Source organism: Oxyura jamaicensis, chromosome 1 (assembly GCF_011077185.1).
Source record: "Oxyura jamaicensis isolate SHBP4307 breed ruddy duck chromosome 1, BPBGC_Ojam_1.0, whole genome shotgun sequence".
Lineage (NCBI taxonomy): Eukaryota > Metazoa > Chordata > Aves > Anseriformes > Anatidae > Oxyura > Oxyura jamaicensis.
The window spans coordinates 48,468,612-48,612,790 of NC_048893.1; the positions used below are offsets into that span (position 1 = coordinate 48,468,612).

General features: G+C 40.2%; 2 protein-coding genes and 1 long non-coding RNA gene across 3 annotated transcripts; 2 read left to right on the forward strand and 1 right to left on the reverse strand.

Annotated features, from left to right (window-relative positions):
* The first annotated feature begins 5,716 nt into the window (after nucleotides 1-5,716).
* Nucleotides 5,717-56,791, forward strand: POC1B (POC1 centriolar protein B). The gene is made up of 12 exons (XM_035337624.1): nucleotides 5,717-5,867; nucleotides 5,978-6,062; nucleotides 14,142-14,313; nucleotides 15,067-15,246; nucleotides 16,565-16,672; nucleotides 17,448-17,563; nucleotides 17,922-18,055; nucleotides 18,797-18,865; nucleotides 19,848-19,997; nucleotides 28,508-28,594; nucleotides 54,277-54,459; nucleotides 55,735-56,791. The coding sequence occupies exons 1-12, from the start codon at nucleotides 5,853-5,855 to the stop codon at nucleotides 55,837-55,839; spliced, it is 1,404 nt and encodes a 467-aa protein (XP_035193515.1). The 5' UTR covers nucleotides 5,717-5,852; the 3' UTR covers nucleotides 55,840-56,791.
* A 28,830-nt stretch (nucleotides 56,792-85,621) lies between these two features.
* Nucleotides 85,622-91,593, reverse strand: LOC118173243. Its single transcript, XR_004754094.1, has 3 exons — nucleotides 89,877-91,593; nucleotides 87,227-87,299; nucleotides 85,622-85,723 (listed from the first exon to the last, which is right to left on the reverse strand). It is a non-coding gene; the product is annotated as an uncharacterized LOC118173243 (long non-coding RNA).
* Nucleotides 91,594-92,028: 435 nt separating this feature from the next.
* Nucleotides 92,029-96,920, forward strand: DUSP6 (dual specificity phosphatase 6). The gene is made up of 3 exons (XM_035337636.1): nucleotides 92,029-93,028; nucleotides 93,553-93,990; nucleotides 95,415-96,920. The coding sequence occupies exons 1-3, from the start codon at nucleotides 92,626-92,628 to the stop codon at nucleotides 95,720-95,722; spliced, it is 1,149 nt and encodes a 382-aa protein (XP_035193527.1). The 5' UTR covers nucleotides 92,029-92,625; the 3' UTR covers nucleotides 95,723-96,920.
* Nucleotides 96,921-144,179: the final 47,259 nt, after the last annotated feature.

Consider the following 144,179-nt stretch of genomic DNA (forward strand, 5'->3'; position numbering starts at 1 on the left):
ATGTTACACTAGATGATGCTATTGTCAAGCTGTACTAAATAGAGATACTCTGCAAACACTGCTCTACACAGCATCTGACAAAGCATCAATAAATTTGTTCTAACTTTTTCTGCATTATACTAACTTCTTCAAAACATCAATACCCTCAAGAACCTAACAAAACACATTAATAGCTGCTGATTTGAAACACCCCATACCAGACAGTTTGCTAAGCTAATTTGGTTCCAACACATTGAATTTTGGAATAAGCCAGTTTGTCAGGCATTGTATGCAATGGCAAACGGCCATCATACCACACATATATTTAAAAAAAGCTGCTTTGCTTATTTTTAGGAAAACTAAATGCAAGCAAAAAATCTATTTACCAACACACCAATGTTACTGGCAGCACAGCAGATGTTTCTGGTATTGATCATCCATTAAAATATTACAAAAAGAAAAGACAGAGAGATTTTATTTAAATTCAGAATTGTGTGCGGGTATACAGGTAATGAATGATGTCATTGCAATAAAGCACCATAATAGGATTATCCCAGAAAATTCCTCTAGTCAGAACAATCTCATTATCAGAAAATAATCAGTTGCTGCAAACATTCTCACAAATCCAAACAATATGCATACACTATAGAGACTATGATTTGTAATCTAACATTGAAGATAATACTAAGGCAGGTTTACATGCAGCTCACTGCATGCTTCAACTGCATATTATTTCATGAGTTATCTTTACTGTGCTTTTTGGGTACTTAGGGTTTCCCTATTAAGGAATTCTCCAAGGTTCTCTCCATTTAAGGAATTTATTCCCTGAAGTCATTACAAAAATACGTATCCTTTATACAAAAGTGTCTAATTAAAAGGGACAAACCAAAGAACCCTCTGAATAACATGCCCATTTTAATGCAAATTCTAATGACTTTAAGACAAATTCTTTGGCCTGGTAACTGTCACTCAGCTTCTGATCTACATAGCTATTTTATTTACAGTACTGTTTTAAAATTATGCTATTTTCCTTTACACATCTCCAGGCACTTGAAGTTCTCTTATGTATCCTTCAGTAGAAATACTATGTTTTCTGCAAAAGAAAAAATCTTAAAAATCTTATCAGCTGCAAGCTACTGCCCAATATTTAAAATTACTTCTATATTACTGTATATCTATACTGTGCCTAATCAAGTCCCTATTACACATCCTTGCTCTCTTGCCATATTTGAAGAGTCAATGACATTCTACAAAGCCATTTGACTAAATATAAACTTGTTGTCAATTTCCATCAATCTACACAGACAGAAAACTAATTATTTAAGGAAGCAAACATTTTAATATTTTAACCCATCCCACTATATAGTTCCAGAAAGATAGATCTCTTTAAATTTCTACTTAGAAATGCACGTGATTTGCATGTAATGCCCATCTTGTCTATTTGCTGAAAAAAAAGAATCCAACCAGTGTTTTGGTGAATACAATAGCTATAATCAGTGCAATTCAGAAAATTGAAAATCCTTTGCATTAAAAAAGACTAATGTTGGAGATTATGTAAAGCATTTGGAAATAGAGCAGTGAAATATATTATAAACGTAACAAATATAAAATACTCCATAACTGTCTATGTGAGGCTGCCACCAATTATAGTGAATATAGACTATTCAATATTCAATGCCTTAATATGATTCCTGAGCTACCTCATTAGCAGAATTTGATATTAAAATATTTCTTCAAAATTTACTTAAGCTAGTAATATTTAAATGCCGGGTAATTTGCCATTTGTGCCCTGCTTTGATAAGAGTCTCATCAGGCTTTTTACTGTGTATTGAACTATGGTTCAATAAGTTATGTGGACTTCACTAATATGAAACTCATTTCACCTTCAATACCTTCTTTTCGCAAATAGGAGAAAGCTGTGACATAAAATTGATGCATCTGACTATGATACCCTTTTGCATTTACTGGCAAAAAAAAATAAAAATCCATTTTCATGAGAAGAAAACTTACAGTTTCTGTAGCTGGAGTGTTTATTCCTCAGCTTTTTAGTCCAGCTGACAAATGTCTGCCAGGAGAACTGTATTTTGAAAGAGCTGCAGCTACCTCCTAGCTGAAAGCATGCTGTCTAGAAACAGATCTTGTGCTACCTAGGCACTTCCTAATGTCCACTGATATGCAGTCCTATGAAGAGTTAACAGACAAAAGAACAATGACTGTATATAGTGTAGCTATTTTTTATGTCACCCTTCCAGTAGTTGCAAAAACATGAAGTCTTCCTGAACTTTCCTTCAATTTCTCATACATGTACACATGCTGATACTTAAAACACATTGTACAACTTACTTTAGGCCCACTTGTGGGTCACTTACAAAACCTTATTTCTTTTATATTCAACCGATTTGATCCATAAGGTTACAGTAATAATACAATATAGCGATTTTTGCACAGGGTCTAAGAATACAAACCGAATATACCTAAACCCAAGCTTTCCCATTAAAAAAAAAAAAAGAAAAAAAAAAGGAAAACAAAACAAAACAAAACAAACATTTTGAGGCATTCCTGTGACTTTCTTCAAATAAATTGTTCTATCATCCTGAACATGTATTTTCCTGTTATACCTCAAGTCTGCATTTCTTAGATTAAATTTAACATCAATTATTTTCTGAATTTAGAGGTTGGTATTAGAGGTTGGAAACATGCAGGGGGCAGAACGAGTCGCAGTTCTGCAACTGCAAGACATAATTAAATCTATGCGTCCTGATCCTTCTCCTTCAAGCAGCTGAACAACGAACCGACCCCCCCTGGCAAAACGGATCTCACACTCCCCTCTAGCGCCCAGGGCGCACCACAGCCTCGTGTACCCCCCCCTCCGCCACAGACCCAAGGCCAAGGTCTTCTCCTAGCATTCCAAAGGTTCTGCCGCTAATGCAGCTGCTGCCAATGCGACTTCACAGAATAAAAGTTGGGGGGTTCCGTTCAATTTGAAAGTAGGATATAACATTCAAGTTCCGTATTAACAGCGAAGTTATAAAGTCCTCCTATTATATACGACTGAATTTTAGGTGGCCTGCTATGTTAAATCTGTCCCCTGTGCACATGCGTTATCTTACCTCAATTATTTCATTAAGAAATAATGTATCGGTGTAATTTATGCACGCATTGCAACATACACAAAAGTTACTCAGTTTGTCTATATGATCTTGAATTCAACGTGCACTTTAATTAGGTCTTTTCCTACTGTGACCATAGAACCTGCACAAACCTTGAGTTGCAATCTTAAAATATTCCTCCATATATACAACTTCTGCTTAGATATATGTTACCTTAACTCAGTATCTGAGAAAACATTGCAGATGCTGAAACAACAGCCTGCTGAGGCAGGAGTGTTTGGAAGTTATTTTCTGATGCACCATTTATCATTGCTATCACAGCACACAACAACCCACTATCGTTGACTGCATTTGTGTATCACGGAACAGTTACTCTCAATCTTAAAAAAACAATGCCAACTCGTATTAAATTATGAGGAGTTACAAGAATCTCTAAATCATTCTAAAAATAAAATCTATGCATACTAATGAGAAAAAAAAAAATCAGCATAAAAACTGTTACCTGCCAGCTTTATGACTACAATTATTATAGCTAATTGTATAACTGCAGCAAGGGACTGCTTTGCTTCCTGCAATCATCTGAGTCCTCAAAATGCCTTCAGGTGAGGGAAAGCAGCAAGGAAGAGATTAACTTTGTAAACCCTACAATTTGAGAAACTTTCTGCCAGTGCTTTGTAGAACTAGTGATACCCACCCATCTTTCAGTAATCATAGCCACAAAGCAAATGGACTTCCACTTGGCACTGTTTCAGGAATTTTATGGGCAGGTACAGATTTCAGTTTATTGACTACACCCCAAAATGAGTAAAGGATATTAAGTTGCTGGAAACGTAGCAGCTGTGAAGGCAGCAAAAGGAGAAAGATTCCGTATGACTGAGAAATCTCATTTATCTCAGGTTGTAAATAAAATAATAAATAAATGCTTCTGTCCATTGGGTTTTAAGGGGCTTTACGAACACAAGATACCAGAAATACTGAGATACTTTAATACATAATTACAGAAGCAGAAGGTCATTTCTCTCAGAGAACAGAACACAGCAACTTGAACTGGTACAAAAATGACTTCCCAAAAGTAGTCTGGCTGTTTGATACCTTCGCAGAGGCATTATTCACAGTCAATAAACCCTAGGAAACAGGTTAGTTGGGAAAACAGCTGAGAAATGGCTGGAAAAGTTCAACAGTAGCAAGGAGGTCAAGTGAACTGAAGTTTACTCACTGTTTCTGCAACATGGTAGGACATGGGATATTCAGGTCTTATCATTACAAACTTTTTTTAATGCTACATTTTTACTTTGCAATAACCAGTCATAGAAGCTAACACAAAGGGATGGATGAGCGAGCTGTGTGGAAAAAACAATGCCAAACCAAGAATAAGCAATGACTTAAAACTGTAGGTCCTAGTTAAAGTCAACGTGTCTTGTCCACCACTTATTCTTCAAAAAAAACTTCTTTTAAGTTCTGAAGCTGTACAGGCAAATCATCAGTCTGCATATCAGTGTAAGGATTGGTTAGAAGATCTTCATGGAAACTTTTTATAGACTTGTGATAATATTGCTTTCTTCAGCATTTTTAAATTACTATTTTAAATCTGCACTTCATGATTAAACCCAGTTGATTTAGAAGTGTTCTGTAACTGACCAATCTTACATGTTGGCCTAATTACTAACCTGATTCTATAGATGTTTGAGTTCAATGTCAGATGAAACGCTGGAAAATGCAGGCTAGATATTAAAAAAAAAAAAAAAAAAAAAAAAAACAGTATAAATTCTCACTTCATAAACACTTGCATATTGAATGACACTTTTATTAGTACAGCCCTCCCTCTTGCTAATTCTTGTCACCCCTGTTTATCCTAGCGTAACTATTGGAGCAGTGTTTTTCCAGGGAGATTGGTTCCTTCATCCAGCTTTCTGTGAGGCTGCATTCACAGCGCTACAGTAACACTAAATTTTGCGTTTAAAAACCAAAGCAAAATCTAGCTGTCCTTTTTTAAAGCATTGAATGACTGCTTAAGGACAAAGTGGGTATGATAGAACCACGAGTACTGACTCGGAAATCTGGAAAGCACTAACAGGTTAGGAATGAAAAGGAAACACACGAGGAGGCCCATAGTACATAAGGTTGCTCAATTCAAAGTCACTGTCATCGTGCATCAATTTAAGTCACGAGATCCAGGCAAGATGGGGCAGAGCTTCCACCAACTTTGAAGATTTTGCCTCCTCCCCAGCTCCCCTGAAAGGCCTTTCAGGGCCTACTCAAGAAGAGGCAAACAAAAGCACTGGCATATTTAGACACAAGTCTACAAAAAGCGGTGCAGTTACTCAAGAAAACCTGAGTCTTGATACCTCCCCCGGGTACTCCTGGCTGGTGCCCCGGGACGGCACTCTTTGAGCGAGGATAAACTGGGATTTTGTCGATAAACAACTGTGCGTGCTCCCTGGCTATAAGCCCCATGGTGTGACACCCTGTCCCTCACACTTCGGGGCTGCAGCACCGGGCTCCCCGAACCAGCCAGAGCCTTGGGCCGGCCGAACCCCCAGCCTTGGGCCCCGTCCCCCGGCGGCCAGCTCCTCCTAGCCCCTCCGACACTGCTGGGGGCTGGCGGAGCCTCCCCGCAGCCGTTGGTGCAGGCGGGCCCGAGGCCAGCCGCGCTGCCGGGGGCGGCCCCGCCCCGGCCGGCAATGGGCGGACCGAGGGACGCGGGGCTCGAACCGGCGGCGCTCGGGAGGCCGAGGGGGGGGGGGCGGAGGGCCCGCTGCGCCCATGGCCTCCGCGCTGGTAAGGAAGGGGCTGGCTGTCGGGGGAGGAGGGCGAGGGTCTGCCGGGGGGGATAACGGCTGCTGGGGGGGGGGATAACGGCGGCTGACGGTGCGCCCCTTGTCCCCCAGGAGGACCCGCTGCTGCTCCGTCCTCTGCGAGGCCACCGGGCGGCGGTGACGGGCGTCAGCTTCAGCGCGGACACCGCGGGGCTGGGTGAGTGCGCGGAGCCGGGCCGGGTCGGGCAGGGCCGTTCCGGGTGCGGGTCCGGGTCCGGGTGCGGAGGCGGGGCGGCCTCTCCCGGGCGGGCCGCGGAGTCTCTGCCCCTTCCTTAAGCGACAACTTTTTGAGCAAACCACGAGGCGGGGAGAGGGAGGGGTTTGTCCCGCGGCGAGCGAGGAGGAGAAGGAGGAGGAGGAGGAGGAGGAAGTAAGCGAGGGGAGCGCCGGGGCTGCAGGGGTCGGGGGCCGCTCCGTGCCGTGTCTCCCCCCCCCCCCCACTGCCCGCAGCCAGCCCCGCCGGCGGCCCGATCCCGCAGCCGGCGTCCCCCGCTGTGCTGGCGGCGCGGGGGGAGCCCGGCAGCAGCCCCCGGAGGCGCCCTGAGCGAGGGGCTCTGCCCGGAGCCTGCCATGAGGATCCGCCTGGCGAGGAGGGGGCCCTGGGTGCGCAGGGGCTGCGCGCTGCTCGGCCTGCTGACGGCCGCCTACCTGGCGGTGGAGCTGTCGGTGTCGTCCTTCGGCGCCTCCCTCGGCGGGGGCAGCACTGCCGGGGCGCGGTGGGAGAGGCGCTTCTCCGGCGGAGCTGAAGAGGCGGTGGACTTGGCGCGGCCGGTGTATGACAAATCCCCGCCTGATTCTTACGCCCCGGGAGAATGGGGCAAAGCCACCCGCCTGCAGCTGAACCCCGAGGAGAAGAAGCAGGAAGAGGAGCTGATTGAGAAGTACGCGATTAACATCTACGTGAGCGATAAGATCTCTCTCCATCGGCACATCGAAGACAACCGGCTGACCAGTTGTAAAGCGAAGTCTTACAACTACCGAAAACTGCCCACGACGTCTGTTGTCATTGCTTTTTACAACGAAGCCTGGTCGACGTTGCTGCGGACAATACACAGCGTTCTTGAAACCTCTCCCTCGGTGCTTCTAAAAGAAATTATCTTGGTGGATGACTTGAGTGACAAAGTGTATTTGAAGACTGACCTTGAAAAATACATCAGCAGGCTGAAAAGAGTTCGTTTGATACGGACCAACAAACGAGAAGGACTGGTTCGCGCACGCCTGATTGGAGCTACCTTTGCGACCGGCGATGTCCTTACATTTCTCGACTGTCACTGTGAATGTGTCTCTGGTTGGCTAGAGCCGCTGCTCGAGAGGATTGCTGAGAACGAGACTGTTGTCATCTGTCCCGTCATTGACACCATTGACTGGAACACATTCGAATACTACATGCAGTCAGCAGAGCCCATGATTGGGGGCTTTGACTGGCGGCTGACGTTTCAGTGGCACTCGGTGCCTAAACATGAACGTCTGAGGCGCAAGTCTGACACTGACCCAATCAGATCCCCGACAATGGCTGGTGGCTTGTTTGCTGTCAGCAAGAAGTATTTCGAGTACCTGGGTACCTATGATACGGGAATGGATGTATGGGGAGGGGAGAACTTAGAATTGTCATTTAGAGTTTGGCAGTGTGGAGGCATGCTGGAAATTCATCCGTGCTCTCACGTAGGCCATGTGTTTCCAAAGCGTGCACCATATGCTAGACCAAATTTCCTTCAGAACACAGCACGTGCTGCTGAGGTGTGGATGGATGAGTATAAAGAACACTTCTACAACAGAAATCCTCCAGCAAGAAAAGAGAACTATGGAGATATTTCTGAAAGAAAGCTGCTAAGAGAGCGTTTGAAATGCAGGAGTTTTAACTGGTATTTAAAAAACATATTTTCGGAATTGCACGTCCCAGAAGATCGTCCTGGCTGGCATGGTGCCATCCGCAGTGCAGGAATATCATCAGAGTGCCTAGACTACGTTTTACCAGAACATAATCCTACCGGGGCTCACCTTTCTCTCTTTGGATGTCATGGTCAGGGAGGCAACCAATTTTTTGAATATACATCAAATAAGGAGATTAGATTTAACTCTGTAACTGAGCTATGTGCTGAAGTCCCCGAGCAAGAGGATTACATAAGTATGAGGAGCTGCCCAAAAGATGGATCTCCTATCCCAGAAATTATTATATGGCATTTCAAAGAAGACGGGACCATTTATCATCCTCATTCTGGAAAGTGCCTTACTGCTTATCGTACTACTGAGGGGCGTGCTGATGTGGAAATGAGAACTTGTAATACTGCAGATAAAAATCAGATCTGGAAATTTGAGAAATAGTCACCACCAGCAGTAAGAATCAAATTGAATAGAGTCTCCAAGGTTTTTACAAGCATGAGCAGATGATAACGTTCGATTGTATACCTTGGAATGTTTTCAGATGCATATTCCCTGTAGTAGCATAGAGAACACGTCTGCTGTGGTGAACTGTATGGAAAGCAAAAGTGAATACTGGGATTTAGTTTCTAAAACAGTGATTACAGATCTAATGCCTTCTATTTTTGTAAAATTTTGATCGATTATTTTCTTATTTCGGTCTGTCTTGATTATGTGGGAAAACAAATCCTTTTTAGTGGACTAAAGAGGGATATTTCTTTTTGCTCTTAGAACTAAACATGTTAAACCTGCAAGATAATGTGCCATGAAAGCAACGATTTTTTTACTTACTTCAGTTAAGGTTCTTGCAGCAGTGTTAACTGACCTATTTTGCGAATGCATCGTAATATACATATCTAACAACTTACGTTACACTACAGTAACGTGATCAAACTGACATTGATGTGGAAAGTTGAATCCTAAGCCTTGGAATATTTCTGGGTTTCTAGGGTATTTAAATGCTATCAAGGGTTTTAAGGTGACCTCTAGCTCTACTCCATTGAAGAAAAGGAAGGAGTTTTTAGTGGATGCATTTTGGCACTGCTTTGCAGTCTTGCTTCTGTTGTGGAAAGCTTAACCTGGCAAGGGTGAGTTGGAAAAGAGTGTAGTAGCACTGGAACCAGGGGCATGCTGGAGGTACTGTGAATGGAAAGAAAGAGGTGTGTTTAGGAGTTCTGCTTAAAGGTAACAGAGAAGGAGAGAAAGCACAGAACAGCATTAGCTACTGCTGTTTCTTTGCTATATATTTAACATTTACATCATCTTTGTGTAAACTTTTCCTTGTTAAGCCTGGCTTCCTGGGTACATGAAGTCTGTGTGACTCTGCCGTGTATCCATTTTTTGGATTTTGATAAATCTTACAGGTTTTGGATTGAAAGCAGGGTAGGGGTAGGAGAGAGGAACACAAAGGAAAAGTTGGGCTGTTTTATTTTGTGTCACGTGTTTTGGCACCAACTGGCACGCTCTGCAACCGCACGAGAGGTCTGAAATAATGCAGCAATACACAGCTTCTTCCTGCTCATCGTAGTGTTGTGGGAGACCTCGGGAAAGGTTGAAAAGCAGGAGTTAATGAGGTGAGGGGAGTTGGAAAGGCAAAGGACAGCTTGGAAGAAAACAATATTTGATAGGTGGTTCACAGGACATCTTATCATTTTCTGTATCCTGTTACACTAAGTTTTCAATAATACTGATTCTTGCATCTAATTTGCTTGGAGTGTGATTATAGGCAGTAGATGTGACTGATGTGTATTGGAAAAAAATATCTTGTCTTAGTATCTGTGTTTTTAGCTAAATATGATTAAGTTAAACACTTACTTTAATGTTTCAGGCATTCCAGCTCTTTCGGTTACGTTCACTGAAGTGGTAAATGATTTTTGGTAGCTGCGGTACAGTAATCCTTGTCACTGGGCTGGTAGGTAGGAACTTTAACTTGTGGGCAGTAAGAATCTGGATAAAGGCACCTGAGGAATGCGGTAGGTGTGGGTTTGCTGCAGGCATTGGTAGGTAGAAGGGTTAAAGCGAGACCTGAAGTAAGCGAAGATATTCCAAAACTAAAGTGAGGGTAAATTAAGATTATATGTTTGAATCTAAGTGACTTTAGAGAGTCTAAGGGTTTGTATGCCAGATAGAAGGGGAACAAAGGAAAAAAATTTGGAGCTGGGAATGAAGTGCTGAATCATGCTTAAAATGCTTGCCACTGTGTGGCATGGGTTGTTTTATGCCTTTAACTTATTTTTAGGAGGTTACTTCAAATTTGACTTTTTTTTTCTTCCCTAAAATGATTTTTGGGAAAAAGGGAACTTCTTTACTATATAAGGGAGGCATTCCTGAAAAATTCCATTCCACTGCAGCAAGGAATTGTTCTGTGGACCTACAAGTTATGAATCACTGATCAAATTTTAAAAAGGCAGCCAGTCATTATGTACTGGGGCAATAAATTATAAGTATGTGCTTTTGTGTAAAGCTTGCTGTAAAGTGTTACATTCAATAGAAACAACAGGAAAAAGATCTGAGTTCTCCTACATGGCAGAAGCATCAGTCGTATATGCAATGCATGTTTCCTCAGATGAAAGTAATTAAATAGTGTGAATATAGACTATGCAACTTTTATACAATTAACTTTTTTTAGGACTTGACAAAAACTATATTTCATATAAAGAATACCTACTTGTTGAATTTGACATTCAAAGTGTTCCTTATCTATTTAAGCAATAAATCTAAGTGCAACTGCCTCTTAAAGTTTGAAAACTTATTCTCACTGTATGTACTTGAACCCTTCTTCTTTCTCCCCACCACCTCCCATTCTGTTTTTGTGGTTATTAAAAAAAACCTACAGGTTTAAAAAACCAAAAAAGGCAAAAGTAAACAACCTAGATTTTAAAACATTTTTTTAAAGTATATATATATATATATATATATTCCCAAAAGGAAGCAAAAAAGATTGAAGTAGAGGAGGTAGTGAAGGAGAGAAAGAGAGAGGGGGGGGAAAAAAAAAAACCCTTGTCATTCTTGAGTTCAAGTAGGCTTGAACTAAGTTGTGGTAACTCTACAGAAATACTTTAATCTGGTTGTTTTCCAGTGCCTACAGATTTCTGGAAAATCGGAAACTATGGAAGATTTTTTATTTAGACTTTGAAAATTTGGGGAACACTTCTGTATATTTTAAACTACTGATTTTTAAGTGACTTAAGAAACTGAATGTAAACTTAACACTGAATAAATGTGGGAGGGCTTTGAGGTTTCTCTTGAAAAATAAAATTCAAAACGATAATTAAATATTGTGTGCTTTTTTTTTCAGTCCTCTTCCACTTGTGTGAATACATACGGTATACAATGAAAATTAGGATCTTTGAACTTCATGGGAGCTATTAAAGTTGTAAAATGTTGTTAAAATGTTGTATCTGCTGTGCTTAGAATCCTGATTGATTGCCTTGACGGAGGTTTAATTAATAATAATAGTTTTTCTTTAAGTAGGAAATCTTCAGAATCAATGTTAACAGCGTTTGTATTGTGATGTTGCACTTTATCACAATGAGATTTGCAAGGTTGCTATAACGTGTGGGGATTTCTTTGTTTGTTTTGTTGTTTAAATATTCATTTACACACAAGTCCCTGCACTCCATTTGACCTGTAATCCTTGCAATGCGTGATGTAATTATACTCAGTATGTTTCAGTATTTGGGGGGGAAAGGGTGACCAAGTGGTGCATTTTTCTGGTAAAGCCTGGCAAGTCTGATCTTTTGCACAACTTCATCTCATAATCACTACTGTGGTATTCCAGGAAATGGGAGTGTAATGGTAATTCCATATTGTGGCATCTCATGTCTCTGTTCATATGTGTATAGACATACATTTGTATGAAAATGGGTATCATCAGTACACAGAACTTCTGTGAGCCAAAATTGAACTTGGTTTCATTGCAAGTGGTCGTAAGCATTGTTCTTGGCATATGTAAAGCCCAGGTATTTGTTTAGAGACCTACAGCAAAGCGATGTGTAAACCTGACCTTTCCATGATGCCAGGTGTTTATTCTTTGCTGTTCCGTTCTGTTCTGACTCATAACCAGAAAATATTTTCTAGAGATACCTCAGTGATGCTTGGGTGTGTACAGAAAGCACTGAGGTTATAAGCTGGACTAAGTTTCATATTGAATCCAACTCAGTGTGAATTTTCAGCTTCTTCTTTCTGCTTATATGTTGCATTTGGTCTGTTACTACCATTACTACAGCAGGGCCAAATTGTTTAATCTTTCACGTCTGAACATGTTTCAGGTTATGTTGTGGTTTCTGTGAGGAGCACGTGCCACAGACCTGTTTATTAGCCCATCTTAAAATACTGTTCTGGTACTTCTGTGTTTCTCTCTGTTTCATTTCTAATACTTAAAATTGGCCGTGGAGATGTGTTATGGACCAGATTTGCATTAGCCTGGGTGCCTTGGGAAAATACTTCTGCAACTGGCCTGCCAGTTTCTGTCCCTTTCCTGTGCAGGTCCTGAGTCTCTCCCCTCTTTCATGCCCTGGGGTAGTGTAAACTGGGCTGAGGCTGCAGCAGCAGGAGTAATAGCCCTCAAGTGTCATGGTAATGAAGAGGTGACTTGAAGAGAGGAACCTATCTCAAGATGAAGAGAGGGTTCTCTTCCAGCATGGCCAGCAGAGAATCCAAAAGGAGAGCAAGGATGATGCTTGTGGGTGTTTGAGGGAAAGGAGAACTTCAAATCACTGCTTCTGTCTCGTTAGCCATGGGGTAATCCTTGCGTGAGAGATCAAGCTGCAGAAAATGAGGCTTTGTATTTATCACTATCATCTCTTTAAAATATTACTTTCAGTTTTAGAACTGGAAGCAAAGAGGGCTGGTATTACAAGGCTGGTCAGCAGTTTGTGAAGTACATCTTCATGTTCATGGGTAATTGGCACTTTGTGCATTATTAATTTTCAAAACCATCAGTCTTGTCCAACATGATGCCTTCAAATTCTATTTTGGCTTATATTTCACTTCTTTTAGTTACGTTTATGCTGCTCTAGATCACATTTTTTCTGAACCAAAAAAAATAATAATAATCATTCAAGTACAATTGGAAAGAGCCTGCTATAAAATAAAGACGTTTGAAAACTGGAAGTGTGTGTGGGGGGGAGAAAGTCCTATACTTGGGTCAAATTTACACCTACTGATATAGGTGCAGGGATAGTCTGGTCCCATGTCTTTTACCAGAAGCCAGTTTTGGAGGAGAATGCTATCTCTGAGCCAGGTCCCAAAAGAGAGTTTAAAATCTAATATTTTATTCAGGGCTTACCTTGACGTGTGTTAATAATGAGACTCCTTTACTTCCACTGCTGTCAGTGCCATGAAACAGGCTGGAAAGAGAAGATCATCCCGGTTTTCTTGTCCCCCCCTTGTCCTCTGTCCCTTTCAGCTTCCAGCTATTCTATTCTCTCCCTTTCTGTATTAAGGGTAGGAATTATTTATCTATTTTTAATGGGGGATGTGCAATTCCCTTCTTTTCAGTTATGTCCTGTGTTCTAGCATTTAGGAGAGATGAGGAAAATAGGGGTGTAGGAATATCAAACTTAGAACTTCAGTTTAGCTTCTTGTTGCTTTCACTGCATGTAGTTTCCTGAAAATGATCAGTCTCCGGTTAAGGCTGTATCTCCCTTCTCAAATATAGACAGTGTGCTCAACTTGTAAGGTGACTGCAAAAAGTAAGGGTTTTAGTGCTTTCTCTCATCAGACCAAAAACTTTGCATTGTATTCTGAGCTGTACAAATGATAACATTAAGAACTTGATACTTAATTAGGATTACAGAATTATATTTAGTTATTCGGTTCCGTTTAGATATATGAAGTGTTAGAAATGATATCTTGAGTTTAAGTTGGCCTCTCTTCTGAGGTAAATAGTAGATGCTGGGGGGAAAAAATCTCAGAGATCAAAGTGAGATTCTGAACTTATCATTGAAAACTTTGTCTCCTGTTTTTAGTGACACTGTTTGGTAATGCTGAGTCTACATTCATACTCAGGACACGTGCATGACATTGGGCTAGTTTGCTCAGTATGTGGGAGAGCTATCTGTTAAGTGTTAGCCTTCACTTCCCCAGTCTTCTGATGTCCTTGCCAAAAGTCTGCTGGCGGTATTTCTGGCTGCCAGGCTTCTGATCACACTAAGCAGACCAAACTATCCATTAAAACCCAGTAACTCCTCCTTCCCTATCATCCTCTCAACCCAGTTAAGTTCATGGTAAATCCAAATTCATAGACGTTAATTAGCTCTGATTTTTCTAATAACAACAAACAGACTCATAATATCTTTTAATTATTTCTTGCCAGCCACCTCTTCTTTGGATAGGTCTCTTATGATATGGAAGCTGAAGAAGCAGTGCAGAGCTTACAAATTTGTGGGTCACGAGGAAGCTGTGACCAGCGTGCAGTTCTCACCAGAGGGGCGTCTACTTGCTTCAAGTTCCCAGGATCGTACTGTCAGACTATGGATCCCTTGCATGTGAGTGTAATTGGGCGATGCTGTCTGTATGTTTCTTTAACGTGTAATGTGAATACTGGGGGTCTTACCTGGTAAATGTTTTTGTTGCTTTCCCACATTCCTGACTGGGCTTCAACAGTAACGGGAGCAGGAGTAGCATGGTTCTTTACTGTGTTACTTTGTTCTTTACTGATTACTTTGTCCTTTCCAAGGCTTAGCAATTTAGATGTTCGAATTTCATGAGTATGCAGAATTAAACTTGGTAGTACTTCTCTGGCTTAAAGGGTATATTTCTTTTATGAGGATTGCATGACTGCACTTCATTTTGGAGAGACAAGTGATGGGTGAAACAAAAATAATGTTATTGGAAAAATAAATTGATTTGTCTTTTTAGACTGTTACTCTCAAGTAGTAGTGATTGCAAGCTATTCCGTATAATTTTAGGATGACTGGTGTTATTTTAACTTGTAAGCATTTTGTAGATTACTGTATCAAAAGATTTAATAAATAGTCTTTTAAATACTGCATGAAGGCTAATATTGCTAGTTAATTGCAATGTTGTCTAAAATTCATCATTTTAAATATGATTACTGCTTGTATTCTAATATTTGATCTACAAATGAGGCAAAAAAATATGGCAACAATGATTTATTCAGTGTACATTCCTTTTTTGTTTGAATGAGATGTAGTCTCCCAAGTAGATTAACTTTTTTTTTTCTTTAAACTCTATTTCTGTTAAATATTATTGTGAGTTTGGTTTTCTTATTTTTTCAGTCATGGAGAATCATCGGTACTGAAAGGTCATACAGCATCTGTTCGTAGTGTGAGCTTCTCACATGATGGCCAATTCCTAGTTTCAGCTTCCAATGATAAATCGATAAAAATATGGAGCGTTCAACGTCAGCGACTTTTGTTTTCCTTATTCCAACACACTCATTGGGTTCGTTGTGCCAAGTAAGCTTTGTTTTTATTCTCTGTGAAGAGGGTGTTATGGTGGATTCCATGTCCAGATCTCCTTGCAAAGGATTTTTATTTCATAGAGCAGAACTAAAAGAGGAAATCTGTGAATAATAAAAGCTGCTCTGTCACTACTAATAAATTTTTAATAAACCAATTTCATATATACATGCACACACACATTTTCTATGCATTTCCTAATTGAAGTCTGGATGTTGTTTTGTGTTAATATGTGCACAGACGAAATCTGTTACTGATTGTTTTATATATTTTTTGATAAATATATATATATATATATATTTTTAAATCTAAAGGACAGGTATATCTTTCCATATTTATTTTCAATCGGTATCCTGTTCACTGCCCTGATCCTGTATATTTTGTGCTGTATTAACAACTTATTTTGCCGTATTCACTTATGTCTATTTTTATTATTCATGGTAGTGGTTTTCTCAGCTATTCTACGACCATTCTTGGTCATGAGTCAAAATGAGGCAAATGTACAGAATCGGAGAAGGTAAAAGAAAGTCTTTGTACTGAAAGTTAAGATTAGCACCCTATTTAAAGGCAGAGTTCTTCAAAGACGAGAAAAGTTTGTTCTTTGCTGTTTTGTTTCCATATTAATGGAAAACCTGCAGCTAAGAGAGGTCTGCTTTAAACACCTTGGTGAAGAAATTTAGTACTTGTGAAGTACTGAGCCCTACAAAGTTCCAAAGTATCTAATCTTAAAAGGAAACATAGAAGATCTAAAAATAGTATATCAGTGTTCTTGAAAGTTGTTGTACACTTGTGCAATACGAGAAATGATAAGTATTGGTGAAATTATAGGCAAATCAGTTTTCTTGTTTAATAAGCCTAGTCTGCTAACTAGGAATAATCATGAATATTTTCCTGACAGTTTGGAAATCTAAAGAGAACTCAAAGGAGAATGTTTATGTAGGCTAAAATAGAATACAAGGCTATACTGTGTCCTCGTTTTTCTTGCCCATAGATTTCTGTAATGTTCTCCTGGGCATCTGAAATGCCAACCCAGGGCTGCTTTTACTGGTGTTTCTTCTCTCTTCCCATCACTTAGGGCCCTAGTTTTAATTGTTATTGATTGTGGGGGGAAAAAAACAACAGCAACGAAAACAAAACAAAATACTGTAGTGAGAAAGTTTTCAGTTTTATTACTTTACAAGAAATTAAAATGTCCTTTGAAAGTTATACATTTTAATTCTGGACTTTCTTGGTTCTGGTTCTTTGATACTTATGTCTATAATACTAAATGGCTGATACAACTCAGAATAACAATGTGTACGTTTGCACATTCCAGATTTTCACCTGATGGAAGACTAATAGCATCTTGCAGTGAGGATAAATCTGTGAAGATCTGGGATACAAGAAATAAAACATGTATTGATAGTTTCATAGATTATGGAGGGTAAGTGTTACTGTAGGAAAAGGAGAAATGTAAATGTATAATTCTAATGAGATTAAATTAATGTTTCATTTTGTTAACATCTGTATGCTGTATTTCAAAATAGATCAAAAATTCTTTTACCATCCATATAAACTAAAATAATTAATTTTGCATTCTTCTAAAGAAGTTAACTGGCTGCATTTACTCATGTGTTTTCCCGTAGTCAAGAAATAACCCAGAGATAAGTCAGATTGGTCGTAGGTCTTTAAGTCTTTTCATGTTTATCTTCTACATGGATAATGCTATTTAATATTTGATGCTTCAACAAGAATAACACTTTAAGAATTCTCTCCTTGTTGATGAAGACAGTATTCTGTTAGCTTCAGTGATCTGCCATATCTAAGTAAAGAAAACACTTGCTTTTACTTATCAGCATTTTTCTTAAACATCCTGGAACCATAATTTTATTTAACAAATGACTGAATATTAATCTTGTATATGTGCTTTGCTAATTTTATGGCTACGATCTCTCTTTTTTCTGAGCTAAGAGACTGTTGTAGATAGATTTTCTGCTTTTAGACAAACTTATTTTACTTGCTACTTGATTATACAGTCTCATTTATAAGGCCCGTCTTGTTTACTGATGCTTATTTCAGTTGTTAGAAGTACCTTACTTGAGTTTTCATATACATCGACTCCACACAAGCTGGCTGCAGCTCAGTGTTAATATTATTATTAAAATACAAATATTTCTACCCAAACAAGTAATGAATCTGTTCTCGTGAATTATGTTTAGGTTTGCGAATTTTGCAGATTTCAACCCAAGTGGTACATGTATAGCTTCTGCAGGTTCTAACCATACGGTGAAACTGTGGGATATTCGAATGAACAAGCTACTACAGCACTACAGAGGTAAAAGCAACATAGTTTGTTTTATTTTCTTTAGAATGGGTTTATTTGCAACAAAATTTAATTTATTTTGATTTTATTGGGGAAAGTAGAGAAACAAGTCATACTGAGTTTTTTTTTGTAGGCCAGCAACCCTAAAAAATACACCATAAAATCAATCCTGATTATTCCTTTGCAATACTTTACTTAATATCTGGAATAACATTAAACAAATAGATTGGAGCATCTCTTATGCCTCCAGTGCTTTGTTTTGTCACTTAAATGGAATAGTTTTTTCTTTTGGCAAGTAGAAAAGAGCAAAGTAATGAAGTGTACATTTCCTATTATATGTAGTCTTTGAATATTGTCTTCTGTAAATTAGTTCACAGAGCAGGGGTTAATTGTGTATCGTTCCATCCTTCTGGTAACTATCTCATCACTGCTTCTTCTGATGGTACCCTTAAGATTTTGGACCTCTTAGAAGGAAGACTTATTTACACGCTTCATGGACACAAGGTATTCACAATAAGCCTGTTAGTGGAGATCTTAATAGGTTCTTCATTATCTTTGTAAAGGGAAAGTAACATTTCTGAGGTCTTGTATCTTGCAACTAGCAGATAAACTTCAGTGGACAGCAAAGTGTTGTGTTAATTTGCCTTGTAACAAGTGTGTAAGGCCATGCATCAATTTTAGCAACCACTGTGCAATCTGCCACTATTGCGTGCATGCTTAATGTTGAGTAATAGTTTTGTTCTGTATTAATAATTTATTTTGAAAATAAAGAGAGTTAATTATTTGGAATATAAGTCTTTTGTCTACTGAAAAACAGTGCTTCTAAGGGGGGAAGCTTATGGAAGAAATATTTTTGTGAAGAATAGCAGATGTTTTATTTCTTTCCTCCTTATGCAGAAGAAATCCTACCTGTGGTAACTTAAGCACATTCTTTTGAGTATTGTAATATACATCTGATGTTTTTGTTACTTAATTTCTGCTTAAAATCTATGGGAAGTGCCCATATTTTTCTAGTATTGATTGTAGTAATCATAATGAACTATCTTACCAAGATACTCAATGTTAATCCTTCAGTCAAGTTGTCTTGCAAAAATTCACTAGCCAATTTGTTCCTTTTGTAATTAAAATTGAAAAAATATTTATATTAGAAGACTTTTATTTTCTTCTTTCTGTGTATTTAAATATGATGATTACAGTCATAACATTTAATTCTACTATATATATATACTTTTTTTCTTATTTCAGGGTCCTGTTCTTTCTGTGGCTTTTTCAAAAGGTGGTGAAAAATTTGCCTCAAGTGGAGCAGATGGCCAGGTTTGTGGTATTGTCTGTTGAAATTAAATGTGTTCTAAATGTTTGTTATGGTGGATAGGAGTTAATTACAGTATACTGATATTCTTTGCATTTTGTCTAATATTGTGTTACCCCAAAGTTAAATTCAAGGCAAAAAATAGTTAAGATCAAGTTTTTAAATAATGTATTTACCACTTTTGATCGGATGTTATGAAGAGAGTTATTAGGAACTTCTCTATTATACTAATTATAGTAAGGGAATGGTTTGTAATAGAAATATTTCTAAGTGTTGCAATTCAGTGTCAAAAATAATTTTGTTGCAACTAGTATTAATGTATACACACTCCACATGGTTTTCCTTTCAAAGTCACTACTTAGCAATCATAAGAACTAAGGTGTGCTGCTTTGAAAACTATGGTTAGAATTGGAGAAGAAAAAGAATCTTATATTACTTTTGCTGATTTGTATTGGCAAAAAAAAAAAAAAAAGTATTGGATTTTGTACAAAGAAGAGTTGTTTGAATCTTTAAAGCAAAAATATTCTCTTTAATTAAACAGAAAATCATACAGTTAATCTTCATCTGCTGTGATCTATCTCATGATTACATTAATGCTATCAAGCCTGGAATCCTCTTCATCAGGTCTTTACATTCTCCAAAAAGAAGGAATTTGTGTTGCCCAGCAACTCGTGTTTCATAGTTTGAAATTTTCTTTAATATTCGTTGTCATTTTTGTTGTTTCCTATGTATAAAAACTTAAGAGCTGAATATAAACCTCCAAAATGCTGGCGTACTCTGGGAATGCCTATCTTACTGCAAGGTTCTCTGAATCCACCAGGTACATACGTATAGTCGGTGCAGTAGTGTCATTGCCTTTCTCCTGTTCTGACTCCATGCTGTAGAGCCAGTAGCATGTGGGGTCACGGAATGAGTAAGATGACTCCTGTTTCTCAGCAGTTTGGTATATTGGCTTGAAGTAGTTAATGATGTGGTGACTTTTTACAGGTATTACTATGGAAAACCAACTTTGATTCATTTGATTATAAAGTTCTCAAACACCACATTAGAAGAATACATACTGATGACCCTCCTCATCTTCTTGATATTTACCCAAGGTCACCTCACCTCCATGATGAAAAGCTTCAGTCAGTTGAGGTGAGCGAAATAAGTACTCTTAATACAGGAAACCAGAACCCTTTGTAAACGCTGTCTATCTAGCATTTCTAGTTAAATGTAGTCTGTGTATACCTGAAAACGTCTTGTTATTGTGTATGGTATATTGGAAGCAACCATAGCTTATGAATTCATGATAAGGTTAATAGAAAAGAAAACAAACAAACAAACAAAAAAACACAAGTAGGTGATAATCTGGTTTCTGCTGAAGTACAGTGTCAAACTGTCACTGAAAATATCTGTATATTCAGTGAGCTTCAGGATATTGCCAAAAAGATCATCATAAATAGGAGAAGGTAACATTGTTACTGAGAGTCGAAAACTACACTATCACAAGTTGTCCCTCTTTCCAAAACCTTTAGGTATTGTGAGAAGATCTTGATATTGATCTAAAAATTTATAAAGCCCTTCTAGGGTAGTAGTGTTCTTTATGTCACTATGAAGCAGTATGTCACAGAATCATAGAATATCCCAAGTTGGAAGAGACCCACAAGGATCATCGAGTCTAACTCCTGGTTCCACCCAAAATTCAAAAACACATGTCCATGTAGTCTGATTTCCTGCTAATTTTGTTCTGCAGCTATTTTGCTATCAAACGTACCAGCAACCCTTAAAAGTATTGGGAATTAGGGAACCAAAGTGAAATGTTGAACACCCTGTTGGTATTTGGAAATATACTGTGTTTGTCAGGTTGTCTGAAAGTTATGCTAAATAAGTAAGCAATACTATGCCATAGACAAGACCATTATTTATGTGGAAAACACCAGGGATATGTTTGTGACTGCCCTTGGTAGATATGGCTAGCTTTTGCTTCATGACTACCTACGCTTTTATCTCTCTTTTGATGTTCTCCAGGTGCCTCTATTGTCCATGAGTTGTATCTAATGTTTAAATCCAGGAACATTTAGTTTTCTGTCATTACTAATTGAGTTCTATAGAAATTCACCATTATCTGTGATGTCTTTTTTTTCTCTCCATATAAAATGCTGCTTTAGAATTTATTTTCTTCTCAGAGTTTTAACACACACAGACTTGAGGATGCTGAGAGGCGCATCTGTGCATGTGCATGCATTTGGCTTTCTCTATGGAATGAGCCTGAGTATGAGGACAGTAGTATTACACACTTGTAGAAAGTGTATATGTGCAATTTGAGTAGTCCAAAGATAGAAAATACTTTGGTGGAGGAGGGGAATTCCACTAGAATCATTCACTAAGTATTCTCATGTATCTGGTTTAGCTATCAAGTTAGATTTAAAACTTTCTGATTATGGTCAAAATAAGAGCAGGACAATTGTATATATGATAGCTTGCTTAATAAACTTCTCTGCCATACAATGCCATATTAATTGTAAGGTCAATGAATGAAGTTAAGTGTAATTCCCTTTGGTAGCAGGCTTCAGTATAGATAGTGCTAGAACAAAGTTTCAGTATTTACCATCAGATTTAAACCACCCTTCCTGCATCAGGGGTTTACTTCAAAACCTGTTCAAATTATACTCACAACATATGCTAAACAAACAATCAGCTTATAGTTCCAGGATTTAGTGGAGTTCTTTTCATGGCAACTTTTCCAGGCTTCTGCTGCTCAGATGCTTAGCACAGGTATGAGTATTTGCTAAAACAGTCTTCGATGTTTTCTCTCTGGACATCTAGTCCAACCTCCCTGCTCAAGCAGGGCTCCCTAGAGCACATTACCCAGGATTGCGTCCAAACAGCTTTTGAATATCTCCAGGAAAGGAGACTCCACAACCTCTCTGGGCAACTTATGCCAGTGCTCAGTCACCTTCCCGGTAAAGAGGTTTTTCCGTGTGTTCAGACAGAATTTCCCATGTTTCTGTTTGTGCCCATTGCCTTTCATCCTATTACTGGACACCACTGAGAAAGAAAAGTCTGGCCTCATCCTTTTGACATCCTTCCCATCAGAAACTTGTACACATAAATCAGATCCCGTCTGAGCCTTTTCTTCTCCAGGCTGAACATGTTCAGCTCTCTCAGCCCTCTGTCATATGAGAGGTGCTTCAGTCCCATCATCATTTTAGCAGCCCTTTGCTGGACTCTCTCCAGGAGCTTCATGTTTCTCTTGTACTTTGGAGCCTGGAACTGGACAAAACACACTCCAGGTGAGGCCTCACTAGGGCTGAGGAGAGGGGGGAGCAATATCCCTCTCATCTGGCTGGCAGTGCTCTTCCTAATACAGCCCTGGATACCATTGGCCTTCTTGGCCACAAGGACACATTGCTGATGATGAATGTCAAGAAATTATTTATAAGCCAGCTTTGACAGATTTCGTTTAATCTAATGTCTGCAATTCTGCTTGGCTGTAACATTTGTAGCAGTTTGCAGGCTTCTGGGTTAGCTGTTCCCTCATAGTGAAAGGGCTCTATGGCTTTGTCATTTGTCGTAGCAAAGGTTTGGACTCTCCTGATATCTTGTCACAATTCTCTTCTGGACCAATTTAATGTTTTTAAGACTAAGGTTGCTGTTTTCAGTGTTCTATTTACATCACATTTTCAGTGATGTAAATCACTGTAAGATACCATTATCTTCCTTTCACATAAATGTGAAGTATATTATGTTCCTTTAGACAGAACAGTTACTGGTTCAACAAAACTAATGTAACTAATGTAACGTACTATACTGTTATTGTAGTAAATTGAGCAATTTAATAAAAGTAATAATGATTAGAATCTCTTTTACAGCTTATTTTCAAAGTTAATATAATAATCTAATAGTTTAGAAAGTGTTAAAGTGAAGTTATCAGGCTTTGTTGCTCCATCTCTCTCACTTTTTTCTGCTCCTCCTGCCTGTACCAACAAAAATAGAATGTTTTGTTGTGGTGAAGAAGAATGGACCTTACCACCTGGGCAGAGACATAATTTATCAGGAAAAAGCTAGTATCAGTTTACTACTGACACTAACATGCCTTAGTTTTTGTAGCTATGTTTGACATTTTTTCAGTGTTCTGTCTTCCTAAATATTGCCTCCTGTAACTGAAAAATGCAGCATTTCTAGAGCTGCTGTACTCTGGGGGAGGCAGGGGCCAGAATTGTCCCATTTTGCAGCTAAAACAAACACGTTTTTTTTTTTTCATTGCACCATCACCCTCATTGTTCTATTTGCTCACCACGTTTCTAAGGTTCAAGGGAAGGAGTAACAGAATCACAGACGTGTCAGCTTGGGGGAGATTCTGCAGGTCATCTGTCTTGTTGCCAGTACATCAAGTCAGCTTCAGCTTTGTCTAGTTAGGGAGCCCTGGAGAGGGAGGGAGACCTCAGTCTCTGGGAGACCAGTTCTAGTACTATGCAGGAACTGTAACAAAGGAGTTTTTCCTTGTATTTGATCTGTGCCTCAAAGTGCAGAAATGCTTGCTTTCTATTTGTATTTTTTTGTTGTTTTTCATGAGGAACAGGGGAAGATGACTGATCTTTACTAAACTGAAGTAACAGTATTTTTAAAGGCTTAGCAACATATTGAAGTGTTACAGGCAGGCAGAGGAGACTTCAAATACGAGATACGTAGAAGAACAGATGACCTTTTAAGGTTTGCTACAAGCCACTGCAATGTCATTTAGACATTACAGCATGTTAAAATGCATTACCCTGAGTTATGCCGACCTGGTTAAGTTTAGTCACCTCTATAGCAAAAATGAAGATGGATAGCCTTACGATAAAATCTGAGGTTGTACAACACTGAAAATTCAATGGATGTAGAGAGAGAGAGAGAACTGAAGAGGCAAGTAATTTTGTAATTCTGTCCATGCTTTTCTATTTTGTATTTTTATTTTTTTTTAAAACTGCTAGTGTTTCATGCCTCTCCAGGTTTCTTTCTGCTTTCTGGTAGTTGTTTCTTCTCTGTCTGTGCTTGCCTCAGTGTGGCAAGGTCCTTGCTATCTCAAAACCTGGTTTTGGGAAAATGGTTTGTATGAAATGGAGCAGGCTTTGCTCAGTTTTTTTTCAGATGGCTTCAGAAACTTTGACTGTTTTCACACATCACCAATTAGGAAACACTGCTCTGAAGAGAACAGCTTGCACAAGAGCATCGAGAATTGTAGCAGCTGACTAGAATCACCTAGTATTTTGCCATTCAGAATAGTGACTAACACATGGAGCTTGAGGGTATGTTCACCTTTTGTCAGAACTCTTCCTTACTCACTCTTCAAAGTGGTACACAGAGGCAATAATATTTAAGGTACCTTTTTTTTCTTTCCTCTCTCCCTTTCTGCCAACTTTTTGAAACACAGTTAACATTTAAAATAAATTATTTACTTGTATCTTCTCTTTAAACAGACAGTAGCCTGAATTTTAAGACACAGTTTTTCATGTTCTTAGCTTACAAATCTTTACAGCTGTTCTCCACCTGCACTGCATCTATGCAATTATTGATTATTCAAGTAAGAAGAAATTGATTCAGCTGGTGTTCTAGAATGTTTTGTTTTTGTAAAGCTTGTAACCATTACAATTACTCGGATAATTTGGAAATGTACCTAAGTGACTTGTTCTCTGAAAGTGCCCACTGTTATCAGTGGAGATGACCAGCTCAGATGACTAGCTCAAATACAGCAGCATGTCTAAACTTAAACTGACATGAATCCCAGTCATTGTCTCTTTTTGAGATAAGGAGCTGTTGAGGGTATTTGATATATAGTATGTTCAATCAGGAGGGCAGTTTTAGTGTAACGTACTAAAAGAAATGCATTCCACTTGCTGATGGTTATATTTATCAATCTCCTGTGTTTGTACATATTTTTTTTGTGTACTAGAGACCTCTTCAAAGTAGGTGAAATTTCATTTAACATATTAAAATCCCAATGTTACATATTTTTAAAGATGCATTGAGTTTGTATCTTCAGCCTGAAAATCTACTGTTTACTTAGTTTCATATTAAAATTTTCAATGTAATTTCAGTTGTAAATGTTTTCCTAGATGTATGAAAGCCAAATTTACACTAGGTGGCAGTAGAAATTAGAATATATGGCAATTGCTTGTTTGGCTTGAGGATTCCAGTCTATGAAAAAAACAAACATACAGCATTTAATCAAATTCAAAGCTAAATTTTTACAGCTGGCTATATCACTTTTCTAGGAGGTATTTTACATGAGTTATTTAAAATTTCATCTTTTAATTTTATTATCTTTTTTTTTTTAATACAGCATCAATGTCTTATGAAATGCATTCTAAAAATTTGAAGGGCTTTTAAATTGGAGATTACATTAAAATCAGTTTAGGAATATCTATAGGGGCATATTCATTTAATGGCTAAGAATTAATGTACTTAGTTGAGCCTGCTTCTTTTGCTCCTCCCTTCAGTCTTTGCTGTCCTAAGCAATGATCCTAATTTCTGTCTCTTATTTCTTTTTAAGAAATGTGTTTTGGTTTTGCTCTGCTTCAGCCTTCAGAAATCTCTATTTTTTTTTACATGAAAGGTTCTGCATCTGAATCTTTCCTTCAAAAATGTTTTCCTCTACTGTGGATCAAAAGGTGGTAACTGCATCATCATATTGGAAGAAGATAATGAAAGTAATTATCTGTTAAATTAATACATAAGTGAAGTTTTGGAATTATGGTTTTGAAGACCTTACAAAATGGTTCCATATGGTTCCAAATGAAGACCATACAAAATGGTTCTCTCTACCTTGCTCTTTAGTGTTCTGGTTTTCTCCTCTTGTTTTTAAAGTTAAATATTTCCAAATATGCTGTGATTATTGGACAGCTAATCACATCACTTTCTCAAGAAATGTGTCCAGTCTTTTGAAACTTTTAATGTTTAGCTGTGTTCCATTACCTCATTAATTTTAAATTTGATATTAAACATGTTTTACAGGAAGAAGGGCTGAGCTGCAGCCTTAATGGGTTTTGTGCCTTTTTTCATACGCTTTGCTATTCCTGACTTGTTGCTTAACAAGCTAATATATATTTAGCTGTCTTAACATAACTTCTGATAGTTCCTGCTCTCCTAGTCAGTGTCTGCAATTCACATCTCTGTCCCCTTATCTCAGATAAAGTGATAAGCAGAACTGTATGCAGAAGAGACTTTTGTTCCAGCTCTAGGATGTGATACTTCCACATAAAGTGCATGTTTCGTTAACTTAATCATACCATGTATTTTTGTAGCAAATACATATCAGGAAAAGCATTTAATTGGTTTTGCAATAGCTTTGATGTATGGAACAAAGAGATAGCTCAAAGTAGATGTTTAAATAGCTGTTAATAATAATCATAGGGTAGCTCCTCTACATTAGAATATTGATATGGGGTAGGCACTGCTGTGCTTGTTCTGCAGAGTCCTGCAGGTGCATTGCCCTCTCTTCAGTGACCAAATAATATGTCAAAAAAATTGTTGGGCTCAGCTACCAATAGTATGATTGACACTCAGATAATGAATATTTACTATAGCACTGACTGAAAATCAGACACAAATGACCCTAATTATGCTGGACACTGAAATGAAGATTTAAGCTCTTAAGCACAGCATTTGTTGTCTGTTTGATCTAAACATTTGGAAAAAAAAAATTAAAAAGGTATGAATTAGCACTTGATGCTATTGTCTAGAAATTAAGGAAGAATTTTAAGTTACCAGCTGTGATGGCCCTGGAGCAGGACTGGCTTTCCTTATTGCCTCTGCTTAGCTCATTCTCAATTGATCCAATTGTAACTGAATTAAAAGACAGAATACCTACAAAAAAAAAAAAAAAAAAAAAAAAGCTCTTGATTGAAGAATGGCTTGTCGAGACTGAATCCAAGAAAGAGCTAAGCAGTACAAGTCAGCTAAGTGAGCTATATTAAAAGCAAAGTTAAGATGTCCCATTAATTAAGTCTTGGCATCTGTCTCTGATTTACTAGTGCTGCAGAGGGTCATTTTCCACATGATTGGCCAGGTAACATCTGTATTTAAACATCTCTGCTTTCTAGGTTGCTAGTAAATTTTGTGATCACCCTTTCCCTAATTCCCCTTTGCTGAGGAAGATCTTACTATTGTGAACTTTGCTTCTATTATTTGCTTCTTGTAACGTGAATTTATATATAAAAGTTGTGACAATCCAAACCAAACATAATGAAAAGGCTTCAGGTAGTAGTAGGAAGATGCCATTGCCTGCCTTCATTGGCTACTAATTCCAGTTTTAACATCTCATTTTAGCTATTTACTTAACAAATGGATCTCTGACCTAGATGTCTATACATTAGTGTACTCAGATGATAGAACCCTAGCATCAAGTACTTTTGCTTCAGGAAATTCCACTGAAGCTGTTACTGAGTGAGCACCTCTGGCTTAACCAGAGTTCTGACTGGCTTCAGGTGATATGGTGGGCAAAAAAAGGCAAAACAAAGTGATCCTTTTATCTAATGAACATCCTGTTTTGGTGTAGGGTTTGTTTGTTTAAAACCATTAAAGTAAAATGGCTAGAATTAATGCCATCTTTGATAAAGCTGCTGAGTCGGAATAGAGTGTGTTTATTTCTCTTTATTATACCAGACTCCTTGGTGATTTAAACATTGTCTAATCTTCCTTTGAAATTAGTCAGTGCCCTTTATTTCAGCCTTTACAAGCTAGACAAGCTTCCTCCTTGAACATAATCAGCTCAAATAGCCAGACACATTGGGCTGTAAATCTCCATAACTGGCTGTGCTTGGCACAAAACACAATTTCTAGCAAATGTAATATTTGGCTTTTGTGCCTCCCTAAAATGTCAGTGTGGCTTCTCATTTTTCTAAGTTTTTGTTTGTTTGTTTGTTTGTTGTTGTTGTTGTTGTTGTTGTTGTTGTTTTTTTAAAAAAAAAAAAAAAAAAAAAAAAAAAAAAAAAAAAAGGTTATCCAGGGCAGGTGGGAGTATCCCGTATGGGTATGATGCAGGTTTTTAGCCACATACTGTTGAACCATGAGGTTCTTTGAATCATGGTATTGTGAAACTAGGTGGTCAGATCATGAATGTTGTACATATACTATCAATGTGCATGCTGGAAGTCTCTGTTTTGGTGAAGTTGCAAAGATCTGAAATAGTTTTTGAGCCTCTGTTTGGTTTAGCTGAAGTGAAATAGGAAGAAACTGGTATGAACCAAAGACAAACTGGAGCGGAGAGTATGGGTGCTGCAAACATGTCACAGCTAGAGCTTGCTATAGTTTCTTTATTTGTAGTTATAGAGTACATAAACTAGCTCCATTTTAAACTAGTATTTTTATTCAATTTTTATTGGTTTATCATAAACTGAATTTTTTAATATTTAGGGTAAGAATCTTTGAGTTAGGTTTGGGTGACAGATATTTGTAAAGTATAAATGACACCTCTTATAAACATATGCCTGTATTCTCTTTCTGTATTATATGATTACATTTTACATTATTGTGAGGGTAGCATCCTTCCTTTATTTTTAAAGCCTGCTTTTAGTTTTTAGAGAACAGTGATATCTCAGTGAAGCAAGTAAGCCTTTTAATTTCAGTCTTATTTCCCTTCTTGTACTGGTGCCGAAATAATGAGGACTGTAATTAATTTTCAACAGGTCAACCCTACCTTTGATGTGACTGATACACAAACTCCTGACCCACCTGTTGTAGAGATTACTTCTTCTCCATCCTTTGGTACTCTGGTAAGTTGCCTTTTGAGAAAGGAGTGGGAAGAACGCTTAGCTAGTTTGGCTTAAACTAAACATGTTAATGGCATTTCTTTTTTTTTGTCTGCATGAATAAAATAAATTTTAAAAAGTTGTCAATTGTTCAGAACTTAGTATTCTAAATTCTCAATTTAAACTTTCTTTCACAGTTCCCAAAGCTAGCCAGAAGATGGTGTAATAGTGAAGCTTTCACATTATACTATTGATTTTACTCATGTACTAAGCAGAAATCCTAATTATAAACCCATATTAACTATATCTAGGTATTACCATTAAAATGCATTGCTTTTTCCTTAAACACTTTCTGTAACTGTCCTTAGCTGCAAATAATGGGAAATCCAAAGCGTAGTTGCCTCACTGATAAAATTCCAGAACTGATATATATATACATATATATATGTAAATATAAATATATATATATTTGCCTTTTAAGGCATCTATTCTCCAGGGGAAGAAGAAGAAGAAAAAAAAAAAAGTAACACATTTACACATTTTAGGAAAGAATCATAAGATTAGTTCTTTCTAGTCTTAGCATAGGATTAGTTCCTTCTAGTTTTAGCTTTTTTATATGACATTGGTATGGCATGTGGGAGGAAAGGAAGGCAATGTTTTAACTAATTTCGTAGGAGGAAAAATATGCTCTCCTAGTATGAAGTCCTAAAAGACGTACTGTTCTAGAATTAGGTTAAACTGGGAATTTCTCTTTTAGCTCGAAATCCCTTCATGTGAAGGCATGATTTGTATCTTGAACAACTATATTACCATAACAAGAATTTGTGTGGCTGAAGGGTTAATACATATTGATGGGCAGCAGGTGTGGTTTCTGCTGTTCTGTTTTGTCATGAATGCTTTACAAAAGGGCATGTCGTGAGGGTAGTTTATAAAAATGCTTTGAGATTTGATGCTTTTGAGATTTTCATGATTTTAAAATCATGAAAATCTTTCACATCTCAAAGAAACATGTTCTTCAAAAACAAATAAGCATAAAGTAATTTTATTTGAGAGATGATAGTTTCATATATTTTAAAGTTCAGGAGTAGTGTTATGTTTTAATAATATGGGTATATCATAATATGGATAATTTCTGTCAAAAGTAATTTGCAGACTTAAAGATGTCTCTTTAGAAGGCTCGATGGTGAAAATTCTAGTGGTTATAATTTATTGACTGTCACTTTAAAATATGCTATGTTCATTACTTCTTGGTCTTAATGCTGATCATAGAATCCAAATGTATGGTTACATTAATTCTTTGTTACATATCTATACATCCTCCAATCATCTAATCTTTTTCCTTAGTTCTTTTAATAGGAAAGTATTTTTTTTAATTTTATGCCAAGAACTAATTCTAGGAACCAGTTGACCTCTTACTGACAGCATTTTCTTGATTTAAGTCTAGATGGCTTTACAGTCATCTTTACTGCAAAAATGTTGCTTCAAAATTGATGCCTTTTGACTGTGTCAGTAATCACTACATTTTTTTTCCATTATCTTGATCTCCTATTCAGCATTGGCTCTCACTTTTCTGCATCTCAACACTCAATCTGCATCTTTTTTCCATCTGTCGCCATTTCTGTGTCCTTGCAACTCAGACTACAGGTGTAAGGACAACTGCTCTGTCCAATACACCATCATTGACACAACTCCAGAAACTATTTCCATATTTTCTCTTCAATTAGCTTCCCTCCCCAACACAGTAAGTAACACTCCCCAGCTTTGGCAGCCTTATCTGTACCTCCCTGCTTTACTCATTCTCTCATTTCTAATGTCATTGTGTCCAGTGTGTGCCTTACCAGCTTCTGTTCTTTGTGGAATGATTGCCTGTTTAATTGGGTCAGCCATTCAGTCTCATCATGTCTTGTTTCCAAAGGATTCTACATCTCTGTGACTTGGACCTTTTCATCTGAAGCTGGCTCAATTGCCCTAATATGCAGAGGTCCTTTCTAAGAAGCTTCATGTTTTATTCCTAAAAATCAAAGGGGGAAGGGCAGATGCTGGGTTTCTTATTGTTCCACCTTCACTGCCAGCTGTCCCCTTGATGCTGTTTGTCCTCACTTGAATGGTACTGTGTTTGTATATTATTTGATATGATATGATATTTGATATATCTGCTATCTGTATTAGCAGATAGCATCAGCCTCTAGTGTAGCTCATCCTCTTCCCTCATGTCTTACACCTGCAACATCATTCTAAACGCCCAGGTTGCTCTTCTCCTACCAGTTATCAAAGATAATACAACTGTATATTTTTCCTGTAAGCTTTTCAAGACTCATCTTGAGTCTACTTGTGGTTTTTCAGTGCTATCTTTACTGGAAGAACTCTCTTCCAGAGTCTTGCCCTTCAGATAGCAAAAAATCTTTGATTAGGTTGTCAGATTCTTTTTTAAAAAAGACCCATGTATACCTACATTATTCTTTTTCAAGTGTTTTTATTTAACTTAAGTAATTCTTCTGCCCTTCTGATATGTTTAGAGAGAAAAATACACTTTGCACTTAGGTATCCTTAAGGATTCTTGTTCAATGTTGTTACCATCAAGCATGTAACATGGCAGGGGCCTAAGGAGAACTTACAAGACACTTTGGCAAGTTGCTGGACTGCTGGCAGTAGCTAATCAACAGATGTACTTAACTTTTTTTTTTTTTACAGAAGACAAGATATACAGCCTCTGTTGGATTGCTGTCTGAAGTATTTATAGACAGGCTTCTCTGGGACAAATGAAAAGCTTGTGTAGGATCTGTGATGAATTTCCTAAAACTCCCTGAAAGATCTTCAGGGAGAGTGGAAGTCTGTACCAAACCTTGTAAGGTTTTGTTGAATGATTAACAGAAGAACTAACAGTAAGTGGGCAAACTTCCATACATATCAAGCTACTTCAGGAAATAGGAGAAAGACCACTTTATCTGATTTTTCTCTTGTGTTTTCCCTTTTGACAATCTCTTCTTCACTCTATTGGAACTTTGTCCCTTCATACCGGTCACAGGAAACGTGCTATTACTGCCCATTAAGATGACTTGCAACAGAGCAAAGGATTATTCCTTTTTCTCCCTTCTGTATAGATTTATAAATAAAATTCATGGAGCAGTACAGATTACTCCAGACATTTCTTCTGATTTCATCTCTCCTCCCTCTTAAAGCAGGGCCAAGCTGGATCCCAAGGGCCTCATCCCATTCATTTCTGAACATGTATAAATATGGAGATTATGCCACCCATCTAGGCAGCTTGCTCTGGTGTTTGAATGGTGTTTCATAATGTGTAGTTAGAATTTCCCATGTCCCAATTTGTCGCCTCTAATTCTATCACAGTAGTTCTCTAATAAGTGTCTGGCTCAGACTTCTCCATTATCTGCCTGTTAGATATTTGTGATGGCAGTAAAATCTCCCATCCTACCTTCCATGAGGCTGAACAAACCTTGTTTTCAGCCTCTCCTTGCATATCATGTGTTTCAGCACCCACACCATCTTGCTCACCCTCATCTAGACTTGTTCCAAGATGTCATTGTCTGTCTTGTACTGAGAAGCCCCAAACTGGACACAACTCCAGATAGTTAAGGTGCAGCTAAGTACTATTGTCATTTATTCTTTACAGCAATCTGCACAGACAAAACTTTAAAAACAAATATTTTAAAATTTAGTACTCTTTATTGTTGTGAATTTAAAATATATTTTCTTTATTTATACTTTGAGGTTTATCTGTATGAGGAAATACTTTTATGTTTTTCTGTCACTCTTCCTCTTCTTTTCAAGGAATATTTAATGTCCTCAGACATTTAATTTGTTTTATCAAAGCCAACAATTTGAAATAATTTCATTACTTGAAAATGCCTACTCGTGTTTTTGTTTTCCAAATGTACTTTCATTTTCTTGCACTGAAAACTAAGCCAAAATATGCAAAAATAATTTTATTGTAGGGGTTTTGCTGGAAAACAAACAAATAATTAAACTCTAAATACTGTATCTTTTCAGCATTTGTTTTAACTTGTAAGCTGTAAAGCCAGTTCTTCTTCAACACTGAAAAACCTGTTTTTGTCTAAGATCCAAACTGATGCAACTTCCTTTGTGGACTTAGTGAAGGGAACATGATCATTGTATCAGTGGAAAAACTTAAGTGTAATCATCAGTACAGAGCTGCTTTCTTTTGAACTAGAATTTCTTAATGTCTTTGTAATTATGTCAGTATATTGATATTTTCAGGAAAATAGTTTTGAATTTGATTATTCAGGTCTCCCATGTGTTACTGAAATTAGTATAAAAACAAGTTATCTGTGCTTAACTAACTGGTATTTTCATAATGCCCTGACTTTTCCAATGGTAGGAGTCTTCATCTGTTGCGGTTGTTAGAAGTGAGGTCTGTGCTAGCCTTTTAAACTGTGAAAATGTTCACTGAATGGGGGTCAAGATTTTGGGGCAGCTGTGTGGGTGAGTTCTTTTTCATTCTTATCTCACTGAAGACCCTGAAAACATTGCTTTGGAACTATTTTCTCCTGTTTCGTCCTCTGATCTTAGTTGTAGTTTTGAGAGAGGGAGAGAGGTTGGCAAAAAAAAAAAAAAGAAAGTCTGTAAGCCAATACATCGATAACCTCCAGTCCCTGATAAGCTGTTGGGAACAAGGGAAAGTTGATGATGTCTCAGTAGTTTTTACTGACAGCAGCAGGAAATCACTGTAGAGGCTCTCTAATGTTCCGTCCCTTGACCTTGCTCATGTAAACAGGATTTGGAGGAAGCAAAGCAATGTACTGTAATCTGGAAGTCAGAAAGTCTGCACTGGCTGTGAGATGTTTGCTGTTCTTTCTCTTCCAGTGCTACTTAACACAAAGTAAGACATACTTATTACTCTTTTTCAGTATGGTTTCTACAAAGTTAAGAGTATGGGTTCATTATTGGAAGAGGAAAGATAACGACTGTTTACGGTAACAGGACATACTGTGTTTTAAAATAGAAAGTGACCTAATGAATTCCTTCTCCCCCAAAACCTGTAAAATATTTTAAAGAAAATAAGATCATGTGAATTTTTTATTCCTTCAGGTAAGACATTGTTAATCAATCTGTATTGCATTTGTGTTAAGTCTCTTAATGCAAATGCTAGAAGCATCTGTATTCTCATTTACGCTATGCACGTAGCTTCCTCAGTATGTATTTCAGGGCGTACGTATTTTTGACACAATTTTACTGCCTTTATTTTTAGTACAACCAGAAAATAAACAACCCCATGTAAGTAGTAAAGTGTGGCAGTGATTAAAAATTCAAAACTTGCATTTAGTTCTTCCATCTCTGTGTACATTAAAACTTACACAATTATTCTTCTCATGGGAACTTATTTTGAAAAGATCGTCTGGGAATATTGTCTCCTCCTTAACCCAACTCTAGAATTCTGTAGAAGAGTGTGACAAAAGAATTTTATCTTAAAAGCTAAAAACTGCATATTTTACTTACCATGCAACTTCAAATATATTATGATCTGCATTCTTTCCTGGCTTCAGCTTTACTTGGAAATAAACACCAACCCTCTTCACTGAGGTTAAGGGAAGGGGAAAAGGAAGAAAGGAAAAAAAAATAAGAACTTTACAGCTATATCACCTCCTCTGGGCCCCGAGTCCAATGTGGAAAGGAACATCCAGTGGAGCAGAATTTTTGTGGCACTTCTCTGTGCCCAGCAGTTGTTAAAGTTTGTCTGAAAGCACAACAGTTTTCCACAGTTCATGGATCTTGTGTTTTCTTGGGACCTTCAACATTCAGCTTTTCACTTAAACTCAGATTATTGCATGACATTTCTATGCTTGTCTCCACCAAAGGAGTTGTGTCACTATCCTTTTAATAAGATGACTGGAATCCTTGTCCTGTAAGAAAAGACAAAAGAAAAGCCCTGCTTGTGTTCCTTGCCCAAAACTCTAGACTAAATCAGAGTGTAGCACTGAGGAGTGATACCATCCGTAGAAGGGCTTTGATCAAAATTGACGCTTACTGATCTCTCCCATCAGTCTTTCTCCCATCCACTTTACCTTTGTCTGTTCCAGACAGAACCTTAGCACCGCTGCAAAGTGCAAAATTAACATTCACACCACATATAGAAAACTAATCTCAAAATAACAAAGGCTTCTCCCTAAGTATAGATTTATCTTTTTTAAAAATATATTTTTATATTTTTTATATTTTTATATTTCTGTTGTTGTGATTGCCAGCAAATGTGGTTTGAACAAACTGGAAACTCCATGATCCAGACTCCAAATCACAAACACAGAGTAATGAAATCATGGGATAATGTGAAAATACACTGCTTCTGCAAAGTTGTGAACTAAAACTGCAGCTTTTTGTAGATGAGCATACTAAAAACTTTCAAAATCTTTGACTCTCTGATGTCTTAGGAAAGCATAAACTAGAAGAACGAATGTTGTAAATAGAGGGACTCAGAGGTGTTCATTGTGACAGAATGAAAAGTAAGAATTTGTAAACTCTGCTCTTGTGTCTCTGAAAATGTTTCTCTCTGTCCAGTGTTGCTCTTGGAGAAGCAATAGTTAGTGTCCTCAGGGCTTAGAGCAGACAGACCTTTCTTTGCTTTGTGTGCTCTACAGGTACAGTGCTTGGGGCTGGGAGCAGAAGGTAAGGTGCCTTCTCCCCCACCCCAGCTCTGCAGCTAAGCATGTTCAGCTGCTCTCAGGAAAGGAGTCTCACAGCTCTCCGAGAGGGAGGTTGTTCCCCTAATCCACAAGGAAGCCATGAGGCAGTAGTAACAGCCTTGTCTGTTGCCCAGCTAGGGGTCTTTCAAAGAAAGCAGGGTATATACAAACAAAACAGCTAATCTTCTGTCCTAAGTGCCAAAAGGATGAAACATTTGACATATTGAACAGTGAAACTCTAAACTTTTAAATATCTTTATACAGGTGCAGGCACGTTTAAAAAGATTGGTGTACTTAATCTTAAAAGAGTTATGCTTTGATAATACAAGCATCAAGTAACAAAGATAAGTAAAGGTGAACTCAATATTTGTAATAAAAGAAGAATATGATCCAAATGACCCTTGCATTTTGCAGTGATGATATTCTACCACAGCATGTAACTGCAGGTTTACAAGGAAAAAAACAGGAAATGTGTTGTGCTGCTATTTAATTAGGTAATAATAAATATCTTGATGTTCACTAATAGGCTTCATTATATACTTTGAGGGAACTGGAGCTTGAGAAAGAGTGTCAAGTTTTCACTGGAGATGGAATTCTGAATTTGGGCACTAGAGAGTGCAAGAATATAATATTTCTTATACTATTTTTAACCTGCTTTCCTGAAGAAATGAAGCTTATGAGTTTATATTGTTTATGTCTGTCTCTTTCCCGTCTCCCTTATATATATTTATATATATATATATATATATATTAATCTAATAGTTTTTTACTGCGTTTGGAAGCTGGCAGAATAAAGAAACTAAGAACTAGTGCTTCCACTAAAGAAAAAATGGGTGGGATGAGACACTGAACTCACTGATACTGGACTAGGCATGGACTAGCTATAGATGACCTGTTCAGTAAGTGTCCAAGTAAATGTGGAGGGAGATAGTTACAGCAGGACAGCAAGTTCAGGAGAGGGACCTAACAGGAGCCCCTCCTCACCACTCCAATATAAAAGACTAAGCTTCAATATTTAGTTTCCTCACAAAGCAGTCTATGTACTTATGTTGCCATTGCCCAATAGCGACATTCTTAATGGATGCTGTTGCTGAACTTTTGGTACTGTTTCATAAGGTAATTGGCTTACTATAAATTACTTGAGAATGATTTAAGGACTTTTACTTTGTATAAGGTCTTAGTCATGGCAACAGTGCAATGCCTCAGGAATGCTTTCAGGTTGACCCATGTCTTTATATTGTTCCTCTAGCAAATCAGCACTTTTCTGGGAACTAGAGGCTCAGAAGTTCCAGGTATTATTACTATTTCAACTTCCTGAGATACTGTACTCTTGTGTTCTGACCTTGTCTGCCAAAGTCATGTTTTCTCCCCCTCCAGCTGGGAATCCAAGCTGCATTCACAGTTCTCACAGCTGATTCAGAGGCATGTAGAAAATGCCCGACAGCTATCAACCCACACATCCAATAACAACTGGTTCCTTCCTCTTCCTGGGGAAGAGTAACATCCTCTGAGAAGAACTATCCCCGGAGGAATGCACAAACAGCAGCAAGCCTTTCACACAGGAAATTACTACTATAGCACTTGCAGAAAAGTGTCTCTGTCACTTGGCTTGTCAGTCCATAATGAGCTTCCTGCTGACCTAGATGATGATTTACTACTGATCTAAATGCCATTTGTGAATCATTTAGCTTAATGGAAGTTAATGAAGTTAGCATTCAGTAGTTCTGTTACTCTAAACACCTGTTTTTTTCTTTTTCTTTTTTTTTTTTCAGTAGTACAAGTTAAGTTCACAGCACTTCAATAATTCTGAGATCCCACACTACGTGGGGCAGAGAAACATGGGAATGTTGGTATCAGTTCATAGTGTGTGACTTTTTGAAAAGGTTACAAGGTTTTACTTTTGTTTATCTTAAGCTGGATAATAAAGCTGTGCTGCAGATCAAGCATGCTAGAAAACAAGATGCTAAGCTGTTGGCTTGCCCTTTGTTTTTAAATATTATTGGAGTCTAAGTCTAGTGCAGCATGCTTGCAGATGTGTGGTGCAACCTTGAGTATAAAGTGAAATATATTCAGCCAATGTATTATTCAAAAAATGATTAATGCAAGTTTGTTACAAAATAAAACACTAATACTATTTAAATATCTTCTTATATTTCTAAATGACAATGCTTGAACAAGTGCTAGCAAATTCTGCTTATCACTGAGATTACAGTGATATCTAAACCCAGAGGGTGCTTCTGCCTAAAGTCGTTTGCGCATTTTCCAAATATATCAGTTGTTCTAATACAACATATCTGTCCTTGAAGACCTTGCTGCATTGATAGCTAGTTTGCAGTAAGAGATGTGTTATTTGCTGCATGTGAGATAATGGAATGACTGATTTGAATTTTAAAATGACATAGGTTACTTAAAATAGGACTTAAAAATTGAGACTTTTCAAACAAAATTCAGCAACAAGAGCAAAAATGTTTCTCCATACTAGCCTCATCATTTAGATATTTGATGCAGAAAAACTCTGAAAGCCTTCTGGGTCCTACCGTCCACTAAAATAGTTTTGAGGTCAGAAAGTAGGCAGAACAATGCCAAAGGATGATTTCACAGTCACTTTAACTTAGCAACTGTTTTTGTCTGGTTAATTGCATCCAAGTCAATTCCCTGATCTGCTCAGCTATCTAAGCACTAATACCAGCACAAAGGAAATAGTGGAAAAATTATTTGGAGATCAAGTAGGAGGTTAGTGCTGGCTGTATCTCAGTTTAGGTTAACCAATGTCCATTGAGGCCACATATCTAATATCTAGAAGGGTCACCTGCAGTGATTGTGTTGTAACAGGGATCTGTTACGTGCATGGCACATCCCAACATGGTCTTTCTTGCAAGACAATCTGTGGAAAAACATGAGTAAAGAAGGTGGTAGTAATGTCTTCCTGTTGTTCAGACTTGGTGACTTGGATCGAGTTCTCTTTTTCAGGGTGAGGGGATTCTGCTTGCTTTCTTCCATCTGCAGGGCTGTAACCTAAACAGCAGGTAATGGAGACAAAAGCTGAATGGAGCCTGCTCCGTTCTTCATGCTTGAATTTGAAGCACTGTAAAGTAAAAGTTGAAAGTGTACAGCATCAGAGGAGAGATGTCTGTTGTCAGTGATTAAGGTTTTCTGAAAACAAACAAACAAACAAAAAAAACCCTCTGGATTCCATTGCTCTTTATGCATTTTGCAATAAATAGTATTTAACAACAACAACAACAAAAGGTATGTAGGAGTTGTGTGACCAATAGCAATGCCATGTATCTCCTCATACTATGTGACTCTGGTTGAATCAGCTCCGTTCGGTGCTTGGGAGAAGAGGGGTGCTGTTGTCTCCCTTTGTGCTGTGTAGAAATTGTACTTCCCAAACTCCAGGACGCCCCTTCCTCACTACAGTTCAGGTACCTGAAGCACAGGCGTTGCCATGAAACTCTGATTTAATATTATAGCACTTTTATTACAACATAGGAAAACCCCTTTCTTGCCTTAAATGTTTAAGTGAATTAATTACTTTATCCTGTTCTTAGATGAACAGTGTTAATACTTATAAACTTATACTTGTAACTTATAAACTGTAAACAGTGTTCCTCACAGAAAATATTACTCTTCCAAGCCATGATTGCCATTGATATATAATTCAGTCAGTTATATATTAAGACACTGTTTTCCAAAACTCTGCTTTGTAGAGCATATTGTTCAATAACACCTCCATCTCTGAGATCTTACCTTTGAACATGATGTTGCATTTGGACAGCTGAGTGAAGTCAGACTACCAAGCAGCTTTGACTATTTTAGTTTTCAGAATGTCTTTCTTGCAACTTATGTAAACTTTATCTTTCAGATCACTGGCACATTTTACATAGGACTGAGGCAAGAACAGATTTCAGTGGAATCGTTAAAAACATCATAGTTCCATAGTAACTTCCTAATTTTACTGGTTTTGAAGAAACACTAGCTAGATAATTTATTTCATACTCCATTTTGACCTAAAATGAGTTAATTAAAATTGTAGCATGCATATTATGGAAAAGTATATATATTTACTTTTATCTGGAACAGTTTGACTAAATACTTCATTTGCAAGAGTTTGGCTTATTGATTCACTTTAGCATGTTGATTCACTTTATGTTGTGCCGTAAATACTTGCCAGTTATGTTGTAAATCATTTTTTCAGTGTTTCCCTGACATTATTCTCAAGCCTACTGTGACCTATGACCACATAGTCACCCTGTTTATCCTTTCTAAGTATTGATGGAATGTTAGCCTTCCTCTGGTATTGTTCCATTATTACAGGATATAAACAAAAAATGTAATAACACCATTATTTACTTGTTAAATTAGTTTAGACCCAGTGAGTATACACTACGTAACCCAAGATTTAAAAATATTTGCATACCATGTAAACTATTTAATAGTCTTTTTTTACTTATGGTTGGGTTAGAAAGTGTTTTGCCAGAAATGCAACTACTTCATTCATTGTCTTCCTAAACAGAAGATACAGGTACTTTACTAACCACTTTTTTTTTTTTTTTTTTTTTTTCCCGTTAACATTTCTGGCTACTAAGAATACTAGGATTTCTAGTTTTGCTAGGATTTCTTTTGTTCCTGATATTTGTGAAGTACAAATAATCCTTGTATGACAGAAATAATGTAGGCCAGCTTCCTACAAATCTATGTTTCAAATATTTTGTTTTAACCCTTTCCCTTGTTTTGAGGTAATTGTAAGTTCTATTTCTCTTGTACGCATTCTGTAGTCTCTAATAACATGTAAACTTGTGCCAGAGCCTCTGTCCCAGTGGGAGTACTTAATGATTTCTGTCCTTTAGCTGGCAATCTATTCTCAGGAAGCTTACCAGAAATCAGCTCTCTAAAATATCTCTGTCAGATTCCTCTGTCAGACCCTCTTAAATCTGCAAGAAGTTCAAAACTTACAAATGGGGTGTGGAGACAGGCAGACAGAAATGATAGTGTAAGCATTGTTTCCTTAGGAAAGTGGACAAAAATGTCCTTTTTATTGCTCCTAATTCTAATGGCTATAGAATTTTTACTGATGCTTTCAATTATCCCAATCTGCTACAGTTTGTCATTTATAGTTTATGTTCATTTATATTATTCTACCACTATAAGATGTAAAAAGCAACAGTACATTTTATCTGTGAAGGCTCTAACTCCGGAAGAGGAATTTGGCATTTAGGATTGGAATGCCAGCTGCCGATCTGGGATTATAGTGCCAACTGCTTTCATTTTTATTTTCATTTTATCATCTTCTCAAGTATAGAGTATGGTACACAGCAGGGTTATGTCTTCTTCCATATCCCACTGAGTGTGGCATCTCCACGTGCTGACTAGACCACTACCTGTCACAAATGATAGTATATAGTTGATTCCACGTTGTTTAGCTATCCCATGCAGCTGAAAGTTGAGAGTATCCTCTTTGTAAATATTATTCACTTAACTTGATTGTTCAGTAGAGATTTGTGTTAATATCGTCCACTATTATTAGAAATTATTTCCTTAAGATGCAGGGAGATAGATGACAGGGAGCACCAATGACACCATGTGTTTTCATTGAAGTACAGGAAACGGTATATCTCCTCTATCTTGCATGAACACAGAGTTTCATAAATTCTTGCATCTTTTAGGCTGCTACTGGTGATAATAAAATATCAAAGTGATCTTCCTTTCATAACCGTTAAACTTTTATAGTATTACTACATTTTTTCCCTAAAAAATAAAGTATAGTGGCTGTAACATAGTCATTGTTCCAAAGCAAGAGGGCTTTAATTTAAATTCATGGTAATTCTTATCAAAATTTCTGTTCTATTGCTCAGACTTCAATTCTAAAGAAATGGCAAGCAGGAACAGAATAAAAGTTTCCAGTTTCAATTGTGCTGGTCTAGCATGAGGACCAGATTTCCGGAAAAGAAATTGAGTAGTTTATTGATGTATAGTGTCGTAAAGTGAGTCCTGCACTTGTACTTCAATTCCGAGTTTTACATGTACTTTAACTTTCAATTCTGCTTGGGGAGCATACTGGTGCTCCTGTTTTAGCTGCCAGTGATGCTTCTTTATGCCATTAAATGTTTCTTTTTGGTGTAGGTTAACTTTTGTGTCAGGACTTTGATAGAGCAGTCATGCAAGAATATACTTAACTGTGCAGGCATATAAAAAGACAAATGAATTGATATTAAGTACTGTTTAGACTGGGACAGCTCATAACTGAATGGCACTAATACAAATATCACTCCAAGAAAGTTTTTTTTTATTTATCTTATTGTTATTTTAACTCTGGATCAGTAGGAAGGTGACCAAGTTAAACCGTGATTTGATATGTATAATTGTGTTGTCACATTTTTTCCCATTTTGAACACAGAATACTAATCTTAATGTTTTAAATGTGGCCATCCAAAACAAACAAAAAATTAAAACATACTGCAAGTGCTGGTAATGTAGCAGCAAACATAATTAAATACGGAAAGTGTGCAGAAGAATCACATGGGTGTTTAACAAATTTAAATCTGGATGGAATTTTAAAAAAAATAATACATTGTGACCAGAGGAATTTAATAGTTATCTTCAACTGGTAAACCCTTTACTTGGTGTTTTCCATTTACTTTCCTAATACACATACACACACAATTTTAAAGTTTTGCTTGTTATAGAAGGCACACCTGTGGTTTATTTCTCTTCTAAGATAATATAAGGGTTTCTAAGGTGTTTATATATATATGTTTGTATATGCACATACACAGACATGTATATACACACATACAAAAATGTTATATATGTATAAAATGCATATATGTTTAAGTGTGTATATATATGTACATAGAGACTATATATATAAAAAGATATGTATATGTATCTCATATTCTAAGGCAATATTTCTTTGTGTATGTATTTTACTGCTCTGTATGATGTTTCTTTTAAAAAAATCACAAATTACGTTAATGTTTTCTACTTGTATGCTTTAAATGAAGAGCAATGTGCCAATTCACAGTGGCCCTGTTCATCTGAACCTATTCTGTGGAAAAGATGCTATGCATGGCTGAACAAAACATGTTCTCTGTGAATTGTCTGTCTGCTTGTAATACGTCAACTCTTCCAATTGCATAAGCATCACTACAACAAATGGAAACTGTAAGTTTTGGTAACTGGAGTTCTCCCATAAACCAGGAAGGAGTAATAAGATGTGAGAGCAATGGGATTTGGAACACAAAGTTGTGAGTTTTCATGGACACTAGACCAGGTTGCTTCTCTTCTGCTGTATTCACCAACTGCCCTTCTGCAGCTCTGTGGCAAAGGGATCCTTTAAGAATCATGAGGCAGAGCTTCCTCAAGCTGTTTACCTCCTAAGATTGTACTGCTGAAAGAGGCAGGAGTGTGTACGTGAGTGTGTACGTTTTTTTTTTCTTTTTTTTTTTTCAGTTGTCAGGAAGGATAAGCTGATTACAAAGAAGCTATCTATTTCACATCACTAATAATATGAATCAGCATATTATTCTTTAAGACATTTCCACTCAAAAAACTGAGAAAAGGGGACAGCATTTTGTAATGTCATTACTTTTCTTCTTCAACCTTCTTATTGGCTCAGAGTTCTGCACTCTGGTTTTCTCCCAGTATCATTTGTGTAAGTGGAGAACAAGTCCCTAAATTTTAGCTGACTACTTTTGTTTTTCTAAGTATAGTTTATCCATATTTTTTTAACAAAAGTCATTAACTATGGATGTGATATTTGTGATATTAAGAACATCCATTGAGGCAGAAATGGGAAGGTTTTATGTTTTTAGTTGATTGGAACATAATCTGTATAAACCACATTTTGTCTACTCTCAATGTATTTGCATTCTGGCTTTTTAAAATTTAAACAAAAATAAAAATCATGTGAGATGCTGGTTCCAAAATAAGAGATTGTTCCATGAGAAAGTTCTAAGTGCAGACTCCATTTTGTAGGTGAGGACTGGAGTCAGTGATCAAGACCTCTTCTAATAGCATATTCCTGTGAAATTTAAGAATAACAAATGTGTTTGGAGTTCAATTTTACTGAGTCTGTTACCATCTCCACCTTTCCACCTGCCGTGACTGCAAATTTGGTCAGAGTGGTGTTACCATTTATCATATGCACACAGTTTAGTCACCTCCCAACATTTGTTAATTTTTGTCACATTAAGTAGGAAGAAATGGGCTAATATACAAATACCAAGTGACAAATAGGAGGAAGATGAATATTTAAAGTCTGGTGGCTAATGAATTCCTTGAGCAATGAAACCCACTTTCTCAGCTTATTACAGAAAGATTTTTTAAAATTGAATTTTGATTTTAATGAACTGACAGAACTACAGATCATACTCTTAAATCATGTAAGATGTTTACTTTGGTTTTCTTAAAGTTCCAACTGTCAGAGCCCCAAAATGGTAGAAAATTATGAAGCATTTCAAGATAGCGCTATTATTGGCAACCTTAATGCTTCAACTGTAATTTTTATCGTCGTTGAATCGCTTTTTAATGCATCCAAACAGAACTTATCTACCTACCAATCTTATGTGCCAACATGTTTAGCATTTTAATTGGTGTTGAACAATGTGTGTATTTTGACAGAAGTTTGTAATAGAATACTGATTAAAATAAATGATATTTCAAGAGTAAAACAGACATGTCAGACCACTCCAAAGTTAACATTTCTTGCATGTTTGTGTGGAATCCTCAAAAGCTTTCTGCAGTTTCTAATTTTATTCCCTATACAGTAAACTGTAAAATTCAATTGATTTAAGTAAGAACAAGATTATGTTTGTGCTATTAAAGCAAATTTTGGAAATCCCACCTCTGAACTAAACTCAGCAGTGCTGAGCATTGTTTCTACCTGGACAAATTGGACAACTTCTCCAAAACTTCAACCTATTAATAATGCTGAGCAATAAAATAGGTCAGTGTAGACTTTTATTTCCGTAGGTATTAATTGAAACCTAACAAAAGCACATGAATTTAACTTTCACAAATTTGTCAAGCTTTGTTTTATCCTTATGGGAGTTTTCTGTTATGTAATTGTTAAAGTATTTGATGTCCAAATCATCTCTTATACGTCTGTAACACTTAATTAGTAAAAGCTAATAATTAATAATTAATAAAAGTGTTCCTTCATTACATAGTAAAATGGCTATATCCAAGAGATTGAAATTTCAAGTTGTTTAATGCTGTGCATCATTTTTTTCTAATAGTAGCCTCTGTCTCTTTGGCAAAGTCTTCAAGCAATTTTGCTGGCAGCCTTGGACTTAACTTTGGACTCTACTGTGCTGGATTGCTAACTGAGTTCCTAATGCTTTTTACTCCTTGGCATTTTCTAGTAAATAATTTGAACTGGAGGAAATTGTTTGCTCCATAAAAGCAGGAGTAAAAACACAGTGGTATCGTCAATAGCCACAGGTCAAGTGATCCACTCTCCTGTTGCTACCCCTAGTCTGAGGGGAAGTCAAAGCTGACTCATCTCAGCTAACAACAGAAGATTTGTTTGTGAAATCTTTCTGTATTGACACTGCATTTCCTATCATCGCTTACTGGGATGCAAGCTGGGTTTCTCTATGCAAGGAAGTTTTGTTGACAAACATTCATGTCAGCATTATGTTGACATGAAGTACCACCCAAAAAAATCACACTATATCACTGATACTGTTACACTGACCAAAACCATAGACAGAGGTGCTGATGTGACAACAGAAAATAATTTTGTTGGCTTTGCATACAGCTTGAAAGAAGGTTGTATGGGTATGTGTATGTGTATTATGCTTATACATATATATGTGTGTGTGTGTGTGTGTGTATACACATATATGGGTTGGCAAAAAGATGTGCATTATCATTATATGCTTCTTCTATACCATGGGCTCTGATGATGTAATATGTATATGTGTGTGTGTGTATAGATGAAGAGAGGCCATGCAACGCAGATTGCTCTATTCTGGTTCTCCTGTGTAACAGCCTCCCACTCTTGTGAAGCACCAGCCCCTTGTCTGTTGAGACTGGAGCACAAGGACTGCAGTTCTTCTCAGTTTTCTGCAGGGTTTAGGAGGAGGTTATACATATCCTTCAATTCTTTTTGTCCTGGCACAATCTGTCTTTTAGGATTTTCTCTTCAATAATCTTTTGTTTGTTCTTACTGAGAGGTGGAGTTGAAGATAGATGTGTGTTCTTTTAGCTCTTCTCATTTAAATACAGTGTAACTTGATAAAGATTAGTTTTGCCCCAACAGGTTAAGTAGAACAGACAATTATCTAAGAGAAATCAATTACATATTGCAAAGTATTTTACATAGCTTGAGAAATTAAAGTTAAGAAAAATTACTGTGGTTTCTTAGGATTAAATGTGTCTTCAAGTGGGGAAATTTCTTCCTTTGGATTTGTTGAATGGTGTCTTTTTATTGTAAATTCTTTTTGAACAATTCCAATTAATATAATAGGCGACTTTGCCAGCCATTTGAATGAGATGGATGAAGTGCTAGCACACATTCTTTAAGACTCTGCTCAATAAATCATACTGTTACCACCTATTGTTTCTTTATAAAGTTCAGTTAATTTCATTTAGCTAGCTGTTAGTCTAAAGCAGAGACTTTCCATTAGTTTCTTAAGTAGAGGGAAGACACGGGAAGAAGGCATGAGCAGGCAATCCAGAAGCACAGCAATCATTTCTCTGAGTAAATGATGAAGGTACTGTGCTCTCACTCACACTAAGGCAGGCAACCCTGCCTCCTTCCCTCCATGGATTTGATGCCTTCTGTGACACCCCCAGTCTGCTTAATCAAATATAGAAAGTTTAACCACATGCTACATAGAAAGGCCTATTTTGTTTTAGATCTGTTTTTATTCATTAGTATTTGTAGTATCAAATATAGCAGAGTATTCTATTTATAGTGTTAGAAAGGAGGTCTTGTCCATATAAGGTTATTCATCTGACTTCATTATTTCATTTCTAATATCTATTTCATGTTTCCAGTTTCTGCTACAAGTATTCCTCCTGCCCTCCAATTTTTCCCTGCCCTAGTATGGATAAGAAGTTCATGCAGAGTATTTAATGTTTTTATTAGCACTCTATATGGGTAAAAACAAGTCATCGCTTGAAACTTTAGCACTGATTGTAGCTATAAGATGTTCCCTTAGATGTGCACATACATAGTCCAAAGTAATTTGCTTAATTAAAAAAGGCTATTTTATTTTGCAATTGTGATTAGAGGGAATGTTTATGTGGTTTCACATTATTTGTCCTCAGTTTTACAAAGCTTCCTGCTGAAGCTGAAGATACACTGAAGATCATTTATTACCCTCCTTTACCTTTATGCCATAGGGTACATATTGTTATTTTCAGTCCCTGTGGTGTAAGTATTTTTATCATCTATAAAAGTGTTTGAATATGGTCTTCCTGAACTGCTATGTTTAGAATTGACTTCCTGGCAGGGAGTTTCTTGCCTTTGGAAATTGAACTTTTAATGATTTCTGTCTCTAGTTTGTGTAGGATGTTCATTACTTCTTTTTGTTTTCCAGCAGTATTCCTTGCTTTGCTGGGGGAAAACCTCAGTTTCCTCTAAACCGAAGAAAGGCAGTCATTTACTCAGACCATGTTTAATGAGTCATGGTTCTCTTCTTTCTTTGCAGACTGCATACCTACTGTACTGAGGTACTCTGAATATTTCATTTTAAAGGTTTAGTTTATCCAAATCCAGGGGAAACAGAGCATAGCTATTCAGTTTTCAGTTTATTGGATCAGACTCTGACTGTGCAGGGAACTGTTGACATTAGAAATTAACATCAATAGCAGAAAATGAGCAAACTCAGAAAATTACTTTTTATGTCCTTAAGTAAAGCTTAGTTAGTACTGGTAATCTAAGAGTTTAGAAAAATCTCAGAGAAATACGACTTTTTTCTAGCTGTATGTACCCAAATATTTATGGACTGCAGTGATTTGTTGGGCGATTTTATTTAATTTTTATATTTCTTAGAGAAAACAATCACTGGTTCTGGTTCTTTTTCCATGTTCTCTTGACAAGAAAGGAATATGGCACAATTTGTTTTTGTGTTCTAAGTTCTCTACATGTGGAGTTGCAAAATATTCAGTACATTGGATGTGCATAGTTTTTCAGTGTTTTCTCAGACAAGCAGCAATGACAAATAAAACTTATGGGAAAAAGCTGGTATAGTGAAACAGTGTAGCCAGTTTTTCTATAAGTATTTGAAAGAATACTTGTAAAGTACAATATCATTTCTTATTATAAAACTCTATAGTCAGATGTGCCTGTGAATAGAGATGTCTAATATTTTATGCTATCACAGCAGTGCTAAATTTAACATAGCTGTAATTCTGGTAGAAAATAAATCTGATTAATCAGATCATAGCTGTAAGGGCACAGGATTTCAGTTAATTTTGCACTTGTATTTTTAAAAACAACTTAGCTAGCTTTTATTGTACTGTATTGACCTCTTGACCTCTATAAATTCAACTAGCTTCAAATTGACTACATTCTTTGCACAACTAAGAAATTGCTGTCAGTGAAAATATGTGTTTTACTAAGGAATGTAGCTGAATAGTGTTGCTTGTTATGTTGGCTGTGTGTTTTTGTATCCTGATACCACTGGCAATCTTGACTGGGTTTTACATTAAAGCATATATTATCAACTGTGATGATACTTGTGGGAGAGAGGAGACTGAATATTTCCTTGTCAGACTGGATGAGATGCGTTTACAATAAGTATTTTCAATTTAAATGTTTGGGTTCTTTTAGCTTGGACATTCTTTTAAGAACTAGAGAAGACTAAGATGTGTAAGAAACTTTGAAAGACTGAATGAAATTCTGCATTTTAAGTTGTTCTGAAAGTGTTCTGCTCAAACTAAAGTATTTGGTTGAACTATTTAAATTCATACAGCATAGTTTGTATATTATCGCTTGAATGCAAAACTTCAATTAAAGTTTGCAAATAAAATATACCAGAAACAACCTTATCAGATAACAAGGGGCAGAAAACTGCACTTTGGCACATGGCAATTTTTGCCATGCGTAATGCTGATTCATGTGCGTGCAAGAGAAGAGAGGAAATGAAGAGTGCTGTCATCAGCTGAAAGTACAGGGAAGTTTTCTGCAATAGAAACTGATAAAACAGATTGTGATTTAGCTTAAGCAGTGTTAGCCTAACAGATCAGAGAACTCTATTCTATGTGAATCATTTATTCATTTAAAAAATAATAATAATTTCAAAGCAGTAGAAACTGTGTAAAATTATGACCTACAGAGAGGGAGAGAGATCCCCCAAATTGTTCAATTTAGCATATCTACAGTGAAACATTTTAGTTTGAGGGTGGGTTCTCAAGATGGAGGAAAAAGCAGTGATAACGATAGTATCTCATACAATAGTGTAGTACTTCTCCTAAGAAACTTTCCATGATTTAAAAAATAAAAACCACAGGAAATCAAGGTCCGGTAAGATGGGAGACTACACTGTTTTGTCTTTGCTTGTTGGTCTGTTTGAGCTTAATGCCCTACTTATGACTAATTGTTTGTAGTTGTTTTAATCACAGTATCAGAAATGTTTTAGTATTAGTAGGCAAACATACCATGTGTTCAAAATATAAAGGATTATTTTTAAGAAGCAGACCATGCCAAATTGTTGTGAGTCATTAGGAAGCTTACCAATGTCACTTTTTCATATAAGCCCAACTTAATTATAAGATCATTAGGATATTCATTTGGAAGCTGTTGTGTATATTTTCTGAATTCAAAGCTCTTAGAAGATTGAAGACTAATGATTTTCAGTTGAGTGACATAGACTTGAATTTTTTCATCTTTTTCCTTTAGGGAACTTGGTTCTCTATAAATAGAACAGCTCAGGCATCTTGATAAATGGATGCATTTTACTCAAATTCTATTCTTATACATCACAAAGTGAAGGAAGATCGGGACACAGTGTTTGTTTCTGTCTGATCTGTGAACATCTCATGGGAAAACATTTGGGATTAGGCAGAGGTGATAGGGTTACATGTAAGGATTTTTCACAAATTGATTAAGTACCACCCACAGAGTTTTGGCAATTTTGCTTGACAGAAAACAAAGATGAGCAGTTATGATTTGTTGTTTATGACATCATTTATAAGCGAAATTTAATTTTCTATTGAACATCCGCTTGGTAATGCCATGGTAATAACTTCCTGTTGATTAATTAAATCCGCTCCTTCTCCTTCTTGTTTGTAACTCACATGAAGTTGCCCAAATATGACTATTTTATTACTAACGGGCTGTGGATGAAAACACTGTACACATTTAAATTTTCTTTTTAGTTTGCTGAGAAGTAACAATTTGAAATTGTTGCCTTATTCAAATTTATTCCCTCAAAATAAGCTACATCTCTGATGTCTTCCAGAATGGCTATTTTTTAAAATTGAGGCATTTTTACAATATTGCTGGCAATATATGGAATTAGTATTTATGAATTGGTAGTATTTAAAGTACTTTAGAAAGGGGCTAATGTGAAGGAAAGGGAACACCTAATTCTTGAAACAATTTTACTAAACTAGAATGTCGCATAGAAAGAGCTTCTTTAAAAACTTTTATATAAAAAGATTATGCCAAATGAACTGATAGGTATCAAAAAGTAAAGGAAGTTATTGAGACTAGCATCAGCCATCTACAACCAGGTTTTGACATGAGCGTTGCATTAGATTTCAGCAGCTCTTCCCCTTCACTGAGCTGGGGATAAATTTGATTAACAGAAAAGGTTTCAGTGTCAACCAGATACCTCCTGAATATAACAGCTTAGTTGATGCCTGCCAGCATTTAAAAATTTCTACAAATTTCCAGAGTATGATAAAAGTATCAACCGTTTTGTCACAACTTAAATAAGATGAACATTTGAAGCCATTTTATTTCCTTTCTCTCCTACTAATTTTGAAAGTTCAATTATTTGTTTATCTGTATTTGATCCTTTTAGGTCTAACAGACACCGAGGCCTTGCTTTATTCATATAAGCACTTCCATATCATTTTGTCAATGTATGTCTCTGAGTTCATATAATAGAAGAATCACAATTTCTTGTCTAATCCACTAAATGACAAGAAGGTTTTTCCAGTACTGTGACTTGGCAATGTTGGTGGCAATTACTGAGCTATAAAGCATTTTTCACAACCTATTTGTCTGATACATTGAATTTTCGATCGGTTTTACTGTAGGAAAGACAGTTTGGTGAGATTTTCAGTAGCTTAGCATTTGCTCTGTTTACCTGAATTGATAACTTTCCTTCTTGGCTTGGAATAATCCATTTAGGTTGGCTTTAATAGCAAAATTTGTCATAAGTTTGTGGGAGCTTAAATGAAATCTCTACTTTATTTTCTGTCTGAAGTACATCTGGCTTTTTTGAAAAGAAACTGAGAAACACATTTCAGAGTAGAGCTGTTTTTAGAAGAACATGTCAATGTCTAATAACCTCAGATTGTTTTGCTCTCCTCCTGCATTAATTTAAACTGATTCTAAGTCTTAATACTTTAAATCACAGCATTTTTTAAATTTGCCGCTGTATATTGAATCTGTTTTTGATTATTTGTTTAAGCACTTGAGAATTAATTGATTATCCCTAAGACTGAATTTCCAAAGCAGTATACCTTAAGCAAAGCGAAAGAGTATTGGCTGAAGTTTAAATACAGTTACATCTGTTTTGGCTGTGTTATGTAACTACTGGTATTGTCCAAACAGCAAGAAAATGAATTTACTTCTCAAAACAGTAGTAAGTAGCTCTAATAACAGTAGACAAACAACATTAGATTTATTTCTAATCGGCTCATTGATACCGGTGTCTGAGAAGACATGAGTTGCAGTCTGGGTCTTTCTTGCACTTCTGGAATTCACAGCCTCATTCCCCTTCTGAACTAAGAGGAGTGAACTTGTACAGCTACATTCATTTCAGGTGGGAAACTCAGGCAAATGGTTTTCTGAAGTTTTCAGGTACTTAATTACTTCTGAGACCCATACCTCTTCATTAGGTTTGATTAAAATCAGCAAAAGGTGCCAAAATTTTCAGAGGATGCATGCAAACAAATAGTTTCTATATCAACTGATTGTTTTTCAGTGACGCTTTCAACTTCTGCTTTTCAACTGATTGCATTTCATAATGCGTGTGATAACCTGGCAGGTGTGCTGCTGCCATTTAGAATACATAATGCTCAAGTTCTACCTCTTTTTCTTTCAACATTTGTTCCAACTACTGTCTCCAGGTTTCCTGAAATTTGTTGCAACTTAATAAGTTGACCTTCTACCTCTCTTGTCAAATTTATCTAATCCTGGCTGAGATTTTGAAGCTGTTGAGCAGCAGTCAAGATTCTCAGAGAGCAGCAAGTTTTCTGTAATCTCACTGTCTTTCTATAGAAGTCTCACTAAATCCTAATCTGATTCTCCCGATGCAGATAAATGCAAGGATACTGTTCGTCTTTATAGTATGATTGGTTGTAAGATAAGGAATTCTTTAATGTATGGGAACTTCTTTTTTATTATTATTTTTTTAACATTTGGGTGCCAAATTGAGCTTAATCTTTTCCATGTTAATCAGCATTTGAGAATATCTCCATCTTGTGAATTAGTAAGCATGCCAAAAAGCTTCCATTAATCCCATTTCCCAGGGACATCAGATATATATCTCGGTAAGTCAGAAATAACACAATGTGTCTGAGCTCTTCAAGGATGTGAATTAATGGTATCTCATGTAATGAAATCTGCAAAAGTAAGAAATGGGTAGTTTTAAGATGCAACAATCCTATATACTTCATGCACATCTAAAATTGCATGGGGATACATTGAGAGCCAGAATATTCTGAGATACTCAGAGTACTATCTTTGGAGAAGTTATAATGCTTTAAAACAAGAAGCTAAAGCACATTAAAATTAAATGGGAAATTCACTTTTCTTTTCTGCCTACCTTGTCCAAAAATCAAACTATTTGCATTCTATTTCATTTTGTGCTAACAAGTGACTCCTTCACAGTGTACAATTCTTTGGTTTAATTTGAAGTTGACATCACAGGATGTTTCATATTGAAAATAAATTGAAATTGATGGTACTGGATAGAAAAAGTTTAACTAACTCTTTAGCCTGTAATTAAAATCTGTAGGTAGGAGTGGCAGAACTCTGAGTTCCAGTCCCTTCTCATAATGAATTTTTATTCATTAAATCAAATGAATACCTTTTTAATATAAAAATAGCTATTTAATATAAAATATACTTTTAGCCCAGAGAGGATGGTGAAACTTTGCTCTTTGCTGTCTTCTTCCTAAGATCTGAAACCCTTTTACCCCTGTGCAATCTCTTCTTTCAGTCATTCTCCTCCCTAGACCCATGGTCTTCTACCAATTCTCTGGTTTATTCTTGTGCTTTGCTAGTAAAAAGAAAAGCCCTGCCAGACAGACAGTGGACATAACTTGTCTCTTGCTCAGTTCTCTCTCATCGATGTAGGTGGCACAACCCCAGCACTTAGGGAAAAAAGATTTTGGAGAATCAGCACGTTGAGTCCAGAGAACAGAGCATGTATCTAGTCAGGACTGCAGGATGGCACTGAAGATACAGGAATAGTATTGTGGACAGCACAGTGGTATAAGTTCCTGATAATATTATTATCATTTGGTATTACTTATATTTAAAACCATGATATTATCATATTTCATCCATCAGTCTCTGATCCTACCTGATTCAAAGGCAGGGTCTACTACATATAAAATTTTCTTGACAGAGAATTGTCTAACTTGTTTCTAAATCCCTCCGGTCCCCTGCCTCGATGACTCATCAACATGCCTTGGAAATCTTATAAAGGTTTGCCACTAATTCTGCCTAGCAGTTTATCTTCTACAAGATTATTATAAAGACTTAGAAGAACGTTTTTTTAATGGCTCACACTGCTATTAAGACTTTCATTTGAAAAATGTATTCAGCTTTACAACGTAAATATTTTGGGTACTTTGTAAATAGTGTGTATTTTAAATACACCAGAAAAGACTAAAACATCCTCTTTGCACTGCTGATGGATACTTTCATCGGCTGTCAAGACATTTCAGAGAAACTGTTAAACTGTAACCACTTATTTTGTAATGGTTGCAGGTACTGCAATTATAATTACAGATAATGAAATTGGACTGCCTCAAGTTTATTTCAGTTTTGGTTTATTTTTATACAGTCTAAAGCTAGAAGTTTTCAGAGAAATCACAAAAATACATTAATAAATTAGGTAAAGTTGTTGTAAAGAACCATATAGTGAATTAGTGATGATTTAACCTATCCTGACTCAAAAGTGCTTTTAAGAACTTCAAGGCACAAATAAAAACTGAAGTGATTGGGAAGATCATGCTCTTTCACTTATCTTGAAGCAATATTTATACATCAAAGTTATTTTTCTCTTAACTTGGCATTGTGTATGTCTTTTCTCTATGTTGTTTTCTCCTCCCATTTCCTGAAGGAATCAGTTTCTCAGAAAGTAATGCAACTGAATGAACAACTAAAAGCTACTTATTATCATTATGAAAGTCCAAGATAACTCATATTAAACAGAAGTTTTATACTATGAAGTTGGTCACATAAGGATTTTTCATCCATATGACTGCTGTGAATTAATTTGTTTGTGAACTAGAGCCATCTTTGTAAAGAAAACTCCAGTCACCAAGAGTATTTATTTGAACTTTAATTCAAGTTCTAGTAGTAAAGCATTTAGTTCCTCAATCACGTACCTGAAACTTGCTCAAGTTAAAATTGTTCATAAAGGCTGCTGAGATTTCTCAGTACACTGTGTATGCTTATTGCCTCATTCATCATGGCTGAAATTCCCTCTTAGGTCAGAAGGAATTGAAGTGTTATGAATTGGACCTGGTACAAGAAGCAAATCTGAAGACCCTTGTGTGTGTATACATGTGTAAAGATTTTTTTAAAAAAATTAAAACCAGATCTTTTTGCCTATTTTCTTGTATGGTTTTAATTAAATGAAAGCAAGGGCAACTGAATCTTCAAATGGTGTTTCTGTATTGAAGGATGATGTCAGCCACGAAGATTTGCAGTATACCCCTGCTTCAGTCTTGGCAACAAGTTCAAAGAGGAAGTCAGAGGATGAGAGCGAATCAGCTATGCATAATGTGGACAAGCAAATAGACATCTCCCCATCTCTGGGTAATGCTTTGGAGAACATTGTGGAACAGCTGGATGTTTTGACTTTAGTAAGTATGCAATACAGATAACGCAGTGGAAAATGATAATTTCAGTGGTAAAAAAAATAAAAAATCCAGGAACTATGTTCATAAGTCAGAATATTAAAGTCTCTAGGGTTATTTTGAATAGTTATATCGTCAAATGACTCTTGTTTTTTTTTTTTTTTGCCCTTCAGCAGATACTGATTGCATGTATTGTGTTCCCTATAGTGAAAGCTTCATGCTGCATAATCATAAACATTCTTGTTGTGTTTTTAACTCTGGAGGAAACAAGTCACTATTTTTCAATAGCGAGATCTAGTGTGGATTTACCAGAAGCCAGTTGTTGAGTTGACATTGTCAGACTGTGGCTTGAACAGTCATGCATTAGCAGGGGATGAACAAAGTAAATTGGCAATGCACCATTAAATCCTTTTTCAAACTCAGTGCTCAAGGTATTGGCTTAGGAATCTACACAGTGGAATAATTCCAAGTGTCAGTGAAACAGCGCAAATACTAGTCTCAGTGAGTGACTAAGTCACTTGCTTGCAAATGCTCAATACTTCTTTTTAAATAATCCAAATTAAGCCAATTTATGTCTTAAAACACTATTTTATAGTCTAGAATATATTAACATTAATCATTGAAGGGGAGCGACTAAGATTTTTCTGCATTCTTCTGCAATATATGTTAACATAAGTAATAAGTTTTGGAAAGTATAGAGTCAAGTCATCATTGAAAATTCTTTGTGAAGTAAGTTGGATTGAAAAGAAACTCTCAGAATATGTCCAGGAACCTACCTTTCTTGAGGAAGATGGTCTCTTGGAGAATGCCTTTTGTAATTTTTATATTTATATGCTTTTATGTTTTTATTTACATTTATGCTTTTTATACATTTTCACACTTTTTTGATGCCTTAGAAGGGTTTTTTTAGGTTTTTGGAAGACATCATTTGGGGTCACCGTTTATGTCTGTTTTTATATTGAAATATGGATGCAACTTCCATGTAGTATTTCTGAGTAATGTATACATACATACATATAGTCCCCAGTCCCAGGGAAAATATTTTGTAAAAACGATTTAAAACTTTTAGATAGTCTTCGTAGATACAAATCCATCATTTTTAAATATGATTGTAAATCGTGGAATAGCTAAGGCACAGCCAAATTAGACTATTTTTCTTGTTGAGTTCAAATTATTTTTCTTATGTTACTATGTGGCACACTTTTATAATACTGCGTGAGTAATATTAAAAATACTACATTAGTAATATTAAAAAAACCTGCTACTGTCCCCTTCATGCAGACAATTTCAATCCTGGAACAACGGCTGACTATGACTGAAGATAAACTGAAAGAATGCTTAGAAAATCAGCAAAAAATTTTACTTCAGGGAAGACAGGAAGAATAAAAGATGAAAATGAACTGTATTAATGATTATGTTTTGTATATTCACAAGGAAAAAATAAATGTTGCTTCATTGGATTTCACTGTAATTGGAAGAAAAAAATCCTTTTCTAACTGTTGATCTAATAAAAACTGAAAAAAATAAGTATGACATTTTAAACATTAGTAGCAAGCAGATAGTCTGGTTATACATTTAATAAAGTGTAGCCCAGATGAAATTAATATGTTGTAAAATCATTCCCAATGAAAGTTACAGGATTCTTATTTCAACACAGTAAAATCTTTAACTAAAACTAAACAATAAGCTATATCTTTTTACATGAACAGCAATCACTGTGGAAGTGCACTATGCAGGTTTTTCAGCTCAGGTAAGGGCTATGAAAATAAAACTCTTTGTACTAAGGCAATATTACTCTAGCACCTAAATTAAATTAGGCCTAATTAGCCCTGACTGCTTAAATGCCAGAGGTTTTCTTTGTCCCTTACGTACTGTCAAATATGTTAACAAAAACTCATACCACATACTGCTCATATTCTAAATATTATAGTGATGATTATGAGAAGATTTAGTGTAATAACTTTTGGTTAAAAATATGAAAATGAAGTCACTTAAGCTTTGAAACAATAAGGGGATGTGTGTGAATTCAGCTGCAAGACATGCAGTCTAGCACTTCCACCAGAATTCATTTTTCATATTTAGAAGGTACATTTCTGAGGAATATATCTGAACCAATATATCTGAACCAAACACATAATGATGCAAAGTTTATATCAGAAATATAAAAGATCCTCATCCTCCGGGGACTTCCACAGATGCTCAAATTTCACATGCTACAAATTCCCCCCATAGTTTAACACATTACAAATTAAGCTACAAATCTGTAAAGACGTCATGTGATTCAAGTATAATGAATTTTGGTTTTATTTGTAATAAAAATGTGTTTTTTAGAAAGACATAATTGTAGCTATTGTCCTTTAAAAGAGAACATCTCTGCTTCTTTATATCTACCTATAATAATAGGTAGATATATGAAGATATATATCTATGTATAGATATGTAGATATATATTAAATGCAATTGCAAAACATCTCTTGTATATCCACAATCAAAAGTAGATAGTCATCTCTTTCTGCAACTTCCCATTTTGTATGTTGAAAAATAGGACACTTGAAATGGGGGGATCATTTTAATCCAATTCTCCAACTGACTGTATGTAGATAAAGCCCATTTCTCAGGCTGAGCCTTATTAACATCAACGGAGTTCAGCTTAAGTACAGGAGTGCTGTGCAAATGCCATTGCAGGTGGAGCTAAAGTAACAAGCAGTCAAATGTTCTTTTATAACTTTTTGTTTTCTCTTATAGTAATCACCTTTGGGTAGCCAGAAATCACCTCAGTTGACAAGTAAGCCCTGAGTTTTGCCACCAAGTGCTGTTTATTCTCAGCTCATTCTTAAGTAGTGCTGTTTATTGAGAAGAAACAGCCTCTTAGAAGTTTTTCAGATACAACTATTTCTATGTAACATCCTAGGCACAGATTTTTTTTTTAAATTTTTTTTTTTAATGAAAAGATGGCCTTACATATTCAATTGTGTACAGCCTGACCTTTGATTATGCAATTTTTTATAATGCTATATAATGCATAGTTATGTAAATACTGCCTTTTAGGTCAGATGTACTTTGTGTTTCACATTTGGAAATACTCTTGTGGTCTTGGTCTTTTCTTAGTTTCATTAGACAACAAAAAAACACATAGCTATTAAAAACTCAGGCTTATTTCTTGTTTTCTTTTAATGTACTACTTATAAATGGACTATACTTTCTTGTTGTTGTTGTTCAGCTTTTCAGGATTATTTATCAGCAATATTTGGAAACATTTTAAAAAAATATATTTTTTAATAAAATCTCTGCTGATATCTTCCTCAATGCCTTAGCTCCAATTACTAATTCTTCTTCCTTTTCAGTACCTACTTACCGAGTGCATTTAATACTTCATGCCTTTTGTTCCTCTGTTGTTTGTGAACCTGGTCAACTAGCATAACACTTCCAAATTAAGGTATATTCTTGTCATTTGATCAGGTAGTCTGTTGATAGTGAAACTCTCAGCATGCATGACACCTGGCATGTCTGTATAATTAGAGGTGGTGGTTTGAGAAAGTGTTTTGGAAAACTAGTTCCTGGAGGCAAATGTAACTGAGTAACTCCCAGTCTTTTGGGGTTTGTTGTTTATTGCTTTTAAGCTTGTAAGATAATAATTCAGTGTTTCATTGTCATGATCATGAGAAACAAACAGAAGGCTTAAATTCTGATTAAACTTACCTTCTGGCTGGAAAAACTGTGGTAGACTAAGTTTGTCTAGCCATTTTGGGATTGCCTGAGTAGATCCCTGTAGCATGAGGGATTCCAGAAATACAAATTGCCATCTTTATTTATAAATAAATATGCTGTACTATTTTTAAGGTAAATGGTTATTTTCTTCCTAGAAGTCTTATTACAGGGTTGCTGAGTTATTTTAATTTCCATATCACAGCACAAAAACACTGAACATCGGTAGCTGGGATCAGAATGTGTTTCCAAGGACATAGCTTTATGTAAACTGTTTACGCTGTAAGACTTGTAAAAATCTGAAATTCTGTACTCTCTGCCCCAAACAATTAATGAATATGTATGTTCACATTGGATCCAGGAACAGTATGTTTTTGTCAGAGTGCCCCCTCAGGGACTTTTGCACGCTTCAGATGCATAATACAATTGAAGCCATTTCTTTGTGAGAAAATAGGTTAATGACTTGCCAAAAGGCAGATGTTAATTGGAAAAAGTGCAGACAAGTCCTTTTCTTTACAATGTATATGGATTGCATTTGTTATGACTTGCATCCAAGAACAGGTGCAATTTCAATTGACTCAGCTAACAGGATATGCTGAGTGCACTCCTCACCAATTTTACCATAAATTTTAAATCCAGCAGAAAAATATAGTTTCTAAACTAGTCAATGAATGATAAGCTGCATCTATTACCTCTGTTATAGAACATATTTACAACTTATTATTGTACTTAAGCATCTTAATAACACAAAAAACAGGCCCTTGTTTATTCAACGGTGCTGAAGGATTTTATTGGTGAGCATTGAGGAATCTTATACAAGACAAAATGTGTCTCCCTTCCAAAATTTTTCTTATCTAAGAGAGTCAGCAGTTCTAGATGAGGTACCACGGGTGTTACTGTAACTGGAAATTAAAGCGGAAAAATTGCTTATTTTCATTAATGCATTTCCTGCCACAAAGTCACACAATCAGATTGAGCTCCTTACCCGGCCTCCTTTCATGTTCCCTGTCTTAAGAAGCAAAAAAATAATAAAAAAACAACGAAGCAAAAACCAAAAACATCTGGGTGTGGCAGGTTGAAAGACCTTCTTTTTGAAGCTGAATCAGCTTCATCCTGGAGATCCAGCAGCCTCAGAATTAAAGCTCTGTTCTGTGGTGAAGCAGCTGGATTTGGGCCTCTGCTCCAAAGCTATCAGAAATATGGCCCTTCACATGAGGTGGGTGAGCTTAGATTCCAACCAGAAGAAAACTGCTGGTAAAAAGGAATATATACATTTTTAAGACGTCTTAATCCTGGTTACATTTTGTTCAAGGCCAAATTCAATAGACATGCTAATTAGATCAAGACCTACAGTCTAGGCCAGTGCAGGAACATCCAGTTCAAGAATCCCTCAGGAGCTCCAGCATTACTGGTGATACCGTCTGCTGGTGGCTGGGGTCACACCTTTTTCACATGCATGTAGCACAGCCTTGGGCATCAGTGAACACCTGCAGAGACAGGAGTGAGCTGGGAAGAAAAGCTGAGGCTATCAATGCCACCTAAATGCAGGATTCTGAGACTGAGAGTAGTAGTTAGGTCTGTAAGTACTTTTATGGCTTGAGCCCTTACAGACCAGGATAAAAGCGAGGAACCCAACTTCTCTTCAAAGCTGCTAAAGAGGAAGCAATTGCCAGGAGATGAAGAAAAGACATCTATTAGCTATCTTTTTCATGCTTCTGTGCTTTGTATTGTAATGAAACAGTACCTCTGTCTCAAGTTTTTTCCTCCTCCTAATCCCTGGAGGAAATCCCTGTTCCTTTTAGAGAGAAAAAACACTAGAACAGAGGGAAAGTAGCAGGAACTGCTAGTCTCCATGGCACAGGATTTCACTTGAAGTTTTTTCTGGCCGCTGTGATGGAAGCCAAAGGCTTGTAGTGCTCATGCCAGTGCCTGTATTGAACGTCAGTTCTGTTGTAAGATTAATCATTCAGAAGCACAGCATGTTTGCAGGGGTCTGCTGTTTATTGGGGCTTCCTGAACAACTGTCACAGCATCAGAAGTCTGGGAGGTTCAAAGCAGTAAAATCCTGTCTCTGATTTCTTTTGAGAAAGATTCAGGTGAGCCATATGCAAAGGGCTCTGCTGCTTCACGCTGCCTTTCTTGTTCACATCTCTCAAAATGGAACATTTAAGATGCAATACACTTGGGTGGTGAAAAGGACAGAATGCTCCTAGCAGCAATTCTTCCTCATGAGAGCACTTGTCTAACATTTTTTAATCATTCTTTTTATAATTATTTTCATCCTGTGATACATGCTGGGAGTACAAGACCTGGTACATTTACTAAAGCCTAAAAAGAGCAACTTGAAAACAAAAGAAGAGACAATGGTTGTTTCTGACTATGACCAGTTTCTGCACTGATTGCTTGAGGGTGTTCTGTTAAAGCTAAACGATGCTACACCTATAATTTGATGCTGGTACAAAAGCAGGACTTAGCTCTTAGTCTGTAAGACTTGAAATTTCCTGTACTTCACAAGACCAGCTTTCACTTCTAAGAAAATTTCATAAGTGTAATAAGATACCATTAACTTTTCAGTTAAGAAGTGAGTGCAATCAGGCATAGCAGATTATAATATTTAATTGTACATAACCTTACTGAGTGGTTTCAGACTGCACCAATGTCTCTGCACAGCTTCATTGCTAAAACACTGTGAGCTTTTGTGCAGCTTCTGCAATCTATTCAGCATAGACCCAGCCTATAAATAGCCACATTATCGAGAGGCTGTAAGAGGTTCATTAGAGAAGTTGTGGCAGCCACACTGTGCTGATCCAGTAGTGCTCCGAGCTACCAAAGAGCTGAAGCACGCGGGTAGCACCCAGCATGAAGCTGCCCCTCCAGCTGTCCTCCCAGTCATCCTGGGTGCAGTGCTCACAAGGTGCCCTGCACATCTCGCCAGGTACAGGCACACGGGTTGCTCTCCAGACGAAAGCAGGGCACGCAGCAGCTCGTGGTCATGCCGGCCTGGCCCCAGCACAGAGCCAGGATGCCGCCAGGGCGGGTGCCTGTGGCCGGGGCCGCAGGACATCCTGCAGGCCGTACCTACCCAGCAGTGCGATTAGTCACCGTCTCGAAATCGCACACAGGCATCAGGACGCTGCTGACTCAATAGGAAGTCGCTGGCTGAAATCGGTGGGACTTCTCACACGCTTGAAGTTACGTGCTGAAAGTGTCTTAATCTTGTATGCTATATTCACATAACGGAGGGACAGAGAAAGAAAATGTCAGTAGGAACTGACAGCTATTTTTTCTGAAGGTACATGGCAAACAAATATAGCCATGAGAACTTGACTTTCTGGTCAGTCTAAAGGGGTACTGTGCAATTTGTTGCACAGCTGTCTGAAGCAGAGCCTCCCAGGTCTGGCCCTGGAAGTCAGGTAAATGAAAAGTGTGAAGGACAAAGTCCCAACTTTACACACAAACCTTATCCTCCAGCCTTCTGGATATTCCTTAGGAAGAGATGCCGAGATGTGAGGCTTCCAGTGTCATTCAAAACTATAAAAGAAGAAATATGTATCACTCATTTTGTCTTTTTTTTTTTTTTTCCTTTTAGAAAACAAAATGCCCTTAGCTACTCAGCTCTTACAACTTGTGTATGTGTTTTCCACATTTCTCCCCTATTTCTCTGAATGATCAAGTTAATCATTTCAAAGTGAGAGAGTTATGTCCTTGTTATAGAACCTGAGTACTGGGGAGGGAATAATCCGCGTTTATTTCTGTGTAATGGATTTGGGAGGAACAGGGAAATATATAAAACTAGCAATGTATAATATTTGAAAAAGTGGTGTTTAGGATGGAAAAATTACAGATGCAATAAGATTGCCCTATTCAAACCCAGCATCTCACAAATCTGTTTGCATTTGTATACATTACAGAGTAACAGCTGAGCTTTTAGCCCTCCTTGGGAAAACAAAACCAGACTGAAATGCCCAAGGTCTCATTTTTAAGATTTGCCCCGTAAAGAGTCACATACAAAAATATATGTAACGTAGCTCGTTAGCAGTAGCTCGTGACACACCCACTTTCCTTGTATTTATTTATTAGAGGAACAAGGATGCCGTAATAAACACTGGCTGGGAGCTTTCCAACAGAACAGGTTTTTGTCAGCGAATGCTGATTTGTCGTAAGCAAAATGTTTCACAGAAACGTATCTGTTTGGATGAACTTCCGCCGAAACACAGGCAGGTTTCCATCACAAACCCGCCTGATTTCCTGCCAGCTTGCCTGGCAGCTCTCCAGGCTCCACGGCTCCAGGACGGCTCTGCGCTAAACCTGGGATTCTTCCTGGTTTTTCTTTTCTCTTTCGTAATTAGAGGGAAAAGGTCTTGGAAGAAATACACATTGGCCCTGCCCTGGCTTTTTCTGATTGTTCAGAAGTAGGTGTGGGGTTTTTGTTGTTTTTTACAGTGATGACATCGCACAGCCCATCTTGGCTCATTACATGGGAGAGCCAGAACAGCTTTCCTCCCTGCTAGAGGTTAAACTGCCCTGGAAGTGAAATAGATTTCATGCCATACTGAGCTTCATTTCTGAGCACTTTCAGGAGACCTCCTGGTGCCAATATTGTCTCCTCCTCTCTATTTTCTAAAATACTTAATTGCACTGCAGTCTTTCTGAAGCAGCAGTACCCTTCAGTGCTGTCTCCTTCACTTGCTTCTCTTCATCCAGTTTCTGGTGCAGAGGCTGCATCGACCTCTCAGTTCTCTTCTGGACATTTGTGGCTGCTGGGCATTGCTGTGGACATCAGGTGGTTTCGTGGTACCTTAGGCACTGAGACTTACTTTAGAAACCTGCTTTGGCAGCCGGCTGTGTGCTTTGTCTCTGCTGCTGCTTCCTGCTTTATCTGCCCCATCTTCACTTGGAGACAGAATATTTCCCTGCACTTAACTCTGAATCACCCGGGGGGTGGTGGTTGTTTCATTTTTCTCTTTAAAGCAGGGTTATCTGAGGGCAGGACGTTGTGCAGGCGTGTGCCCAGCATCCTGGGTGCTCAGGTGAAGCGTGCTGGGGATGTCAGACAGCTTCTCTTTCACCTTGGGGCTCAGGCTGTAGGCAGTCACCTTTATCTGCCTCTGTAATCCAGACTCACAGCTTCTAGCAAGCTCCTAAAGATTTTTTTTTCCTCCTGCCTATAAATTTCATCAGTTGCTAATTTGTCTGTGTACTTGGGTTAAATTGGTCAAAACTGAGAAGATCCCAGCCTCTGATAATTAGGTTAAACGGTCTTTCCAAATGTACCCACAACCTCTGCCTCCTTCTGCACGAATATTTCATCCCTTCCTATATTGCATGTCCTGACGTAGCCCATCGGTTCTTTGCTTATCTCTTCCTCTCTCTGTTCTCACCCTCTCTTCTCTCCCATCCTTTTCCTTTAAAAAAAATATTTTGCAGCCTACAATTAATGCACTTGGCTGAAGTCTCATTGGGCATATCAGGAAATTTTCCGGATCGCTCCTGGGTGGAGTTTCCCAAAAGCATCAATTTTGTATTAGTGTTGTACAAACAACGGGCCTGCCAAACTCCAGACAGTGTGAGGCAGCCTCAAAACGTTGTGCCTCCTTGAAGATTTCCACTTCAGTTGTGGATTACCTCCCACAGCAGAGACACCATGGTCTCTGCAGTCACAGCAAGGAATGACCACAAGCGTAACCAGAGCAGAGGCAGGGATGGATCTGGCTCTTGTTCCCTCTTTTCTTTCAGCACCATCAGCACTGCTTGGTAGCTGCCCGTTCAAGTGTCTGTGAAGAAGTCATGGCTGCTAACGTGCTTAAAAGTGCAGGCACATTTTCAAAGTTGTGTGTAAATTGCCCGGCTCATTTTTGCCACCTGTCATGGGATAATGAGATGTGCAACAACGACATCGTGTGCAGCAGCTATGGGATAGAATTTGAATCGGTACATTGTCTGCAGGAGAACTTTAAATAAATACTACAGCTCATACAGCACTAGTACGGCTTGACATACAGAATTACTTAGCTCATTTGGGAGACCTTGGTCGTAGTTGTGAAAGCAGTGGGCAAGAGCTCCTACAATTATCTAAACCACAGACTAGGAGTGCCACAGATAACCATCATTTCCTACGTTTCTTTTTGTAAGAGGCTGTTCCCACAAATTACTTGAACTTTAACTGCCTTAACTGAAATTTTCCATTCTTGATACCCATTTCAGGATGAAATTTTCAGGAAATTTTCAGCTTTTTCAGAGAACAAGATAATATGTGACCCCCTTTGGATCTTTCCTGGAGATGTTCTAGCATCAGAAATCATATGGAAAACTGATGGGGGTGAACTGCTGTAGGAGACACTTTTCCTGAGGACGCAGGCAGGCAGATCACTGAAAGCCACTGAGGAGAATGGCCCAGGTCAGACAGAAAGCAGGCATGGTGGAACTGAGGCTAGCTCAGCATGGCGGCTGAGGCTGGGGTGAAGGGATCTGAGTGCTGAAGAGGGATGCTATGAGATACTGTGGAGTTAGAAGCAAGAGCAAGGAGATTTGTAGTGCTGGGAGAAATGAAGCTTGTAGCTACAGGAAGAAAGGATCCTGGTCCATTATGGCCAGTTTCAGACCAGTTTGCAGTGTGACCTCTTGCTTGACTCAATGTCTGTCAAACCTGGCTAGTTCCCCCCCAGCTGCTCATTTCCCTTCAGTGTGAGTGAGCGTGGAGGATAGCACCCTGCTACAGCTGTCGAGCACTCCACCTGCTCAACAGGCAACGGTCAGTGTGCTGAACCTAAAAGCACAGGGGAAATACACACAGAGAAAACTATCTGGAGCTGTACATTAAAACAGTGTTACTAAGGCGGCTCTGGAGAATTGGATTTAATCTCCGCATCTGTATCATCAACCTGGCAGCTGTACTCTGTGTAGGAAGCAGTGGGATGGAGATGTGAAAAGGATGGCAAGGAGGCGGACGTAAAACCCAAAACCTGGAGACTGTGAAGTAATAAGCAACTATTTTGAATTATTGGTTGAGATCTCAGAGATGCTACAAGGGACAAAACAACAGAATTTGAAGCAAGAGACAAATAATGAAAAGCAATTCTGTGATTACAGGTCCAGTCAATAGCTTTTATGTCAATAGAAAGATGAAGGGGAGTGGGAAGGGCCTTTGGAGGAAAATAATTAGTTCTGCATTAGAAATGTGAAAAACAGAAATGTTAAAAGCTGTAGGTGAGGCACCAGGACATGTTGCTTGCTATTCTGCCTTAGAAAAAGATTCTGCTCTCTGTCTAACTGTGGTTTTATGAACTGTAGACCATGTTTATCTGTTGCCATTCCTATTCGATTTTATAATGGTGCATGCATCCTTTTGCATTTTTTAAAATCAATTTGATGCCTGCAAATTGATTTGCCATACAAACATCCTCTCCCAATCCGTTCAGCCTCTAATGAGCAGCCCATGCTGCCTTCCTCTCACACGCTCCTGAACCTGCTGACTCCAAGCCTCCTAAGCATCCTGCAGCACTTTTCCCTTGCCACCTTCCTGTCAGCAGTGCTCAGCCTCAGGAGGCACCACCCCGAGTGCCGTGCCTGCTGCTGTGCACCCGTCGAAGGCAGGAGGTCCTGCTGGCCTGGGGGATGCTCCCCGCTGCCTTCCCCTTGGCATCGATGGCAAGGCTGGGGCAGCATCCTCAGGTAGATGCCTGGGCAAAGGGAAGGAAACCTGCTTGGTCAGCTAGAAACTTCCACACTGGGTTGTCGAACATGCTTGTTCACTGGGGTGTGAAAGGGAAGCTGAGGAGAAGAGAAATGAGTTTGAATGCATTTTAATTGGGATTATGGGCATATGGTGTGGTGTCGTTTGTTTTCCTCTTCCTGCTCTGCAGTGGGGCTTTAATACCTTCTTCACACATTTGCCTTTATCTGTCATGTCAAAAGGGGAGACGGCGAGAGACTCCCCCTCCCCCCCCCCCCCCCTTCTCTGGGCCATGCTCAGAGCCCCTCACTTCCCCTGCAACTTTGCTGAAGGAACAATCCTGATTTTCAGAAAAAGCACAGCCAGATTGCAAAAGCAGATTAAACAGCTCCAAGTTATTTTTATTAAACTTTTCAGCTGCTCCTGGGAGGACTTTTCTCATTTCCAGCAGCAGAAGTGGATGGATTCAAAGGGAGAGGGGGGACGTGATGTCCACAGTACCACAGGCACACGATTCCCCAGCAGCTGGATAGTTAGGTTTTATTGTTATGACAGTATATTTAGTGTTTTGTAAAATGCTACTTAGGGAGCCATTTCCCTTGATGTACAGCAGTTTGTTAGCTGTAAGATTCAGACATGAGCCTTTAATTATGCCTAGCATCTCCGCAAAAGCAATTTCAGTTCTCTCCCTTGCTTCAATGCAGCATCTTGGGATGCTCTGCTTTTGAATGTGAACAAGTTATTGTTTAACACAGCTTTAAATCACTACAAAAATGTTCTGTAGCATCCACTGGGAAAGCCTGCTCCCATCTGCCCTGTTTTCTCACAGTCACTCTGGGAATGAAGGCCAAAAATCACAGAAATTTTGTTTAAAGGTTAAGCACGGAGAAGCGTACCTTCATATACTGTGCAAGCTAACAGCAGGTGAAGCTGTGGCTCAGAAACATTTAAAGAGGAAACTATAGCTTAATTTTAAGTATCTTTCCCAGCCTTCAAATAAGCCTCTTTCTAGTTATTTTCCAAAGATATATATGATGCAGTATAGGACTTATTATTATTATTATTTTTTCTGAGGACTTGCAGGGGACTTAGAAGCTTAACTTAATGTCCACTTCAGAAAAAAATACTTCTAGCACTATTGAAGTCAATCTGAATCTGCTCCTGCCTTCCCTGACACAAACCCTCTGTGGTAGACTTCGGGCAGCTCACTGTGCCATGGTATCCCAGCTTAATCCTTATGCTAAACCCATAGCTCCTAAATAAAAGTCAAGATGTTTATTTTTCTTCTGTAAAGATATATATATACATGTCTTAGACATGTAGAAAAGGAATAAACCATTGGCTAAATGCAATTCAGTACTTCCTATATTTGATGCTCCTTATGTCTCCCAGTTTCTGTTTCAAATAATGATGAAAAAGTTGTATTAAACTTACATCAAAGGAAAGTTGTGGAAGCAGAAACATGAATAACAAACACATGCATAATGTGATTCTGAACAAAGAAACCTGTGAGGGGATAGGCTGCGCAGGAACACATGTATGTCATTGCAGCATATTGCTAACACATGTAGAGGTCATCCAGATACGGTCTGGAGCAGTTGAGAGCCTTGTTTGAAGGCAAATTTTACAGAATCTTTGTTGGTACTGTGGCAAGAACTGCACTTTGCATCTTTATAAAGTGCTTACCACAATTGTTTATGTGTTGTCCTGTGCAGGTTTCCATATACAAGGATGCTCCAAAGGGAGAAGGTAAAGAAAATGTAAAGAAGAGTAAGTGTAAAGACTCACCAAAAAAAAAAAAAAAAAAAAAAAAAAAAGATACACTTCTGAAATTAGTTCATCCACATTTTAAAAATGGATTAAAAAATAATAATAATAATAATTAAATTGCAATTAATTTCACACAGTCAGATTCCAGTGCTCCAAAGTGGTTCAGCAGTTTTTCCTGTTCAGGAGCTTGCAATATTTCCAGCTTTCCCAGTGAAACACAGAGCATGGCCAAAGGGCCAAGGCTTCCCCTTGTCCAGAGCAAGGGGAAGGCTCTGGATTCAGGGCCTTAGTTTGGAGTGCTGCTGCAGGAGCTGAGGACAGGCTAGTCTTTTGTAACAGTAACTCAGACATTTTGTTCTGGAAGTAATTTAACATTTTATACTTGCTATGCAGAAACAGGTATTCCTGATGTTTGTTAGCAGCACACATGTTTTGGTTTGGTATGCCAGCTATCTGGAGTCCTGTGCAGACACTATGTGTGATTTCGAATGCACTCCGGCTTTCCTTTACTGCAGCTCTGGCCCCTATTCCGCTCTCCTTTACACTACCCTCATATAGAGAGCACCCAACTGACTGCTGGTCTTCACTACCACATTTACCAAATGCTCAGCACCCATAATATTGCAGCAGATTTTCAGCAGTGGGCAGCCATCAGCTATGATATTTACAGCTAGGCCCAAGCTCTCAAAAGAACTTGGCATGCTGCCCCAAATCTGGTCCCAGTCGTGGATGCGCAGTGCTTTCCGGTGGGAGTGACAGCCCTGACGTCGGGACTGGCCTAATTCTGTGCCACATGGAGGAACCGTGTGGGCAGCATGAAGGGGGCAGACGAGTGCCTTTCAGACGTGGTGGTTCGTGATTGTGGTGCTTGCCTTGCCATGGAAGGACAGCAAAACTGAGGATGCAGCTGTTACAAAATGCTGGTTATGAACAGGAGAAATCCATAAACACAATACAGGTTTTATATCAGGGAAATCGGGTGGCTAGCTCACTGCATGCAGTGACTGATGTAAAATTAACCACTCGAGTTTGGCATTTTATAGCTAAACATACTAAAGCTGGTCTTTAAACCATGAGTTCCTAAATTACCTTTAGTGGATCTACAAAATGTACCCAAGAAAACAAGACATTCACTATGTTGGGATCATATATTTCCAACCATACAGTCACTGAGCAATGCTTCAAACTGCACAAATTCAAAGCAGTTTAAAAATAAAAAAAAAATCAAAAAAAAAAAAAAATCAATGGAATAGAATTATAATCAGCATTCAAACAGGGGGTTTGAAGATCATAACTAAAGTTATGGCCCAGGTCAGTGCCTGGGGACAGTCCCAGATCTCACAGGCAGCCCAAGGTGTAGCAGCTCAGATGTGGTGCAGAGAGAGGACAACAGGGTGACATACCGCTGCTGGCACTCGGGGCCTGTGGGGACAAGCTCTCACTCCCCATCTGTATTTCAGTGCATTGGTAGCGTGCGTGGGATGCCAACGCACAGTCCTACAGCAAGTAAATGAACCCACATCTTGCCTGAACACTACTTGCACAGCGTCCCACCACATGCACAGACTGGCTGAAACCCTGCCTTGCCAAGGTCAGTGGGAATATTGTCACTGACTTTGGTGCAGGCAGGATTTCCCCTCATGGACACACAGCTCCTCCCGGATGTGTGTGCATGTGAGCGTTTATGTACATACACAAGCTTTACAGCACACAGTACTTACAGAAAGGCATCTTCTCTCTTTATATGTTTTTCTTTGAAGTCATATTGCATTAAATCGGACCCTCACTATCACAGACACAGTTTCTCGTGGCTTAGTGGCGTTAAAGAGCCCTTCTTGCTCCTGAGCTCTGCAATAACAATCAGGCTGGGAGGAAGAGGAAACGAGCAGTGTAGCACACTCTGTACCTTCCAGCCACCAGCTATTGTTAAGAGCACATTGCTCCAGACAGAGTGGCAGCAAGGCATGGGGTGGGAAGCAGGTGTAACCTGCCAGGAACACCAGCCGAGCAGAAGCTGTTCTTTAATTCAGACAAGTACCCCTCCTTCTCAGCTGCCTGTTGCCACTAAATTGAAAGAGATTTTGTATTCCTACCCTTGAAAGCTCAACCCTTGAAAGCTTAACTAATGCCTTTATGGCAAACCAAGAGCTTATTTTCTCATGTCAGTGCTTTGGTCATTTCATCTCTGAAGTCAATGCCCCAATGGAGAACTTCATTCCAGGTGCCTAGACATGGCCGGCTGGATTTGGGCTGCTGGTGGGTGACCCAAACCCCTAAATTCAACTGCAGTGTGTCATTGGAGAACTAGTCTGCCCTTGCCAGTCACCCACACATTATAAACATCAGTGTGGTGGGCCTTGCCAGAGTGCGTGAGGCCAGCAGCCCAATCATTCAGACCTCTTCTTGGTTTAATGGCAGAGTTACTGTTCTGCAGTGCAATATTAAGGCCTATTTGTGACCATGTTTAGTTCACCATGCTCTTGATTTGCAGCCTGCATTAACACCTTGTTTTTTTGATACCTGCCTCTTTGTTTGCTGAGCACTCACACACCGTGCAAGGCAATATAAATGAGCACGTTCAGCTCCACTGCCACACTGTAAACAAGCGTGGTGAAAGAGCATCCCATCTATGCCTGTTCCTTCCCGTCACGATCTTATCTCTGTTCCCTGTCCTCCACCAAGCCTGGAGATGAAGTACTGCCTCATATACGCCCCACTCATGAAATGCATTCCCTGGCTGCCTCTTCCCTGTCCAGGGCTATCCATCAGCTCTGGGACGCAGCTTGGCCGGGGGTCAGTGGACCATGAGGAGGCTCGGCATTTTCTCTTCATTACTAAGCCACTCCACTAGGCCCTTATATTATGTCTTTTCTCCTTATGCCTATTGGTTCCTCCTTTACCACGGCATCCTTGTGGGGAATAGAATCCACTCTCAACTCCTCCTATCCCTCATACCACAGCTTTGGGTCTGGTCAGATTCTTCCTCATTTTCTTCAGAAGCTGGTTCAATACACTACCAGTATCCCCAGATATCTCCCCCAGCAACTCATTCCTGGCTTTCTTTTCCTCTTCCCTAGCTGTTCTTGCATCATTCATGGGTAATACTGCCTAATTCCTGGTAGCCTGACTGGAATGATACTGAAAACAATGGAAAAAAATATATATATATCAACCCTCAGAAATCATCTTTACACCAAGGAAAACCCTCCTCTTTAAATAGTCCCTTTGCATTTGGAATGAAAAATACATTTTTTACCTCATTAACGTAATATTCCCCAGTCATCTGTACTATTGAGCTCTGCAGCTATTTTATGTTCGCTGCTAATATATATATATGATTTAACCAGGAGCTGTAATGTATAGACTCACACTATGGGAAAAGGTCTGCAGACTGTACTAGTAATCACCTCAGCTTTATTTCACTCAGTGGTGACACTGGACAACAACAATTTGCAAGCAATTTTGGACTGAACAAGATACATCTGTCCCTGCACTGTGGTGGAAACCCATCCGTCTGCGCCCCTGAGCGCTGTCATTGTCTCCTCATCTATCACTTCCCACTTGTGGCATCACTTCATCTAGTCAACAGCAATTTGCCATCTACAGTGCCAAGAAACTTTGAAAACATTATGAATTTCATACCAGGAAAGGCCGTAGGGTGCATTCTGTATGTCGAATGCCTCAGAAGCTGTTCCATGCAACGGTAGCACTTACCCAAAATGGATGTGAATACAGTTCTGTGCTAGCTGCCTGTTGTTTTGGGGTTTCCTGCATTGTTTCTGTGCACTGCTATAATGTACCCCAGTAAATCTTCCTACATTTTGCTTTGCACCTTTCCATATTGCATCTCTTATGTCAGATTAAGAAATGAAGAAGGGAGGGGGGAAAAAGCCATCCCCATGAGGGTCTGGGCTGGCAACAGTATATAAATGCCATGATGTAAAGTCCAACCTCCACTAATAATAAATGCCCTTCTGAAAGCAACTAACTTGTCTGCCTCTTACAGAGGTGTAATGCTGCCAGCTGCCCTCCCTGAGTCTATTTCTCCTCCCAGTACCTGGGCTGCTGAGCTATTCAGGGGACACATAGTGCCCTTGAGATGATGATATCCCCCTTTGGCTCAGCCCAGCCCAAAAGGGACAGCCTGTAGGGGGAAACACGAGGCAAACATAACTGCACTGTCCCCAGAGTCATATGAGTTGGGAAGCAGCATAGCTGCATCCCCATGAGGCTGAGCTTGACACCCTAGAGTTGGTTGGAAGGTGAGTGCACCTCCTCCTGACACCAAAAAGTGGCTGGGACATGGCTCAGAGAGACCCAGTATGTCTCCAGCATGGAGTGCCAGTGCCACCACAGTGTGCATGTCCCTTCTGAAGCCAGTGTTGGGAGGGTAATGCAGCCGTACCTAAGCTTGCTCTGAGACTTCAAAGCCATTGTACCTGTGCTGTCTCTATTATTTCCATCACCAGGGTTAGCCAGCCTCCTGTAAAGGAAATCCATATGCCATCTTGTAATGCTAGGAAAACTGACACTTAACCACAGTAACGCCTGGGCTGACTGCTCCATTGGCATGTCTTGCTGCTCAGGTACAGCAGATCATAGGTGACACGTATCACTGGAGAAATGCTCACCCATTCCCTGCAGCTACCACCTTCACAGTATTTCTTTTTTAACTCAATGCACTAAGTAGTGTACTTTAATGTTGGGTTTGATGAAAGCACTTGTGTCATTTTCTGTTCCCAAATGTCAATGATCAAGAGGGAGCAGCAAGACCGGTGCTGATGGTCTCTGAGAATCCTCCCTCCCTGAACAGTTTGAGAATCTAGGTGGTTAACTATGAACCATGAGTCCCAGAATAGTCACTGAGTAATTTAAAAATCAAGTTATATAAAATAATAACAGAAAGTTACAAATGAGCATATTTCTTTGAAGCACTGTTTACAGAGATTAATAAAACATGTATGTATTTTACAAATCTGATTGGGGAGGGAATTTTTAATTTGTAAGAAAACTTGACACTACTGTAGCTTGTCCAGATTGAAAGGAAAACGAATTTCAACATGTTGAAAATCCCACTAAAGTGGAAATTCCCAGTTCTAATCTGCTCTGAAGATCACACAAACAACATTTCATATTTTTTATGGCAGCAGATCAGAACAGCTTCATTCCTTTCTTCCATATGGCAAGGATGATGCAAAATAATATCTGAAGCGAGGAAAAAAATAAATCTGTGACTACATGAAATACAAAGAAAAAAAGCTTCATTGAAACAATCTCTTTGGAGCATCATCCTTCCTAACTCAGAGTTCCTCATCACAAGTCTGCCACAAGCTGTGCTAGGGTTTGCTTCTGTACTGCTGACAGCTAGAGATGCAGAATCTCAGACATTTTTTCTCCACCAAAAGTGAGTGGCATGGAATTTAAACAGTCCTGTGCTGTTTGGTTTGAGGTTCCTCTGAAGAATATAAAATCTGTCCTTCTAATATTTCAGCATTTTCTTTCAACTGAGTGGCTGGGCAATTAGAGGAAAAAGAGCAAATTTGTGAAGAACAAGGCAAGGATTATCCCCCCACTCAGGAGCACACTGATGAGTAAGGAAGTGTGATGGTATTCCATGAAAACAGGAGCCACCTCCCTGCGTGGCAGTGGTGGTGGCCATGGCCCTGCCCTGCTGGGGACACCAGCACAGGGCTGTGCCTCCATGTGCCCCATGCCACCCGCACTGCCTGGCCAACCCTCACAGATGGCAGCATCTTTCTGGCCACGCTTCCACTGCCCCGAACAGCGAGCTTTTTGCAGCAAAACAGCTGAAGTGAATGGCCGTCTTTCATCCGTGAAGGCAGGCTGCGTTTCCAGGCATTTGCAGGGCACAGAGATGGCAGCCACTGAGGGAGCAGTACTTGACCAAGCTGGAGATCCTGCCGGGCAGAACCAAAATAGCAAATGACTTCATAGCCCATTAAAGAGCAAACAGGCTAAAAGTTGTCCTGCACTAATGGCATCAGTCCTCCATGAATTCTCAACAAGAGTCTGGGGTGAACAATTAATTTGAAAGAATTAAATGTCCACAAACACACACACAAAAAGGCTTATGAGGTACACCAAATGTGACAAACAGAAGCTACTCATTACAGAGATATGTGAGGAGAAAAAGAAATTTGCAGAAATCTAAGCAAATGCCCTTGACTTGCCATTTTTGAACATAAATGAAACTTTTTTTTTTCTTTTTTTTTTTTTTTTTCATGCCAGATCTCCAGTCATGCTGTTTTTGTTCTGCTCCTTTGACAATTTGTGAGATGAATTTGAGACCTGAGATATCTCACCCAATTTGCATGCATTTTGAGGACGAGTTTAAAGCATCTCTTTCTTATGGAGAAGGAATTCACTTTTCTCTCTCTCTTTTTTTTTTTTTTTTTCCAGCAATGTATTTAAGTACATGGTGCACTTATGTTACCATCTTTTTTGAATCAAACCATCACTTCCTTGACATGTCTACTTAGAATTCACTTAGACCAATATAAATGAAATTATGTCTATCCTTGTCCAAGGAAGACAAGAACATCTTGTAAGAATAACGTTCTCAAGATCCTTCTATAGACATTCTTACAAACACAATAGCAAAGAGGTTTTGTGCTCTGTGTGCATGGTTAGTTTGGAAGATAGAGGCAAACCGCAGCGTGCCACTATAGATGCTTGAGTCATGTGCTGTGAGCATGTGTGAGAATGTGATAATTATGAAACCAGTGGACACAGCAGCTGGCACTTCTATCCATCTTGAGGAGATTAAAAAAATCATTGTTTTAATTTCACTTCTTGGAAATGGGAAATTTCCCTGATTAAAGCATCTCCTATGCAATTCTTCATCTGAAACAGTACAGAGCTGAAGGGTGCTGCAGGCCACGGAAAATGGGCAATCACATGTTCTGTGCACAGTCACAGACATTAACAACGACAAATCATCTTTAATTGATACTGAAGGAAAGAAGAAAACACAAATCCATTTTGTAATAAAATAGTGAGCGAACTAACCCGCGCCCAGTGCATGTGGCTGCTGGAGAAAGCTTGAGCTAAGCTCTTCCCCCAGCGAGGCCAGGCCAGGCCAGGCAGGTGTCCCCAGGGATGCTGAATGCACAGGACCCGGATGGCATGACTGAGCAAGGCGTGCATGTCAGGCCGCAAGAGGTCCCACAAGCAGAAAGCATTGGTCCTACAAGGGACAGAGGTGCAACTCCATAGGGCAGAGTCCTGCCAGCCATTTCAGGAAGGGAAGGTGCAGTTTGCAGTCTGTTTCTTGTCTGTATTTTCTATGTTCCTTGATCCACACAGACATGTCCTGCCTACCAAGAGGCATCTCAGCAGGCTGAGAGTGCTGAGGGGCAGCTGGCCACTTTGCTGCTGCCTGCTGGGAGCCTGGCCACCGCCTGGCCACGCACCTCTGTGAGCACAGGTCCGTACGTGGAGATCAGTGAATCGACCCAACAGAGGCGAGCTTTGTAGACAATGCAGTTTGCAGGTGCAAAATCAAAAACAGCACAAGTAAGCTGCTCATGAACCAAAACTATTAAGCTCCTTGGTGAGAGGTGTTTTACATCAGGTGTGGGGGCCAAGAAGGTGTGGGGCAGCATCTAGGGCCGTCTGCAGAGCCTGGACCCACCGCAGGACGTGGTCTTCTGCTGGAGGTCCTGAGTGCACAGGAGGTTCTCTGCACAGGCAAGGACAAGCAGCTCCTCATCAGCCTAAAAGCAATACCCAGAAAAGGGTGGAGACTAATGTCTTTTCCATTATCTGCAGAGCTCGCACACAAGCCGTCCTCCCCTGCTCCTCCCTCCCAAAAGGACCGGCGCCTCTCTGGGCGGCTGCCTGGCACCAGTGGCGGCCACGCTCCTGAGGGACGCAAACACCCCGCAGGAGACAACTGGGGCAGCTGACGTGCATCACTGGGAATTTAGGGCCCAGCTCAGGGAAAGCGATCCAGAAACCTCTCTGAAACTTGCATCAGTGCCTGTGAGGCCATGGAGGTCTTAGTGTTTTCCTCAGACCCCCTGAAAGAAGAAGGGCTGCACCCTACAGCTGAGCACAGAGGTGTCCGGGAGGGAGCAACCTCTGGGCTGAAAGCCCCCAAGCAGCCCAAGCAGTGACATGGAGCCAAGCCACTTGTCTGTCCCTCTTCAAGGGGCTGGGCCCCGCACATGAGAGGATGAATCTTCTCCTGTTGGTGGGTTGTATGGCCTGCGGAGTCCGTTTCTGGCCACCTGTGCAAGGTGCAAGGTGCAACAAGATGTTATGTCAGGCCCAAGGAGTACTTGGCTTTGGAGCACAATGAAGGGGAGACCTGCTGCATTGGAGCTTGCAGTCCCCAGGCCTGGCGCTACATATGTGTCCCAAAATGGCCACTGTCACAGGTCTCCTCTGGCTGACGGCAAGCAGGCTGAGGTGGGAAACCTGCTTAGGAGCTGAGTCCGCAGATTCTGCCAACAAGCAGGGGTTATCAACATGATGAAGTCTAAATATCAATATCCTAATTCCTCAAGGTAGTATTTGATTTTAAAATTCACCATCAAAAACAGCAATAAAAGGGGTTTTGGTCTACACATTATGATTTCAAGATTTTCTTTCTTAGGCAGGAAGGCTAGAAAGACTAATTTCGTATATATAAAGAATGAGATTGTCATGAAATTACAAGACTTTGGGAGCTGAGGCTTAGTGGAAAACAACATATGCCATGAGATTCACACTAAAATTAGGAGAGTGCTGTATAAATGCAGCACAGGTATGCAGAACTGTATTAACTTTATCTTCAGGAAATAAAGTTTTGGTGTAGAAATGACTCAGCCTGCATCATGGAATCATAGAATATCCCGAGTTGGAAGGGCCTCCCAAGGCTCATTGAGTCCAAGTCCTGGGCCCCCAAAAGGACCACCCAAAAATCACAAAATATGTCTGAGAGCATTATATTCATGCAAGAAACTGTATGTCCAGGAAGTCTGAAATGACAGTTCTTCAAGCCACCAAAGCAAGCCACCACCTGCAGAGTCCCCAGTGCTGTCCCAAAGCCTACATGCTACTGGAAGGAAGGCACACTGAAACCAGCCAACAAGTGCCTCTCACAGCTGCCCTGCCATTGTGTTTGCACAGGCAGTTTGTACCCGGGGATATGAAGAACTCGTTCCCTTCTGTTTCCATATCAGGTTTTCAGATCAGCGCTCTTCCCAGCCTCTCCTCCTCCAGGCTGCTCGCAGTGTGGAGTGCTCTTTTCCTGTTTACCCTTACATGCCTTTTTATTACTAGGCGGGATTTTTTTTTTTTTTAAAGCACACTCAGGCGCCTGCTTGTTTTTTCTAAAGCTCTACGGGGATTTGTTGGCGTCTTTTGTAGCAGGTCATCCTGTTTTCAGACAAAGTTCCTGTCTTGTTAAAAACAATCATTTCTGGATGTCTCTGCATGGCTCCTGCTTTTAATCATCCTGAGTCCTTGAGCCATGCAATCCACGCTCCAAATATTTAGGTTGTGTTTGTTTGTTTATAGCTAAAAAAAAAAAGGAAAAAAGAAAGGAAAAGCTGCAGTGCACAAGCTATGGCACACTCAGGATGAAGGCTATGAGTAGCAGACAAAGTGGCGGCAGTACCAAGCCCCTTTCCCACCGTGCACAGTGCCCTTGCTGCAGTCTGGCTGCAGATGCCCCCATCTCAGCTGTGGGAGGGGACCAGCCCAGCAGGGCCAGCTTGATTCTGGGCTGGGTCTGTGCTCTGAGCACCTAGCCAAACGGAGAGTGACAATAATTGTCAATGTTCTACATGGCTTTAAAACCGTGGATGGAAAATAATGGGGGTGGTCTAATCCTATATAGCTTGTTGGATTTTCATTTAATGATAAAAAAAAAAATCTCAGATAACTGTCTGCCATATTCCATCTGATTTAATTCTTTCTGTACATGCTGGGAGATGTAGCGAAGACAGCTATCCAAAGAGTACACATCCATGTAGCTAACACCTCCTGTGATGAGGGGAGTGCTGTTGTTTTCATTCCACTGAGGCTGGGACAGGTATTCTGCATGGCTTAGTCTAAGACAGAGATAGGAGATTGTTATCTCCATGGCTCCTTTTATAGCTGACAGTAGAAGATATTCTCCAACACAGGAAGGCAGTTAGTGCCCCTAAGGCTACTGTGCCCTTCCAAGCTGGGGACCAGTGTCCCACATTTTAAAAGTTAGAGGATATGAAAAAAATTGGTGATATAAGATGCCAAAGTGTTTAACAAGCATATTTAATACCTTTCACACATTAATAGATGAGGGAAGTCCTTCCGCAGAAGGTGGCATGTCTTGCCAACTGGGGCTAGAAGACAAATGTCTTTTACCTTTCCTGGGAGGATGGGCTTGCTCTGTCTCCGGGCTGTTTTGCTACCTGCAGTGCTGCATTGGAGCAGAGAACTGAATATGTGAGCTCCAGGGCTAGCACTTACCAGCCTCCTATCTATTGGGAAGCGCTGTTATTACAATGGCTAGTAATGGTAATAATAATAATAATGCATCCTCCTTACTGGCTTCCAGTTGGTACCACAGCAGGTCACATCTTAAGGGGTCTTGGGCCACCTCCTTGGAGCCATTTACTCACACAGGGAAAGCTCCTGTTCCAGAGTACCTTCCAGAATTTTATGTAGTGTTATGTTCCAGCAGGTGATGAAACATGTTTCAAAATATGTATGTTTAAGAGTGCCATGGCCTGCAGGTCCATTAAGAGAAAGGTTCTATTGTGTGCTTCCTTATGCTGAACACTCATGCAAAATGATCATCAATCAAAGCTTCAGGCTTTGGTAAATTTACCCCTGACAGTTCTTATATGAAGATGTTACACAATCCCTAACCCAAATGCTTTGATCTCCTAAGTCAAAGTCAATATGTCCAGCTGGATAAATAGCATTAAGCCCAGCACTCTTCCTGTGTAAGTGATAAAAAATTGATAAAGTCCTGACTTGCAGAAGCACAGGTGCTTTAAATCAATGGACTACAGTTCACCAAAGCTATTAATACCAACCCTGGAAGTCCTGACTAGAAGCAAAGAGCTTTGCAATTTTCATGCTCCTTAGTTCAGAATCAGAGTTCAAATGAGGTCATTTTCAGATGTCCACAAGCCCTGGGCCAGTGTAGGTCAGAACAGTGCCATTTGCTTAACTGGACCAGACACACAGAGCTGAGATTCAGCCTCCTCCACTGCCCGCCTCCCTGCAACTCATCAGGGTGAGTTTTCCCAGATGGGTCTGCAGAACCAGATTTATGGCTCTATCCCTGGTCTCTGTCCTCTCTTCACATGCAATAGAGTTGCCCCCCCCACTCCTTCTTAAGACCCTACAATTTTTCAAAGGCACTTATTCTCCTTTACCTCCTAACTGACCATGGTAAGACTGCCTCCTTCTCCTTTATTTCCTCCTCTTCGTATTACGGCAGGCCTACAACCCCTCTTCCTGGGCAATAGAAGGGCTGGTGGGGCTCAAGCAGGTTTCCTGCCCTATGGCTTACTTGCTTCCCAGCATCAGTAATCTATTACAGATCCTGTCTTGCTGCCCATTCCCCTCCTCCCCAATAATAATGACATTCTTGAAAGCTTAAATATCCTGTTACAAAACAGATGATCAGGATGAATATTTCTTTCATCCTCTAAGTCACTACTTGTGGGGGAGTGGACATAGTCTGTTTAGCCATATGGATGATTTTCCATCATTCACAAATGTCACTGACAGACGGGCAAAAACATCCTTTGACACGATCTTTAGGTTGCTTCTGTTAAAACGCCCAGTTCTTGAAAAGTAAATTCACCCTGGTCCAAGGGCCACTAGATAGAAAATATAGCCCACATGTTCTTAAGAGAAAATATTCCTGAGAACATATGGGAAATTTCAGAAGAACATGGATCTTGTGTTGAGAAAACCCTCAGAGGAAATCTCTGACATACAGATCTCAGGAATTCATTTTGATTCCTCTGAAATGATAGGCTCGTCTTCTCTCTTCCAAGTATATACTGACTATAGGTTCCTAGAAGTGCTATGTCTTCTAACAAAAACAATGCAAATTGCTTCCTAGAAGCTCTTCTTTGAACCTGAGGGAAGTAAAGGATTCAGAAAACAAAACCCTCCTAGCCACTTCTCGAGAAGCATTTAGCACTTCCTCCAAAAGTGTATTAGATCAACCCACAGGCAAGTGTGAGATGCCCTCTCACCCAGCAGTAGAAATGAAAACAGACACCTTGAGTTTCAACAAATGTCTTTGCTGGGCTGATTACAAAGAGCTAAAGAAAACAGTCTCTAAGAATACTTCATCTAAGGCCTTTCTCCCAGAAAGAGAGGCTCATGAGAGCCCATACAGAGAAAGGGCCAGGCGGGCAGCCTATTCTCAGATAGAGACCACGTGTATTCCGGGGCTCTATCTCAGGTCCAGCAGCTCTGTTTTGCCCAGCCCTTGCTCTTTTCTCCCTGACCTCAGGCAACATCAGCACCCCCTGTGCAAGCAGAAAGTCCCCTGGCTGCCGCAAGCGAGCTCCTGCTCTGAGGGGTGACCTTAGGTAAAAACAGCCTCAGCAAATGCTTGTACTTGTAACCCTTTTGTCACATTGTGCCAAACGACCTTGTCTGTAGGACATACCTCTGGTGCTCAGGAATTGCTCCTAGGCAAACTGTAAGCCATAGTGAATGGAGGCAGCTCTCATGGTTTTTGGACGCTTAAGTATGAAGGTCAGTTGGGGGAAAGCGGACAAGGGGTACTGGGCGAGAGCTGCACAGATCTACAGGGCAGCTGCCAGTGTAGGGGAGGTGTTGGTGTCACCTTGGTCTTACCTGTAACCCCTGCTTGGACCTCACCTTGCCACAGCTGGACCTGGTCCTTCTGGCATGTCTTCCCCATCTCACCTCTGCTGTCTCTGCGGTCAGAAGTTCATTTTCTCCTTCTTTCTAAAGGTGATGTGCTGAATTCAGCTTAATGGATTATCAGAGCCCCCAATCAATTCCAAGCCTAGAGAATAAAAAGCCCTTGGTTAATTTCTCTGTAATTTTGGCCTCATTTGCCTTCTAAAGTAATATGCAATATATTTTTGCAGTGACTCAGTTGCAAAATCAATGTGGACTATACTTACAAGAGAAAATAGACAATCAACATCATGGGTCCTATTCCAGGCAATGTTGTTGCCTTACTATGTCAGCTGATCTTGAAAAACTGCTATAACACCACTCACAGGGAAGTGAGGCACTACAATTTAAAATGTGTGTGTTTTTTTTTTTTTAATTATTATTATTATTATTATTATTATTATTTTTTCTGCACAAACTGCTGTTACTCTAATGGTTGTGAACTTTGCTATTGCTTCTTGCTACTATTTTAATGTTGCAGTTGTTAATTGTTATGGAACATATCAGTGAAGAGAATTGGGTCAATTTACCTACAGTTGCCTTGACACTAAAACCAGAATATCTACTGCTCTATTTGTTTCCAGTCCAGTTGTTAGCTTGAGAATACTGATTATCTTACTCAGATGAGACAAAATCAGCCAAGTGATTGAATAAAGCGATACTTCCTCAGCGGAGAGCAGCAGATTTGCATCTGACAATTAGTAGATTGTAATCAGTATTTTCCCATAGCAATATATCTCCTAGCTTTAGTAGTTAATAACACAGCGTTCATACATTTATTTTTGTAGATTTTCACACACACACACACCAAAAAAAAAAAAAAAGACCAGCTAACAAAACCCTTTAAAGAATATATAAGAATATATCCTGTTGTACATTCAGGAGGTTGCCCTGGCTGTCATTGCTCACATGCTGAGCACTGGGGTAGGTGACCTCTCCCTATGAGGATGTAACACTTCATGCCTACCTGACATAGCAGAGGCATCACATGCGCTGTCAGTGAGTCTCAAAGGAGTGGGGGCAATTATTTTTAAATAATTAGTCTGTGTCTGAACCTAGGAGAGACAAATTTTATCAGTGAGCATAGAGAGCTCTTGGTATGCAAGAACTCCTGCTTATTTGCCTCCAATTTTCCCTGCATAACTACATGAATTGACACGGGTGGTAGTTGAAAGCACTGAGCTGGAGTGAAGAGTGCTCTCAAACTGAGCACTCACTGCAGAAGGCTTAGTTCCTTTATTTACTTTGCACAAATCCTGGGGAGGAAGTATGAGGCACTGAGAGTCCCTTTGTTTTTGCTCATTGGATTTAAGCAATTCCTCCTGCACACACGAGAACAATGAATCCCTTCAGTCCACCAGGATATGAGTGATATAAATCCACACTGCGGATCTCCAGAATTTTCTATTTCTTTTTTGGAGAATCAATTAGATGATTACAGTGACTGCAGATTCAAACTTTGAATCTGCAAATTTCAGAGGCAAGTGATAAAATGTACCCCCTTATGCTGAGAGTCTGAGCTGGCATAATGTACATATCAGTAAGCCGGAAAACCCAGGCTGAAGTTGTCCTCACTAATTGGGAAAATTATTGGCCAAAAATAAATTGGTTGGAATGCAAAGAATACAGGTTATCTCAATGATTCCTCACCACGAACTGTCACTGGTAGAGCTCTCATCTCATGTACTTCCAGTCTCAGTGAGGACTTCCTAACATAGCTAATGTGGACAAGCACCCCCATGCAGGTCCAGTTCTCCCTCTGTCCCCAGAGGACAGGTAACAGAGCTCTTCTCTGTGTCTAACGATAGAAAAAAAATATATACATATATATATATATTTAGGTGGAAAACATCATACATCCCTTTGTTGACTCTCCAGCAGCCATGGAGAGTCATGGAGAGTCATGGCTAATAATGCTGTTTTGCCCAATGATCACTCAGGCACGTCAGCTGGACGCCCAGCACCATTCAGAGTTGTGACCTGCCTCATTGTGGCACCATGTAGAAGAATAGACAGGGTTTCAAGGTCATGATCACTTGAAAGATTTAATATTTATGCAGAGGAAAAAACAAAACAAAACAAAACAACAACAAAAACATTTAGTTTGATTGGAGCTTTTTGGTATCAAAGGTGCAACTTGGATCAAACAAGAAAGAAAATGGTTATCATGTTTTGTTTCTTTCCTAACTGATCTTTAGAGAGAAATCTTCCCTGAAAATGTCATTTGGACACTGATTTAGTTTGACTAATTTAGGTATCTTGCTCTTGGAAGACAAACCAGTTTTCCTTGTTTCCCCGTGTAATATATGTAGAAGAGCAGTTGCCTTGGAATTTAATCCACCCCACTTCAGTGGGTTACCTAACCTATTCACCTTGAATATAGGATGTAAGGCGTTCAGAGAGTTAGCTTGGAGGTTGCATTATCATTCCGCAGACCAAAAACTATATAGGCAAAAAAGTCAGGCAAACTTAAAGTCAAAAAAAAAAAAAAAGGAAGAAAAAAAGGTGTTGAGGGTGGGTGTGATGATGAAAAAGCTGACGGGCCCTTACATTCAGAGGCAGCAATTAGCTCTACCATAGTAAATTCCAGGCATATGGCATGGCAACTTTCGCACCATCTTACATGATTTAAAACGGTTCTCACAAATGTTCGTCTCACTGTAACTGTGAAAAATCTCCTGTTTTCTCAGGAATAAAACTGCTCCAGTATCTTGCCCTGACAAGTGATGCTTCAAAAAATGCCCCCCCCCCCCAATCCAGTTAAGGCAATAATGTGTGTTTAATGCAAGAGAACAACAATTAGAGTATTTTTGACTGAAAAGAACTCAGTTAAGCTGCCAGAAATGTCAAAAGTTCCTCGCTACCCTGACACTTACGTAATTGTTCTGTGAACACCCACACACCGGAATAGACCTACTCCACCAAAAATTGCAGGGCTGACTCACTAAGCGTTCCTCTACGTATCCGAGGGCCTAACCATCTAGGATACATCATCCATAGCGTAATTCTAATGTGATTTCCCTGATTCAATAAGTTGCAGTTCACTCAGGAAAAAAAAAAAAAAGGATAAAAAGGATCATCCATTTCTTGCCCAACCATAATGGGAAGAAACATCCAAGAACAGCAGTGTTGTGGGGCAGAGTGGAGAGGGAGCACTCCACTGCTGTGCTGCATCCTGGTCCTTTTTCTCTGCATGCTTGGGTCTTATTTGATATCTCTCTCATTCAAATTCCGATGTGATCCAGAAAACTTTGACTCCTCTGATCTGATGGGACTGCCATATGAAATGAAGCAGACTGATGCAAAATGGGACTGAAAGAAAAACAAAACAAAACAAAAAGCATTTATAACAGACACTGAAGAAAACCATTAAGAGAGAACAGGGAGGCTCCAACGTGTCACTGGAAAGCACAGGAAAGACATCTGTACAGCAACCTCTTGTCAGTACTCGAAGAGGCATTTAGCTGCACAGTTTAGCCAGAATGGGAAGCTTTGTAAAAATAGTTTATATTTCACAGCTACACTACAAACCTGTTCAGGGAAAGTAGTAATTTAATACAATTTACCTTTGTGGTATGCTGGTGGCACCGTGCACCAACTGAGGAAGATGAGCTGTGACCACAAGCAGCACTGTGATCATCACGCCGTACTGCTCTGACACACTAAGCGACGACCTGGTATTTAGACGGGCCAGTTCTACCACAACGTCTTCATTGATATCTAAGCACAGTAAAGCCAAGGTGAAAACCAGCAGGAATTCTCTTGTCAACATTTGCAGAAATTACACTTGTACACACCCAATCTTCAAGGTATGTTGTATATTGCAAAGCTCTTAAATGCTGGATCAGGGATGCAGAAATAACTACCATACCCATTGTGGTGGTTTTACCGTGCTAGGCAGCTGAACACCACAACCGCTTTCTCACTCCCCCTCCTCAGATGAGGAGGGGAAGAAGTCAAGGAAAGAACAACTCATGGGTTGAGATAAGGATAATTTAATTAAAAAGAATATATATATTTATATATATATATTATTAAGGAAATATTATTATTAACTAAACAATTCAACTAAAGGGAAAAAAGGGAAAGGGGAAGAGGGAGGGGGAAAGGGAATAACAAAACAAAACAAGTAAAGGCTATGTGGAAGTGCAGAGGAAAGAAATTACTCTCTACTTCCCACAAATGAGCGATGCTTGACCATATCCTTGAAGCAGGGCCTCAACGCACGTAGCCGGTGTTCGGGAGGAGGACAGACGTTTTCGCAATGAGAGCCCACCCCTCCGCTCTTCTTCCTTTTTCCACCTTTTATTGCTGAGTGTGACATCATATGGTATGGAATATCCCTTTGCGTGGTTTAGGTCAGCTGCCCTGGTGATGTTTCTCTCTCACTTTTTTGCCCACCCCCTAGGAGGGTTAGAGAGAGTCCTGATGCTGTGCCAGCACTGCTCAGAAGCAGACAAAACACTGGTGTGATACCACTGCTGTTCTAGCTACAAGTGCAGAGTGCAGCACTGTATGGGCTGCTGCAGGGAAAGTTAACATCCCAGCCAGACCCAGTACACCCATTTCTGTCCATACTTTGAGATGTATGCCTTTTAGAAGGGCTATAAACATATACTTTCATAGCAACATGCACAGCCCAGTACTGCCCTAGACATTTTAAGTGCTGCTCCATGTTTAGGGCATTATCCTATCCCCATTTGTTCTATCTACAAATTCTTTCTACTGTTTTCCCTCTTCCACCAACCAAGATCTCTCAAGCTTCCAGATAAAAAGAAATTAGCAGGTGGATCTGTGGGAATTAGGAGGTGCAGTGACCCCTTGAGACCACTATTTAGCAGTTTTTCTTTTATCTCCCACTACTTACTTGGGAGTGGGGGAGAAATATATCAGACTACACCAGAAAGCTGGACTCTTCCACCTCAGGACACAAACATGCATGGACCAGTCACATGCTGTCCCCTTCATGCCAACAACAACACTGGTGCTGCAAATTCTGCATGTGATTAGAGCCTTTTTTTTAATCAAGTAAGATGTTTTAGCACCCAGGTCAGACCACTAGTTTGGTGCTTCCCCTCAATAAATTTTACCAAACTGCATTTGGCAGCAGCAGGTCATCCAGGGAACACCCAGCCCCAGCGATAGGGAAATTCTTGTCTTGGTCGGTGCATTCACCCCATTTGGTGCAGGTCCTGCCTGGCCTGGGAGAAGTCCCCATGGGGGTTACATCTGCGAAAAGTAAAGCAGACATGCTAAATGGGGGCTGCAGGTGCCAGGACATATATCTATCCACTTGCTACCCCTGTGACATCCTGGAGCCAAACTGTGTGCTCGGCTCCATCAGGTCCCCAGGACACATTCCAATGGCCATATAAAAAACAGGCAGCGGAAATTGAATTGTTCATGCCTGGGTTAGGCTCCTAATTGCCTCTCTTTGGAACCAGAACATGAGATAGCTGAGCTGCGTTTCTTTTCCTGAATGTGCCTGTCCCAGGATGAAGATCTTTTTCTTATGTAATTTGCTGTCCCTGCTCTGCTCTCTGCACAGTTGATTTAACCTGCACTGTGCAAAGTGCCTGTTTACTCCTTTCACAGTCTAGAACAAGCCTTCAGTCATCCCAGGGGCAGGCTTTATTCCCACGGTCAGAGCAAGTGGCTGGAGAGAGACGTGGGATCGGGGACCTTGCAAGCGGGGAGGAAAATAAATCTTTAGAGTTGGGAACAGAGAGTTGCTTTCTACGCTTGCTTGATGCTGTTGGGTTTGCTTCCTTGTGGGATGAGTGAACTGGATGAAAATGGGACTGTGCTAGTGCAGCAATACGCTGTAGCCATAGCACTAATGCTTCCCCAGGTAAGCCCATGTGCTAGTGCCTAATAAAGACTTCCAAGCACATCAAAATGGGCTGCACTAAAGAGATTATAGCATTTTCTCAGCAGCCTCATCTGTTGTGATGTGTGTGCCTGGTATAGCATGACATGGGCTGCCCCTGAATAGCAGGCAACGTCAGAGATAAACACACTGACACACAGAACAGGGGAACACTTTGGACACTACTGAACTCTTTGGTATTGGCAGAGGAATAATACAAGCATGTTGTTGGCTCTGTACAAACCACGGGATATTCCTGCACAGCAGATCAGGATTTTTGAATAGGAGTTGCTGTTTCCCTCTGCACAGGTAACAGAATCATACAAATCTGGATTCCAACTTATAAGCTAATTTATTTATTTCTTACTGCTACCAAATTTAAGGGCATATCAAAATTTTCTCTCAGTCACTGCCCTAGTATCCCTTTTAGATCTTAGTCTGCTTCTCTTTCTCTTTTGCCTCCTTTATACAGTTCACATTTTTTATTTGAAAGCTTTCAAATTAGCATGTAATTATTTATAAGAAAAGTATGGACACATAGCCTTCTGTTCTCTTCATGTCTATTGTTTCCAAGGCAGAGCTACCCACCTGTGCCATGTTTCTGTGGCCAGCAGAATGTAAACCATTATGAAGTGGTACACAGCTGAATGCCACCAAACCTGCCACTAAAGGCAGTACCCAGTGGGAAGTACAAAGGGAAAAAAAAAAGAGATTGGAGTGCTGGCTTGTGTGCCTGGCCAATTCCCTGTGTGAGCCTGGTGAAATGCGTGCCTTGTACTGCCCTCCTGCAAGCTTAGTTTTATCCTCTAAGAAAGGAGAGCCCTACAGCCATTAGAGATCTGCTGTCAAATAAAACTGCTCACCTTTACACGCCCTGTGGAACAATTTGAGGAACTCAGGTATGAGCTACATTCAGATGGAAACTTTTACTTTGTCCTAGAATTCAAAAGAAAACAAAATCTCTTGAATAAATGCATTTCTGTAGTAGCTGTTAAGTATTTTAAAGCACCATTCCTAAGTAATTGCTAATTACATTACTTTATTACAAGGCACAATTAAATATGTGCTTGAGGTCATCCAGCTATTTGCTGTTTAAAGGAAAGCACTTGAGTCAAAAGGATTTCCTAAATGGAGTCATTCAGTGTTTTATTTCTCCAACTTCAGGAATTATTTTAGATGTGAATAATTGGACATTGAATAATCAGATAAATAGCATTTCCATAAATTGTTTGTGCTTTGCATAAAACAAGTAAAATGCTTTATAGGGCACTTTTGTTCTCCCTTTGCGGCACCCTGCACTAACCGCTTTTGCACCAAAGGCACTCTATTTTATGGCCGGTTTAGTCTACCGGTGATTTGTGTATTTCTATGTTCAAATAGATCATTCACACAAGCCAACACAGACAGGCTGCTAATTCTCACTTCCACTGATATTAAAAGAAACTGGGAGAGGGATTTGCAGGCAAACCTAGAGGCAAGACTCGTGGCTTCAAAGTTAGGCACTTAAGCGCCTAACTTCAGTAAGGGCTGGTTATGCTAGGTTCCATTTAGAGGCAGGGGAAGGAACCAAGGAGCTCCATAGCACAATTTGTCCTGTTTGAAGAACCTCTGACAGTGATTATTAAGAGAGAGATCTTGTTAAAAGGGGAACAGCTAACTTTTGACATCTGAAGCTGAATGGCTGGCATCACGGGCTGGTTGAGACAAGGCTGACAGTCAAGAGCCTCAAAATTAATGGCTAACTGACCCGTTAGCTGTGAAATATTTCCATTCACTTCCCAAGCACCTGCATACCCAGCATCGAGTTGAGTTACAACTCAACCAAAATCCTGATGCCAGCATGTTTTATGCTCCCTGGCCGCCTCCAGCAGGCAATCTCAGAGCGTACTTCACGTGCCTGACATAAAGCAGTGCCAAGGCTCTGCCATTTTGATTCAGGTCATCAGCGGGATGTGGAAAACCAAGGCTGGACCCCCTGCTATCTTAAATATATATTTATGCAACGTGGGAAAGGTCTGACCAAAGAGACAGAAAAGCCTTTCCTATTTCTTTTTCCTGCATTTTCCTATAGAAAGACAGGCTCTTGTCAAATTCTGCTCAAAACATATGGAAGAGAGGTATGAACCTGCATCTTTAGAGGAAGAAAGCACTTAACAAAAGAAAAAACACTTTCTCATTCTTGGTGTCTAGTTCAAGAAGAAACTTCACCAGCACTTAGCCTCCTGCGGATGCCCCTGCACCACTGCCTCAGCATCCCAGGCTGTGAAGTGTCTCACAGGGGCCCAGCCGGCCCAGTTTCAAAATGTCATAGATACCTGCCTTCTTTGGTACATCTCTCTCCCATTACACTATGTAGAAATCCTGTCTGCCTAATTCAGGGCAGATTTTCTGTTACAAGGAAAAACATGAAGGAATTGGGCTAGGCAACACTGAACTCTAATCTCCACCCTCCACTCTTGTCTCCATCTCTGGTCAAGAAAAGCTCAGGCTATGGAGATTTGGGCGTCTACACATGCTAAGAATGAGTAGGTCTCTGGTCCAAAAGTCAGCAAAATGGGCTTTTTGCAATAAATATGCTTTGAGCTGGGCTGAAGAGGTTTCATTCACAGCCAGGGAGATAGGGAAAAAAAAAAAAAATAACAAAACAAAACAAGCAAACAAAAACAAAGACAAAAATTGCAAGCTTCAAAAGCTCTCTCTTCCTATGGCTGTATAAATGAGGGGGTCATAGTGAATGGGTATAGGCTCTTCTCACTGCCTGGGTACTATAAAAACTTCTGGAAGTTGAAGGAAAAGTGACCTGGTGATGCTTGGGCTGTAGATCTGGTCTTTGATAAAGCACCAAATGGTAGCATGGTCCACTCCTGCACACTCTCAGGGACCGATGGGACAACATGGTTCAGCCAGAGAGAGGGACAGTGAGGGCACACATGCATGCAAACACAAAGACAGCAAAGTACAATGGAGCTTTCACTCTCCTCCAGTGATCTTCAGCCGGGGGTGCAGAGGGAGGTCCTGGCACAGAGAGTGTCCTTTCTGTTTCACTTGTTTCACTCTGCTGCAGAGCAGGATCTCCTGCCTGTCTCTCAGCTCAGCAAACACCACCCCCAAACTGTTGCCATGCAGAGAGCTAGCAATAGCCATCCTCACAGCAAGTCTCTGCCCCCAGATCCTCCTGGGAAATATAACTCTCCGAGCGTGCTTCATCTAAATTTTTATTGCCTTCATATACTTAACCTTAACATTCATAACATTTCAATCAGATCTGACAGTATTAATGATGAAAATCTCTTTAAATACTATCATTATTTATTGCTGGATTACTATGAGGCAGGTATCTCAATGGGTTTGATAAACTGCTTGCATAATATGTTGCTTTCAGTTAAAATGTTGAATGACTAAGATTTTTATTTTAAACCACTGCCATAAAACGTCACTGAAAATGCCCTGAAGATGATAATCAGAACGTATTTTCTTCCTAAAATATTTTAGTCATCAGAGAGGCAAGTTTACCTTTTATGAATATGGAAGTATTTGATGGAAATAATTTGGGGTTTGTTGTCTTCTTCAAATCCAGCCTCTGAAAATGTGCTGAAGTTTTTCTTTGCATCTGCATTAAAAAAAAAAAATAATCAATGTACAATGTAAGCCTGAAAAAACATGTAAATTAATAACAATGAGGACAACAAGGAACAAATTGTATTTATCATCGTGTCAAGCTTGCAGGGACTTGTCACAATGTTCTGCTGAATTTGTCCCAGTCTCTAACTCTCAGGTCACACTCACCATTGTTTTACGTGACTTCTGCTTTTCTGCTAAGTTTACCTTTTTTTTTTTTTTTTTTTTTTTTGTCATTTGAGGATTCTTCTGACCTTGGCTACTGTTGGGATGCAGATTATCAGAGAAAATACACATTAATGGCATAAATGAGTAAGGAGAAATGTTTAACATAGCTGTAAGACAAGCGCTGCAATACACTGCACCTGAAGAGAGAAACACCTCTCTTTTAGGCCCTATTAAGAGGGTTTGAGAATTTCCATTGCAGTTGCTCATGCTTTGAAGAATTTCCATTTCCAGACCTTCCATTTCTTGAGCCTGAAAGCCTCGGTGAAACTGAGGTTTGGGTTTTATTATTTTGTAAAAATTGAAGTTGATCTGTTATACTGGAGAAGAAAGATAAAGCATAACCATGGTATCAATTTCAAGGGAAAAGGTAGGACTTAAAATTATGATCTGATTATTTATTTAGCATGAGACTGTGCTATTTGCCATACTGATAAAAAGAAACCGATGGTGCCAGCTCCAAAGAGTTTGCTGTCCTGCCTGAGCCCTTGCCCGGGTGAGAACAAAAGGCTTAGTTATAGCAGAGAGAGGAAAAAAAAATCAAAATCATAATAAAATACACGAAGGCTCCTGCTTTGATCTGTCACGATTCTGAAGGTTTAGACAGTGTGCCTTGAAATACAGAGCTGAGCAGGGGACGCACCTGGCAGCACCGGCCTGGAAACCCATTAAGGAGAGAGGGCAGGGCCGTGGTGGGCACGGTGCCCCTGACAATTTGTGGGACAAAGTGGGCGGGGTGCACGTGTCCTGTGTCCCGCATCCCCCTGGCCAAATCCCCCCGTGCAGGGGCAGCACCGAATTTATGTAACACTGAAGCCCCGCTCCCAAGCCTTCGAAACAAGCAGCAAGCGAGGATCCTGTCCAAGTCCCTGCTGGGGCGGCTGCCGCTGGTGCCACCTGGGTGTCAGCCTGTCCTGACCCTGCAGCGGGTGCCGTGCCAGCTCCCTCAGCATCACGGGGGCCTTCTGCGGGGGGCGCGGGGCTGCCCAGCAGCCGCTCGCTACCTGAGGAGCCTCCTCCAGCCGCGGCTAAAAATAACTGCCCGGCAGCGCAGCAGCGACGGGACCGGCCTCACCGGAACGATATTCCTCCGGGGCAGACGCCGCCGGCAGCGGGATTAGCCTTGAGGCTTCTCCCGGTTTATTTTCGCTCCTGGCTTTTCGCTCAGCCGCGCGCTAAAGCCGCACCTCGCAGCCGCCCCGCCCGGCCTCCGGCCGCCCCCGCTCCCCGCTCCGCCGCCCCCGGCGCCGCTCCTCCCGCCCCCCCCCCCCGACTCCGGCTCCCCCGGCGCCGCTCCGCCGGGCCCCGTTCCCGCAGCCCCCCCGCCGCGGGGCCGCAGCCTCCTTCCGCCCGCCGCGGGGACAGCGGGGGGGCGACGGGCGGCGGCGGGGGGCTCCACCCGGGGACGTGTGTGTGCGGGGGGGCTGCAGGGTTAACGGCGGCGGGGATCCCGTGGGGATCAGCTGAGGACAGGGCGCCCCCCCGGGGGGGAGCTGGGCTGGGGGGGCGGTTGGGGGCGATGGGGGGACACACGGCCGGCTCCCCGCAGACTGGGGGCTCCGAGGGAAGGCGCGGAGGGGGGCAGGAGGGGCAGGAGGGTGCCCCCCCGGGTCCGTCTTGCTGGGAGCAGGGGCAGGGCCTCGCCCCCTCACCTGCCCCCGCGGCCTCCGCCCGCCGCGCCGCGGCCGCCGCTTGTTTGCACTCGGCTTATCCGGAGCGGAAATTCCTTTCCGTTTTTGTGAATGACAAACTCATTACCGATTCATCACCGCGACCTGTTCCAGCCGGCCCGTCGCCGCGGCAACAGGCCCCTTCCGCGCGCCCCCATTGGCTGCGCCGCCCGACGTCCCCATTGAGCGCGCCGCCGCCGGGCCCATTGAGGCGCGCTGCGCGGGGAGCGCTGCGGGAGGCGCCCGCCGGCACGGCACGGGGCTGGGCACGGCACGGGCACGGGGCTGCGGGACCCAGGGACAGAGGGAAGGGAGAGCTGCTCCCGCGCCCAGCGGGGCAGCTCGGCTCGGCGGCACTTTAATTGGATTTCATTCACGAGGGGAGGAGGAAAAGCCCGAGGGCTCTCGGGCTGCAGCGGCGATTAGGCAGGTTCATTCAGGGATTCATTGAGAAAAAAAAAAAAAAAAAAAAAAAAAAAGAAGAGGAGAGCAGAGCGGGCAGACTGGCAGCGCGCACCCAGCCGCACACGCTCGCACCCGCCGGGGCTGCTGCGCCCTCCCCGGGGCTCCGCCGGCGCCCGGCGCGGGGGAGGTGGCGCGGGGGGGCTGCGTGATTCATTTCCCTGGGGCGGGGGGAGATAAGTTGTGGCGAGGCAGAGGGCTGCCGCCGCCCGCCGCCAGCCAGCCGCATGCCCCTGTGAGAGAGAGGGGCGCTTCCAGAGCCTGCTCCGCGCCCCCCGTCCTTCCTCATGCTAGATACGCTCAGACCCGTCCCTTTCGCGTCGGAAATGGCGATTAGTAAATCCGTGGCGTGGCTGAACGAGCAGCTGGAGATGGGCAATGAGCGGCTGCTGCTGATGGACTGCCGGCCGCAGGAGTTGTACGAGTCGTCCCACATCGAGTCGGCCATCAACGTGGCCATCCCCGGCATCATGCTGCGGCGCCTGCAGAAGGGCAACCTGCCCCTGCGTTCCCTCGTCGCCAGCAGCGAGGAGGACCGGGAGCGTTTCGCCCGCCGGTGCGGCACCGACACGGTGGTGCTGTACGACGAGCACAGCCGCGACTGGAACGAGAACACGGGCGGCGAGTCCGTGCTGGGGCTGCTCCTCAAGCGCCTCAAAGACGAAGGCTGCAAGGCGTTCTATCTGGAAGGTGAGCGAGGGGGGCCGGGGAAGAGAGCCCCCCGAAGCTGGAGCAGCGGGGCAGGGGTGGGGGGCAGCGCCCGCAGCGACCCCCGGGCCCCGCAGGCTGGCGGGGGCTGTCCCTTTGCGTCCCCCCCAGCGCCCCTCTCCTCGCTTTGCTTAAGGACACCTGGGAGGCTGGGGTCGCTGCAGCAGCCACGGGAGGACGGGGCGAGAGGGGACCCTGGCAGGAGCCGGGCAGGACGGCAGGAGGTGCCGCCTGGCCGTCCCCGAGAGGTCTCCGCGGGGCGAAGCGGCTCTGGGCTTTAATCGCGGCCGCCTGGAGCCCCCCCGCCGCCGCAGCGGGCGATTTTGCTAAAACCTTCCTTTAGGTTAGTCCGTCTGCATGGCCGTGTGGCGTTTTCCTCTTTTTTTTACCCGGGGCTCGAGGAGGTGGGAAACAGATGTCCCTTTGCAGGCAGAGCTGTACTTGCTTGCAGTCTCATATCAGGTTGCATTTTTTTTTTTTTTTTTTCGCTTTGCTTTTCTCCTTAGGTGGTTTCAGCAAGTTCCAGGCCGAGTTTGCCCTGCACTGCGAAACTAACCTAGACAGCTCGTGTAGCAGCAGCTCTCCTCCTCTGCCAGTCCTGGGCTTAGGAGGGCTCCGAATCAGCTCCGATTCCTCATCAGACATTGAATCTGACATTGACAGAGACCCCAATAGTGCCACCGACTCGGATGGCAGCCCTCTCTCCAACAACCAGCCTTCCTTCCCGGTGGAGATTTTACCCTACCTCTACTTAGGCTGTGCCAAGGACTCCACGAATCTGGACGTTTTAGAAGAGTTTGGCATAAAATACATTTTGAATGTTACCCCCAACCTGCCTAATCTCTTTGAAAACGCCGGCGAGTTCAAGTACAAGCAGATCCCGATCTCTGACCACTGGAGCCAAAATCTGTCTCAGTTCTTCCCTGAGGCCATCTCCTTCATAGGTGAGACACGGTTATTTGCTAACAGATGCATAGCAAGCAGCAGAAGTCAATTTCTTTTGCAGAATTCAAAAGAGATTTGGGGTGAGGAGAGGTAGTAGCATTTCTCACAGTATCTGGGGTATTCCCCGCTTTCTGTTTTTTTAAAATTAATCATTATTTATTTAAAGCTGGCTTAAGTTGAGAGGTGTGTGCTGTTTGCAGGTTTATTGAGAGGTGTGAGCGACATTTGCAGGTAGCAAATGCCTACGTAGTTTGGCTGGCTGTGGAAAACCTCCCTGAGGCATTTGTGTGGAAGCTGGGGGCTGAACAATGCGCAGGATGGGGCATATCTTGAAATTTCTTCGTAGGGGAGAGGGAGCAGGCAAATGAGCCTGGGGTTGGTGGCTTTATGTGTCCGTCCCCCCCTTTTTTTCCTTTTTTTTTTTTTTTTCCTTTCTCCTCTTGAGGCTACTGGAGAGCGGTGTAATGAAAAGAAATGTTCTGGGAAGCTAACTTTAGCTTTTAAATGCAAGTTACTCATAACCGGTATCCCTGGCAAATGTATAGTCAGGGCTTTAATTAATCTCGTGGTAATAATGATATACCTCTCGGTCTCGATGCCTCAGCTAGGCAGCCCTTCGCCGTTATCCGGCAGCTTTGGAAACGCTTCCCCCAGGGCTCGAGGGGTCCTCGTTCACGTTTGCACTTTGAGGGGGGGAACACACCGACTAAAATCGCCCCGCTCGGGGTGCGGTGGGGTGGGCATTGCATTATCTGTTGGGAAACTGTGCTGTAATCCGGTTGAATGATACCGGTAATAGTGGAGAATGTAGGTAATCTGAGCCCAGCAGGAAGAAATGTGGGCTGGAAGCCACAAAGAAACTAATCTCCAGGCATTGTAATGCATTTCCTATTACAAAGGAACCCATTTTCAACCAATGTTGACATCCTGTTCCTCCTAATGGGCTGTCCCCTGTGACTTCCCTCATTCTTTTAAAATGCCTGAATACCTCCATTGTTAGCTGCACAACAGTTGGAGAATAATTTAATAGACCTTTGCAGTCTGCTGGTCTGTATAAAAGGCATTCAGTGACATATTGCAGGATTTCCATGCTGGGGCGAGGGGACTAAGAATTTAAAGCAAATCTCCAAGGAAAAGAGTGCCTTTTAAAACTGACTTCTAAAACAGTGTCATGCGGTGTATCCTGCTCCCTTTGTCTCCTTAGTTTTCACAGCTCTTGGACTCCTGTACATATGCTTAGGGGGGTGGATTCGCCTCCTGTCCTGGTTTTAAGCTGGTGAAGTTAACTCTTGCCTTGCCCCACCAGTCATTGAGATCAGAATTGCCCTTTCTTCCTGCCCGATACTAATCTTGTTTGTGCTGTGAGATCAGTTACCAACCCTCTGTCTTATGTGTCCTTCTCTGCCTCTTTGTCTCCGTGCAGATGAAGCACGGGGGAAGAACTGCGGCGTCCTGGTGCATTGCTTAGCAGGGATCAGTCGCTCGGTCACAGTGACAGTGGCCTACCTCATGCAGAAGCTCAACTTGTCCATGAACGATGCCTATGACATCGTCAAGATGAAGAAGTCCAACATTTCTCCCAACTTCAACTTCATGGGTCAGCTGCTGGACTTTGAGCGGACCCTGGGGCTGAGCAGCCCCTGTGACAATCGCGTGCCCAACCAGCAGCTGTACTTCACCACCCCTTCCAACCAGAACGTCTTCCAGGTGGATTCCCTGCAGTCCACGTGAGTGCCCGTGGCCTCCCTTCTTCTGTCCGTCTCATGGGATCATTCCTTACTGGTTTCTCTTCGGCAGCGATCAAGAAGACGCAGCTTTCTCTTTTTCTGGCCTGCGGTACCAGGCAGCGGTTGCTGGCGCAGGCCAGGAAAGGTTATGCGGTATGGAGCGGGCGGCTGCGACGGGAGGGACAGTGCTGAGCTCTCCGGGATGCCCGCGGCGGGCTCGTGGGCGCTCGCCGCCTCCCAGCGGGGCAGGGTGAGGCTGGACGGGGCCAAGCACATGCTCCCCGGGGACCGGAGCTGCCCCGCTCCCCTCTGCGCTTTTGGATCTGCGGCGTACACTTCTGTCTTCAGTGAAGACTGGTTATCTTGTTTGTTTGTTGGTTGGTTTTGATTTAGAGGAGCCAAAGAAAGAGATTTCAGCTTAGTGTATTTGGAGTACTTGTTTGCCAGGAGCTCAGTAGTATTCTACTTGATCAATGTAAATATTTAATCTTGAGTCGATTTGCAATTTTTTTTTTGAATTCACATGTATTCAAGAGATCAATCCAAGGGACATCTATGTCTTTGTTCTCTTCATAAACTCTGCTTTATTTGTTTGTTCTTTTTTTTTTTTTAATGATTATTATTGCAAAGAATATATTTGCAGCATGCTTAATTTTATGGTTCAACTGAAGCAAGCTTTCCATGGGGGAGAAACGGCAATGGTGAGAAGTTTGTGAGCAAGTACAGTCTCTTCAGTCTCTTCTTTCATATATTTTTCTTTCCCTTGTGGTGATTTTTTTTTTCTCACACTCTTGATGTAGTTTCCACATGATATATATATTTTTAAAACTAAATTAATTTTTTTGCCTTACCTTTTGTAAATAGATCATCTGGGAGGAGATCTGTCTTTGAATGGGAAAGATTTTTGATCACTTTTTAAAACTTTCAGATGTGCTAAAACAGTGCATTACCTCTGTACAAATTCTTCAGGGAGCTTCACCTCAAATGCAATATTTTGCGTCTTTTTCATTCTTTTCTTTTTTTTTTTTGTATAAAACTGGAAGTATGTGCGAACATTTGTACCTGTGTGTACGCACAGTGAACCTGCACACGATTGCCAATAAGGGAGAGTAATTCACATTGTAAAAGTTTTAAGATGGAATTTATTATAAGAATGTAAAACCTTAAATTATTAATAAATAACTATTTTTGGCTATTGAGAACCTGCCTCATTTATTCCCCCTTTCCCCTCTGTGGGTGTGGTTAATGGCACATACACATATGGTTCTGTTTAAAGGTAATGATTGTTTTCAACAGCTTTTGTACAGCCCCTCATACAATAAAGCCTTGCTTTTCCCCTTGGTCCACTGCTGCTTAAATTAATAAACAGCGCACATACGGGGCTCCTGCCTTTGGTGAAGGGAGGACTTTGAAAGGCTTTAGGTTAATCACAAAATATTCCAGCATCCCTTTGCAACCCCAGGGATGCACCTGACCCTGGGGCATAAGGATTTTTTTATTTTTATTTTCTGTTTATTAGATCAAGGAGCTGCTGCTTTCTGGGTTTATTTACAAATGTTGGCCACTCTATTACAGATGACAGGAGATGGGATTGTGCTCTCCTTATCTGTCCGGCAGGAACTCATTTCTGAGAAACCCATAAACACTTTGCAGCCAGTGTAAGATTTTCTGTCACTGCTTAGCCACACTGCTATTTAGCACGTGCAGCCAAGGAGGAAAAGTCTCTACGTACCTGTAGTCACCTCACGTCCTCTTAGGAGGGAAAAGGGGGATTCTTGCGATTGCAAAACTTCCTGCTGCAATGTACTAACATCCTTCCTAAGGAGAAGTGGCCCACGGTAGGGTGGTGCCAAAACCCATGTGCAGTGCAAGGGAGGTGGACGGCTCCTCCAGCTTGGGCTGTCAGCTGGGGTTCTGCACAGCTCCTGGCAGCCAGAGCACATTTCATGTAATTTTAGCAACTGCAAGTGTGTGAAATGAAAAGCAAACAAAACATGGGAAAAAAGTGAGTCAGTGTCTCATGCAGTAGTGGCCTAGATTGAGTGCATAAACTGTGAAAGTAGAAGTGGGTTGCAGTTAAACTTGGCTTGTGCTAATCCAGTTTTGAACGGTTTCCGCTCTTGGCATTCCCTGTGCTGCTCTGTTCAAAGTGGAGATTTGCAAGCAGCTCTAGCAATTTCCTGTCCAGCTGCAGCTCAAGTGACTTTTTTTTTTTTTTTTTTTTTAATATGGTCTGCGGATAATTTTAGCCAGTTTCCTCTTTGTGGATTATTAATCTGCTTTCCTTGTAGAAACCTACATAGCTGCGTTCCTACTGTTCTGCTGAAGTCAACAGATGGCCTCCCCGCCACTTCCTCTCGTTTCGCTGCGGGTTTGTTGTCAGGCCACTTCTGAAATTAATAGTGTTTTCTGGCCGGCTGCCACAGGCCATTACCACAAAGGGGAAGTAACACATCTGAATAGCAGGAAGCCAGGCAGGGTCACAGTGTGAACTGAACCTGTTGAGCGCAGTCGGGCCTCTCCCATTCAGCAAGTGTAGGGCTCCCCTTCCCTCCCCCTTTTGATCTGTGTTGCGTATAGAAACAGTTCACTGGCAGTGCCTCAGCTGTTTGCGCCGGGCAAATATTTCCGGCTAAATGAATTGCAAATGTTAATCGTGCCTAGGTAGCTGTTAAGGTGAGGAGGTAAGCAGCGGTGTGCGATGAGGTAGCCTAGGGGAGGGCCTTTGCTTTCTTTGCACACTGCTTTGAAAAGTTAGTGCTCACAAAGGCTTCCTGCTTCCTTCCTGCTTCACCGAATGACTAACACCAAGGGGTAGTTCTGCAATTCATCATTTTTCAGGACAAGCAAGCAAAGAGGGCCAGATTTGCTCTCACACACCCTACAGCAGAGTCAAGCAGAAAACTGGTTCCAACCATGGTTTGTCCTCAAACAAGCCCTGAAGCAGGGCTGTTGGTCAGAAACCATGGCTGAACGTGTACTGGGACTGCACAAGAATAACTGGGTGCAGTCAAACCCAAACCAATACTGGAACCAATCCCCAAACTGGTTCACTCTCTGATTTATTATTATTATTATTATTTTATTATTCACTTGCTTATGTGCCAGCTCTTAATTACAAATGGTTTGGAAGGAAAAACGGCAAGCAACATTCACCTCTCCTCCATGCTCTCATGTCCCAGTAGCTGTGCCCCAGCAGTGTGATGGTACATGCTACGCGAGCCCTTGCTGGCTTTTCTGAGGCTGGGATCTGCTTGCCCCTGCAGCCCTCCCCGCACTTGTTTCCAAATTACTCGCATCCTCTCTCCCCTCCCTTGTTCCAGTCCTCGTTAGGATGGGGCAGAGGTCTTGGGCTTCTGGGGCATTTGGCAGTTATTGCAGTTCCTCAGCTGGTAAAGTAATTTGTAAATGGAAGAATAAATCCTTTGTGCTTGTGGGACAGGCCCAATCTGTGTAAGAAAGAGGGGGGGAATATCCCTGCTTTGTCGTAAAGAATCACAACCTGCTTCATATTTTAATGTAGGCGTGTGAGATACTGAATTACTTCACAAGCTATGGGGATATCAGGAAGGAAACCTATACCACCAGGAGTGAATCCTGCAAGACCAGAACTTTCTCACATAATCCATCCGTGTCTTTAACACAAAGGGTGAAATTGTGTCCTGTGGCATCAACATCCCCTTTGCTCCTGTAGGGTCAAGGTTCCCGTCAGTGCTTGGGTGCACATTAGCACTTCACTTTCCACTTTCTGTGCAATAACATAGTGCGGCTCATAGTGCAGGTTCCTCTTCTCACATTTCCTCTTTCCCACTCACAGCCTTTCAGACCACTTGACAGCCACCTTCAAAATGTCTTCCACCTCCTTCTGGTTTTGTTGTTATTGTATTCATCATCTTCTCTTTCCTTGTTCTCTTAACTGTCCTTTCTCAGTCCTGCTCTTCCCCTATACCTTCTGTTCTTCCACAGGCCTTATGCTAAACTCTGTGGTTCTTTTTTACTTCTCTTTCATTTTCTTACCCTTCCCCTGTTGCACTTTTCCTGTTTTCCTCATATTTCCTAAATCAACTCAACTTTGTCCCAGCTTTAAGCCTCCCTTATCCTCTTTGTTTCATCAGTGAAAATGAGAATGACAGGATGAGTCTCATAGACCAGGTCAATTTTAATGAGCTATAGGAAAGGTGTATATAGGCAGAAGAGGTAAGAAAAGGCCACCGTTGTCCTCTTATTAGCTCCTAGAAGGTGAGCTTATTCCCAATCACCACTCCCTGTCTCTGTGTAGATTTGGCTCCGTGTGGCTTCCCAAAGTCTCAGGAAGGATGGAAAGCAAGGAGAGACCAAGCATGTGGCCACCAAAGGTGGCTGTGCTGGCAAAATTGAAGCTGGATGTAATGGTTGTGTATATGGAGAGTGTTGCTTAGCTTCTTTTGCATTCTGAAAAGCTTACCCCCAAAATGTTCCCTGTTGGGGAGCGTGATGACACTTTATTCAGAAGTCTGGGAAAAACAGCTGCACTTGAACACTTAAGTGAGGTTGCAGCCTAGACCCTCTCGCCATACCACTGTAAACCAGTAAAAGCTTTGCCTGGGTGAAGGTGGCAGGACAAATTCCTAATCCCAGTTTGATATCCCATTAGGCCTTGGGTGTACAGCATGGATGGGTAGGACGTGGTTGTGTGTGTGCTCAGCCTTGTTCAGTTACCACAGGAGCACAAGGATGGGACCAGACCCTGACACACAGCAGTAACTCCCAGACTGCAGTGAGCTGCTGAGTACAGAGAAGGTGGCTGAGTCTGCTCCAAGCACCTCACAGCCCCAGGGAAATGCCCACTGGTGTTTTCTCATGGCGTGTGGGGTCACTGGGGTACAGGGACCCTGCCCTTTCCTACCCCAAGAGCCAGAAAGGTGTGGTGCTGCGTCATGTTTCTCCTTCCTTCCGTGCTAAATCTGAGAGATAAGCATTGGTTGTACTTAGCAGATAGCACAGACAGAAAGCTGGTGTCTTTTAAGTGCTTGTCTCTGTAGGGAAAGGTAAAACAAAACAAACAAACAAACAAACAAAACAACTTAGCTGCTTTCTATTGTTTGTTATCATAGGAATCTACAAGGGCTGAAGGGATTTTGGTGCACTCACAGCCATAGCTTTCCCTCATAAGGCAAAGATGAAGGATGTTGACTTAGCGCAAACACAAGGAGATGATTATCAGATGGAAAGTGGGGGTATGGAGTCTGTTTAGGAAATATCTCTTAATGACAGAAGTTGCATTCAGGACTATATTTGAGAGATGCAGCAGAAAGTGCACCCTGCTCTACTTCACAGCTGTGATCCCCAGGACGCAGGAAGCATGCAGCAATGCTGGCGCTCTCCCATCCCCGGGCTGTTCCAGCACTGCAGATACCAGTGACAGAAAATGGTACTACGTGGGAGGTCTGTTTACCATAATGTGGAGGCCATGGTGAAGCACTCTGCTCATTTTGCCAGAGGCACAAGTGTTCTGGAAAGTCCTACTGCTGAGGTCTTCTGTCTTTCCAAATGGGCATTGTCCTCGCATAACTCTGAGACTTCCATTTTAATTAATTTCTCTGTTTTTCTGTTAAAGCCATGTTTTGGGGCATCATGGAAGTCTCTTTTTTCATTCTGTTTCCTGCCAACCTCAGCTCTGCAGGAAATAAATTCCCATCTGCAAGTGAAGCCATCTGAAAAACAGATTGATGGCTGACACTTGCCTTACTCAGGGCAAAAGTTCGCTGTAGTTTAAAGGTGGAGTTTTTTTCCCTTCTCTGGGAAACGATGTCCTTACAAAAACAGACTGAAACCAGACTGGAATATTTAGTATTTGTGAAAACACATTAGCTGTTCAGTTGATGGGTTGAACAGTCCAGTGGTGTAAATCAGCATAGGAACAGAGGCTCTGACACCAACAGGTGGTCGTAACAAACTCAACCCCCTTGATGATGATATCTGCACCTATATAGAGGCCATTATGGACACTGGTGATCTCTGTAGATCCTTTTTCCCCCCTGCATACAGTAATATTCCAGGTTTTTCAACAAGACAGAACTAGAAAATTAAAATAGAGTAGTGGGAGACAACTTTTCTCCTTATTTTTTAAAATGATATTTCAGTGTCCTGGGAACTTATTGACACATTAAAAAAGTTCAACATCAGTGACAGTTAAGCTGTTGCTTGACTGATGAGGATTTCCTGTGCTATCAGTGATCTAAATTGCATTTGCTGTGTCAGTATTTCTATCGCATTCATTTGTTTGAGGGGTTTCTAGGCCAACCCTGCCTGCTGTGAAGAAATGTAGCTGTGAAGAAATGTAGCTCGACACCCCTCATCCAGGCTGAAATTCAGCCCATGCTAGGAGCTGATACTCCATTTAACTGTTAGGTAATTGGGTAGCACACAGACTCTGTCCAGGATGTTTTTGTTATAAATACAGACAAAATGTGTCTGATTTCTGGGAATGCAAAACAGGAACAACAAATTAGTCATCACACATACCTTTACAATCCCTCACCCAGGTTTTGGTTTTAATTGACATTTTGCAGGCTACTGTACATAAACAAAAGCTTTTTTTTATTATTATTATTTATTTTTTATTTTTTATTTTTTTTATTTACAAGTTATTGTCAGAGCAGGCAGTGATGTCTATTATTAAGGTGGACCAATGCTTCCTCTTGTAAGAGGTCTTTCTTTTCAGATGTTTACAACTTTGCTAGACTTTGTTTGGACTTGAATATAAATGCCTCAGGCTGATCTATAAAGATAAAAAGAAATGAATATCCCTCTGAAAATGTCATCTGAAAAGACTTGGCCCATTTTTCTAAAGAGGATGCCTTTTTATTTATATATTTAATTATTTTGTCTTCAACAAAATCTCTTTCTGTTTCCTTGAACAGCTTCAGCACTGGGTGCCTGGAGGAAGGGACGAGAGATCTGGCAGGGTGAATGGGGAACATGCCTGCCGCCCCCCTGGAAACCTCCCCTTGCCCAAAGTTTGAGGACTTGGAAGATGGCAATTTACACATGCCAAGTAACTGTATCTTGAACTTTCTTTGCAAGTTAGCAGCAATGAAAAGCAGCTGAGCAGGTGTTGAGCAGCCTGAAGAAATTCCAGTCCCAGAAGCAAGGGCAGAGGCTTCCCTTTGGCCGGGGACAATGCCTGGGGGCTCCTCAGTGCTTCAGGAGGAGCTGTGTGGTTTCTGTACCTCAGCAGTACTGATTACAGCTAACTGGAGTGTCCTGCACTGTGAAGTATAAATGTTCCTTACATCCCCGTTTCCCAGGGCAAAGCATGGCTGAGATGAGCGACCTGTGAATGTGTTTTGGCTTAGAGAGAGGAGAAAATGCACATCAGGTGGCAGAAGTGGGGTATCTTGGAGACTGCTGTTGGAAAGGCAAGAGGTGAGAAAATGGTGGTTTAAGGGGTTCATTGGCAGCTAAACTGTACACTTGGAGGTGTCTCCGGTGGCAGCTAGGTGTGCGAGTTCTCCTGCAGCCTTCAAAGTACTTGACATCACAACCTTAATAGTATCCTTCTAATAGAGTTTTTGCTTCATGCAGCAATACATATTTCAACCTCTCCAATGAGCGCTAAACAAACGGCATTCCTATGGCTTTACACAAGAGTAGCTGAGATCACACTCGAGCCCTCAGTTTGTTATCAGAGCATTAAGGTTTTAAAAGACCCCGTTAATTGTGGTGGAATAAAATTCTCATTTTTTATGCTTCAAAGTGTATGCAAGCTTCCTTTGGAAGGGATTTTAATCATCAGATATGTTTATGCAGTACCTTGGTTAATGAGAGGTGGTTAGGGCTGTGGGTCATTACTGTGATGTTAATCATAAAGGTTACAATTAACGGAGGTCAAAATAAAATTTCCCTTTTACCAAGTCCCACACAACCAGGTACAGTGTGTAGCTCAACTTAAGTAACATGCATGTTGCTGTATTCCAGAATGACTGTTCTTACCTACATTCTTGGATTGCTGAGTCTTATTACAGAGTTCAATTAACTTATTGCTGTCAATAAAGTTATTAACATGCTTAGCTGTTGGCAAAATCAGATGCTGGGGCATTCTTTTGGCTGTGAAAACACATGGCAGAGTGCAGGCTGCATAATAATCAATAATATCAGCTAACGATTGAAGGAGCCAGGAATCTTTGGACAGGGCAATATCACACACCACTGGGATGTTCTGAAGTAACTAATGATCTAAATGCCCTCGTGTTTTGGCTGCTCAGCATAGGGGAGGAGGAAGCAGCTTGCTTGGGAGGTGCAGAGCCCTCACACCCTGGGGATCTGGTCCTGCAAAGGATCATCAAAGAGGGAACTTGGACAAGTTTGTTCCAAATCCTGAGCCATTTTGGAGAAGTCCATCGTACTCTTTCGTTTCTAAAAGTATCACAGACAGAGCTCATAGTTCATGTTGGTGCAGCACTATAAATGGAGCTGAAATAATAAAGTAATCAAGTAATAAGGTGATGAATCAGGCCCAGGAACTGTGCGTGTGAGTGCCATTACTTAGGGAAAAAAAAATAAAAATGGAAGAACAGACTTTCTAATGTATTCTTGTAAATGTGAGCTACTGTTATTTCAGAAATGTAGAAAGAACCTGCATTGTTCCAAGGTGAAAGCCAAATGATTCTGTTCCATGTGCCTCCTACCTACAGTTATGATGAGGATTGATTCATTTCCTGTAGAAGTTTCTAGCTGGTTTTGTATTTTGGGTGTCTGCCTAGAAGTCACAATTGTTGTCAAGCAGGTCTTTGATCTTCTGGTAATCACAGACCTGGCTAAATACACTGGGTTTGGTTCTTTCATACTCAGTACCAGAGCATTTAATAAATGCTCTTTTATACAGTGATGGTAGGAAGCAGACATGGGTTATGGCCCAAGGCAAGGAGTGCATGACAAAGCTTGAGCAGTACTTAACTGCTTGGTCTGTGCATGCAAGAACAAGAATATGATGGGCAAGCTGTTGTTTGCACAGAAAAAAAAAAAAAGAAAAAAAAAAAAGTCACCAGACTAAAAGGGAAGCAGTCATGGCTGTTGCATTGAGATAGCAGGGAGGGCAAGGGTGTAGGGGTGCAGGGTACTGACTAATGCAAGGCCAGGCAGTCAGATGATCAGACGCCTCTGAAAAGGCAGCCTGTCCCCTTCTCTCCTCCTTCTGTTGTGGCCCCTTGTTTCTTCCCCTGCTATCAAAAGCAATCGCCGGTCTGCAAAGCTCAGCAAAATCTTTTTTTTTTTTTTTTTTTTTTTTTTGTTCTTTTCTTCCTTTTTTTTTTTCTTCCTTTTTTCTTTTTTCTTTTTTTCTGGTGACCTGTCCCTGATGTAGCACACTGTGAGGTCAGAAAAGCATCAGACACAATGTAATGCTGGGAATAGGAAAATGCAATTAGTGGCAATAGGGGGATTGACAGAACTGAATCTTTTGGCATTAACTTGATCTCAGATTGGCTTAGCTATAAAATCCAACTATGGCCTTAGTGTCTGGGTGTAGTATTAATTGGAAAGACAGGCTGGGGGGTTTCTGAGCAAGCAAACTGCCTCCTGATGTCTGTTTCTGTTGGGTTCAAGGAAAAAAATCTTCAAGAATTAAAATGGGATGGTACCTTAGAACACACCAGGCTCATACATTTGATTTCTGTCTTAAAGGACAAGCACAAATACAGGCTGGGCAGCAAATGGATGGAGAGCAGCCCTGAGGAGAAGGACTTGGGGGGTGTTTGTTGACAAGAAGCTCAACATGAGCCAGTAATGTGTGCTTGCAGCCCAGAAAGTCAACCTTATCCTGGGCTGCATCAAAAGCAGTGTGGCCAGCAGGGTGAGGGAAGTGATGGCCCCCCTCTGCTCTGCTTCTGTGAGACCCCAGCTGGAGTGCTGTGTTCAGCTCTGGGGCCCCAGCACAAGAAGGACATGGACCTGCTAGAGAAAATCCAGAGGAGGGCCACAAGGATGATCAGAGGGCTGGAGCACCTCTCCTATGGGGACAGGCTGAGGGAGTTGGGGTTGTTCAGCCTGGAGAAGAGAAGGCTCCGGAGAGACCTCATTGCAGCATTCCAGTATACAAAGGGGGTCTGCAGGAAAGCTGGGGAGGGACTCTGTGTCAGGGAGTGTAGTGATGGGACAACGAGTAATAACTTTAAATTAAAGAGGATAGATTTAGATTAGATTTAAGGAATAAATTCTTTACTCTGAGGATGGTGAGGAACTGGCACATGTTGCCCAGAGAAGTTGTGGCTGCCCCATCCCCGGAGGTGTTCAAGGCCAGGCTGGATGGGGCTTTGGGCAACCTGGTCTGGTGGGAGGTGTCCCTGCCCATGGCAGGGGGTTGGAATTAGATGGTCTTTAAGGTCCTTTCCAACTCAAACCTTTCTGTGATTCTATGAAACCTGCAAGACATCCAAACTGGCTTGGCAAATGGGTAACTCCCACATGGAAAATGACAAGTTACTTACAGAAGGTGATCAGTATTTTATATGGCATCATCATTTTCTATCTACTTTTTCTTCCCTTTCTGTACAAACCTATGTGTAATAACCACAATGTGCTTATAAATTGAATTCTAAAAATAAAAAATGTCCTAACTGAAGAATCATTGTGTGGCATTTTGATGGGCAGTTTTTACTGGGGAAAGCAAAACGCCATTTTGCAGAGCAAAACCAGAAAAGAACATGGATGGGAGTATTTGAATTAGGAGACAGGTTTGCATTTCATTCTGAGAGTATCTGACTGGAGACCGTTTGTCATATTCACACAAATGCAGAGCTCTTTTATGATGCTGCTACACTGGTTAGTTTAACCTGTGAGGTATTTAACTAGATTTATTGCTGCTAGTGTAGCAGATGGCAGTTGCTTCTAACCTGATCCTTGAAGAAACATACCCCAATATCTGTGGTACCATGGACCCTACTTGTGTCCTAGATTTTGGAAAAAAAAATCAGTGTTCACTTTGACGGAGATCAGCATTGTTTTGCTATCTATCTAGGGTAATTCACAGGGCCATAATTAGCATAAAAATACACTTGTCATTTTCTATCTCTATGTCAGAAGAATGCTTCAGAAGAAAAAAAAATAGCTTTGTGCCCATGATTAATCATCACCAATAATTTATTTTACTCTGGTATAATTAAAAGAAAATCTATTCAAAACCTACCCATCACAGAAGAAATCTGGAAGAAATCTGTGACTGATGAGAACTGTTTCATTTAGTTCATGCATGGATAAAGTTTTCATAAAGGTGACGCCAGCCTCGGGTTCCTAGAAACCCTGGGAAATGCCAACAAAATGACAAAATGACAGGCAACTAAACAAGCCTGACTATTTTTTTATTTTTTTATTATTTTTTTTCCAAGAGAGGATAGAAAATCTCCTGTTCACAGCCCAGGCAGGGCTCTTAAATGCCAGTTCCTCGGAAGGGAGCTGTGGAGCTGGAGATACCTTTTCCTGTGCTGTCAAACATCTTGCCACAGAGCTGAGAGTCGTTGGTCTTTTACAAAACTGTTTTCCAGTTACCATGGTACCTGTGCCAGCTACTCTGAGACCCTCCAGCTTTGCAGAGGACCCATGAGAGGACCCTTCTGGTAGCTCATCTGGGAAGCAGAAAGCCATATCTGCCTGACTGTGCTTGGTTGAATCCAGCTGGCAAATGCAGTGCATTAAATGCATCTTTGCCCTGAGAACTGAACTGCGATCTAAGTCTGCTGCTGTGTTAATTGCCACCACTTAGTGAGGATTTCTAGAGGTACCCCTGGCCTGCTCAAGCCCGGGCATTTCTGTCCATTTCCTGAAAGCTCAAGAGGTGGCCAGGGTGCTGTGGCAGAGCTTGGTGGGACCTGGCATGAGAAATAGCTGGCCTCAAGATTTCTGCCCCTCCACTCCCATGTAGGGACTCAACACCCACTGGCAGCAGCAGCCAAGGGCCCACTCTCAGCAACGGGGAGTACAAAGTGCCGCTGATGCTGCCAGAGCTGTCAGCTCTGATACCAGTGAGGCAGCGCTGGCATATTTGTTATCCTTGATGGCAGCGAGTGGAATTAATTTGGGACTGATTCTATGCTGCGGAATGAGGGCTGCCCCAGCCTGTGATGGATTTCCAGGCACAATGTGTGATCTTATTTTGAACATTGACAAATTTTCAGTGTTTAGGCTCTGATCTCTCAAAAAAATGAAATCTCACCTCAACCTGTGCTACATGCAAGCAGCAGAGGCACAAAACACAGACCCATGCTATATGCAGGACACTTCTGGAGTATCCTTCCTCCACTGCATGTGGGACTCTGGATTTTTTTGTCCTTTCAGTCACACTGCAAGTCCTTTTTGCTCCCAGGACTCTTAATTCAAGGGAGGCCACCTCTCCATTTCTAATGAATTTTGTGTTGGGGATTTGGTGAGAGACAGAAAGATTTAAAACAAATTATTTAATTCAGTAAACCACACAGCTTTAGGAAATGGGATGGCCCAAATACAAGGTGCCATCAAAAATAGGATCTTTTACTTTTGTCTTACTGAATGAAAGGGCTAAAAATACATTCCCAAATGAAAGCAAGTCAATAGATTCTTTATTGTTAGCCGTGCTTTCACCTTTTGAAAGAAATGTCCTTGCCTTCTTTCATGTCTTGCATTCAGTGAGTTTCCAGAGCCAAAGCAGTCAATTCTGCATTATCTCAGTAGGACAGTTTTAATTTTAACACTATCTGCCCTGATCTCTTTTTGTCCAGTTAACATTTCCTTGACCTGAAGTTCAACTCCTTTTACAAAGTAACCTCGGGCTTTGATGGCAGTAATTCTACCTTCACCCCAACTGATTCTGAATACATAACCTCCAGGCCCAAAAGAGAAGATTAGCAGACTTTACCCTAATTACTTGTTATTGTGTAGTTGTTAAAAAAGATTTTGGCTCCAGAAAATGAGGCTGTAGCCAGACAGAAGTTAGCCCGGGGTTCAAAAGTCTAGCAATCTTTGGCTCCACAGGCCTATAAAAGCAAAGTGTTGACTGAATGCAAACAGCCTGCATTGAGAGAGGCCCGTCGGAGGCAGTGACAGCAGGCCATCCGTCACACGAAGCAGCGGGGGGCAGAGGAGTCCCTCTAATGGCTCCTCACTGGCCTGTTAATGGATAGCTCCACTTGATTTCTCCCTCAGTGGGAATGCCAGACGTTGTGATGGCTGCAGCAAGCGTGTGCTCTGTTCTTGGGATTTTGGAAGGGGTGATCCAGGTTTGATGCACAGCTGGAAAACCTGTCCCCAACCCCCAGCCCTGGTGCACAAGATGCCTGCAACATACCAATCTGCCACTTCTCTAGCTGCTTATTTTAGGCTGTTGTAATGAGCACCTATCAACAATTAATGATGGCTGTTGCATCGGGAAAGGATCAGGAGTCCCTTTGGTGAAGTGAGAAGCAGTCAGTCAACTCCTCACTTTCAAGCATTAAATGTCATGAGAGGTCAAAAGGTTCTGTGAGGAATGCAAAGGTTGGAATATTTTTAATTAAGCTACATCCTTTGAAATTCTTTCAAGTCAATCTTCAAACAAATCAGGTCTTAAATCAACACCCTTTAAAAACACATACACCTCTGTTAAGTGCCTTCATTCAAACTCTACTGGGTATCACAAAAAGTAATTAATTTAATTTTATGTGAGTCATTGAAAACCTCCACTTATTTTTCATGTTCATTCACTATAGAATATATTAATATTCCTTTTCCCTGCATACCCAAATAATTCCTTATCTTATGTAAGGTTTGTGTGTTTGTGTTTGAATGGGTTTACTATCTGTATTTACCAACGTTTTAAATATAAAGGTCACAAACAAGAATTTGGAATATCAATGCTTTTGTTAACATAACCAATGTCTACTTTTTTTTTTTTTTGTAATCTATTTTTATGAAATGCCTGTCTGTTAGAGAGTTACTGATTGGGGGATATTTTCATCGTCCTATAAATAGAAGCTGCAGTTGACATACAAATAACTGTACTCATCACTGAAGTTTAAGGGCCTTTTGGAAAGCTTTCCTTGCATGAAAAGATATAGCAGCTGGCTAAATTCTACAACAAATTATGAAAAAGAACAAAATCAAACTTGACCCAAACATTTAAAAAACACTAACTACTGTTAAGCAGTAGCAACTGATTTGGTTTCCATCCTGGCTGTCATTTTCAGATCTGTACATTTTCTGTGTTATTTTTGTGACCTGCACACATGGGATTCAAAAGACTCTGCTAACAAAGACCTTTGATCCCCGGATTAACTCTTCTAACACTCTTCTTAAGCAACTAGGAAAATAAAATTATTACCTCATTATCTATTTTGAGAGAATACTTTAAGCGGCCTCTGAGGAGAAGGACTGGAAGAGCTGCGTGAGCCTCCCGAGTGAAAGTTGCTGGCAAGGGATTGCACCTATCAGTGTGAATAGTTCAAATTCCAGCCCTAAGCCCAAAGCAAGCCCAGCAAAGTCATTCAGTTGGGTGCTCTGGCGTCTGCCCTGGCTTCTCTGTGGCTACATCTGCGATAGGAAGGCAGCTGCCCCTGGGTAGACTCTGACCCCTGGCCAAATGGTGCAAGAGGACTCCTCTCCACATTGCTCAGGAGCAGCTCTTGTTGGGGCAGCGTGGCAGGACACAGGATAGAGCTTGGCACAGGTCTTGTCTGGTCCGTAATGGCCCTGAGAGTCTATTATTATGCATCTGCAATTTCCAAATTCAAAGTAAGCATTGCCTGCTTGGGAAATGCCATGACAGTACGTAGGGGATTTGAGGACACAGGGCCTATTGAAATAATATCAGACGACTGCCACGGGCTGAGGGAGTTAAACTTGCTGCAGTCCAAGTCCATTTTGTCTGTCTGGAGCAGAGCCTGGAGCAAACTATTCTGTCAACTGTGTCCAGGCTTGCTCTCCAAGGAAACTAGTCATTTCACTTCAGAAGGGAGCCTCGGATTGAGCTAGCATATATGCAGCATGAATGATGAGAGGATCAGATGCTGGCAGCAAACAGGAAGCTGAAGTATGTGACAGAAGAGACTTCTGTTGATCTTTGGTGGGGGCCTGCTCCTTCCATGGCAAGGACATCACTTATGCTTGAAAATAACTCACATTCACAACTTGAGGCAGACAGTGTTCCCTTAATTTAAAGCCAGATACACTGTTTTGAGCAGTGAAGTTGCTTACATGTGCCACGTATTCTGTTTCGTGAGAAGCAGAACAAGGAAGCCCAACTTGCTATGGATTTTCATCTGACTTTCCCAAGGTAATCATAGTTTCTATCAAAAGTCCACAAGACTTCCCCAGTCCCATATGTCTCCATTCTCCTCATGTCTGCTATACATCCTCAAATCAATCCTAATTTACTCTTATTTCCTATAACTCTCTGTTTTTGCTTATCCTCATTTCACCCCCTGTCCCTTACTGGGGGCTGAGGCAGTACAGTGCTGCAGATGTTGTGAACCGTGCGCATGCTGATCAGAAAGCAAGCACACGTGTGGTGATTGTCCAGGTACAAGGTTGTGTGGAACTCATATTGAAACATTTCTCTGAATGGAAGAATTTACATCACTCACCTTCCTCTACCAATCTGTTGGTTTTCAGGAGACCTGTAGGAACTCCTCTCCATCAGAAATTCTCCCTTTCAGTCAGACATGATTGTCAACAGCTGTCAGATTTAGAAGATACCAGGATAGGAGGTGAATGACAGACAAACTGAGATACAAAAGGAAAGACAGCACACATAGAAAAGCTCGAGTTCTTCAGGAAATGAGGCTGAGGAGAAGGTGGCAATGAGATCACCTTGCAGCTCTGCTGGCAGCTGGCACAGAGAGCATCGCTGCCGAGCATGGCAAAGCTGTGCTTCAAAGCTGGTGTCAAAATGTAATGTGACCAGGGAGGGAAGGAAGTTCCTCTAAATGTGGTTTATGTCTTTTTTTCCAGGTTGGCATATTCAATGAGAATATTACTTCAGTGTCTGGGAGACACTAAAACCATGGTATCACCAGTACCAATGGGCAGAGTTCAAACAATTCAGCTGAGAGGCTTTTTGGGTATGTAACACCACATCACTACAAATCATTTACCAGTTTAGCTTCACTTACACCTTCAATACTTATGTCACCTAAGGTGAATTAACTGGTGATAATGCATATGAAGCAAAGCCATTTAGATACAGTGTGGATCTGTTCTCAATTACATGGGGTGCAAGACCTTTGAAGTCAGCAGGGTTCAAAATCTGACACAGAATATATCCAAAGGCACAGTCTCCAGAGACCTTTTGCATTTGCACTTTTGGTGAGTATTTTTGTGTAGACAAAGCTGTGATTTCATGCTTAGTTTTGCTTTTGGACTTTACAGCTAAAGTACGTGCCTGGACTAAGGGCTATATTTAGTAGGGAATGCTGATCCTAAAGCAGTAGCAAAATGTTTCTGAGGAGACTAAACTCAAAACTGTGATAGAAAACCTTGTTGTCAGAAAAAGCAGCTAACCTCAGCTTATGTCTTTAACCCTACATTTTTTCAGTGCATAAAGTTATACTTCTGTGCTCATTCACAGATATGTTTTCTGAGAAAAAGGACTTGCAGGTCTCATCTGAGACCAGTAGTGGCTGTTCCATCACCTAAGTCCCTTGGGAGACACATATCCCATGCTCAGAGAAACCTTAAATTATGCTGATAGCATAAGGCCCTTCTGACTAGCAGTGCTGGCTTTCTTTTGAAAAGATGGGGGTTTAAGAGATCAGGTTTTTTGTGTAACAGTTTATACTGCTTTTCTGGAAGACATGGAGCCCATCTCAAAATTTCAAACCCAACTCCCAGGAAGAGCCACCTTTTCTGACTGTTAGGCCACTGCTCATCAAGGAGCCAGAACAAAAGTGTCTAAGTAATAGTGCTTTTGCAGAGGTCCCGTCTAAGGAAAGGCTGTCTACTAGGACCGTGAAGCCATTCCTTCCGTTGCTCACCAGTCTTTAACTCTTTTTCATACTGGCCTGGCGTTAGCAAAGGGAGAGAAGTCTTCCAGGCTAATTGATGACCTACCCATTCATGTAATCCCACTGTACAGGGGAGATATAACTCTAATCCTGTGCAGGCAAAAGTAGAAACTATAACCACTCAGCCATAAAAATAAAAGTTAGGTTGCTTCTGTATGGATACTGCATAATAAAAAAATACATATTCACCCTGTCCAGTGGTGACAGTCTAGGGATTTGAAGAGCAAAGTTATTGTAAGATTTTTTTTTTTTTTTTTCTGCTCCGTCTCAAAGACTTTAACCCTCAAAGAAAAAGTGATTTCCAACACAAGCTAATCTCAGTGTTTCTTATTGACTAACTCTAAACAAATGCCCCAGTTAGTAAGCTGTTTAGATTACCTGTCTGAGGTGCAAATAGTACTGGATCTTCAAGGGTGTGACAAAGACTCATGTTCCTAAAAGTAACTCACTTTATCTCATTTTTCTTATAGCTTTGATGTAGGTTCTTAAGCCTGAGCAAAGGACATAAGCAGAAGCCACAGAGAGTATCTCCCCAGGTAAACTTCTTGGTGGCTTCTACAGGGCAAGAAGGCAAAGCGAATAACTCAAAAGCATAGTCAGTCCACTCGATAAATCAACGCAGCCAAAATCACTCATCAGAGAGGAACATGAGGTCTATAAACAACAGCTCCTTGCCATGGACAAGTTAAAGCAATGATAAAGATCTGAAACACATAGTGCGTCAGAGGTTTCCTTCTTGTGTATTTGTCTGCCTCCATTCTTACATGGCCCCTTTTACAACAGAAACAGAATGCCTTTTCTTACAGGACAGCACAACCCTTTATTCAGACAGCCAAAATTAACAGGCTTGAGTGCCAAGAGTCCTTCTGTAGCCACATCTTTTCTATGTCGTAGGAAGTCTTGATGGTGTTTTGTTTGTCATTTCAGCTGCGCAGACTAGAAATATATGTGGCCTCACTCTGTACTTTCTATTCCAGGCAAGAATCCCATTGGCCTTTCACATGCAGGAACCCCTAGTAACCTCAGCTGATGTTTGCTAGGGTGAAAGAGAAGGGTTATTCAGTGGCTAAAACAGTCACTTAGGCCTCGGGACATCTTGCTTGGGATCTCTTCACAATATTTCTATACTTTTTTTTTTTTTTTTTTTTTTTTTTTTCAGTGAGTCATAAAATCTCTCAGGTCCCCATGAGTACAGCGCAAGTAACAACACTTTACACAACCCCATGAAGGCTATCACGTGTAATTCCTTTGGCAAAAGAGGAGAGTACTAATACAAGTAGATCATATAAAAATTACTGCTGGTATCTTAATCCTCTCAACAACATACAACAGTTCTTGCTTTTACAATTAAACCACATAGATGCCTAGCAGAACTATAGATTTGAAGAGAAACCTTGGTGATATCAACACTTTTATTGAAAAACAAACAAACATGTAAAACCTGTTACCTATGAGTTTTCTATCTGCAGAAAGCTATTTTAATGTTCCCAGAAAATAATCTTATATTCAGCTGTTACCTGGAATAGGTCAAGTATATGAATTACCCTGCTTTTTTCCTCTGGGAATATTTATGCATCAGACAGTGTAATGGGCTACATTTATGAAGGTAAATATGGGGTGAAGGGGAAGGGAATGAGAAAATAATTTGTTCCTTCTCTTCAGTGCATGAATACTGTGTGGTGCCACAGCAAGGAAAACATTCTGACAAAAGCTACATCCATCCTACCTCTAGTTCATGATCTGATTGCTAATGTGCTCTTGAACTTGCTGCAACCAGTCATCAGCCTTCAGGGCTTGTGGAAAAACTACAGTTGGGCCCCTGAGTGACCCAGATTCACCTATCTACTCATCAAAAACACCCCAGGAGATTTTAAGTGAAGTGGGGAGTGAAATCAATGTATGTAAAACTTTTTCTTGGAAGTGATCCTCTTGTTTAGAGGTGCAAATCTTTTACTATTTCAGGTGGCCATGTTATATTCTCTTCTTTGTAAGCTCATTAAAAGTATTGTCCCATACTTTTATAGGATAAGCTGTTACAGTTCATGACATCCTGCTGGTTACAAAACTTTTCTTAGTGTCTGGCCTATGTTCACCCACGGTCAATTTATACTTGGTCTTAATCACCTTGGCATTGTCCTCCAGCTCTAATATTTTCTCTCTCTCTCTTTCTCTTTTTTTTTTTTTTTTTTTTTTTTTTTACCTCTGAGGTACAGCAAACATATCACCTCATAGTTCTTGTTTTGCTAGACAAGTTAAGCACTTTCAGTTGCTTGTCGTTATTTTGTTCACTATATTTCCTTCAGCTTGCATTCAGCTTTCTTAAACACAAGCAATCAGAACTATACCCTGAGAAGGTTTCACAAGTACAATGACATTAATAGTTTCTTATCTCTCCTGAAAAAGGGATTTATAAGGTTTGCACTTGCCTTTTCACAGTCAGATCACAGTGGTGGCTCATAATCATCCTGTGAGCAACTGATGTTCTCAGTTATTTCTTCCTTTCATTTTTTTTTTCCCCAACCCGTGTGTTCTGGCAAATAATCTTTTTACAAATTGAAAGACTTTGCAATGATAATGTTGCATTTTGTGCCACTTCTATTACTGTAGATCTTAAAGTTGTCCAGTTTTTCTTTTAAATTTGCCTGTTCCCACATGTGATGGCAAAAACTTTCAAGTAAAAATTGTCACCATCTTTCATTAGCTCCTTTCCATTCCTGTGCCAAGTTCTCTGATAACAGTATTGAACAAAATGGTGTCTTGGCTGATCTTTTAGAATCCTAGTCTTCCTCTAGCCAATATTTTCCCTTTTATTTTTGTCTTCTCTTTGTTATTAACCTACATTTTCAGTAAACATCTTTGTTGAATTAATAATTTCCCTTCTCCTCAAATATTTAATCCACCTCTCATTCATCTTGGAAGACAAATATTTTATCACAGATGATATCTGGATGTCCAGATATGGTAAAACCATGTGGAACTTTATTTGATTTCTTCATTTACTTTTACACTTCTAACGAATATTTATTTATGATGCTGTTTTTATACTGTTATACATATAGCAACAACAACAAAACCCAAGAAACCCAATAACTCTTAGCATTTCCTTCTGGACAAATGTGTTTCATCTGGAAATTGGAATCTGATTTTGGTTCTCTTGGCTGGGAGGCAGCACAAAACAGCAAGGCAACCTTTTTCTTGCATTGATTTCCCCACATCTACTATAACTGGGAGACTATTTTATGTTCTATGTAAATGTCACCTTTAGTAATATATTTCTTTCAAAAAGGAGGACAATATCCTCTTTGGGTGTAATAATTAAACAGTACTGAAAAGATCTTATAATATGATACCTTGTTTGTTTTCTGCTTTGATCCAGTGTGTCTAAGTGACACTTATTTTAGGTACTTATCATTAAGAATTTATGGGGTGTTCTTTTTGAGAGCCCCGATAGCAGTGAATAAATGAAATATTTGTCTATGTATTGGTGCTCACATTAGCTCTCATAATGCATTCTACTGCATTACCATGTGGGGCCATTAATTACTCTGAGCTTAAAGACTACAGGAGAAAAACTTCCAGTTTCTAGATGTCCTTTCACAAAATAGTTGTAAAATCCACCCCTAGAAGAGCTTTGCACATAACTAAACAATGATCTGCTAATTGATCATTAGGGATCACTATAGTTCCCACTGAAATTAATGGAAAGGTTCCCATCTATTTTGCTGAGAGCTGGGCTTTCTCCCTAGTGAGAAAGGAGATTAGATCAGGAATATCCATGGCAATTAATAGCAACTAAAACTGATCTAAAAGTAATCTACAAGAAATGCTTATGCAAAAAGACTACATAGACTCACCTTTCTTTACAGGCATTGTGTTTGATAAAAGTGTGCAGTAATAGCCTCTTCCTCTGGGGAGAATTTGCTTTAACTAAAGGAAGATCTTATTATGAGGCTTCTAATTTCCCTGTTTACCATTCAAAAAGTGGATGTTTAGAAAATCAAATAAAAATTAGGTGTAACAAAAATTATCCACTGTCTGAATACTGTGTGTAAGCAAGGATGATGGTTCTTTGTTCACCATCACACCAGGACCTTGAGTTGTTACAGTTTGAATTAAAAAGACGAATCCTGACAGCAAGAGTCTGTAATATGTTTGTCTTCTGGGTTTTGTCACAAAGAAGGATTTGTACCACACATTCACCAGAAAGTTAAACAATCTAATCAGAAGTTTGTAGAACTGTCCAGTTTGCATAAGTCCACTGAAATTTAAAATAAACATTACATATGTGGAAAGCAGAAGGAAGTAGAACATCCTTTAGAAGCCAGCTGTGTGCTTACTGCCAGGCTTATAATGATGGTGTTTGTTTTTAACTTGGTTGTCACTTGTATTCTCAGCTATTCAGTATTTCAAATGTGATATAACCATTAACATAAAGGAGTTTTTTATGTTTTCAGTGTTTTCATGTTTAGACACATTTTTATTTGTGGTCATTATCTCTTTCTTGAGCAATAATGGAGATGAGAAACTATAAAAAGAGCCAGCTGCTATGAAATATGGAAAGGCATGAAGATCAAGGACAAGTCATTCCAGCTAGGTGAATAGATGATGAACAGAAGCAAATACATAATAATAGAAGATGCAAATATTTGATTTCAGATGAACCAAATGGTGAGGACAAAAATACATTTTAAAATAATCTTATTTATATTCCTCATAAACTATAAAAATAATTTATCTTACATTGGATATTTCACCATATTTGGTGCTCACACAGGACCATGTATGCCAATAAATCCCACACCTGATATTCTTTGTAGAACAGAGGCCTGTGGGGAGGCTGTGGGCCGTTATCAGTTTTATTTACCCACAATGTGTAACTCCTGACTCAGAGAGCTCGTTTTACAACTTTTCTGAGAACATATGGGGAGTGCCTGGGTGTGGGATTGCCACTCTGTCAGGAAAACAACCAAAATTAAATTTATAGCAAGGAGTGTTCAGAGCAGGTATCATGTGTGAATGAATATCCTGTATGGGCTGCGGGCCAGTTACGTCTTCCTTTCTGCTCTTTGTTTACTAAGGCACTATGGTTCAGTGTATGCATGTATTTATTTTGCATCTCTACAAACAGAAAGTGGAAGTCCAACCTAGCTGTCCTAATCTGATAAGTAGTTCACTGGTTTGATAAGTCTGGTCAATTATTTTTTTCCACTGAGATATGTATATCTGCTTGGTGAAATTCCATCTGACAGCCTACAGCTGGTCACAGTTTAGGCTGGTAGGCTAAGAAGCAAAGCTTCTCTTTCTGAGGATACTAGGGCCTTCCACAGACCAAACTGGAAGAAAATCATAAAGGGCTGTAACGGACCCAAGTGTGTATGGTGCAGACATCCAAAGCAGACTTTTCTGTGCATCTCACCAATGCTCGTGAAAGCTGTGGCATCAACACCTGTACACTGCAAGTGGCCTGCAGTGGGCCCTGTCTGTGGGCCAGTTGTGTTTGAACTGGGGGCACGAAAGTAGAAACAGAGATACAGGGCTCAAGGAATTTCTTCCCCCCGTGTAAAGGAGGAGTTGAAGGTGTAACATCAAGAAGGATGTAAGGGATAGACTGCAGGCAGTGCTCTTCCATTTTGCTCCATGAAGAGGACAGTGAAAGATACTCCAACTTGCTCCACCACCTGACTCTGGGACATGTAGGAGGTACGTGGACAGGACAAGAGGTACATGGCTTTAACTTCTAATGTCCCTGACACCGCAGCGATGCAGACACAGAATATCCACAATCCCAAACCAGCCGGAATTAGCAGGCTGTCATTTTACATAAAGCAGTCCCAATACTGGGTAGAAACCTAAGCTGAAGCCTGTGGAGGTTCAGGGCAACTGTGTCCATCAGGAGGCTTGTGAAGTGCACAGCTAGGGAGTAGCTGTGTCAGCCACCTGCGTTACACCTCCTGGAATGAATCTGTCACTGCCCTAACATTCACCTTCTGATTACAGAGCCTTTCAAGGTCTCAGATTTTTGACTAGCATTTTAATGAGTTTTAAAACTTGTAATAAACTGTTGGCATTATTGTGTCAATTGTATCATTTGAGTAAGAAGCTTAACTCAATGTCTAAAACTGAGTGCATTTGTTGAGTCTATTTTTAATCCCTAAACATGAAATCTAAATATATTTCTAGACAGTCAGAAAGGTGATTATCTCTGTTCTCTCCATCTAAGGCAATGTGCTTTCCTAATAATGTTATTTATAGCTAGAGGCTGTTAAAGCGTAGCAGAGACAGTCTGCCTACATATCATGTAAAACTGCTTGCTGGAGTAATTACACATTTTTCTTAAGCAATGTGGCAACAGAGAGATGGCTGAGTACTAAATAGGTGCTTGCCTAGCTGCTTACCTGCATGTCCCAGAAACTCAGGTCAGGTCCAGATGTGCTGGATCTGAAAGAAGTGTTGTAAAGTGCCGTGCTCTCCCTTCATGAATTTTTGCTCAATGACTCTGACACACATCTTATAGCTCTAAGTTTCCTGTGAGAGGGTAAGAAGCAAAGAGACCCCATACTTCCCAGACTTTAAAGACATTTTAATAAATCAAAAAATGAGGTACACTGATGGCTGGGCAGGGATGCAGAGCACCACCACCTGTCTTACAATGGAGAGGCTGTGCTTGGAATATGAGTGTTTGTCCTCAAATTAAATATACTGCAGGTCTGCCTAAAGTGTTCCTGGATCCCTGTTGGAAATGACCATTCTACTCCTAGGTAAATAAAGATGAGGATTTGACCTTAGGAAGGAGCTGTGGTCTATGGAAGAAGTTTTAATATCATATATGGTGAAGAGAGGAAACACTGGGAACCATGATCCACTCTTTGTAGTGATGTGAAAATTAGAGCATACTGAGTAAAATGGTCAGGTTTAACACAAAAAAGGAATTGTTTTCACTCAGCACATGCATACATAGCAGGACTCATTGCCACGGGATATTCTGGAAGCCAGAAGTTTACATGTGTTCAAAAAGGGATCAGACAAATTCTTGCAAGAACATCTCTTGCCAACTATTTGGGATGCAACCTCTGTCTCAGGAGGTCTGTATGCTGACTGTCTGTCAGAGTCAGGCTGGATATCTCAGGGAAAGATCACTGAATTCATTGCACAAGCTTTTGCTCTTCCTCAAACAACTTTTGATAACCATTATCAAAACGGGCAGAATGGGTTAGGTGGATTTCTGATCTACCCAGGTAAAGCAGTTCTTATACCTGTATGTTCCACTCCTTTCCTGCCAAAGAAAGAATTTCAGCCAGATATATATATATATTTTTTTTAAGATAGTAAATAAAATGTAGAAAAATGGCAGACTGAAAATTGGAAGAAGCACAATCTCAAAATAAAGAAGTTATGACAAGACAGGAAATATGTGTCATTGGAAGTGATGAATTGTTCTTTGTGATGAATTGTTGCTAAATGGTTAGGTAGATAAAGGGAAATTAGGAAAGTCAGCAGGAAAGTTAAGATATGGACCTTCATCAAGAGTATCCCACATTACAGAAGATAATCACACCTAAGCAAATCTTTAACCTAATGTTGTTAAATATTTTGTTCAAGGATGGGAAAGAAGGATGAAAGAGGATTCTAAAAGCAGCAGCACTGGGCAGGGAAAGCAGAAAGATAAAGAAAGATTAAAAAAAAAAAAAAAAAGCTAAAAAATACTCATCTTTTCTTGTTTTTACTACAAATTATTAATGATAGATTAAAAAGTTGGTTTTCAAATTACTCTGTGTTTCAGAGCACAGATGTCAAAGGACAAAAAGAGGCATTGTGATTTGTCTGAAATGATCTTAAAGATAGAAAAAAAGAAAGAAAAGCAACAGCACAGTGAAAGAACGATCTATGGGTTAAGGTATTGGGCATACTTTGAGACATCTACACTCTGTCCTTCACTCTGAGTGGATTTTCATGAGTAGTCATTCACAGCCAAGTTCACTGTGTTTGGCCTTTGGTTACCTATGTGTCTTTGCAGACTTGAGGAAGGACCAGTCTCTCCTTCCAGAAGTCAGCCTAAGTAGGGTGTTACCTCAATAATGACATAGTGGCATAGCTGTAAACCAGGTGTCACTAACAGAATCAAGATTGCATAGAAATCAATAACAAATAAGTCATTTTTATTATAGGAAAACAGGAAATATCTGAAAGAGACTGTCAGGCTTCTAAAAAGTGGCAATTTGTTTTGCAAAGGCATTGCTAAAACATTACACTAATTTTCACCATATAAGGTAAAGAAAAGGAGCAGATACAGGAAATATTTTTTTTTATTATATTTTTTTCCTCTGTAGGAAGCACAATTACCCAAAGAAATTGAGATGATACCAGAAGAAAGTTGAATCCCCCCCCCCCCCAAAAAAAAAAAAAATCTAGGAAGAATAATAAAACCCTTGTGACTGGAAGAGTTTTTGTTGTCCCAGGGCAAAGAACTGAGTTCAAATACTTTAACTGTCCTTTGGAATGAGGGATGTTTCAGCACTCCCCAGAGGTTAATCTCACTTTTACCATTTGAGTCGATTCTATGGAATGGCCAAGAAACTATTGACTTGAGTAACTATCCTATTAGGGAAAGCAAAGCTGTTCATGTAGATCACAGTTGAAGCACTGGATAAATTATGATTTAATTATAGCTATTAAATATAAAGTCATGCATGACTAATTGCAGGAATTGCCAGAAAGAATTTTAAAGGGAAGCCAATGACTTCATAATCCTGGATTTCTAAAAAGTTTTCTGTGGACTGTGAGTGAAAATACAGCACTACACATTTGTCTAGACAGCACAGATACATGAGCTAGCACAGTAGTACATGTTATCTGGGGCCTGGCAGCAGCACAGCTGTTAGCACAGTGTGCTGCCCCTGCATTGGGGTTGATTAGCCCAAGGGGAGTACTGCAGTAGCATAACTAAAGCTGCTTCCAGTTCAGGAGATAAGTTGTTTAGCACCCACTCTACCTCTCTGAAAATTCAATGAAAGTAATGACTAGCTGAGGTTAGAAATGAAATATGTTCAGGTAGTGAGAAGAAATATTTGGATAATCTCATCTAAAGCTAGGTGATCAACCTTTCTGAAGAAGATATCCCAAATGATAGGTGAAGTTGTTCAGAGTTGAAAGAGGTAAGGTTAAGGAGAGGTTTGTAGCCAAATATGTTCTTACTGATGCGTAAGCATGTGCCTCATTTGTTTCTCTCAGGAGACAATGCATGCTGAAGTCTATGCAAATGAAATTAATCACTGCCAAGGTGTAGACAGTTTACATTTTTTTTTTCTTGGAAGACGGGGGGAGGCTTAGAAGATATCTGAAGCCTTGCCAGTTCCAGACTCAGCTTTACTTTTTTTTTTTAAACAAACAAACAAACAAACAAACAAAAACCTATGATGAAGTAAAAGAGCACTTTTCCAAATAAGTTATCTCAAGCTACCCAGCATACTTTAATGGAAAAGTACCATCACTTTTGCAACAGCTCAATCTCTCCTGCTTACTTCTAGTCAGTTGGGCAAATGAATGAGAAGAGGCTCATTTTTAAGTCAGAGAGAACTTTACTGATATTTCTGTACTGTCCCTTTGCTGGACTGGTATTTAAGCTAGTTACCCAGATTATTTCCAGATGGAGCCAGGCTTTAGAGCACTACCATTGTGGAGGAAAGGGAGTGGGCTCTGCATCTTAAATAAGAAGTCTTAGCAGGAATGACTGGCCTGTGTTAACTAGATGAAAAAGTAAAGAGAAAAATAGTATCTCTCAAACTGTTTTGTGGAGTTTAAACATTTAGTTTCCCGCTATTGGTCAAAATGAAGTTTGAGCTTCTTGTCCCTTTGATCCCATTCTGAAAGAACTGAAGGCTTTGATAGTAAAACCCTTCCTGGAATAAGTGTTGAGCTGCAGTTTTTGGTCAATAAAACAAATTAGTTCAGAAACTGCTCTGTTCATGACTAGCATGCGTGTGTGGGGTGTGTGTGTGTGTATCCGTTTACCTCAGTGTGACTCATATTTCATAGCTATGACTATGTTTGCTGAATCCTTCCTTCAAATTTCCCAAATGGGTAAAAAACTTAGAGGTTTAAAATGAAAGGGCTGCCACAAGTTATTAAAGTAGAGGTGGTTAGTGTACATCTGTGGCAACAGAAAAGATTCAGTGAACGGCACCAGGAGTGAGTGATACAGAAAAAATGACCTGATCAAAAAGAGTAGGGAAAGCAGGTCTGTACTCCTGAGGAATATTAAAAGAATGGGAGGCCAACATTTCTAAATGAAGACTAAGGAAGATGTTACAAGGCTGTTGGGAGTAATGTCAGAGGGAAATCAGAGAGAAGAGTTATCTTATTAAGAAGGTGCTTTTAAAACAAAAGTTTTACAAATATATATTATAAAAGTCATATTCTCCTGAGAGAGATAACTGGTATGTATGTGCACACAATTCTAAATAGAAAATGAAAAAATCTGGTAAGATAGAAAACACAGTTGGAGAAAAATGCCACCCCAGATCAGGTTTTCTGACACATCATCACAAAATATCCTGTAATCTTCTATATTATAATAAAAAAAAATAAATATAAGTAGCTGTGTGAGGGAAATAATCTCTTGAATCAAGTTTGAGACTTTAGCAACATGGAAGCTATGATCATACATTAACTCATGGTAAAAGACCTATTGTGATATATTTCCACAAGCCAGAATAAAAATTATTTTCTGTTTTTATACAGAACAAATAGATACAAACTCCATACAAACCGGCAGACCCATAGCTTTGGGATACTTATTGCAAAGCTGCATGCCAAGAAACACTGGTTGGGGAAATTGCAGGTGTTACTTTTTAGCATGTGTCATCATTTGGAGCTTGTCTGATGCTAGTTTCCTGGCACCTCATGTATTGGAATTGCTACAACAAAAGATTTGTCCTCAGATATCACTACACTGATTATTTCTCATCACATCATGCAGCTCAGAAGAAAAGGGGAATCTTAGGTTTTACTTCTCTTTTTGTTTCCATGGACACGGTTTTCTAATTCTGTAAGGAATCAAAATCCTCTGCCTTCATTAACTCTGTTCTTAGAATGAACTTCCTCATCAGTTTTTACTAGTCATTGAAATAATTTGGGGAAAAAAAAAAAAAAGACAAGGAAAAGAAAACACACACACACAAAAACAACAAAGAAAACAAACACATGGTGGAAAATAAACTCCATTCTACAATTCCAAGTAAACAAGAAGCTGTAGGTTAAAGCTGAATAGAAAACATCATTTAATAAATTGTATTAGAGGGAATTCTATGAGAATGTAACACAACAATGCAATGCAAAAGCTCTTTGTATTTTTGTTGAAGATAGGTTTTAGACTTTATGGCTCTCTTTTTCTCACTAAGACAGCTTGTTGCATATTATGGGTAATATATGCTTATGCCCCTTGCTTGCCTCAAATCTGTGACAATAAGGTAGCAGTGTTTATCAAAAATAATGATGTTCAGGCTTTTTCATGTGGAATGCCTCCTACCTAACACCTTATTAAAGTAACTCTTAGTAATTTCCCATTATTTTACTGTTTCTAAGGGTTACTTCATATGTCAGAAACTATTGCTCCTCATGACAGACTAAACCCATGGCAAGTGTGACATTTAAGAACGCAAATTCTTAGCGTCCAGTTGTGTAATGAGTTGTTGACTAGCCTTGGGTTTGCAGCAGCCACAGAAAGAGCTGTTCAGGGCTAAGGGAAGGATTTGTTCATTGAATGGCAGGGCCAAGTGAACACAATAGGGTCAGGCTCCATCTGCACCATTTGCTGCAGAATTTCCTTCCTTCCCTGCCCTGCGCATCTGCTGGGAGCTGCTGCTTGCCAGCTGCCAGTTTCCCCTGTCCCCTTTCTGCTGAAAATATGCAGAGGTAGGTAGGATGTATTGGAAAACTGAGGCCTGGGAAAGAGGAAGAACTGCACCGAGACAGAAATATCAGGGATCAGGGAGAGATGAACAAAAAGGTGTGTGATTTGGTGTGTGTTGGAGAGCCCAAGCTCACTTTTGCAAGGGGTGTCTTGGCTGAGAACACACAACAGGAAACAGGAGGATTTGAGAGGAAGGATTTAGAGAGGGGAGCAAAGAGTAGTTAGAACAAGGACACTAATATTAAGTAAAATTTGAATCCTACAAATCTATTAACAGTGTATTTTCAGTCCAGTGCTGCAGTTCAGTGGTAAGAGCAAATTCTAGACTATGTTTGAACAGTTTTTATGCTGCATTTCCACTACAGCTTATTTGGCTGCTGCAAGATTTCTTTCTAAATAAGGAAACCTTAAAGTAGATCCCTAAAGGGACAAAAGAGCAACCAGGTTTGTGGGTAGTGAGAGTGCTAAACATATCAGATATGCAGTATTTGTTTCTTTTTCTGTAATTTTTATGCACAGGTGTAAAAAGTGTGTAATTTCAGTGTCTTCTGAGACTAGTATATATTTCTAAAAGCAAATAAAATGCCTGTTCTCTCTGCTTTTAAGTAGACTTTACCAAACCTTCTGGAAGTATTTGCTTTTGATGAAGGCACAAGTTGTGTCCCGAAGGTTAATTTTTCTTCAAGTGGCATTACAGTGTCTGAGAGACAGAATGAAACTGGCTCTTTAATTAGAATGATGGTTTCTTCCCATCAAAACATACACTGCAAATTAGCATCAGTCCAGCAAAGCAGAATTCAGTTAATGGAAGGTTGGCCTAGCTCCACAGAGGTGTCCTCCCCTTCTCATTGCATTCCAGATACCCAGACATTTATTGAAGCTGCTCAGAAGCACTACTCCTAGGTGCTCAGAAGAGCTACTCCTCTTTGAACATACCATAATCACAGCCTTGTCTAATTGTCAAAACTAGCTTACCCTTTTGGAGGCTTGCAGTGCAACACTAGTAAACCTGTCCAATGCATCTAACCTTAAAACTCTGAAATTTTGCACTGCAAGAGGCAGATAATATGAGTACCTCTCGAAGCCCTACAAAATCTGACACACATTTACATTATCTGTGAGCTACATCTCCTGAGACAGCAGACATTCAGTTCTTCTTGGACAGGAGAGGGCAAACCAGTTGAAATGACTGCAGCAGCTGCACTCATGCCTCCATCCTGGAGGAACCAAGCTGCTGCTGGCTGCTGCACTCTACATGCAACTTTCTCTTTCCTGAATCATCCTGCAAATGCCTATGGAGTCCACAGCCCACAGTGGGGCAAAATAATGCCTACACATAGGTCACGTAGATATTGAGAAGTCCTAATCTGGAACTTGTATATAAAGTATGGAATAAAATGCAGGTTCTTAAAAGTACAGGTTCACAGAATTACATAATTACAGAACAGCTGAGGTTGGAAGGGACCTCTGGAGGTCATCTGATCCAACCACTCTGCTCAGTCAGGGTCACCTAGAGCAGGTTGTTCAGGTCAATGTCCAGGTGGTTTTTGAAGATGTCTAAGGAAGGATACCTCACAGCCTCTCTGGGCAGCCTGTCCCAGTGCTCCATCATTTGCACAGTAAAGAAATGCTTCCTGGTGTTCAGATGAAACCTCCTGTGTTCCAGTTAGTGCCCATTGCCTCTTGTCTTGGTACTAGACATTTCTGTGTGTATGAGAATATGTGTGCATGCATACAGCAATGTGAATTTATAGGGATATTAAAATTACAGTTCATACGAGAGAGTCTCCTAACTTTAAGAAACAGATAGAAGTCATAAAAATGTTGTTTGGAATAGACTTTGGAAATGGTTGAAGACTACCTCCTGTACATAATGGCTGTCTATTGCCAACACCAGACAGGTCAGCCATAGGGTCAGTCTAGTTGAATCCCAAAAACCTCTAGGGATGGAAATTCCACATTCCCTGTGGAGAGCCTGCTTCAGGACTGCATAGCCCTTCTTGTGAGGAGTCTTTCCTAATGTTCCACCTTGACTTCCATCCTGTGCCTGTGGTATTGTCAAGCAAAACAAATAAATATGAAGTAAAAACTTTTGTGCTCCGGGTTGCATAAGAATCTGTATGTTAGCAGAACTAACACGGGTTCTAGAGCTTGCCTGAGCATGTGTTTGTATGCACAAACCAGGTATTAGCCCTCTTACTGGCTGCTCCACAAATGACTGAAATCACTATGAATGCTCTAATTGTGTATGTGCTACTCTAACCACCAGGGATTTTCAAAAAAAAATGAGTTTGAAAGTGTGAACATGTCATATCTGTTTCCTTTAAAATGATAATAGTTCCTGACTTCAGTTTATTGTGCCAAATGCAACAGGAAGCAAACGTCAATAAAGGATTTGTAACTGGATGTAGACATTGCTGAGGTATACAAACATTTATTAGAGGTAGTCATGGTAACTAGAACAATGTATTACACAGACTTAATATGCAATTATTAAAGTGTTCCACTGCTCCAAAGGCAGAAACTTTTGACTGAATTGGCTATTCAAAATCAGTGTCAAATACATTACTGGAAGTGAACTTTAAAAATTTTAAAAGTTAAAACTAGTTGCAGAATTACTTGCAAGAATCAGTTTATAATTCACACTTCAGAGAGTGAAAGCTATTTCATTCTTCCTTATAAAATGATAATCTGAGTTTAAAACTTCACAGGCATGTTATAAAAATATTTCCAGGATCAGATTATCTTGGATGTATAATATTTATCTTCCTTCAAGCCAGAAATTTCTCTCCACTGGGAACAATAGTCTGACTTAAATTTGCTATTTCATTGATTGGTGCATTCAAATTTCACAATGAACTCACATCAACACTTGCTGTGAAAACTGCCTGCAGATGCAGAACCGGGTGTCTGCCCCTGAACTTCCACCAACAGACTGTACAAATATTTCTGGATAGAAGATTGCTCCTGTGTGACAAATAACAGCACTGTTCTAGTGAGCAAGGCTTTAACTAAGTCTCTCTTCTGTGATCAGCAGAACCCCATCTGTTTGACTCAAGAATCTTCTGCAACCTGCTTTTGCCTCTGGTTATACTTAGGAGGATGACAACCTAATCCCAATCAAAGTAAATTAAAAGGAAATGTTAAAATTATTTTCCAGAATGTTTGAAAATGTTTTCCCCTTAGGAACATGAGAAACGGTCTGTTTCCTTGCTAAATTTTATTTTGTCGAGTATCACATATGAATGTTGACTTGTTATTACTGGATGCTTAGGAAGTCAAGCTGACAGATTTGTCATTTATCATAGAAAAAAAAAAAAAACACAAGCATATTCTCTTAGAGGAAAGTCTGCTCTATCCCAATTACACAGCCTCACTTTTGCAATATCTTATACAGGTACTAGAAAAAGTGGCCAGTTTTGCATCCCTCAAGCTTAAGATTGCCCTTTAAATTTCTTTAGCCTGAAATTAGACCAATGAATTGTGTGATGTTTGGGTGTGAATGTGCATGTCAAGACATTACCCTGCAGTTCTCTTCCTCTTTCTCCAGATCTGAACACCAACTTATACACAGCTTCTAGTCTTCAAATGATTCAGACGTTCATGTCCTTATTCGTATCACCGTCTCACCCTGCTTTAGAAAGAAGTAGATTAGCAGAGCAGGTATATAGCACTCTGCATGTCTCCTCAATGATTCACAGGCTTGGTGTCCGTGTTTACTATTGTTGAGTGACACACGAGGGGAAGTCAAGTATTAAAGAAAATTGCATTGAAGTTGAAATTGAGAAGAAAGACTGGTGGAAAATGCTCAAGAATCAGAGTAGGGAAAGGGGACACTATGGATAGAAATTTTATGCGAAGAGAAGAAGCATCTGGCAGACATAGACCTGGAGTACAGTGGCACGGGATGGTGCATGTGATTTAACTTGTGATGGTCCATGTTGTATCTATAAGTTCTCTGCTTGCAAAGGGCTTTTCAGGGAAGATTTCCTTCCTTCCTTCCTTCCTTCCTCCTTCCCTCCTTCCCTCCTTCCCTCCCTTCTTCTTTCCTTTCTTCCCTCCCTCCCTCCCTCTCTCTCTCTCCTTCCCTCTCTCCTTCCCTCAGTACATGCCAATTGTGTGTTTCTTCCAAGCTCTGGTGCTGCCATCAGCTGATGTCTATGTTACAGCCCTGTCTTCTGAGATCATGGCCACCAAAGCATTTACAAGTGATGTCTGCAAAATGAAGTTATGTCCATTTTTTTCTGGCTGCAGCCACATAAATATGACTGAATTTCTTTGCCCTCCTTTCTTTCTCATTTGAATGAACAACCTGAGAGCTGAAGGAGAGCTTGACTGTGAGTGGGAGAGTCAGAGACTGACAGACTACCTTTTTGATCAGTGGTAATCAAAAAAACCCTCTGTGATGATTGATATAAATTTGGAGGTTACAATCAAGGCACCATGCAGCTCATATTTTGGCATGCAGCTCACCACTGGGGATTTTTTGGTGCTTTTGGTAGTACAGAGTGCACCATGCACTCCATCTTCTGAAAAAATTGTGTGAAAAAAGCTGTTTCCAGGTAATGAAGGAGGGTTATTGTTGCATGAAAATATTTCAGATCACAGCAAAAGCCTTTCCTGATTAATTCAGGAGAAAATCTCGCCATTTCAACCTGTGATAAGTTATTGACATCACTTAGAACATATCACCTCTCATTTCTGCTATGATCCACGAATCAACAGTGCAGGAACTAACTGCACCTAAGGGAGCTCCTCTGGGAGAAGCACCTCTTATAGCATGTTGGTCAGCATGGTCTCACCTACCTCCTGTGATGCTTTGAAATGCACAGCCTTCTATAAAATGACTTTATTTCCCTCAGGCACCTAGTGTAAATCTACCATGACAGACTGAACTATAGTGGGATTCTCCTAGGCCCTGGAAAAGGAGGTGGGGGACTATTAGAGCAGACCTTAGAGCTAATTTATCACTTCTGTGTTCTGTGGCCCAGAGGAAAAATGAGGACAAATACTGAATGATCATGAAAGTGTAAAATTGGAAAACAAGATTTAGACCAAGTAAAAAGAAGTTCTGTAGTTATTACTGAAAGAAACTCAAATCTCTCTCTCCCTGGAAATACTGGGCACGGTCCAGACAACCTGCTGTAAGGTGTCCCTTCTTGAGCAAAATAGTTGGACCTAATGACTTTCAGAGGTCCCCTCCAACTTCAGCCATTCTGTGACTGATTCTGTGATTCTTTGGTTCTGTGAAGCTGAATTACTGCATTTTTAAATTTTAGCAGTTGTAAATAACTTTGTTCAGTAGGGCATTAGAATGATGCCATTGGCTAGTACTACCTGGCTTCTATAAATCTGTGAGAAACACAGAATTGTGTAAGAGCTTCTTTAAGGTAAGAAGTGCCTGGCTTCTCTTGCAAGATGAAGGTAAGATGTAAGCAGGCCAAATTGTGGTTAGTATTACTATGCATATTTGCACCAGACAGTATGAATAGTTACTAATAACAGTAAAGCAACTGTGTTACATCTGTTGTTAAAAAGTGGCAATTGCTTTGTGATAAAAATAAAATATTTCAAATGAAAAGTAAGTTTTAGTGACATGGTAAACTTGAAATGATGAGTGTTCCCATAGGTTTCTGGTGTTTACTCTGAATGAGATGTGAGTGGTTCAGGCCTGTCTGGTGACAGACACACATAAGCATGCCACACTGTAAATGCTGTGGCAAACTATTTATGCAAAGATAGATATTTCTAGATAGGCAGATGTATTTAGATATTTGGCACAGATAGATAAGTGCATATTTATAAATTTAATGGATTGCTGTGGCTGTACTGCTCAACTATATTGCAGATCAAAATGTGAAATCATCACTGAAACAAGAGAAATGTAGTGTATAAGTCCTCGCTTAAAGCATGTTACAGGAGTATACCTTCTCCTAATCTATACTTAAAATAGCCAGACCCTTAAATGGGTAATTTCTTGCACATCCTGATAATGCAAAATGACATGTTTATTGTTCATTGCAACCCTTGTCCAATCAGCAGCTACAGTTATGAAGATTGCATATGTTTACCAATGCTTGGGCATAATGGGCAAAATTCTTTCCACATTCCACATTCTGCCAACAGCCCAAGTCTTTGACTTTTCACTTTGAACAATCACTCCCTGCAAGCCAAGCATGAATTGATCAGGTTATGATTTCACTCACCTTCATTTTACATTGTTTGCAATTTACAATGGAGAATCAGTCTGAATGGCTTTATGCAGTTTGTTAAATCATTCAGGATTTTACTCCATGTCATTCTGATTACCTAAAGAAAATTTGTATATTTTTGGACTAGCTTTATATAAAAGAAAATAATAGTCCTGAAAGGAAGATATATTTTTGACTAGGAAAAAAAAAAATAGTGTCTTGTACATGTGTGACTCACTCTGTGGATATTTATTCATCTATCTGCTTGGACAATATGTGCATAAAAACGTAGTATAATTCAAATACAGCAAAATGTGCTCAGTCTTTCTTTAATGATGCAATAGAAAAGGATGCACATAGGAGATTTTATACTGAATTTTCTTTTACGTTAAGCTGGGAAGAAATGAAAAACCTGCAATGATTTTTTATAAAATGAGAATATTTTGAATATTTTTAGCCCGATCTGGAGACCAATAAAGATGTATTCCAAATTTCTTGCAGTACCTGGCTTTTATGACAACCCAAATTAATCCTCCAAAACCTGCCAGTATACCTATCAGATGTAAAACAAAGAGCCACTCACTCAGTGATTACCTTCTGATTTCAATTGGAGTGTAGGAGGATGATAATTAACCCCCCAGATTCCCATCCTGTTGTGTGGAGGTCAAGTCACCTGGGTGAGCACTAACAGTGACAGGGTAAATCCCTTGGTCCCCACAAGACTGTCTCTGATGGCCTTGGCAGTAGCATCCCTGAGTCCACTTTCTTCCTATGCACCTGGGCCATCCAGGCCTGGGAGAGACAGACCCAGAGAGGCCCCAGCTGCACCTCCCTTAGAACACAAGTGGAGCAGCTGTTTTTATGTTTTAAAGGAACGTTTGGGGGGCTGAGGGAGAAAAAGGAGCTGAGGACTGTGATGTTTCAGCTGTGGTGGAGTAGGAGAGACTGATGTCCCAGCTCTCTCCTTTCTAAGGTAGAGCTCTCAGTGGGAGCATGTGAGATAAGCAATCTTCATCTCATACTCCTGCAGGGAGACAGACAAAAGTATTTTATTTTATTTTTTTTTTCCCCAGCTCTTTAAAAGAAAGCTGTAGGAGAAGAGATGTGGGCTCTGGATCCCAAGGGATGGAGGTGCTTGCTGGTAGCTCAGAAGTAGGAACATAACTTCTGAAAAGGGAGTGAGTTGAGACACTTTTCTGTGCTATTTCTAATTGTCTATAGACAATTGTCATTTACTGATCAGAGCTGGGATTCATCTTACGGAATGTCAGCTGCTTAGTGGAGGTAAATGCCTATCTCTGGGTCTGGGATTTCCCTCTGAGGACCAGACATGAAAATTGTAGTGTAGCTATTGCACCTGGCTTTATGTGCCATAGCACCTTATGAGTTATGTCCTATAGGTATTTAGCTATGGTTCTCTGCTTATATACAGGATGTTCCAGAGGTTCATGACCCACCTTTAGAAAATAATGGTTAAGTTCTTTTTTTTTTTTTTTTTTTCCTAAATTTGAAATTCTCTGCAACGTTGGTGTCATGCCTAGAGTTACACTGCTGTGACTGTAGAACAGAAAGTATACACATGAGTTCTGTAACCAATTACAAAGACACAACAGAGTTCATCTTTCAGTACATCCAACAAATGTTTCAAAGATGGCCTTAGTCTGCTGCTTTTGTTGATTACTCTTTAAAAATTAACTGGTGAAATGTCCACTGAAATCCATTTGCTTTTCTTTGTTATTGATGGGAACCTTTGTAAACAACACACAGCATGGATAGAATCGGGTCCCAGAAACTAACAGAAGAGCTAACCCTCACAGTGCTGTGCTGAGCTCATTTTCTGAGAAAAGCATATGTCCTTTGCCAGCAGAAAGCTTGAATTTGTCAAGTAAACCATTCATTTTATGCTTATTCCAACCAAGCAGGTGTGTGATGTGCACCAAAGCTGTGAGCAAAAGGGGAACACAGTGCAAAAAAAAAACTATTAAATTCTTAATATTACAAGAATAATATAGTTGTTATGAGTGCTACAAAACATTAATCTTAGCAGTAAAGCACTAAAAGCTGAAATCCATCTTTGTTTTTCTTTTCCTAAGGCACTAAAAGTAATGAAGTCGGAGTTCTATAGACCCCACAGAGATGTGCCACATTTTCATTTCCTTCATCTCCTTTAAAGATAACAACAGCTCCATGAAGGCTGTTTCTCTTGTCTAGTTAAAGCTAATGACTGGTGCTTGATGCCATTAAAACCTGCTTCTGCCACTGTTTTGTCTGCTTTGGTGGGTGACTGACAGTCCATCAGGGAGCATGGGAGAAAGGAAAACCCACTGCAACCTGCCTCACCATAAGTCTCAGTGCTGAACACCAGCAGCTGCACACCAGGGAGAGAAACTGAAGCTGTGTCCCTGGTCAGAGCACCTTCTGCTCTCCAGTCAAGGTGCCAGCAGGACCAAGCCTATGGGCACTGCCACAGGCAGGAGAGACTGGATGTGCTCCAACAAGAAGGGAACAAATGAGTTGGTCATTTGCCTTTGTTCTGGTTTTGGTCTCTTCCAGGGAATGTGAGAAAATAATTTTATTTTTCTAGCCACATGGTGTTAAAACTTCTTAGCGGGGGAGCTGATGAGGTCTCCATAACCTTGACAGAATTCTTCTAAGAATTATTAAAAGTGTTATCCTAGCTCCTCCTCTCTTTCTCTCTCTCTCTCTCTCTTTTTTTTTTTTTTTTTTTTTTTTTTAACCTAGTGTGGGGTTGAAAAAAGAGCAATCATTCACACATATCTTTATGGGATATAATTTTCTTACATCTCGATCCTTAGAGATTAGCATGTCACAGGCATCTCTGTATCTCTGTTACCTAGCAACTAGGATAAAGCCAAGAAAGAGGCCTAAATATCAAGTCCTTAGGAGCAGTATAAACTCTAATACAGTAAGCTTTAAACTCTGAGGGAGTCTTCCCTTTATTGCTAATGAAACTGTCATGTCTTTTCATAACATAATAAAGAAATTGCCATCTTAATTAACTCTGCTGCTATTGATCCATGTCTAGTTTTGAAGCAGCCCTTGTACTCTTCAAATGTTTTATCAGCACAGCTTTAGACCATAAATCTTTCATGTTAGCCACTGAACATCAAAATTACTTTGGTGACATCTGGCATGATGAAAGTAAACAAGATAATTCCATATCTAGAGAGGTATGAAAGAAAATTTCATCTTTGAACAATCCCAGATATTGTGGTAAGATGCAAACCTGACCTGTACCTTGTATTTTACCTCAAACCTTTGCCCTTCATGAAGGGCAGCACTGTCCTTAGAAACTGCAGAACAGAAGTGGCAGCACAGACCTTTCTTGCTGTGCTCATTCATAAAGATATTCATGGCAGTTAAACAAAATTTCTATTTTATCTGCTCTAGGAGTCATTACATATGGGAAAAGACTGCTCATTAAAATGGTGATAGGAGCCAAGTCTCTATCAAGACTCCAGAAACAAACAAACAAACAGACAAACAAAAAACAGTTCTCTGGGGACAACAGAACTTGTAGCAGGCATCACAGTAATCTCCCAGTGGGACAAAAATGACTCTAAATTCCTGTTCCCATAGGCCAACGACGACCTTCTGATTCAGTTAGCTTTCAGGCAGAGCTCATGAGTAACAGTTCTACACAGATGCAATTAAAACCAGAATTTGACCCAAAGACTCTTCTGCACTTGAATTAGTCTGTTTATTCTCTAGGTGCCAGCAAAGTTTGCCAAGGACAGTTGGAAAAACAGTATTTTCTGAGTAAAATAAACAGATATGAAAGAATACTGTGAATTTGACTGTAAACTCCACTGTGCCCTGTGTAATCACTTGACATAGCAGTGCTGTATTTAAACAGTTGAAACCTAATTCTGCTTTGTTCTTTCCTATAATTCCACCATTGTCATTGTTTTCTACTGTTCACATTGTTGTGTGATGGAGTTATGCCTAGCAAGGATAATTCTGCTTAGATTATGTAATAATTGCTTTAATTTGGCAGCACAAACTGCATACAATCTCTTCAGCATCAGAACTTCTTAAATACATTCGCTTTTTGTATTCTCAAATTGAAATCTATTGTATTCTTATATACAACTCTTTCTGTCTTGCTATTATTATTTTACTTTTCTGATTTTCCTTCTGGCTTGAATCAGAAATACAAGAAAGCTCATGACTGCGAATGTAAGAGCCCTGACAAAAGATGTTATAATTTCTCAGCACTTACTTCAACCTGTCTGGATTTAACTTTCCCTGCTCCCACTAGCATATATTACAGGATTGAAACTGATTTCAGAATGCCAAACTTGCTGATTATCACCTTTTATTGAACACATATTTTCATAAACCAGCCAAATTTAACAAAGGACTTGAGCTTGAGTTCCTGTAATATGTTAGGCACAATATTTGATTTTTTTTTGTCCAAGGTATTAGAAATTGGGAATGTTTTGTTCCTAATCCCAGCTCAGAGATATATTACACACTGCTGAAGCAGTGCCTTAGGCTGGACATGTTCACATGAAGCCATAATCAGGGAATGAGAAGGAAAGGGAGAAGAGATCTGTAGCTACTCATGTTCTACATGAACTGCAATACACATTTAGTTTTAGGCACTGAGAATAGAAGTCTTTTCAATTTTCTCCAATTTATGTTTATTTCCCTACCAAATCTTCCCTCTTCCACACAGCCATATGAAGTTAAAATTCATCAATAAATTGTTTGGATATAAGTAGACATTTAAATTCCTTTTAAAAGAAACAGTTTTCACCTTGTTGGATTTATTTAATCTTCTTCTTCTTCCTCTTCTTCATCTTCTTCCTTTTTCTCATCTTTTTCTTCTTTAATCCCTCTTAGATTGTCTTATTTAGTTTCTTGGGGCACAAGGAAAAGAACTGACCCTGTTTTCTTGCATGGAAATGGAAAGTAGTTTTCTACAAAATCCTTCGCATCTTTCATTTCTTTATGTTCTTTCTATTGAACTGTCTTGTTATTCACGTGACTAGTATATTTGTTTTACCTGATGATTTAACTGGGAAGTTTTAACTATAACTGGTTTTGGACTTCTCTGTGACAGCAAAGAAAGTAGGAATTGGTGGCTTGTGGGCAATGTTTCCAGGCCATTATTCTAAAAAAGTTCATGGAAACATCATTCTGGGAGTTGAAGTTAAGTCCTCCTACAGCTCTGAAACTAGTGTCTCACTTTGTGAAGGGAGGGCGGGTTTCCTGCAGATTATAGATCAGGGCAGAATCCACACTTTTTTCCCCACATGTATGTAGGAAGTTATGAATCAGCAAGCATAAATCCAGAATGCCTTCTTAAGACTGGCTATTTCTCATCCTTATGAGTCAGTAGCACCTTTTCCATCCAGTTTGACTGTCTCCCCACCTACTCTTATGGAAAATAAAAATAATGTGAAAAAAAGGAATTTAAATGATTTAATTCAAAACCCCCACAGTACTCCCACACAAAGATTGCCCTTGCCAATTCAGACATACAATCACACATTAGAAAACTCTGAATAAGGTAAAGACTTGTATACTGTAGTTATAATAGACTAGTTGGCTACTTTGGAGAAGTCTGATGTTGCCACAACAGCCCCATGTGTATTGTCTTTCTCCTGCAGCCTGTCTGTATCTTTCTCTCCTTTAGCTCTACAGTGAGAACTTTGCCTGTTCTCAGATTTGGAAATTGTGACAGACAGGATTGAGCAAAATACAGAGCAAGAAGGCTTGAGCAAACTGGAAAAATGAAGCCACCTCCCCTAAGCTCCAGAGGCACCATCATCACAGAGGATGGAGTTGTACCAACACAGAAGCAGTTAGTTACAGTATGAGATGTGGGGTCTGTGATGTGGGGTCTGCTAGGAATTGGTGGAATAAAGCATCTGTAATGCCCATTGCAAACCTACTCAGCATCTCCCCAGATGGGTACCATTATCCAATTGTGCTTGAATTAAATAATAAGAATGATAATAATGATAATGGATTATTTATGTGACTTGAGAAATATGTGCCCAGAACTTCTCCATGCTCCGAGTGTGGTCAAGAGAAAGCTTTGCCACCAGAGGTACATAAACATATAAACTGTCTGGGGCAAATAAAATGGGGTGGACCACCCAATGTGAGAACTAGGATGCTTTGGAGTAAGAGGAGCTGCTGTAGATATTTTGGTATTTTAAATGAGAACAGAAAGTACTAGAAAGCATAAGGGCAAAAGAAAAAACAAAAGTTTCAGGTTTGGTGAGGAGTACATACAGTGCAATGGCAAAGTATGTATTAGTCCAGTATTACATATTAGAATCTTAAAGATTCATCAAAATCATGCTTAAATAAAGAAAAGAAAAATAAAATAATAATAAAAAAAAGAGAAATAGAAAACGTGTAATTTATATAAACACAGAAAAAGTTTTGAATTCTTCTACATTTGCTTCTATGGGAAACAAAATAAGGGATCAGTTGGATGGCAAAACAGTGTTTGTAAGTTTAAACTCAACAAAATTAAGGTTGTGTAGGGATCAAGATGACATTGAATTATTCAATAATTTCTTTTATTCAGGACCCCTGCCCCAAACAGCATGCAGTGCTTTTCTCTAGAAACAGGTCAGCAGTATAAGGTAAGAAATCTGCTCTCCTAGATCCCTGCCTCCTTTGTGAACAAAATTAGGTGTGCAGTCACTGAAGCCAAGACCATCAGAAACAGAAAGGATGATTGCATGATTGAGATTGCTACAATGTGGCCATGGTTGAGATATTCAAACTTCCTTGCAGAACGGAATTCTACCCCTGCCTCTGTCAGAGACTTTTCACGTGGTGATATGCCAAGCTTTGACAAGATGCCTCCAAACTTTTGTTCCTAGTCTCCTGTGTATCTGTGTGAACCTGCTGAGCACTCTCAGATACAGTCAAGGGGAGCTGGAATTCACAACCAGAGTTGTTAAGCAATCTAAAAAGTCAAACTGCAGGTATCTGAGTGCTTCTTACTGGCAGATAGTCTTTGACCTTAGTCTGAGCCACAACTGTGAAGTAAATAAGGTCAAACAAAACTTCTGACCACTTTGCCCCACGTCAGTGTATGGAAAAGCAACATCTTGTTTCTACAATGATGACAGCCATAAAAAAGCTGTGAATTAAGTAATTATAATGTCTTCAAAGACAGTGAGTTTTATGCAGTAAATAAGGCTTGGGGGAAATAACTTTAGGAAAAACAAAGTATTGAAAGCTTGCTGATGAATTCGCAATGGTAATTCAGGCAAGGATAGAAAAGACATCTTGTGAAAATAATAGTAATACGCAATCATCCAATTGCTGGCTATCATAATATATATGGTTGCTCAAGCAAATCATCTAGCACTTCTTAACTTTCTAAGTATGTTCTGTTTTCTTTAGGTTTTTGGAATATAGCTTTTTGTATTATTTCATAGCTTTTGAAAAAAAATGGGAAAAAGAAATTCCATCATCTCATACTATATTGACTTCTACAACAAGAAGGTGGACAGATTAGTTCCAGAGGCAGATGTCTGTGGAGCCACTGTAGTTGACAGAGTAAACAGTATCAGGCAGTTAGGGTTTGAAACAGGTAGTTTTATCTGGGAAATTAGCTTTGGGAAGGTTGAAATCTGTACTTTAAAGCTGTTTTTCTGTTGGCAGCGGGGGAAAGGTGTCCTGGGCTTTGGAATGAGGGGTGAACACATCAGCAAAGCCTTTCTATCCTCTGATTTCCAGTCCAAGTCACAGATCCCATTCCTGATATCCCTTTCTGCTCTCTCTTTCTTGATTACATGCATAGCTCCTTCTCCTCCTTCTAGCTTCTAGCTCCCTTTTTTCAGCTTTCTTCTTCTCATCTAGTCTCAGACTCCCCTTTTCTTCGCCTGTCCTGTGCTCAGACAGTCACAATTTCCCTTTCTCTCTGTATCCTGATTTCATGGCCATCCTTCTGTTGTCACTTCCTTCAGTGACTCACATTTGGCCAAGTATTTCAGTACTGTCTATTAAAATAGAAAGTGTCTGGCATTCTTAGGATTTTGAGGCATGGTGAGGTTCACCTGTGCCACTCTTTTGTTAGATGTACTGTGGCAGCTGCCAAGTCTCAGAGTTTCACCTCTGAGATATTTCAGTGCAACCACTTGATGTCATGTGTGATTCTGTTCCTCTCAGCTCTGTTCAAGAGGTCTGGAGTGGGACAATCAAAAACTGAGTAACTGAATTGATAGCTATTTCTGAAACATCATGGACATATGTTACAATGTTGATCCTACAAAGAGTTACGGAAATACTCATGGGTGCAGATTATACAACTGTGCATGTGTTTGCATGACTGGAACCTCTGTAGCATAATCTCCTTAGGGCTGCAATTTTATTATTATTATTATTATTATTATTATTATTATTATTATTTCCCTCTCCTCTGTGCAGGTCTAGCACACAGTGGCATAAGAAATGTTATAAATAGATTAATAGGACAAATCAAGATCCATAAGCATCTTTGCTCTTAACCTTTATGTTTTAGGGGCTTAAATTTTGGCATCTGAGAGACCAAGCTTGGCACATAAAATGTCAGGTTGGAAAATACTGCTATAGAAAAGGTGTAAATCTAAACACTCCTGAAAATTTTTAACCTGTGAAAAGAAACATTGGTATCACTGATGCTGTGGAGAAGTTTCAATCTCAGCCAACTCTTGTTAATCATCCCAAAATTGTTAGCAATAAGGATTTACTTATATCCCCTTAGAGGAAAAGGGCCTGTTGTATGTACAAGGCAATTAAGATTGGCTTAATGAAGTGTGCATATCACTCTTTCTTTTGTGAACTGGGTAAGCTCACCTTGGAAGAAATATGATTCCTCTACCTAGTAACAAATCAAAATTTTCTGCTAGCTGTCATGGGAAATAAAATGAGATATAAGTATGGATGCCACAGTTCTCTTCTAGGGGATGGAAAATGTTAATAATACTAATATATGTGCTAGTCTGTACCATAAAATAAAACAACTAAACAGTCTTCCTCCTTTAGACATACACTGTTTAAAAATGGCTACAACCACTGTCAAGAATGATTTCTCAGTGAGTCATTCATCACCGTAAAAAATGAGTTTAGCTTACCAAGAAAATGTTTGTTTCCTGTTATAACAAGAATTCAGTATATCAGCAAGAAAATTAAATCATCTTACTTGGCTGTAATGAACATCTGAGTTATACTGAAATCTTAACTAAGTACAGCAATTTCCAAATATCTTGGAAAACTAGAAGTGTTGTTTAAGGTGAACAACTGAAGCTATTAACTTCTGAATGAATAAATGATTTGGTTTAACCAAAACCAAGCACAAATGCCCACATCAAGAAACCACCAAGTCATGGTTGGGGTAATAAATACACTGGATGGTGTAAAAAAAAAAAAAAAAAAAAAAAAAAAAAAAAAAAAAGTCCTACGAGGAGCTTACAGGAACTGAACGTGATCTCTGCTATATTCATACCAGTGCTTCTGTAACTGGATGATACCTAAACCTACAGGTTTTGTCCAAATGATGTTAAGGTCTTAGGTATCAAAGCTAACAAAAGAGAAAAAAGGCAATCCCTACACAGAATGCAAGAGGATAAAAACATAGGAACACAGAGTATCATCAATCTATTGCTGGTTTTTAAAAATCACTCACTCCTCACTTTTGTAACCCTAAGCACTGCATGAAACTAAACAAACAAACAAACAATGCCCAAACATACAACACCCACACAAAAAATAAATAAATCTGGGGACTGCTGGAATGTCAGTTCCCGACGTTCATTTCTTGTGATGACCTTTTCTGGTGAGCTTGTCAATCAGCAGTGAAAGCAAGAAAAGGACTACATGGGTGAACAACGGTGTCATGGAGAGAGAACAATTACAGAAATCAAATAAAATCATGGTGCAGAAGTAGATGAAAGTGTCTGAAGCAAAATAGACAGAGATGACTTTTTCTTACAAGGTTTGTGAGCCAGAGAAACGATCTGAAGGGCATTATTAGAAGAGACAAGAACAGCTGCCTTGAAAAAGAAACTTTGTGTTACCTCCTCACTTTCCAGAGGAGAGATGGTGCTCAGAAGTGTTAGTACTGTATGGAACGTAAACTTCTGCATAAGGATAAGACAAACAATAGGAAAGAGCAAGCCAGCCTGAGGGACTCTTAGGGGTTTGGCAGTAACAGCTTGTCTATGTTGCACTCTAGGATGTCCCCTGAACAGAGTTTGTACTGCACAGTTGGGTGCTTCCAGTTGCTTAATGAGCTCAACTACACATAGCGTATTAAGGCATGTACTGCTGTACTAAACTGAATGCAGCTATGTGTTCAAGGGAAAAGAGGGAGTTGAATGCCAAGGGTGTGGTTAGGACCCACTCTGACATGGAAGCAGTGGAGACCAAGGCACTGCTTACGGATCTGTCTCTTTGCAACTGGATATTAAAATTATTGTCTTTTCTGAACAGACTAAAAAACACTTTTAGCAACCCTCACTACCTCTCACTGCGGACCTTCCTTGAAGGGGAGCATTGAGGGCTTGGGGGTATCTGTTACTTCTCCCTCTGCTGACTCTAGGCTTGGTCCTGGCACTCCTTGTATGTAGCCCTGCCCCAAGCTCCAGCCCTGCAGGTTGTGTGTAATCTCACATCCCATGTGGGGAACATTCCTGCTGGAAGGAGAAATCTGGAGGTACTGGAAAGAAAACTGTGGAAGCAGAATTGGAGACAGGGATAAGAATAGATCAGCATAGGCAATACTGTTTGGAAGAGGGGATAAGGGTGGGCTTGTAGAGGGATGAACAGAATTGGGAAAATCACAACAAGTTGGGCAATATGCAGGTGACTAAGAGAAAATGGCTCACTTTTGGTGTTTGCATGAAGGTTATCTCAAACATCATAATATTCCTGTTAAGTCACACCTTGGGAGAGACTAAGAAATTCTCCATCCCTCTACAGCCAGATCTGCAAAATCTCAGTTAAGAGAAGTGTTCCAGACAGCAGAATGACTAATCTCCCTACACCACCTCAAATCTGTCTCATAACCAAGTTCCTCTTTTTGAAGAGTTCTCATCCCACCGCACGGAAGAGCTTGCCCACATCTGCGTTTCTTTCTCTGGAAAAACAGAAACAGAAACAAGTGATGACAAACTGGTCAGAGCCTGACCTAACCATGCAATCATTTGTTCTGTAAACACAAGAGTAAACCTGAATCACTCACATGAACAATGAACCCTTACTCTTCAATATTAGCAAGTGACTATGGACAGAACACTGAGACCACTAACACTGTTCTGAAAAAAAAATAAAATAAAATAAAAAATAAAGTAGCTGTTAATCCAGCTGAAATACTCCCCAGTCCAAGTAGTGTTAAGAATCTGTATTTCATTTCAAAAGACCACAGTTTATTTTCTTTTCCTTAACCATCCCTGTCTGGGCAATGTTATTACAGACCAGCAGTTGTCCATCTCCAGTAATAATCTATCTCAGGGTTTCTTTGTCTTTTCCCAAGTTTTGGTCAGACCAGCATAAGACATAACACATTGGATGACAATGTTTTTTGGAAAAGACATGGAGAAGCATTTACATTGGAACAGACAGATGTGCAGGTGTATGGTTCATTTCTGTTATTTTTAACACCCAAAAAAGTAACACCACACAGCTTTTCACATGGAAGACATCCATTTTGATTTCCTCAAGAATGTGTTTTCCACACTGAATGTAAGGTGTGACAGAGGACAGGATAAGGAATATGTTGTTCTTTGCAAAAGACACTGGAATCTACTTCTTACGTAGCCTAACCAGTGTGTGCTAGTGACTGGTTAAAGAGGTCTCAGGGTTATATGAAACAATTTCAGCTGGGCTCTCTGGGGAAACAGGATTGGAAAATATGAAGTTTTTTGTCATTTTGTTCCATAGATACTGATGGTTGACCTTTTGCATGTCTTATTGTTCTGTAATCTACTTTCACATGTCCAAGTAGTAGGCATGGCCAAATATATATATATATATATTTAAACTTATTTAAAGATTTTAAACAGATGTGAATTTGATGTCACCACTGTTACTTTACATGTAGAGTAACATAAACAGCCCTGCACAAAATTTTGGTGGAATATTTGTGGTAGTATCTAATAGCAGATACCTGAACTGGCCTTGCACGAACTACAGAAACAGAATAAAAGGGAAGAAGAATTTACTTGTCCAGCAAGCCAGCTTGGATCCACAGACTGTCTGACTGTATACAAGTGGATACATTAGCATACCCTGTTCCAGGCTCTGTCATGTGCACTCACTGGCTTCCCCAGCACCACTTCAGGGATCTCCATCTGGCATGAAGTACAAAGTCTGTGTATGGTGAGGTGGTCTCCACAGTCCTCAGCTTTGTCAGGGTAAATGAGGCTGAAATTATGGGGAAGGTTAAAAAGATTGAGAGTCACTGTTGGATGCATACAGAGGCCACTTGGTGCCAAGATCTGTGCTTTAAAGTTTTGATCATTGAGAAATCATACAAGCATGAACACAGCAGCAGGAACATGCTCTTTAGGAGCAATATGTCTGGGTGTACCTTCCTAAAATCAGAATATCCAGTTGTGTTATAAAGAAAGTTACATTGCAGACGGTCACTAAAATGAGAGGAAGGAATAATGAGTCTTGATTTTATGGAGTCATTCATACTTTTTTTATGGTGCATATATAACCCTCCAAATCTTGAATTGCTGAAATTGCTGAAAGCCACTGCTAGGCAATTACATTTGGCAGCAAATTAGATATGACCGAAAATATCCACACTAACCAGCCTAAACACAACTTTTCTTAGATCTATGGGGTTATGGACACAGAACCATGCACTTTTAGCTCTTATTTCTGATGTGCCATACCAGGGTGTGCTTTACAGTGGCATTATATAAGACCAAATCTAAAGTGGGCTAACAGCATGTGACACTTTAGTTGACTTAACATAACCTGAAAAAATGCCCTAAATTCTTGGGATTATTAAGTAATTGTGGAACTTGCAAGAAGCCAGAACACTTCACATTTTAATAGATGGGTTCTTTGGTGGTAGTAAGTTCCTTGGAGAGTGATGTCAATCAAATCCATAATGCATTTCACACTTGCTCAGGATTTAATTGGGACCCTGTGCTTGTTTCTCTGCCCTGTCTTAGCACATACTTGCAGTGGAGAGAGCTTTATTTTTACTGAAAGGAGGGCAAATGTAAGGCTTTTCTTTCCTTCACTAGACCAGTATCAACAAAATCTACAGAAACTAATGTGGACAACTCTCTCCATATGCTTTTTTTTTTTTTTTTTTTTTTTTTTTTTTCCTTTGGGGAGCTCAGGATGGGAAGGTGCTTCATGGCTTTTCTCTTACAGCCC

Excerpts from the sequence above, each read along its gene's own strand:
- POC1B (XM_035337624.1), top strand. Across the intron at positions 19,998-28,507 it reads AAAAGCTTCAGTCAGTTGAG|GTCAACCCTACCTTTGATGT; the intron begins GTGAGCGAAATA and ends AATTTTCAACAG. Across the intron at positions 28,595-54,276 it reads CTCCATCCTTTGGTACTCTG|GATGATGTCAGCCACGAAGA; the intron begins GTAAGTTGCCTT and ends TCTGTATTGAAG.
- DUSP6 (XM_035337636.1), top strand. The coding sequence starts at position 92,626 with ATGCTAGATACGCTCAGACCCGTCCCTTTCGCGTCGGAAATGGCGATT. Across the intron at positions 93,029-93,552 it reads CAAGGCGTTCTATCTGGAAG|GTGGTTTCAGCAAGTTCCAG; the intron begins GTGAGCGAGGGG and ends TTTTCTCCTTAG. Across the intron at positions 93,991-95,414 it reads TGAGGCCATCTCCTTCATAG|ATGAAGCACGGGGGAAGAAC; the intron begins GTGAGACACGGT and ends GTCTCCGTGCAG.